Source organism: Chroicocephalus ridibundus, chromosome 12 (assembly GCF_963924245.1).
Source record: "Chroicocephalus ridibundus chromosome 12, bChrRid1.1, whole genome shotgun sequence".
Taxonomy (NCBI): domain Eukaryota; kingdom Metazoa; phylum Chordata; class Aves; order Charadriiformes; family Laridae; genus Chroicocephalus; species Chroicocephalus ridibundus.
Window position 1 is genome coordinate 2,547,881 of NC_086295.1, and position 140,589 is coordinate 2,688,469.

Sequence of the window (140,589 nt, forward strand, 5' to 3'; positions counted from 1 at the left end):
GTTTTAATAATTCGCTTAAAGAATGTGGATCAATGGCAGAATAAATACTGCGAGCCTATCAGCAGAAAAAACACTAAACTTTGGTAACGTAACTGAAAGAATCCCCTTAGTTTTTCCAGTGAAAAAGCAGCAAGCTGAATTAGATTGCTACATTGCAAAATGTTCCATTACAGCTCAAAAAAGGAGTTGAGCTGCAACTGCAAAACTTACTAAATCTCGAAAAAAAAGATCATAGCGTACCAAAGAGAGAAGTGGAAATTCCCGATTTTCAACTCTGACACTGTTTTACAAGCTAATTTGTTTTAAGAATTCATCATCAGAATCTGTATATCTTTTGAAGATACACATTTTTAAGTCTTTTAAGACCAGCTATAATAAATCCACCGATTTTTGTGACTTGAACAGAAGAGACACAGCACAATATAGGTTTGAACTGTTTATTTTACGTCAGATGTTCCATACTGGAGTTTCTTCAGTTAGAAGTTCCTAGAAGAATATGAAACAAACATTGTTACAAACTAGTTTGCTTCAACAGCTCACATAAATATTTTTAGCCAATTGTGTAATCATCCTATAAATACAGTGTATACATTTTCATCCTACAAGTTGTATTTGGGTATGGAAGTAACCCCTGCAAGAGTTAGAGGATGAGATAAACATACGTACTTGGAAACAATTCCATCATTTTTTGCCAGACGCAGAATGGAGTCATCTGATTCACCCTTTAAAAAAAATAAAAGATGATTCTCAAGTCACCAAATAATTGCTGATACACATTGAGAGAGGGGCAGCTGCAGCATTTAATGCTGGTAGTGAAATGCTCAACGCTTTCCACAGATCACTGTATTTTATATGCACAGATCACCGTATTCAAAACAAGCTGTTAAATCCTTTGCCATCGTTTAGGATAAGAAATAGTTTTAACTTGGTAAAATATACACTTGCATTAACAAGATATGTTCTGGATAAGCAGACTTCTCATGAACTCTAGGAAGCTTCACACCATGTTTGACAAATTTAAGTCATGGTAGTATCATCTCTAATAATTATAAACAACAGATAAAAGCCAGATTATTAGTAGCTGTGCACATTCCTAAAAGAAAAGAAAAAACGTATCACTTGCATCCTTCAGTGATTTTTAAAAAAATATAAACATACATAATTCTACAAACCAAAGGATTGAGGAAAAAAACCAGACGAAACTGATTCTTGCACATGAATTTGTTCATGTCTTCACTCTGTCTTCATTATGCCCAAAAAAGCTCTTCCTCTAGAATGAGCTGAAGGCACACTGTGTTTTCACGGCCAAATATAAATCTAAAAAATTACTAATCAATATAAAAGGAAGCACAATCATTCTGTAGGTCAAGAAGATACTTACCATTCTACGAATTGCTCCACAAATGGCATATGTTTTGAACTGGCCATTTACTCTGCCTGTTACCTTGTCAACCTGTAATTACATTAAGTTACTCCATGCAGATTCTTATAAAATATTATGCTCTTACATCACACTTGCCAAGCACTCAAAGATAAAAATTACTTGTTAAATACTGCAAATGTTTTTCTGCAAACTATAAAAACGCAAGGCAAATACTGAAGTGAGAAAGCCAACTATCGAGTATCTTTTCACGGCAAATTTCTAGTTTATTACATAGTGCAGCTATACAATTTAATGGATCACGCAGCACAACAAGAACACACAACATGGTAGCTAAAAAAAAATTTGACTTCTCAAGAAAATGAAAAAGTTCAGTGTAAAGTTTACTTGTGGATTTTGCTGCCTTTGCTATTCTTCTTCGTGTTTCTTTTAATTAAGGTCAGTATTATGGAAAATTAAAGTGAAACAGGAAAAGGGACAGTCTTGTTATGCAGGTAGAAAACTGTCCAAGTTGAAGACACAAATCATCTCACTTCCTCCAGTTTCTGAGAAATTTAACAGAAAAAAAGACTAAACAATATAAATAATGAAATTAAACAGTTTAGTGAACCCTGTAATGGTAGGCTTGTTTTCGAGTTCTGCTAATCTCTGATCCTTTGAAAACAAGAAATAGGGATCACTGAAGGAATTAAACATGGTGAACAAGAAAAGTATTTAACATTTACAGGAAACCGCAAACAGAACATTTTTAAAAATGATTTCTTAAGTCAAACCGATAACACAAGAGACTCAGTTGTTTAAAAATATCGGAATGTAGTCTTGTGCCCTCCGATTCAAGAAGAAATAAATCAAGCTATATAGCTCTTAAGCTACAGGGATGTTGTGTCCATGGAACTCCTGCAAGGTGAACAGCAAATGGGAAGAAAAAACCTGCTAAAAGGAGTTTAAATTAACTGCAGTCCATGTGCATTAACTGAGATCGTGCAGGAGTCAAGGTCTACTGCGGTTTTCTTAACATATATGTTAAGCTTGGAGGGATTCGCAATAACACTACGTGGAGAAGATGAACTGAAACTTAAGACAAGAAGAAACTCCTTATGCTACAGAAAGAGAACTAAGTGTACAATACTCAGTCAATACATATAACTAGCATCCCTGAGGAAAGCTGCACACAAAACACAGGAGCAATCTCATTTGTCACCTTTCAAGAGCAGCAGTGTCAAGTACAAAGAGAAATTATTCAAGCAAAACACAGAAGATAGCACTTCAGTTAAGTGGTGTAGAACAGAAACAGTTCTGCTTTGGAAACTGTATCTTTCTTAAAGTTTGGACAAAGCACAGATAAGATCAACAAAACCAAGAAAGTTAAAAAAATAGGGTGCACAAGGACGGACTGAGAAACGGCACTTTCTTGCAGACAGGTGAAGGTAGAAGGGATAAGAATTTCCCAGATGGTTCATCTGGGAAAAGGAATTCCCTAATTTGCAATTCTAAACATCTGGAGTTAAGAAATTGTAGTTAGTCAAACAGTTAAGCACTGCAACAGACTGTAAAAAGATTTATGAAATTCCCTCTAATGAGTATTTTCCAATAGGCGGAAAAATAACCAGGGGTAACACAGTAATATACTTGCATGTTCAAAAGGCCTCAAGCTCTACACTAATATGGTCTCTAGTGAATTATTTGGAGACGCATCACAAGCTTTTATATTTTTTTAACTTCTTTTAAAAGTCTAAAGCCATAGCGCTCTCATTGCATGCTTCTGTTAAGAAACTTACCTCAGAAATATTTATCTGAATAGAAGCATGATCCTTAGCACCAATTATTCGGTTGCTGGCGGAGCTAAGGAACAAAATAATGAGATATATTTAAACAAAAGGAAATAGACAATGAAAAAAAAACAATTAAAACCAAATCTACGTGCAAATTAAAGATGCACTAGTTTAGGTAATAATAGTTCATGCTTTCAGTGCTCAGGAAATTAAAATGTAATTTAAAGTACGTTTAAAGGAAACTTTCACTTGGTAGCATCATGCTAAGTTGCCAACTGTCCCTTCACTTGGTTTTTATATGCTCACTTCACCCCTACACAGTGCACACAGCAGCACAGGCCTTCACAACAGACAGAATATTGAGTTTAGATTTTCTGAAGTACTAAAAATGCAGCCATCAAGACAATTCATAAGAATGCGGTTTCTACGTTTTTATCAATGGGAGCCATTCCAGCTGTCAAAAGACACTCTGGTTCTAAAACGCATTTGACTTACACCTAATAAGATGTATGCAAATGGTTTATTTTTTGGGCGATTTTTTTTTTAACACACACATTTACAGAAAGCTTCTCGCTGTCCATTTATTATAATCCCAAAATTGTAGTTAGGATGTGCTACCGAGGCACGAAGTGATTGCTTTAGAGATCCCCTACGGGCGCATGTGGCACACACAGGAAGGTACCACAAAAACACGCATTTACTTCTGAAATGGACCACGCATGAGCTGCCACTGGGAGGCTGAGAGAAAATGCACAGTATTCTCTTCAACTTTAGTCTTTGCTTCACGTATTTTACATAATATATTAAAAAGTACAGAAAAAGCTAAAACCCAGTTTTTTGAACTTTTTTTTTTCCTCACTGGTAGTCGCTACTACAGAAAAACCTGCTTTGCCCAGGCAGTATAGGCCTCTGCCCGGTTCCCTGCCCAGGGCCTAGACCCTCAGGGTCCAGCTGCCCCCCCCGCGCCGCCGAGGGGACCCGCTCACCATTTCCGAGGGACGTAGAGGTCCACGAACTCCCCGGCGTCGTTCTGCATCTCCTTGGGACGGCCGCTGAGGCACCGACACCGAGCGGGAATACCTGCAAGGCGCAAGGCCGTGCTGAGGGGCTGCCCCCGCACAGCACTCCCCCCGCTCCCGCAGAGCCCCCTCCCCCGCCTCACGGCACCCCGCACACCGAGGGGAGCCCCCCACCCCGCCGGCCGGCCGCTCTCCCCGGCGGAGACCCGCCATCCCGCTCCTACCTCGCGTGCGCCGCGGCAGAAAGGGAGGGGTGGTGGCGGAAGCGGAAATAGGCCGGACGGGGGGGGAAGCGCTTCCGGCGCGGCGCCGTGACGTCGGCAGCGCGACCGTTAAACGGTCGCCGGGGGACCGCCGTCCGTTATGGCGCCGCGAGGCAGAGGGGCGCCCGGTGCGCTGGCGAGCGGCCCCCGCGGAACCGGAAAAAACAGTCCGAAACCAGGCGTTTGGGTACAAAACACGTATCAAAACAGTGTTTATTTCACAGCATCTTAATGTCACAATTTCATGGGGGGGGCGGGGGGGGAATACAGAACAGGCTACAACTCAGACTTTTAAATAATGGAGTGAGACAAAACCGTAACAGCATTGTTTACATAAAAACGTACAGCCGCTTCTCAGGAGTTCAGCCCCGCGGGAGCCCAGAGCCGGCGGCGGGGCCAGGAGTTCCTGTGGGTCCCACCTCCACTATTCTCGTCCTTTGCCACACGGTGGCAGCTTTTAGGCGAAAAGATAAACTATTCCCACGCAGGACTGCAAGCTACGCTCCAGAAATAGAAAAATGAAGACACAAACGGACGGTTTCTGCTCGGACACCACAGTGGAGCCGCAGCCCAAGGCCACCGACGGCACTGCCGTGCCTCCGGCCTGGCCTCCCGACAGCTCCGGAGCTCAAGAACGCTGTCTGGGCCCAAGCCAACGTTTAGAGTAACCTTTAGACAGCATTCAGCATTCTGTAATTTAATGCTCCTTATCCTAATTTGTTCTTTTGAAAGAGAAAACAAAAGCTCGCTCTTTTATAACATGAAACCATAGCTTCTGGGAGCGGAACTGCAGCCCAGATGCCCATCGCAACTAGACAAACTTCCACTGAATAGAGACCGCAAAACGCTGCAAACCAAAGTGCGTTTTTTCCCTTAGATGGTCAGAAAGGAAAGTTAATTTTGTTACAGAAAACTCTATACAGTAAACAGAAAGAAGTTCCCAGAGAAAGACATTTTCTGCCTTCATTCATACTAACGCCAGCGTTTTTCTGGAGACACTGTGTGAGACGTTTCTCTGCTCAGTTCCACCTCTTTCCCCTCCCCTAATGACTTCAGGAAGCAGTGGACGGACCACTTCAGTTGTCTTCATCCCTGCAGGCTAATTTGAAGGCTTGTTATACGCTAGATGTTTAGTACATCACTATTTCTTGCATGCAAGGACAGTTATATTCAGTAGAAAGTTTAACTAGTAGGTATTTTTCTAAACCTTTTGGAAGATTACTGGCAAGCTTACTGTCTAACTTACTAGCTACCAGGAGCTTAACAGCTTTCCAGGAGACTGGCAAGACGTTCTGTGTTAGAAGTCACAAGCATATCAAATTTTACACAAATAACTTGAAGCTACATACAGCTGAACACAGTTACAAAAGATTTGATAGTCACTGTAATTATTATATAGGAAAAATACATTTTGAGCCCTACTTAAAGAGGAAGGGGCTCCAGTAAAGTTTGCGGCAACTCTAATGAAGCCAAATTAGCTTCAGACAAAACACAGCTGAAGAGCAAAAGCTCAGCTTTGTTTTTGCCTACAACCAACAACATTCAATACAAGGAACAGGAATTTACATTACTTTACATATTAGGTAGCAGGTCCCTTACCTCATTATGAGGTCTAGTACTTCATATAGGAGTCAAACTTAAATTACAAATTTCTCAGTCGTAATAGCCAAGCATCAGTTTTGTTCCTTGCAAGTGGATACAGTTACTTGTAAGATAATATTGCTTCAGAAAATAAACCCTAGAGCAAATATCACAGAAGGTTCCACATATAATCAGAGTTCATTCCCAACCCGGACATTTTAAAAACAAATGAAGGAATAGCCAATGGTCAGAGAAGTTATTTAACCTCTGTGTAAGCATCAGAGCGCTGCTGGGCACCAGCTGTTAAGTGGCTGTTCAGATGTGCAAGAAATGCCAGTTTTATGAGGACCATCACAGTGATGCAATGCTTGGAAGAACGGAGTAAAAAAGTAGCTTTTAAAATATTGAGCATACTTTGTTTCATTGGCTTAGTTCGGCAGCAGTAGCTCTACTGACTTCAGTATTTGCTCAGAGCACGTAAGACCATATATAATACAGTCGTACTAAAAAGGTGCTTATTTCAGACTACAGAACACTGAAACAAATAAAACCCATAAGTGATACATTTGACAGCAAATTGCTCTCAGTCAAACACTCATTTTCCACTGAAGAGCGAATTAGGATGGCCATCGCTTCGCTGCGGCTACCTTGTTCAACACATGGTATTATTTCGTGACAGATTTTCAAACAATCTTTCCTTTTTAAATAAAATGCATATTTCTAAGGTATTAATAGTTAACTAAATTAGAATGGAGTAATTTCAATCTTGCTACTTATAGTTCCATAGTATCCTAGAGAATAGATGCCCTGTGTTTCACTAGTGCAGATATACTGGAATTGTTTTCCTTATATGCAAGGCCAATGCAGGTAAAGAATAAATGGCTATACAAATTCAGGATTCTCCACTAAATAACATAACTAACTTAAAAAGCACTGGTACCAGACCAGCCAGTTTTAGGCACATCTTTAAAAAAATAAAGTATGCATTTCATTAATGTAAAAATGCGAGAAGATTCTTAGAAACATCTGAACTTTATGGTGCACTGGAATGGAAGTGATGCTTCCTTTAGTTTCAAGGAATATAACAAAGGCTTAAAAAAACAAAAGAGAAACAATACCATAGTATTCTTCATAGGGAAGAACAGTTTTAGTAAAACCGAAAAGATAAATAAGGAGTAATAAGCAGCCATGACAGCTGACTGGTGAATATTTGTGCTTTAAATGTCCAAAAGAAAATAAAAGTTCAATAACTCTTCTCGTACCATCCCCCAGACTTGGTACACATGTCCATAACACACACTGACAGTTTAACACCACACCACGGGGCTTCAAAACCAGCTGCAGCCGTGGCAGGATGCACACGGCGGCGCAGAACGGCCAGGGGCAGCTTCCCCAGCAGCACTCAGCGACGCGACCCCCAGCGCCACCGGCTGTCAGCTGGAACGGAGCTTTGGTTAAGACTGTTGTGTGAGCCGTCTGTAATGAGGTAAAACTTGGTTTTCAGGAAGATAGAGAGCCAGTTCCAAAGCTACAAGGACGGTGAATTCAAAACCGATGAGATCTCTTCTGTTGAATCTGAATCTCTCTTCTAGTTTCTATGATAGTAATAAAAAAAAAAAAAAAAAAAAAAAAAGAAAGAGGAGAGGGGGAGAAACAATCAGTTAATCCACAAGATACCGAGGCAGTGTGAGATTAAGTCAGTGATGCATGGCCTGAGCTGTACCTACAGAACCAAAAGTGTTGCCAGGGATCAGACAAGTAAACCAGCTTATCAGCTCAGCTGTGACACCCACACAACAGCGATGTATCTTTGCCTGAGAAACAGTAAGTGCAAAAATAACCTCACTGGAGGATCAGTAGGACATTAGACCGCACCAGTCAAGTAGCTTTAACGAATTAAAAAAATAAATAATCAAGGAATATAGGCCTAACGAGACATAAAACTGACTGAAAGATCTGGTCTTAAATGCAAGCATGCACGGCTGAAAATCTTGGTTTTAATCTTTGTCTTGTTCCATGGGCTAGAGAGAAGGTTTTGACAACACCTGAAACAAGTCTCATAGTACTTACGTCTATAAGGTGTTTAACTTCATGTTTCCTGAGGTCACTGCTGATCTTGGCCGCAAGCAGAACGCAAGCACCAGCACACAGTTTGCGGTTCTGTTTGTTGAGTTTGCCTTGGAGGACGAGCTTCTCAAAGTAAACATAAGCCATGGAGACAGTAACTGGCTCCAGATTGCACTCTTCACTCAGGTTCCGCATCTCTCTCTTTAAACTGGGAACAGGAGAAAAAGACACCCTCTCAACCACGACAGCTTTTATGAAATGCTCTAGAAACACTGCAGTGTGGGAACTCAGAAAAGCACATGGGCAGGACTCCTGTCTGGAAAACCATGATGAATATTATCCTAGACTGGAGAAGTCCAGCTCGCAGCAAGCCGGAGCTGATGCACGAGCTGATGCGCAAACTGATTTAACCTGGCTGACAACATCTACGGTGGAATAACAGTTCCACATCTGCCCATAAACACCGGGGGCTTCGCTGCCTCACCGACACACAGGCTATCGCTGTACGATTCCCTCTGGGCTCCCAAACTGGTTCATCATTCATACCGTAAGACTGAACCACTCCGACCTACAGAATCCCACATCAAAGCCGTGCAGATCACAGCAGTTGCTGCAGAGAGAGCTGTCTACTGCACACCTCGCAGAGGAATGAGGTCTGAGGGGGAAGGCAGACTGGTTTACACCCTTCCCACAGCAGTTGGCCCTTCGCTTCAGCATTAAAGCAGACTTCACGGTGGATGCTGCCTCTCATGGCTGCCATCCATGCTACCCCTGCGAGAAGATCTCTGCACGAACACGCTACTTGAAACAGCTTTGAAGAGGAGCATGCGGGACACTGGCAGAACACAGACTCCACCTGAGCAAGCCTTCTACGTGGAGCTGAGTTACACACAGCCCTGGTGATTCAGCAGAATCGTGTTCTAAGCCGACTATTTCAGAAGCCCCTGAGTGCATTAACCACCGTGTAATACCAGCAAGATTACAGCTCTCGAATGCCACAACAGTGTATCTCGCTGGTGAGTGGCCAGATGCATTTCCTGGAAGATGAGGAATTCTGTCGGGCATAGTCCTGCCTTCACAAAATGCTTTTCTTTACCAAGGCTCCCCAGACCTAACACTCTTCTTTATCCTAGAACCTTGTTAGAGTCCACGGTCATCAGCGAGTCTGGTAATTGAAAGGCAAAAATATCCAGAGGGTCCAGAAAGACAATGCAGTTAGAGTGGGACTGCACTACAGCCAAACAATCAGGTTACAAGTCTTTGTTTCAAGGCTAATTCAGCTTCACTGTTAATTGGCTATTAGTGTTAGTACACCACAGTTGGTGAAACACAACCCTTTTAGGTGGAACTATGAAAACCAACTGTTACCCTTTCTCAGCATTCTAAACATTCCTGTACAGGGCTTTCATCCTACAGTCAGCTCAACTGGCAACAAGAGATTAGTGTTTAATCATATATACTATTAATAGATGTAGCATTTGTTCCATATAAGTGGAAGATAAAAGCAGCCTTGTACAGCATAGAAAATGTTCTCATTAGTCAATGCTTGTTTCTTACCTCCTAATTTTGCTCAGTGTCAACTTGATATGAGGAAACTTCTCTCTGAAGGTTTCATTCATATCCTTTTTAAGGTCCGAGGGCTTCACGTATTCTATGACTGTAGTCTGAAACACAAGAGGCAAAACTTATCATTTCTCTTGTGAACAGTACTGACAGCCAAACAAGTCTTCCAAAGAGGCTAACGCGAAGGCAAACCTGAGTTTTATTGCTCACAATTTAACAATTCTGTAATGTCTCAAGTAATAGAGCATGTTGAATCTCAATTACAAAGTCTTAAAAAACTAGTAAGCAAATGGTTACAGAAGCAAATGACAACGTGGGGATACATGTCAGGTTGCTCCTCGACAAACCGAATGTACAAGCCCAACTAACTGTATTTTTCTTAATCAATTCTCAAAAAACTATCACGTTTTCTTCCCCAAGGAAGTTCTTTATAGGAAGATCTTTCCAGCACTCACTCACTGCTCTGTTCAGGTATGCCAGGCACTCACCATGTAAGAGGCAAAGATGAGAACACGTTTATGTTTTCCACAGGGCCACTGAGGATCATCCAGGAGATTTGGATCATACTCTGCGGCTTCCACAGCTTCACTTCCTGAGGGAACGAGGAAAGCACATTGGGTCAAAAGATACAGAGCTTTAAATTCCCTCTTTGAAAAAGTTTTCAAACAGCAAACATTAAGAGTGTTGGCAAATCCCACAGTACTGGCAAACTGCAGCTACGCTCACACGTTTGCATTTCATAAATGCACCAGTCAGGTAGTAGAATTATTAAGAAACCACACAAGCTTTCTCTCCAGCATGTGCTGATGCACCATTTTAGACTTACTGCAAACTAAGTTTGTCATCCACAAATATGCACAGAGAACAACCGCACAAGACAATTCTTTTGCCTATACTCTAACAGACAGCAGAGTTGCCAGGTTTGCTCTTTTACAAAAGAGGAGGGATTCTTGCCACAAACTCCTTGGCTTATGTGTTGTTACTGTGCCAGAAGGCAAGGAGGACCACCTGTACCCACATACACCGGTTGTTTCTTGCCGAGTAATATAAAACTTCACACTTACAAGGAAAAGCTTTGCGCTCCTTGAATTGCGTAAACAGAACCAGGCCAGATATATGGAGGATGGAAGGAATGTGTGCAAGTCTCAGTCCTAAGGTTCATCATTTATACTTCATTAATGAGCCTTCTTTACTAGGCTGTGCTAAAACCAGTCGCCTTCCAGTGGCAGCACATCCTTCCTAATAAGGCACTTTACCACTTGCAGTTGTTTCAGACAAATACAGCCCTTTTATGCTTTTCTGCTGCGTGCACAAGCGATGACAGAGCTGGTGGCTGTCCTTACCGATGTCTGTTCCTGCCGGTATCGTTTTTGCTGTCACAGGTTTATATCTTGATCCAGGAAGACTCCGAGGAGCACTAGCTCGGCATAAGGGAACCGCACTATGGCTGTCGGCTTTGCGAACAACTAGAGCATTGGTCGGATACAAGAATTTTGCATAGGACACAACCTTAAAGAAGAGAAAGTTGTAGTAGTTAGAGGGGAAAATTTATTGAAAAGCTTCTTTCCAGACATTTAGAATTTTCCAGCTCAAGAGTCCCCTGGAGTTTGTATTTGGGAGTGGGGACGTTGAAACTGCGGGACAGCAGGAAAGGGAGAAGTTGGATGAGGAATGCCTTGCTTCCACAACTTCGGTATGGCAGTGTTGTAGAAGATTTGGTGGGGCGTCAAAGGAAAAAAAAAAAGGGAGAATCACATCGGTAAAGTTCTGTCAGTATATAAATTTAACTAAAGAGGTGTAAATTTCGACCATATTTCTATCAAAGCATCGCTCACATGTTGCCTGAGGTACCACAGTCAAACTGCTTCTCCACAAACAGAGGCAGAAGTGACCACGGCCTTCAACAGCCTCAGAAGCAGCAGCTTTATCACAAGGCAAATATTTCAAATGTTAAGGATCAAAACAAGCTTCCGCTGCTCTGAAAAGTTACCGCTTTCACTTTATGAATGGCAAAGCACTGCATAAATGAAGTGATTCGCCTCAGCATGAAATGGTCCTGGGGTGAAAGCAGCCAACTTAGCCACCCGCTGTCCCCTGCTCTGGTCAGCGGTTTCGCTATTGCCATTACAGATCAAGAGACCAAAAAAAAAAAAAAGAAAAATAAAATAAAATTCCTTACCTTGCCATCAGCACCCAGCTCTACTCCTTCCAGGCCAAGCACCATCTCAGTGGAGACTGAAACTCCCCCAGAAGGATGTCGTTGCTTCTGTCCTTCCATTTTTAGATCACTAAACGCAGATGAGAAAAAGCACTATTGGAAAATGCAGCACAAGCCCAGCTTCCTCCATGGTAAACACCAGGTCCCTCCACTGGCTACAGCCAACACCAGGAGGTCAGAGTGCAATCCCTCAGTCCCATCTCCCAGAAAGCATTCCTTTTTAAGTACTCTTTTCGAAATGTAGACATGTTCATTAACTGAAGAATCAGATTTCCTATCATTTTAACTCAAATCTGTAACAATATACCTAGCAAATGTAAAGTTTTTTTAATCTAGTCTTTCTGCACAGGATCATACCATTCGTTAACGCACTAATGCTCAAACACTTGGCAGCAAACATGATTTATATCACTACTTTTCCAGGATTAGAAACTTGTCTTTCAATTGCAATTTTCCAACCGCTGTGCACACAAGCTCAAATTAAGAATTAAGGCTGCTGCGGAGCTCTGCTCCAGCCATGGCCGCCTGCAGCTTCGTCACCGTATTCCAATGCAAAAGAGCAGCTTGCAGTTAAAGAACTGCGCTGCCAACTTACACACGAGCAGAACGACACCGTGCTCAGAACTGCCCTAAAATAGCTCCAGTGACCTTGCTGCTTTTCGATGAAGTGAGAGAATATTTTCCCATCAACTATTTTTATGGCAAGTGTATTTGCATACAATACAATTCCCACCACTAAACATCCGTTTCCTTTGTCCATGAGTTATGCACAGGACAGGAGTGACAGCACAATTGGTTTGCAAAAGTGTATTAGAATAAAATTAGTATTTTCTATGGTATACTTGTAGATCACAGAGATTCACAGAATCGGATTAGATTTCAACGAGGGACTGAGCAAAGCTGCAGGGAAATCCAGTTAGCAGGTCTGGTTTCTCTGAAGTGATTATACTGACAGCTCTATACAGCAGCATAGTACAAACACTAAAAGCAGTTTCAATCAGTCGAAAATTTTTCTGTTTGTCTTAGACTGCAAAGAGCAACACTCATGGCTTAGAGCTGAAAACCAGAAAAGCATCTTAAACTTATTTAGATGAAGGTTTCCAGTAAGGGCGGCAGCATCCTTCCCTGATGCTCTGTGTGCTTTTTTGCTGACACAACTCTTTGTTGCACTGAAGGCAGCTGATCTCTGGCCACTGCAGGAGCATAGGAAATCCCACACAGCAACGAATCGCATCACCTGTTCAAAGTCGGTTTCAGGGATTTCACAGGACTGGAGTGCTTTAAAATGTGAATAAACACCTGAAGAAAAGTCTGCCTTTGCCATTATTTTTCTCTTGGAGTTTGAATGAACGCTTTGACACTGCGGCAATGTCTGATTTTGACAGCAAGCTCTTGTCCTCACACATAAATGGTAAATTAAGTTGACCTGCTTCAAAACACCAACTGTACTCTTTTGCAAGATCTTTTGCAAACAACAGACCAGACATTTCACAAAGCAGTTAGAGATGACTCACCTGATCCGTAAACCCTCCCCGTAAGGTAGGATAGAAAAAGCCACACACAGTGTTCGTTTAGCACAGATTAACACTATCCTGTAAGAGGATGGGAAGAGAGTAAGATAAGAATTAAAATTTAGGAGTTACAAAGCAGATTTTTATGGAACATGAACACCAAGCTCTTCTTAAATTGCTCTGTGAATTACACAGATACTGCTAAGGATTTTGTGGTTTCGGAGCAGCACAAAAGCAGAGGTTTCAATCTAGAGCCAAGCTCTATATCAAAACCCAGCGTTCAGTAACTGCCATCGCCTTGGGAGCCCCTCAAAGGGGATCCTAGTCTTTAAATACATATCTATATTGACGTAATTTTTACATAAAACTTGTGAAAAGATGTAGATAATACTTTACACTTAGATGAAGCCTCACACCTCTATTAATAATAAATATGAACGTGCCTTCCCCCCCAGCCTTCTCTTCTGCCCAGCAACAATGAGCCAAGAATTTGACTAAACCAAGGCATTCTCCTTAACCCCCCCCAGCCCTAACCTCTGTGTGCTGGAGGTAAGAAGGGTGGTTGGAGGGCAATGATTTAACCTCCTCAAAGCAGGAGGGCAGAACCATCAGGATATTGCTGCAGGCGTAGCAGACACGAGCACTTTCTGCCTTCGATAGAAGGATGTATAAAATTAACAAGACCCCAAGGATATAACCTTAATTCCTCTAATGGACATTAAACGGCTAATTGCATTGAACTGGAGCCTACGGCTCTGCACGGCCTATTCCACTCGAGGACAGGAGGCACCTTGATCTCCAGGAGTTACCTGCTGTTCTTGGTGTCATACTGCCTCATGTTCTTGATGAAGTGCATCTTCTTCAAACTTTTGTGTCTTGGAGACCCGGATATATGCTTGGTTCTGCAATTAAAAAACACCAAAACCTGTTGAGCGCTCTGAAAGAGCCGTGCCAGTCGTATGATCAGATGGCAGCACTGGCATGCAGGACCTCGGATACCGGCGTGGAAGAGGGTGGAGGGAGGAGAGGACTGCATGCAACGAGTTGAGGTTAATGCTGCTTTTGAAAAAAAGTACCTTCGTACACTGGCATATTCCACTATGTCTTCTAAAAAGTCTAGAGAGCAGCGCTGGGAGATAAAACGCCTTCTGTAAAATGTACAACACCACGAAGAGTGAACAAATATTAGTTCATGGCCTCTGAGTTTATGAACTGCAACAGATCTATGAGCTCTGAGGGCAAAGGGCAGGTTTTCTGGATTTTTTTTCCTTTTTTTTTTTTTTTTTTTGTTGGAAGAGTGCTTAACTAAGAGTTTCAAGTTCCTAAAAAGGCCAAGAACTTGTCTCCCCCTCCAGGACCCTGGACGTATGTATTTATACCAACAGCATTCACTACCTTCAACAAATAAGAACACCAACCTATAAGTTAAACACCTAAAAAGCTTCCAAATACTCATTTCAAATCTTACAAGAAATACTGAAAAAAAGTTGCCCTCATCAAGGCAAGGGAATAAGTCATTTTATATCGATCTATGGACAGCCACAAGTATATCTGTACCACGACCGAACATCTGTGTGTATCCTCGATTCAGAACACAGTGGCCTCCAGCTGCGGGAGTCAGCAGAGCGAGAGTCTCTGAGGGTAGCTCAATAAAATTGACAGATCTCTCCGGAAAACAACAGAGATGGCTATTAGAGGAAGCAAAGAGTATTTGGTACCCATCTGAAATCCCAGAATGGAAGATGCAAGGAGAACAATAGTAGGAATCACGTGAGTTAGTGTAACAGTAATAGGATATTACATTTAAGCAAAGAAATAGACCTTGCCAAAATAAGATACATTACTATTGTCAAAGTCAAGACATTCTTTGTTGGTAGAGATTTACAAATGAATTGTGAAGCTATGACTGCAATTTCCATAGGAACAATGCACTCAGATTCAACCGCCACCAGCAAAACACTGACACTACAACTATCACATTCCATATTTTCTGCTTTTGTTTAGGCGCACATTATGCTGCATTTTTAGCACAAGCTACACACATTCATGTACAAGGTTTTCTTCCAAAGTGACATAGTAACTCAACTCACGGACAATACCACCATGGAAGTCAACACAGAAGCAGCGTACAAGACAGAAGTTGCAGGACTCTGGTTTGTCAAAGTCTACTTTTGGAAAAAAAAAAAATTGAACTTTAAGCTGCATCAGAGCTCTGGCACTCAGGAGCAGCTGAATCCCTCAGATAGACCGAGGCCAAGCTTTCCTGCCTAGAAGCTAACATCCAACACCAAAGCAAAAGCTGGTGCAGGGGGAAAAAACCCCAAAAGAGGTCAAGAAAAATGGGATTTATTAATTGCTAACAGCTATAGAAAAGTTTTTACACAGCAAAGCCATTCACAGCTTCAGCTGATTCAAGTTAAAGATCAAAAAAAGCTACTTGGGATCTAAGTTTGGTCTTGAATCCCAGCACTCCAGGATTTTGGAACAGCCTGACAATCTGCTAGTCCTGGTGACTTTGTCTTTCCTCCTCCCCAGCCTGAGCTGGGTAAGAAACCAAACCACGTTATCTTCTTGCTCCAGCAGAGACACACCAGCGTTCTGGACACGAACAAAATCTGGCTGCTTTTTCTTAAGCACAGTGACTAGAAATGCAAATTGTTAGAGTGACCAAACAGGTGCTTTCACCTCTCTTCCCCTTTCTTGCAAGTTATTTCTTCTGTTCTGAGCTACTCGGAGCTAGTGCCAGAGCTGCCCGCCAAAAGCGGTGCCAGCGAGATGTGGCAGTTCCCCTCCGCATGGGACTTGCTGTAAAATTATGGATTTCCACGAGGAGATTAGCAGTAACAGCAGCGTTTGCCCCTCTTGCTTCAATCTATACCAGGAACACGAAGACCAGCACTGTGGAAATGATGGTGTTCTGGTATTCTTCTGTATACGTTGACAGAAACGTCACTTCAACCTGAGTATTCCTGAAACCAGGTTAGTTCCTCATTCATCACCACAAGTTCAAGAGGAACCATTTACCATTTTCTCTGTCTTCCAGTACATAAAGAGAATGAATTCCAAAATCTGCTTACAATCTCCTTAATGAAATACAATCAGTGCCCTTTTCCAGTGCATCTGTAATAATTTAAACTCCCATATAAAACTCTATTTTTTCCCCTAGAATGAAATAGTCTCAGCAGTGCTGTTCAGGCATTCTTAAAAGACAAAACCACCACAACTCAAACAGGCAGGAGGATGAAAATTGAGTGTCCCTTTCTGTAAACACCAGAGAGGTAAATCCTCCCACGGGACTAACACCTTCAGTACTGCTGGACGCTGCCTCTGCAAATCGACAGCTATCCCTAAGAGCTGCTACTGGAGAACATTCCTGGCACAGCTTCAATGCCCTTCAGCAGCACTTCAGTTTAAATTTTTTTTTTTTTTTTTGCTTTTCAGTGAAAAATGCAGAGGAAAGTTTAACACATTCACGTGGTTCTCCACTCTCCTTTGGCATCTAACCTGCCAAAAACACCCTTTATGAAACGTGGAGACCAATCTCAAACCTCCTGGCGTGGATGCAGTTGGTAACGTCCCCAGCCTTCCATCCCTGGCTGGATACAGACATGGGCGACGAGCAAAGGGGAAACGCGGCCGACGCCAATGACAACAGGCACTGGTACAAAACCAGCATGTGGTTCTGTAAAAGGATGGATTGGGATGTAACTGGGAGAGCCACAGCCAGACGCTCACCAGTAACTCCACAGTGCTGCAGGCGCAGCTGCCCGCAGGGTCGTGGAGGATGTGCTCACCACCATGGCGGAGACCCATCCAGAGCGGTCCACCTTCAGAACATCACCTTGCTCCCCCAGGAACAGGGACCAGTGACAAACACCTGAACCCGCCGCTCTGAAAGAGCCTATCTGGAAGTAAACGCCTGCTGCAGCGAAGGGAAGATCCTGCCCCTCGACTCAAAACCACAATGACTCATCCCCTCTCTGCCAGCAGGAAACTTCATTTTTAGCTACGCTCGTAAATAAGATTTTCTGTCCTCAAGCGAAGCTGTCACCTTGGAGGAATCCCAGATGCTAAGCAAGACACTCGCCCTCCAATCTCAAAACAGGGTGTACGTGGAGGGGTCTCACTAATCCAGTCAGAGTACCCAAACCAGTCTGTATGATCAAGACAACGTTTTATGGCCACCCAGCTCCCTCGCTGCGCTCCGAGAGAGACTTGAGAGATTCCTCAGTACCGCTAATGTACAGAGTTTCTTTATTAAGTAGTGCAGTACCGGGAGTATGCTGTAAAATTTAACACTTTTGGAGTAGCCTGCACTTAAAATTAATACATACAGACACATATATTTGCTTTAGTTTGAGTGCTGTTCTCATGCAGCCACCCCACACTTCAAGGACAGGCAGCACAGGATCGCTTCAGCCCCTGATGGCTTTGAAGAAAGAAACCATCAAGTCACATATCTTTTGCTAAGCAGCGTCACCTGGGATAACACTTGCCCGTGGTCTGATCCACTGGAATTCAAAGGATTTTAAGTAGTTTACACAGAACCTTTGTTGCCCAAAATACTAATACCAGCAACATCTGTACATGCACCGCACGTTACCTTACACGCACCCTTACTGACACGCTACCCGACAATTAGAAATCAAAGTATCCAATATTAAAATGTTAATGAGTTCTGTGGAGCAGGCCGTTAATTCCAACAATACCCTAAAGAACACTGATACTGGCCAACAGGCATATTGGAACTATTTTCTTGACAAGCCAGAGGGTTTGCTTCTTTGTGAGATCCTTGGCCAGGAGCTCGCTTTTGGGTGCTTCCCCCCACTATTCCAGGAGACAATAAAGCAGGATCTTCCCAGAACTTCAACATTAAACCCAGCAACTGCGATTACGCAGCCAGCACCTCCGAGGGACCCACCAAGAGAGACAACACCCACAGCACGCGCTCGGAGATAAGCAGAGGAATTCTGGATCACGCCTTGGCTCGTTATCTCCACGCGCACGCACGGCCGCACACAATCCAGCACCGCTGCCGAATCCCCGAGCAGCTAAACATGCGTTTAAAAAAAAAAAAAAAAAAAAAAAAGAAAAAGGCCCAGAAAAAAAAATAATCTTGTGTTCAGATAAAAAGCCCAACAAATTATGCTCAGAGGTGCATTTTGACTCCCGCCCTGGGAAGCTGTAGCCAGCCCACACATCTCCCCTTTCTGATGGATTTCCCATTGAGGAAAACCAATTTCTGAGTGATTCCAGCTTTGGAGTTGTCTTTGTCTGGTCCTGCCAGTGTCCCACCGAGTGCTGGCAGAGAAACCCCCCACGGAGGGCGAACCACCACGGAGGAGCAGCAGGCAGGTCCCCTGCCCCGAGGCTGACACCGCTCTGAAGCGTTCCCAGCAGAACGGGACACAGCTAAGAGCAGTCTATGTATAGCACCGGTAATCCCTACGCCTCCCGTCTTACCAATTGAAAAGAAAAAGCTGGTTAAGTCACAGCTCCAAATTGAAGAACAGTGACCTTTGCGATGGCTTGCCAAGATATTTCCCCCTTCCCACCCACCTGCAGACACCCAAGAGGATGACGTACATTCGGAGGATGTTGCTGTAGTTGGAAGGGTCCACGTTGACCATTCTTTAGCAGATATTACAGTTGACCGCAAAAGAGATACTGACCCTGTGCTACCAGATGTGGCCTCAGGCACAGACAAGCCTCTCCCACGCCTGCTCCTGGGCCACTGTGTCCTCTAAGGGACAGTGGGGCAGCCCGTGGGGCACCCACGGCCCCATCAGCCACTCCCAGGCTCCGCAACAAACATGAATCTCATTTTAACCCCCAATACTGGGCCTTACAGTGGCCAGTGATCTTTGGGCCCTGCTTGCAGCTGCCATTTGGCCATTTTGAAGCTTTTCTCTGTTTTGCCCTTCTGGTTCCTGCATTTCTGCCTCAGCAGATGACCCGACCGGCTGGTCTCACTCCTTCCTGAAGGGCTAAACCAGAAGTTTTTAAAATCTGACTGGGATTCTCCTCCCATCCCAATTAACCCCCAGGTCTCCCCTGGACAGGTTGCACCCTGAGCCAACCACGCGGCCAGACTTCAGTCAGCATCACCTATTTTCACCCACGAGCGCATCCCCGCTCCACGCAGCGCCCGGGGTCCATCTTCTGCCATGATTTCTCACCCTCATCCCTTCCAAGATCCCCAAACCCTGCCACACCAGCACTCAGAGATACTGCAAAGCCAGACAGCACCACGACCCGAGACCTCCCCCAGCCAAAGGGCCCGGCAGCGAGGGTTGGTCTGAGCCGGAGCCGCATCCATCGCCCTTCTGTGGGGGGCGGGATGCCACGCTGCGCACCCCCCTCCGGGCACCGGGCTAAGATTAGCAGCAAGGCTTACATCCTCTGTTGCTCTTTAGCCGTAAGTACTGCTAATAGCTGGGTTGAACAGGGAAAGTCACGGATTTTTAATTACTGTGTAAAATTAGGGGCTAATAGAATTTGGTTTCCTATTTCTCACTTGAAAGGGTTTTATTTTCATATGGATGTCCCCCGTAAGGTCCTTTACGTGCCTGAGTATAATCCCAGCTGTCAAGGCCCTGAGTTATTAATATAACAAGGACAAAAATCATTTATTGGTTTTTGGAAGCACAAGCTTGGTAACAACTGTCAAAGGTAATTTGCACAAGAAATCCAGATCCCAAGCCCTGTTTACAATAGGAAGACATACCTGTCAGATTTGTTTTGCCAAGACATATTTTAGAGATTAAGCTGTATCGTTTTCCTTCCTTAGGGGTGAGCCAACAGCCCCATACGAACTGTGCTTCGGTCTGACTAGGTAAAATACTGGCATCAAGGGATTAAGAAAACCAGTGCCAGTTTTTAAGCTTACTTTTTCACAACTGCCATTACTCGTGCAGCCCAGGAGACGTTTACCGTTTCCAGGCTTGAATCTCGGAGGGTAGGAGCCTGAGCGTCCCTGTTCTCACGCCGTGCCCCATCCCTTACATTAATGAGTTTCCTGCTCAAAAGCAGATTGAGCACAGCTCACCAGCAGCAACAAGTCCTCAGTAATTAAAAGACAAAAGAAGTCAGAGCCCACATTTATGCTGAAGGAGATATCGAAACAACTTTAACAAAAACTCTACACCACGAGGTGCCCAGCACCGAGCAAGCCGTGTCCATGGACGGATGGTTTCACCTCTGATGTCCGAGGGAGGCACGGCAGAGAGGACACCCAGCACAACCAGCAGGAACCGTACCGCAGAGTGCTCCTTCTTTACAAGGTCAGTTACTCGCGGGTTTATGGCAGCACAAACGTGCCGTTTGGATTGCCGGCCACCGTCCCGGGAGCTCCTCTGACATTTATTTCAGTATCAGACTGCAGGAGAATAAATACAAGTCGCACAGCGGGGCTAGCTTAAGTTATTCCTTCAGTAATCTTAATTTTAAAGAGTAAACCCCAATTCGCCACCTGAGCATGGAAAGTCCTTTTATGCCTCAGAGCAGGTCCCTCTGTGAGACCTCGGGATGAGGGAGGAGGCCAGTTCCTTCACCTTTGTGTTCTTATCCAGGGTTTGTTTGCAGAAGTGACGGGGCACCAGGGGTTTTCCTGCTGGTCCCGCACAGCCCGGAGGAAATCCCGCACCCCTCGAACCCCAGTGAAGCCACAAGCAAGGAAAAGAACGTGCCACACAGCCCACGGGACGGGCGAGAAGGAACAGGAATGAAGTATAATTTGACTGAAGATGGAGGCAGAGTCAGTGGGAAGCTCACTAATCCTGGAGAGTTTTAAATACTAACAAGGAAAGAAATTAGATACTCTTCACAGCGGCTGCTACTTCGCTGCTGATTCACAACCACACATGATTAAGACCCAGTGCTACCAGGAAACAAGCTCTGTATTCACTGCCTTTCATAAATCACATTGTTTTGGTGCTAAGAGTGTTTAGACAATCCAAGGATAAAATAATGCCTTCCAGCAAGTATTATGAAAGCCATCTGTTGCAACAGAACCACCGAGCCAGATGTAAGGTTTGCCATGCCCAGAGCCCGCTCCTAAAGCCCACTCCTAAAAATCCCCGCTGCTTCTCACAAAGCAAACGAGATGTACCCATCAGGACACAACCAGTAACCGGATTTCTCCACATTTCTACCAGTTTCTGGAGGCGTTCCTAGCTCACCAGCCTGGTTCCCTCCGTGCTTTGTGCCCTGCTCACTAACCACCGAACCGCCGACCAAAACAGGCGAGTGAAATGCAAAGTGTGGCCTCGATAACACTGGGGGCATTATGCTGGAAATAGTCACACACTTCCCTGAGAGATGATGCTGTCATTTCATCACGTGCCTTGTTAAAATAAAAGCCTTTGGTACAATAAAGCTCTCAAGTTTAAAAAAAAAAAAAAAAAAAAAAAAAAAGAAAAAAGAGAAAGAGAGAGAGAGAAGCTTTTAACCGGGGAGAAGAGAAACCAAGCACTGGAGGAAACGCAGAGAAGGAAGTTGAGAGCTCTCCCAGAGTTTCTGCGGGTGCGTGGTTCTTCCCACCGCAACACCAGCCATCCCCGACCCACACTCAAGCGGTTGTGGCCTCACCAGGGCAAAACTTTATGCTTAAATTGTAGTGCCCACAACAGAGCAAGTGCAAGTCCGGCCTTACTGTCAAGTAAGCTGCGTGGACCAGTGGCAGTTCAGCCCGTGCTGTGGCCAGCTAGCGAAGGAAACGGCTACCCAGGTCTGAGGCAGGTCTGCAGGCTCGGCCGAGCTGGGGCACCCCCACGACGGGGGCTGAGAGCTGGGGTGTCCCCAGCCGCGGGGTCAGCTGGCAGCGAGCTTTCAAAGACTCTACACCTCACGAATCAGAGGGCTATCTCCTGAAACACTTCTGCTTCGCTTGCACTTACAAGACCAGCCAAAGGCTCTTCGTTTAACATCCTTTTCAGAGGTTAAACTACAATAATTTACAGTAAGTTATATACACAACAGCTGCAAACCAAAGGTTAGGAGTTTAAAGTTCTGCCTTTGTAGAGCTGGCGTGACAGCCGAGCACCCTCCATCTGCAGTCACCTGCTTTATCAACAATACCTCGTGCTCACTGAGGAATCCAAATTTCATTATGCTTGCGCGTACGTCAGACTGTGCATTTTTAAACTCAAACTAGAGAGACAGATGAGTTCAGAACACTCTTCAAAAGAAGGCTCAAAAGCATCTCCAAGCTGGCACAGCCTGACAGCCTCACAGCTCTAACTGGGTGACAGATGGAAAAAAGGAGGAACACAGGACAGCTGAAGTTAAGTATTCAAGATTTAATATAACTAAAACACATACTGTGGGAAATTAAAAAAGAAATAAAAAGATAGAAGGTTTTGAGAGTCACTTCCCCTCCCTCCACTTTTCTTTTTTTTTTTTTTTTTTTTTTTTTTTTGCTTCTAAACCAAACCAGCCCTGCCCACACCCAGAGCAGAAGAGCTCGGCTGTAGCTCAGAAATACTTTTTAAAACTGAAAGCAAAGAACCACAGCTAATAATGCTTCTAAACTGGTTCACTCACGGTGCCAAGAGCACCCAAAAGCTCCGAGGAAGCAGCGTCGCCCCCAACCAGGTGGGATACCTGCCCGGTCGGTCGGCAACGCAGATGCAGGTTTGGGCAGCCCATGTCTCTGCAATTATCAAGGAGGCCTTTGGGGGTAAGCAAAGTTATGGTAAGGAGCGGCGACAACCCAAAGACATCCTCCTCAGCGACACCCACCACGCTCCCAGCTTTGGGAGCTCCAAGGGCTCGGCCTGAGGAGGAGGCACTTCTTCACCAGTGGAGATCTGGGGGGAGGAAGGCAAGGAGGAGAGAGGGGAAGACTATTTTAGACTGTGAATCAAAGAAATGATGTTTTAAGCCAGTACACTGAGATCCTGCAGCCTCCAGAGTCAAGAGTTACATTTGAAAGTGATGGTCCAATAAAGCTTGTGTTATTTTTCCTTGCCTGAGGGAAGCTTGCAAAGTAGATCTTTCAAGTAAAACGTTAGAAAACAGCCACAAATGCTGTTCTGCTCCATGAGGCTTTGGCAGCGCATTCAAGTCCGCAGCAGAGGAGCGCCAGGATAAGGAAGCTCCGGCTGTAAGACTCCTCCAGGAATCGCTTCTGGAGGTCTGAAACGGGACCCCACCAATTCCTGCCCAAAGTTACACTATTCAGCTTTTTACGTGTCATTTGGTTGTATTTTCCCTCTCAGCAGACGAGTCCTTGACTCAAGGAAGCGAGACAACATCGTTCAGCGAGGGCAAAGGAACGGTGAAACGGCACTTCCAGAGCATCCCGACGCCCTGCGCCATGGCTTTCAACAGCTACAGAATCTGCCCGCAGGTGACTTCAACTGCGAGTACAGTTAATTCTGTACAGACTCCTCCTGCCCGGAGATCAAAGTCACTTTAAAAGCCTATGGGCTCTTTTAAACGAAGAGGTCAAATAACCTTGGTGTTCGCAGTGTCTGGGACCGTCTGACCCAGACCCATTGGCAGCGGTGTGCGGGATACAAGGACGTGCATTTTCTGATCTCCGAACTTCCCGCTAGGCATACAACTGACTACTGCTGATTCTGATTAACATACCTGGCTGGGAATGTCAGATAGTAAGTACTACAGGCAGCCATAAATTGAGAACATTTAATATCGGACACATGCAATTCACCTGCAGTGGCAAATACGAGAGAAAGGTGTCAGAGCAAACTCTGCTTGCTGAGCAGGAGACCGCAGCATTAACTTTTCAGCTGACTTTTAAGTAAAATTCAGGTTTAGAATATGGTCATTTTCAGCCCCGAGCAGCACGTCCCAGTCTGCTCTTCGTGCCTGAAAGGTCAAAGCTCACAATCTCTGATAGATCTTGCTGCTTCCTGAGGAGCACCCTGAGCGCTCACGTTATTCCAAGCAAGGCTTAGAAATTAAAATTAAGACTTCTAAACATTGTATTTCGTCCCTCTTAACAAAATCTGTTTATTAGCGGCGGGTTGGTTTGGTGTTTTTTTTTTTTAATAAATATTTATATATTTGGAAGTGAAAACAGGAGGTGAGCTGACAGCAGGGTAAAACACCACATTACCCATCATAAGCATAAAAGCCTGACCAAGCATTTCTGTCCTTCCACCCAAAGAACTAATTTGCTCACACCTATGCCAGCAACCTGGTATCTAATTAACACTTAAAAGAAGAGCTGGTCCAAAGTGCTGCTGTTATCAACTACTGTTTAAACTCACACCCTTAAAATGACCTAAATTAGCTCAGTCATTTCTGATTTATCAGCAACCATGAACATTCAGCTCAGCGCCCTGACCACTGAACATCAAGGACATTAAAGCATCACTTGCAAATGATTTAAGGCTCCCTATTTATTCTTAGGCCCAGCAAAACGCAGCGAATCAATGGCAAACCCAGCTGCTTTACATTCTGCTGTTCCGAAACCTCAGAAGCACAGCAAACACTGACATTAGGGCTGTTGTTCCCATTCTTCATGCTTTCATAACCTGGCTATTTTCACAGCCCTCTGTTATCTGTGTTTCCCCAGAAAGCTCTGCCAGTTTCAGACCCAGCTGCAGAAATTCATTAAAAAAAAAAGATAAATCTGTGAACGCCGATTTGTTCCCTGTTCGCTGCCTCCCTCCGCTGCTTTTTGTGAGGCTTGTTCTTTGAGAGAACAAAAGACCAGAGCAACATGGAAAAGGAGAAGGGAGGAGGGATGGCAAGCAGATTTAGCAAGCTGGGGTACCACAGAGTTGTAATTTGAAATCCTGGAAAATGAAGATTCCTTGGGAAAATGAGAGTGGAAGGTTAAAGTCATTAAGTTTCTAACGCTCAGCCAGCGGCGCAATGAAACCAAGCATCCAGATTGAAGGGTGCCTCTGAGGGAGCACCCACCGCTGAAGTTTCCATCCTAAAGGACCGAGAAACTACCAAGAAACTCGTTGTGACATGAGCCGAGCACATCGCCCCTTCCTTGGGCTGTACGGCAGACCCTGCCTGGCGCTAACTAATACGCACCGACCCCTGCAGAGGTGCTGCCACCACCTGCCCTGCGCTACGCTTCTTGCGACTTCACAATCAAGTCAAACAAGATGAAGTTTTGTAATTAAACTCTGCCAAACAAAACTGCCACTTCCAGGTAAAGTGATCCCCGCAGATCGGGGCGAGCCTCAGTGTGATGGGACCCCCCGGGCAGGGCAGGGGACAGCAGTGGCCCCGGTCCCCAAACACAGACGGAGGGAACCCAGAGCCCTCAGCCCCTGCTCCTGGTGCGCCTGAGGGCGGCTGCACCGAGGGCAACTCGAAGCAGCTCTTGACAGTGACTAAAAAAGGACTCTGAGGAGAACAGCTGCCTTAAGTGGGCACCAAAGATTAGATGTCCAGAGTCGCAGCGCGGATTCCACCTCCCCCTTCCTGATGACTCCATAGGCCTGTGTATTTGCAGGATGCAGGCAGTTAACCTAGCCAGAGCCGCAACATTACCAGCCGGCAAAACAACAGCCAGATTCCCAATTACCAGTTAAAGAAAAACAATTTTGTCATTGTTTGTTGATTTCTGAGTCTTATTTTGTAAACAGCAGGCTGGAGGCAGAAGAAGCAGCATAACCATCACTGTCCTGCAGGAAAGAAAGTCCCCGAATCGCTCCTCGTGCATTCACAAGAGGAGATGCTGCTGTTCTGCAGGGATGAAGGGATGCTCGGTCCCACAGCAAACCACAGAACCATCCAGCGAAAAAATAAAGTACTCCCAGTCCCTCATCCTGCAAGTTACAGGTGAAATCGTAATTACAGAGGGATGGTCCATCTCACCCGCTCCTGTGCCCAGCATGACCGGGAGGAGACACCGTGGGTCTACCACGTCCCCACAGGCATCGTCAGACTGTCCTTTTGCCAGAAAGCGTGCGTATCTCCATGAAAACATGTGGATCTTCTGCCTGATAGTTTCAGTGGATGTTCTCCACTCACTCTGTTCTTCTTTAAAGACAAAAAATAGATGAACTTGCTGTCCAAGTCACCCTCGTAAGTAGTATACAAAATGATTAATGCAATACAACATACCCTTTCAGCCATCTCTTCCAAGCTGAAAAATCATGGTCTACTTTGACATTACTCAGACAGAAGCCCTTTCATTCCCTCAATTATCTCCTCGCACTTCTCTCTGCTTTTTATTTCTGATTTATCATTCTTTTCGGGTGGATGGTTAGAATTACTATAGCGGAACATAACATCTAAAATCAGATGCCAAGGAAAGAGGCAGGAAGGGCATCAAACGAGAAGATCCTAGGAATGTTTTCTCTTGACTTGGCGTGGGATGGGGAAGGACTGAATCATTTACACGAACTCCATCAGTCCAGAACTCATTACGCACAGACACTCCGAATGTCACGCCTGCAGACGTAACCGAGCTTGCAAAGCTTTTGATGCAAACCTCGCCCTCGAGAGCTTTACCTGCAATATTAAAGCAATGAAATGAATGGCACAGCACCTCGCGCGCTGGCTTATGTGGACCATTGTGCTCCCATTTCTCCAAGAAGTGAGGAAAGAAAGGTCCCTTCCATTACAAGGAAACCAACGGGTGTTACGTGACAGCTCAAGAAGGAGAAAACCCAGGAGGGACACACAAGAGGACCCCACACCTTCCTGACAAACACCTGCTTCTCCTTAAATTCGCTCTGACTGCCAAGTCGCCACGTATCGTCACTGTTTCCTGTGGAAACACAGGACACCTCCATTGTGAAATGCACACAGAAAGAGAACACCCAGCAACAGCACCAGCCAAGCTCCCCAGCTTCAAAGCCCAGACAACAACTCCATTTCAGCTCGCTAACAAAGCTCTGGAAGCCACTGTAAAGACCGCGGAGACTTCAAGCCTTTGATAGCGCTTTGCCTATCTGCAGACTCAGAGGGCCAGCTCACTTTACAAAGCTGTTTATGCAAGAAACGGCCTGAAAAGAGTTCCTTCAGAGCTCAAATCCCCAAGATCTGAGCAAGAGCCTGCCTTCCAGTCGATTAGAAAACCAACACTTTCAGGCTGACAGAAGTCCCTTGGAAATGTAGCCGTAATCCTGTACTGAAGGCCAGAACATCCTCCCCTGAGGCTGACTCAAAGTTCCCAGCGCACAAGCGTTTATTAATATACAGAGTTACTGCAGAGGCGAGCAGCAGAGCCCAGGAGAAGGCACTGCATGGGCAGCGCGGCCGCTGCGCGCAGGAAGAGTCCTACCCAGCAATGGCTCTGCCGGCTTCATCTGGAAACGGAAAAAAAATGCGAAACCCGGGCTGGGGAGAAGCAGGAGGCAGGGGTGGGACCCCCGCAGGGCTGGGACCCCCGCAGGGCTGGGACCCCCGCAGGGCTGCGGCCGGAGCCTCCGAGCGCTGACACACTCTGCGAACCCCCTTCAGAGAAGCTCCCGCAGCTGGAGCATCCTGCGGGCATCCCGGGGCCGAGCCGCACCCCCGGCGGGGCCGAGCATCCCGCCCCCTGCTACTCTCCCCGGGGCAGGTGCTCCCTCCCGGGGCCGCCGCCGCCTCCCACGGCCGCTCTCCCCCCCGGGGGCGGCCGTTTCCCACGCTCAGCTCCCCACCCCCCGGCCGAGGGCGCTGGGAAACTCCGGCTCTTCCCATGGCCCCCCCCGGGTGGTCCCGCCGCTTCCCACGCCCCGCGGGGTCAGGCCGGCCCCGGGGCGGGGTGTGGGGGGGCGGTGCGGGCTGGCCCGGCGCGCCCCGTCCCCTCACTCACCTCTGCCGCTGCGCCTCCAGCGCGGAGCCGCCGCCCGCCGCGCTCTGCGTGGGGCTGAGCAGCCCCGGGGCCCCCGGTTTGGCGGCCGCCAGCATCCCCGGCAGGGCGGGGGGCGGCGGGGGCGGCGGGCAGAGCGGGCCGCCCAGCAGCAGCGGCGGCAGGAAGATGCCCCCGCGGGTGGGGTCCGCCTCCCCCTTGGCTCCGGCGGCGGCGGCAAGCGGGGCGACGCCGGGCAGCAGCAGAGCGGGCGGCGGCGGGCAGGCGGGCGGCGGGGACAGCAGCCGGGGGGGCGCTCCGGCCGGTTCCGCCGCCGCTGCCACCGCCTCCTCCTCCTCCCCCGCCGCCTCGGCGGGCGGCGGTTTCTCGGCGGGCGGGCAGGGCGGGCGGCCGTCCAGGGAGATGTTGTTGAGGAAGAAGAGGGCGGCCTGCCGCCGCCGGGAGTCGCCCCGCTTGCGCGGCGGCGGGTCGCGGGGCGGGCGGGGAGGCGGGGAGCCGCACGCCGTGGCCGCGGCCATTCTCCGAATGAGCCGCTACCGCCTCAGCCGCCCGTCAGGGGCGGGTCCCGGCGGCGCGAGGCGGCCGGCAGCTCGCACGCTCATTGGACGCCTCGCGGCGGAATGTAAATGAATCCAATCGCGGCCCCGCGCTCATTGGTTCGGCTTCTCAGCACCGGTAGCCCCGCCCTCCCCTCGCCGGCCGGTGGGGCTCTGACGGGTCCTAGCGCCGGCGCGCAACGGATCCGTCGGCCCCGGCGGCTCGGTGGTGCCCCCGCCGGGCAGGCAGGGGCTGGCCGCGGCCCGGCACAGCGCATCCCCGGCCCTCTCCCCGGGGCAGGCCCGCAGGCGGCCCCCTTCTCCCCCGGGTACTCCCCTACCACAGCCACAAGCCCACCGTGTCCCCGCCCAACCACCCACCACTTCCCCACGCAAACACCCACTGTCCCCCCACACAAACAGCCACCGTGTCCCCGCCCAAGCGCCCACATGTCCCCATGCAAGCAGCCACCATATCCCTTTGTATGACTCTTTTGAAAATCTCCCCACCCAAACCCTCCATCGTGTCCCCGTGCAAACACCCACCATGTCCCCACACAGGCACCCACCGTGTCCCCACGCAAACAGCTGCCGTATCCCTTTGTATGACTTTTTTAAAAATCTCCCCACCCAAACCCCCTGTGACTCTGCTGGTCACCCACTCCCAAGGTCTCCTGCCCTTCCTGCGGGCAGGGAGGACACATCTGCTAAAACCATTAGCAGGCGGCCATGCGCATCAGACGGCTCCTACAAAAGCAGCTGAAGGCAGTTGCTCCTCTTGCCGCAGCCCGGCAGCCTGGGACCCGGCCCTCCAGCTTGTGGGGCTGGGGTGGACCCCAACCCGCGGGCCCCGAGGGTGTGGGTGCCCAGGCGGGGCATGGAAACCAGTGCACGGCCCCAAGACTCACCAGCAGCCCCCAAAACGCGTGCGGAGGGATGAATCCCCACGGCTCCCGGCCCCTGAAGCAAAGCTGAGGCAGCGCCGATCCTGGGCCGTATATGGGCAAGGCAGACCCGGATCTAGGAGAGCATAAACTTGGTATTTATCTCCACAAAGTGAGTCAAGGCATTTCTGCGCAGCACGCCGCTTCCCGGACTGGTGTGTTTATACTGCACGGAATAAACATGCCCCTCAGGCGTGTGAATGAATGTCTGCCACATCCCGGGATGATGCTCTGACCCCGTGCCAAGGAGGACAGCTCTGCCCTTTCCGCCCTCCTCGGGGGACGCTGATGTGCAGTGACGATGTCCACGCTGCTGGGCCTGGCAGAGGAGGTCTGGGATCTTTGCTGGGCGAGAGGAAGCCTCCGGTGCTGTGAGGACCCAGTTGTGGGTGCTGGTGGCCTTGGGGTTCCTCTGAGACCGAAATGGCCCTTGCAGGCTCCCGCACTTCCCACCTCCCAGGCTCTAGAGCAGCTTGTGCTCCCACGTGGGATTTTGCTCATAAACATGGACATACCGGACGAAATTTGCCATTAACGAGGGACTACTGAGATGTTTACAGTTCAGCAGGTATTAACGTATTTGCAATGCTGGACCCTTAGAATGGTAAATTCTTTTGCGAATTATGTTGAAAGAAGCGACGTGACAACTCTTAATATTGCTTGCAGGTTACTCCAGCCGTCAAACTGGTGTCTCATGATATGACCTGAAATATGGGCACTGAATAAAAGACAGATTTTGAAACTGTCCTATAAAACACGTACACGTTCTACGTCTTTTCATATGGCCGTTTCATAAGATCCTTTTTTGTATACTGTTGCAAGTGGGACAGCAACACTTGTCTTCCAGTATTAATAGTATTTAATAATAATAATGATAGGATTAGGATAGGAAACATGACAATGTTTTTTTGTAGGCTTCCCTTAAAAAGCCTACAGTGAAATATAAACTCTCCCCTCAAAATCCCAAGAACATCCTCAGTATCTTACGCTATTCAATATAGGTCAGATTTTGAGCCTAAATTGTTTGGCAGAATCATCTCATATCACAGCTGCGGAAAAAATAATTTGGGATAAAAAGGAATTAAAATCCTTCCTGCTGGCAAGCTCATCAAATAAGCCAAGGGATAAATGATCATGGAAACCTAGCTAGGCTCGCTGCAAACAATTCTCTGGAACCTGAGACTGGATTTTTAAAAACAAATAGGTTTGTGGTGTTTTTTTTTTTTCATTCTTTCCTTGTAAAAACAGCTGTAGGATGTAAATCGTCCCACTGAGTCAGCGCAGGATGAAGCAGAAAGAAGCCAGCCCCCGTAGCTTGGTGGGTCGCTAACTTCAAAGCTGAATTTAGCGGTTTGAGTGTTGCTGCTGTTCATGCCGGGGAGCTTCCATCGACGGCTGCCAAGCGAACGAGCTCCCAGTGTACGAGTACAGGCGGCACGATGCTGTGTTTCCAGGAATCCGGCAGCGACTGGGTACAACCCCGAGCAACCTTTTCTCCCTGTTTCCTGAAACGAGGGAAACTCCGCAGCGGGGGGACAGCGGGAGCCTGAGTAGGTTTTGGCTGGAGATGCTCCTAATCGATACGCAGGGATGCTGTTTGGGAGCAGGGCTGGACTCCTCCCGGTGCTGCTGCGCAGCTGCTACAAATTCTGGTCTGAAGCACGCTCCAATCCTAACCGCTGCCCCCTCCCCGGACAAAAGGGAGGTGGTTTTGCATTTATACCAGTGTTATTGCACAAATGTAAAGCATGACTCTGAGTCTCCAATGCTCAACTCACGCTCATTTTCCTCCTGGAGCTCCTGCTCTACCTTAGAGGAAGCCCCGGGCTGTGTGGACACGTGTCTGAGCAGTCAGGGGTTGCTGGAATAAGGAGCTGGTGTGGAGCTCCTTATTCCAGCCTGCGAGTCCTTCTTCCAATATTATACGGGGAGTAGAGTCACCAGAATCACCGGGATTTTTCTACATGCAAGAACTGCAGGATTTGGTCTAAGCATCTGATATGAGACAGCGTTTTGAAGTACATATGTGGGCTGGGTGTTACATTTTTTGCAAAATCATGGCCCAAAATCAAGGAAAGATAAACAGGTCATGAATATATTTAGGCTGGGAACCAGAAGAAAGAACAGCCTTCCAGTTGGAGGAACTGCTAGTGTTAAGATAAGGCACCAGAAATTTCTGTGCACATTTTTCCAGCCAAAGCGGGGTGTGGATGGGGATCTAAGAGCCCTCACGGGGGACCAGGCTGGTCTCTGGAAGCCTGGGAGGATGACGTGTAAGTGCAACGTGCATCCAGAGCTTACTGTCCCTTCTCTCCTGAACGGGCTCTAATCCAAGGACCTTGTCCCAAGGATCATATTCACCCCTTTTAAATCCTCTCCTTAAACCAACACACCCAGCGGGACCAGCACTCTTTGGAGCTAAGCTTCACACTCACCACATCCATCTAAAGACCAGCCAGCGCGGTTCTGGGACTACGCATTCTCCTGAGCTCATCTTCCCCCTCCTATTTAGTGCGTCTCCAAAAATGCCCAGAGGTACCATTCCCTACGTGTTTCATGTGTAAGAAATGACGAAACCCTTCCTCACCGCACTCACACGTGGGACCCCTCCTGCTCTCCCCTGGCCCATCCATCTCCATCGCTCGCCTCCTGCATCCCAAGCCCATGAGCTGGGTTTGACTCGAGCCGTTGGCCCCACCGGTACATTATCCAGGTGACCTGCGATGGTTTCCATCTGCCTCCAGCTCCAGTCGGAAGCCCTGGTTTCCCTTGGCCGCGGCTGGAGCGGAGCGGCCACGTCCCCTGGGTTCCCGAGTGCTCCCCCCCGGGGGGTGACGCAATCCTGCACATTTCTAGTTACAGCAGAATAACACGCTGAGCCCCAGGAGGCAAACATTGCCAACAGACCTCTGTGCCGATAACTGAGTGCCTTGGAAAATGACTCAGGCCCTCCTGCGTGACACGACGTATTTAAAAAGCAGGGAGCCGACTGGTTTAATCATATATAGCTCTGCGCTGGGGGGGGCGTGTGCTGGCATCACGGGAAGCGTATGTGGTGTTTACGCGTGGATTTGTGAATGAAGGAATCAAACCCCTGAAGCACATGGCGCGGCGCTACGTGCTGTTATTAATAGATCAATAATTCTCACGGGAGGATCTTGTAAAATGTGTTTTCTGGTGAGGTCCCGCTGGAGATCAGCACATCCAGCAGCGACGTGGCGGGGTGTGCAGCTCAGCCCTGCCGGGGCTGGGGAACTCGCGGGGGGTTGATGGCAGTGTCGAAGGCAGAGCAGAAAGCCGGGATGCCCAAGGGATGCGGGAGGAACATGCACTTTGGCTCAAAAATTCCTATGATAGACTTTGCTCGAGAGAAAGGAGCAAAGGAACCCCCCAGATCTCTCCCTTCCGAGAACCACCACCGCAGGCTGGACTTCCTAAACCCACCCAGGACTGCACGGCACCCTTTCAAAAGCGTAAAGCTTTGCCCCTGTGCCCTGTGCTGGGCACCCGGGCTGTCCCTGTCCCCGCAAGCCCCTGGCTGCCGCCGCAGAGCACCGCGGGCTGCCCGGCCGATGCTGCCTTTTCCACGCGTGCAGGATGCGTCTGACCTTGGGCAGGACCTACCCAAATGCCCAGCCTGCTTCAATCCCCAAAACAGGACTTAAGCAAGACTTCAGTAATGCCTGGAATGAGTTTTCCTGCGATGAACCGAGGAGTGAAGCCGCGTTTCCAAAGCCAGCACTATAAATGGGCATTACTTACGGATCAGATCTCGGTTAAAAGCATTTCACTACGGAGAAGATGGTGCTCGGTCTCACGAAAAAGAGCATGAATTAAGTCACCTTCAAAATATCTATTGCCATAGAGGCAATACCACCGCAGAAGGTTGTAAGGGGGAAGGATTTGATGTGCATTTCTCTATTTTTGGTGCTTTTGGTTCCTGCGCTGCAGCCAGCCGCGTCCCCAGCACAGTTCCCTTCCGCTCCGAGCTCGCCGGAGCTCCCGCTTCCCTGCACAGCACCGGCTCCCTCACACACGCAACAGAGGGACCTTTGTGCGGTGGCAAACTTTTTTATTTATTTTTTTTTTCCCTGAGATGGAGGTTTATACTCATAGCTAGACTTGCACCAGCTTATTTCTTACAAGAATTTACAAACCAAGTCTAGAGAGTAGCTGAAAACGTCAGTTTTCTGCTGGGTTTGGCGGGAGGCTGGTGCAGGGGGAGGACCGGCGGGGTCTGGGAGCTGAGCGCCGTGATCCATGCTGCGAGGATGGCTCCGGGTGGGGAAGGAAAAGAGGTGCCATGGTCTGTTATTGGAGTTGTTTTGCACGACGGGCAATGAGGGAGCTGGTCGTTGCTATTTTGCATGGACTATACCCCATATATATAAATACTCACATTGTCGCCCTTTCAGATTTGTGTGGGATTTCAAATCCAGCCCCTGGCCGGAGCCGACCCCGGCTCTGCTCTGAGCCCGCTCCTCTGGGAACCAGTGCAGCGACCCAGCCGTCCTACCTCCATGGCGTCACTGCTGACCTCACAGCTCTAATTTGGCTGAACAAAACAACCGCGAGCTGCCGGGCTCCCACAGGGACTGCTCTGTTCACGGGACGGCTCCTCTTCTGCTTTACTGCTCTATGGGGTGTAACTCTAAGGGTAATTTCAGCGGCTTTTTGGAGACCGTTGTGTAAAAATTGTGGCAGGAAAAATGGTTTAACTCTGCAAAAAAAAAAAAAAAAAAAAGCACAGATCCCTGGGTCTGCTACAGAGAAGCCTCTGGGTGTCGTTAAACAAACTCCAGGGAGGTTATTAAGCGGCTGCTGCGCTCCCAGGGCAGGCAGGATCAGTCCGTCGGGCTGAACGCTGCCCAGTGCGTTCCCAAAACCGCGTTCCCTCCAGCAGAGCTGAACCTGCCTCCGGAAAAGCTCTGCCAAGCTCCAGGGCTCCTCGCGGGCCTCAGCTCCCTTCCTTACAGCAGGATAGCTGGGGTCTGAGGCTGCCTGCCTATCACCAAATCCATACACGCATTTATCTGCCACGAATGACTTGAACAAAAGACTGACAAGCATAATTACAAGAGTTAATGGGCTTGAGCAATTACCCATGTTTCCACAACATGGCGGGGGGGGGAAACAGCAAGGCAGGGGCTGGGGAGGAGCAGAGTTTCCAGGGCTGGACCAAGTGCCGTGTATAAAGTTTATTTCACTTCAGCGCTTTGCCCAGAGCTGACAAAACTGTTTTGTGGGGTTTTTTTTGTTTGTTTTTATAGTTAGGGGATCGCCCTAATTAAGAAATGTGTATCCCTGTCAGCCCCCCAGCCCCAGGCTACACGGAGGTCGGGGGCATCAGCTGAAAATACCTGCTGGAAAAAGGCAAGAAGCAACACCAAAAAAAAAGTAAAAGTCCAATAAATGAAGGTGAATTCTGTGGTGGTCATGTGCAATGGGAGGAAAAAAAAACAATCTCTGTGGAAAAAAAAGAAAAGAAAATGAGGAGTTCATTATTTTTGGCAGGACTTGGGCACATTTTGCTTATCAAGGGACCATCATAGGGAGGGGATTATTTTATAGTCGCTTAAAAGTTCCCTCCCTACTTCAGTTCTGCTGACCCCGGGCCACCTCCCTGCAGTCTGAGGGGCCTCTCTATGGGATTACTTTTAGAATTTTTATTTTTTTTTTTTCCTGGATGGGCTGTTTTTAAAAGATGTATCCAGTTCCCCACGCGCGTTCTTGTGCTGCTCTGGGTATTTCTGCCCCCTGCAAGTCATTCCGAGCCAGGGACAGACGCGGTCCTGGCTGCTGGGGACCGAAAGGGGAAGGTGTCCCTTGTGTCCCCAATCCACCTTCCATGGCCGTGATCTGAGGAACACTTTGAGCTGGGATGAATCGACCCTGCACCCCCTCCCACTGCCTGTCCCCTCCTGGTGCCAGCCCCTGTGTGCTGCGTCCCTGTCACAGCGCTGGGATGCAAAATGAGAGGTGGACCTTGCCCGGGCTGAGCTGCTCCCCGGGAGGAGATGTTGTGCAAGCTGGGGTCTGCCCAGAGGGTGGTCGTGCTGTGAGAGCCCCGGGCTCCCCCCTGCGCTGCCCACCCGCCTCCCCCGGCTTCACCCGCGCACGGGGCATCGCCGGTGCTGGGGATGGAGCTGCCGCCTTCGCCGTTGGACCCATTGCCGCCCTATAACCTGGACATCTCAAGCATTTCTGAGCACAGACATTGATTCCCAGAGTATCCACTGCCGGTGGATAACTCACAAGCCAGGACTTTGCTCCTCGGCAAAGTACAATGAAAGGATTGAGCCCACTGGAGCATCTCCGGCCGAGCACAGCCTCTTCTGCATGGGTTTTTTCGGGGGGAAGCAGTTGCCACAGCAGTCAGTACAAGTGAGATACAAATTCCTGCTGTGACTTCAACCTGTCACCCCTCGCTCTGTTTTTCGGGGTCACTCAATGCTGAAGGAAAACTTGCCCATGCTTAACCCATCAGAAAAAAATTGTTTAAGACCAGTTTATCCACGTGAAAACAAGCCCCCAGCAACCCTGCCAAGGCGAGTGTGAACCGCTGAGCCGGTGCTGTGCTGTGACCCACAGAGGGGTGTCACACACCTGCCTTTTCCGGGAGGGCAGGACACCCTGGGGACAGGCAGGACACCCCGGGGACAGGCAGGACACAGACCCTCCCTTCCCGTGCGCTCCTCCCTGCCCTCTCTGGGGACATGTCCCACCTGCCCGCCCATGCGCTGGCTCCTCACTTAATGGGAAAAGAAAACCACGGGCTTTCTCCAGGTCAAACAAGGTCCACACGTGTAAGAAACCTGGGTAGGGATTTAATCAACGCAGGTTTGTGTGCGGGGCCCCGCGCTGCTCAGCTTGGTCACCACCCTTCGGCCAGCCACCAGGACACCGAGCACGGGGAGCGGGTCTGGGTAGTGCGTTCTCCTTGCGTGAAATCCCAGGGAAGAACGTGGTCCTGATCCAAGGTGAGCGCTGCAAAGAGGGCATCTCCTCTTCCTAGCGCCAGCCTGAGGGGCTGCTCCGGCGCAGGAACCTGCTGCTCCACCAGCAGTGACCTGGCTGCTCCAGGTATCCCCTGCAGGGCTCTTCCTTGCCCAGCCTCTCCCGGAGCACCCAGTGAGGATTTTCAGGGTGCCGTAGTCAGGAGTGAGTCCTTATGAATTCCCCGCTGCCTGGCCCAGCACGGCAGGAGGAGTCGCTCTCCCAGCCTGGGTGGGATGCTGAGGGCTCCAAGCCCCTTCCTTTGGTCTGCAGCATCTCTGTCCCTTCTCATCCTGCTCCACTGTTAGCTCTCCTCGGAGGCAGCGTTGTGGGAAGCAGAGCAGTTCTCTGGCTCCGCCGTGGTCCCCGTTGAGCACTGCTCCACTTTGACTTTCTTCCTTCCTCTCATTGACTTCTTAGCACCTGTAAACAGCAAGATGACCGCGGGAGTTAACCACAGAGCAACGGATTTACATGTACGAGGTCAGCGTGGCCTCATCCCAAAACAGGGCCAGCGCAGGAGGGAGCGGAGCTCGGCCAAGGAAGGATGAAGAGAAGCCCCTCTCACACGTGAGGTGCACGGGCACCCGGGGGAGGCTGTCGTGGCCCTGGGAGCAGAAACAACACGTGAAGCAGAAACAGGCAGAGGCCCGACCTGGTGCTGGAGCGTACCTGAGAGGGTCCCAGGCCAGCGGGATGTATTTCCTGGATTTCTCCCCCTTCCAGCCTGCTACACGGCACACACCACATGCTGAGAGAGGGGCTGTGCCTCTCCATCACCCCATTCCTGCCACAAATGCATCCAGCCCTCTCCTGGGACATCCCCGTCCAGTCCCGGAGGGTTGGATGGTGCCTGCCCTGGGGAGCACAGCGCAGCTTCCCCCCATTGCTCCGAGGGGCTGGTTTTTAGAGCAAATCCTCTCCTCGCCCAGCTGCGGTGCATCCCCCACGCGAGCAGGCACCGCCGAGGGCCGGGCACAGAGCAAGGGGCAGCGCTCGCCTGTTCAACGAGCTCCCTTCATGCTTAACCGACAGCCCTCTCTACTTTTGTAATTGGGTCCGCACTTCCCTGTCTTTACCAAGAGTACGAGGGGGGTCAGTAGTGGGTTATTTCTGACAGAGCACTTTTTAGGGCTTGACAGCCACCCTGGCTTATCCTCGCCCTTATCAGGAGCAGTTTTCTGCTCTTTCACGTGTAGGAAACGCGGGTACAACACATTCCTCTGTCAGCAGGGAAACCCCCGCAGCCGCACTAGAAGGTCAACAGAGTCGGCAGGAACTTTTCTCTGAATGTCAACAACTCACCCCATGGAATCTGGCCTTCCCCAGTCCCCACCTCCCCGACCGGGGCTAAGCAAACATGAGGGACTTCGCCCTGTTAGCTTAGGTACTGGGGAGCCCTCTCCTGCCCGGGCTCCCCTGGATAACCATTACCAGGGGCTGCTCTGGCTGGAGATACGACCGTTGCCAAAGCACGGTGCAGTGTGTCTTGTCACAGGGAAAGGCCAGGCTCCGCAGTATGTATCACCCTGGGCAAACTCCTGTTTGCAGCGTGGCATGCGTGCGGAGCGGCACCCTCCTCCCCGCCGCAGGGAAGGCAGCCGCTGCCCTTGGGCGTTTCTCGCAGGAGCCCCTCGGGAAGCAGCAGAAGTCATAGCCCTGAGCTGATGCCACCAGGAACTCCTCCTCCTCCTCCCTACCTTTTGTCCAGGCATCCTGTCCTCTTTTTCTCTTCTTCTGCAGCGCATGAGCTTTGTCTTTGGTGCAAAAGTATTTCCCGTCAGCCCGGCCTTCTTGCAGGATATCATCTTCATATGGGGCAGCCACCTACACCAACGAGAAGAGCAGTCAGTCTGCAAACTGCCCTGGCTTTCCCAGGGAGCTGGTGGCCCGGTGCATTGCTGGGGACCTTTGTGACCATCGCTATAGAGTGGTGACAAATGCTGTTGTTCATAAACCCTCCCAAATAGCTGGAAAGAGCGATATCTATCCCTCAGCAACAAGTTGGGTAAAAATGTGGGAATGGGGTTTGGCACCTCGTGACGAAGAGCCGTCACCTCCAGGAGTGAGCTCGGGCAGGGACAAACCCATCTTATACCTCTTGGACCCAACAGCCTGACCTCATGGGCTGAGGAGGGCAAACAAACCTCGCTGTCCGTCGTGTCTGGCTCATCGGATTCCTGCTTCCCAGACTCAGCATCATCCTCATCTAAGGAAACACAAAAGGAAGGTGGTTTTGGCTTGCAGGGGCCCAACAAGCTCACGAGCAGATGCAGAGACACCGGCACAGGCTCTGAGAGCTGTCGAGGCAGAAAACACATTCAGCAATAATCTATTGCAAAGCAGAGGCACTGCGAGCTACGGGGCTTGAAATGAATGTTTATGGGAGATCCAACAGGAGACCGGTGTGGAACCGGCTCCAAATAAAGCTGTATCCATAGGGCTTTGCTACCCCAAGGTTGCAAGCGCTGCCCTGAAGCCCACGGCACGTGCAGATCGGGGGCTGAGGGGTATTTAAAACCCCGGACTGTGCCTGCCCGTTTGAGACCCAGGTGGGGAGAAACGTGTCTGGGTAAAGAGGCCAAAATGGACGATGCTGAAGTTTGCTGCCGCTGCTCTTGGGTGGCTCTCGGCGGGGAACGTGTGCCGAGGAGCAGAGGAAGGAAAGGCGGGAGCTGCTTCCCTGCCCAGCAGAAGGATTTTTCTGCACGCGGGCCCCGAGGCCACACAAGCCCAGCAGGTACCTGACACGCACCCACCCTCCCCACCGCGCGGACTGCACCCACACAGCACACAGAAAGGGCTGGGGACGGAGCTGCGCCCTCTTCCCGGGGGCAGGGGCATCCCAGGACCTCAGTACTGGGACTGACCCCCAGGCGTGGCCGGGGAGGGACTGACGGGGCGGCTTTCAGGCACTTCTAGAGCCCCTGCAGCCTGATCCCGTCCTCACTTTATCCTTCTGCAGGTTCAGGTTCACTAGAAAGTGCAGAAGTATTTGTGTATTGTTTCCTGGGCTTCGTGTCAACCTTAAGGTGAGAACTGAAGAAAGTCCTGTATTCCCACACCCAGAATGTAATCAGCTGAAATTCTTCTGCTATGATGATATCTCCTTAGCATGTAAATCACAGAGGACTCCTATTTTTTTTTTTTTTCTCCACTGTGCAAAATCCTGCTCCGCAGAGCGTTCCCAAACCGCTCCGACACGCCCAGACCAACTAATCCAGGCGAGCTCAACTTTCCAGCTGAGCCAGTAAGGCTGGTACCGAGCAGCTCTCAGAGACGTGCTTCCCGCTCCGCTCCCCATGGCTGCTGCCTCCCACCCGCCCGGGCAAACCCACGTCCTGCAGTGGTGGGGCAGGGAGAAAGCACTGTGTGTCCCCGGACTAAGGGCACTGCTGGATTTGGGGATGGAAAGGGCTCGTACAGGGGATGGAGCAGGGAAAGGCAGGAGAGCATCCTCTCCTACCTGCTGCAGGTACCAGCATCCCTCACTCCATGCCCAGCCCTACGTGCTGTGCCAGCCCAGGGCACGCTTTGGAGCACAGACAGGGGTGGTTTCTCCAGCACCAGTCCTGCAGACCTCTCGCATTCTCCCCATCTCTGCTGGGGTGACTTCGGAGCTTCTGCTTCCCTGAGAGGGGTGGGTAACGCTGCAGCAGTGACGTTGTCTTGCGGGTCACCCTGGGGAAGGTTTTGCCAATGGGTCGGTGCTAAACTGACCTCTTTAGCTCCCGGGGAACTCGGTGCCACCCAGCAGCAGAGTGCGGGGGGCTCTGCAGGGTGGGCCAGGGCACCCCACGGGGCTCCTGCGCTGTGCTGAGGTACCGGGCTCTTCTCCAGAACAGCCGGGGTTATTTTCTCCCAATAGGTACCTGAATTTTGGGCATCCCTAGGCTGAAAATTGAGCTCTCAAGGATGGAAATGTGAAACCTGAAGTTCCTCCGATGGCCAGAAAGAGCGGGGAGCCAGGAGCACCCAGGTCCCCGGAAGGGTGTCCCGTGCTGGTTATTGGTGGGAGCTGCAGGTGTGTGCAGAGCCCGGCACAGAGAGCTCCCCCCTGTAAGATACCTTCACTAAAATGCACCTTTTGCTCTCGCCTTCTCAAATGTCACGTTTGCCTGGGGCTTTTTACCTGCTTCTCCCTTCTGTGCACTGACAGCCAGTCTCACCCCGGTCTCTGGAAGTGCCTCTGGGTCGCTCGGCGTGGTGTTGTTTGTCGGATGTGCCCGTGACAGCGCCAGCTGTAGGATACAGGGAGCACAAATGCCACCTTCGCTAGGCAGGAAAGGGCTGTCCCCAGCCCCTGTGTGATGACTGTGACACCCCTTGGGGACGAGCATGGTGGTCATGACAGTGCCAGCACCAGTGCCGGACACCCTGGGGAGGGGAAGGGGCCGCGGTTGATGCCAACATGAGCTGTACTCACCACAGCCGCATCCTCCTCCTCCTCCTCCTCGGCAGCACCAGGCAGTGCCCGGGTGGCACTGGGCCAGTGGTAGGGGAAGCACGAGTCGTCCCGCTCTGCCCCATGTCTCCCATGGGCGGCCGGCACAGCGGGGCTCTCCCCGGGGCTCAGCCGCGGGCTGCCAGCCCCCCGCAGCTCCCGGCGGCTGTTCCAGCCCGCGTCCCTGCCACGGCTGGAGTCTGACAGATCCAGCGGCGCGTCTGCACCATCGTCCCTTGCCGCCTTCGCCTTCTCTCGCACCTCAGAGATGTCCCGGCTCAGCCAATGCTCCTTCTCTTCCTTCCCATCCGCAACGTCCTCCAAGAAGGACCTTTCCTCCTTGCATCCTGGTGTGATGCTCTGCCATGGGGAGAGGGGCCGCTCCTCGGGCATGAGCTTTGGGTCTCCGTCTGCCCGCTGGCCCGGCTGGCACCGCTGCATGAGGAAATGCTGCAGCCGCTCCCGCTGCTTGAGGAGGTGCAGCTTCTCCTCCAGCTGCTGGTCCCTCACATACACCATGGCGGCAGGGAGCTTCAGCAAGGCTGCCCGATCTTCCCAGCCATCACGGGACCGCGTCCTGCCGTCGATGTCTTTGGCCCTGAGCAGATGGCTGGAGAAGCTGCCGCCGTCGCGCTCAGCCGAGGCACAGTTGCTCGCCAGCCCCAGCTGGTGCAGGGAAAGGTGCTTGTGCAGGAGGCAGAGCTGCTCCCTCCGGGCGGTCAGTTTTAGGTTTTCATAGGATGGAGCAACCTTGGGGGAGTCCGGATTGCTTGCTGTTAAATAACTAAAAGAAGCAGGAAAAAAATAATCACGTTAATTAGAGAATTTTCATGCGATTTCCCTGCTCCTGCAGGTGATGTGCATGGTGTCTTCTGCTCTATCTGCGCTCCATTGCAGCTCTTGGTCCATGCACCACGCTGGCCTTGGGGCACTGTGCTGGGGAGGAGGGTCCCGGTGACCGCAGGGGTCAGGCAGCTGGCAGTGGGTACACCGCAGGAAGCTATCCCCATGCCACCATCCAACAGCACTGGCCATCCCTGGGCCACGGCAGCTCCAGGCAGGGGGCTGAGCCAGTGGGGGGACGCGGTGGGCACTCACATCAGCACTGCTGCTGAGAAGTCACTTGTCAAACCATGCCTTGCAGCCAGAAGTGTCCTAACTACCCCCATTTCTTAGTGCCCTGGCGGGCGTGAAGACCCCCAGGACAGAGGAAGAGCCCACCTTCCCCTACTCTCCCTCAATGGGAGATGTTTACAGCCATGCTGAGAAGGTCGGCACCGTGCATGAACCGGCCCTGCAAACCCAGTCCCTGCTGTCGCTGGTAATTTAGAATCACAGAACGTGTTGGGTTGGAAGGGACCTTTAAAGGCCATCTAGTCCAACCCCCCCGCAGTGAGCAGGGACATCTTCAACTACATCAGGTTGCTCAGAGCCCCACCCAGCCTGGCCTTGAATGTCTCCAGGGAAGGAGCCTCCACCACCTCTCTGGGCAACCTGGGCCAGTGTCTCACCACCCTCCTTGTAAAATTTGGCAGCTTCCACGTGTGTGAGCTTTTCCTGGGAATGCTACTGGAAAATCTACTCCCACCCTGGGAAACTCGCTGTCTCTACAGGTGAGCTCAGGGACTTTGCTCAGCCCTCCGTGCGGCTGAAGCCTGCAGGGAGGACAAGCCCGGGGAAGTGCTGAGCCCTGCAGAAAAGCCCATTAGAATAGATAAGGAAGAGCCGGGATTGCTGCCTCCCGTGGGGCAAGTCCTCCTGCTCCTGGCTGGAGGTGGGGGCACCCGGTTCGCTCTATGGGTCTGTCTGACGAAGCTGGAGTAACCGGAGGCTGATCTCGTCAGGCTGGATTCCAGTCATTTTTTTTTGCTGGTGTAAACCGTGAGACCCCCCCCCTCCCCCCCTCAAGGCTTCGGGAGAAGTCTGGAGAAGAAGGTGGGCAGGTACAGCAAATACCGGCCATCTCATCAGTCTGCCTGATGGGACAACAGCAACGGGCCATGGATCAGACCCACACCGAGACCCACGAGCAGGGAACTCACGCCTCGAGGATGGGGCTGTGCTCACGCTCCGGCGGCAGAGGGGTCTTCCGTGCCGGTGGGGACGCTGCTGCCCCCGAAGGACTTTTTTCCAGGAGGCAGGGTCTGGAGCCGGGTCTCACCAGGGCAATGGTTCCGTGCAGCTGGTTGGCGATCCTCTGGGATGCCTGTGGCAGAGGGGAGAAAGTCCGTGTGAGCCGTCCTGCTGTGCACCCTGGGAGCCCCCCGCGCAGAGACGCAGCCCTTCACAGGATCACAGAATGGTCAGGGTGGGAAGGGACCTCTGGAGATCACCCCGTCCAACCCCCTGCCAGAGCAGGGTCACCCAGAGCAGGTGGCACAGGAACGCGTCCAGGCGGGTTTGGGATGTCTCCAGAGATGGAGACTCCCCCACCTCTCTGGGCAGCCTGTGCCAGGGCTCTGCCACCCTCACAGCAAAGAAGCTCCTCCTCATGTTGAGATGGAACTTCCCATGTTCCAGCTTGTCCCTCTTTCCCCTTGTCCTGTCTCTGGGCACTACTGAGAAGAGCCTGACCCCATCCTCCTGACACCCCCCCTTTCAGTATTTGTAAGTGTTGATAAGATCCCCCTTCAGTCATCTTTTTTCCAGACTGAAGAGACCCAAATCTCTCAGCCTTTCTTCATAACAGACGTGTTCCAGTCCCGTAATCACCTTCTTAGTCCTTCACCATTGGGAACGGGACAGGCAGCCCCCAAGTGCTCTGTTTGGCACAATTCCGGCCGACTACTCAACTATATTTTCATTGGTTTTCCCAGGAACTTTCTCCTTCACGCTTTCTAGCGGGATCTACAGTACTCTATTTTCTGCCTGCACTGATTTGTAGCCCAGGTCTTGTGCTTCCCCTCAAGTCAAGCCACGATTCAGTGGCTTAACCAAGATAAGACCCTGCAGATTCCCTGACCCCTAGTCAGACGCGAGACTTTACTCATGCAAGCTCCTGGCAGGCACTGATTTGATGGGTGTATTTCCAGTGGATCACCCGGCTGTGGGGCCAGGACATCACCACCTCCATCTGCTGTCATGAGAGGCTCACCACATGTTCTGACTTGACTTTCCCCTGCCCACCTGGAGATGTCACCCACCCTTCCCGCGATCCCTATTAATTATCCTCACAGCCTGCCTGCAGCCTTACCAAAACCCCTTTTCACCTGCTCTTTCAAGTTTTCTGCGGAGTTCAGGTAAGCGAAGCCTGTGCCAAAACAGAAGCACCGCTGTGGGTGTGTACGTGGGCTTGAGTTCCCACGACCAGGAACAGGGCTCCGGGTCCTGCCGCCTCATCTCCCGGTGCCCGGTATCGCCATATCACTCAGCATTCCTCGCTGACACATACTCTCCGCGTTTTAAAGGCACGGCAGGCTTGCATCAACGCACAAAATGGCAACCGCTGAATACCAGGCCCTCTGAAAATACCAGTATTCATTACGCCGCAGATGGAGAGACATCTGTGATGCTCTCGGGCAGGGCGGCTGTGGTGTATTTCTTCTCAGTGCCCACAACTCCCACAGTTCACATCTTCTCCAGGCCTTTCCAACACTCACAATGCTCCAGCTTCTTGCTCTCCCAGATGATGGAGAGGATATAAGTCAGGATAAGCTACGCTGAAATGTGGCTCAGCACGATCTCCCCAGGTCCTTCCCTCAGAGCTTTCCTCAGCAAGACATCTGAGAGAGGAACCAGAGCGATGGGCAGAGGACTCGAGGATGCCAGACATGCTGTCATGGAGGACAAACACAGGAGCAAACAGAGATGGGCACGCTCACAGCGGGGACAGGAGCTGCGCCAAACTCCAGGCGCTTTGTTTGCAGTGAGGGGCAATTTCTGCAGAGAGGATGCATCTGGCATTATTAGGTGCCCTCCTTGGCTCGAGCAACGGCAAACTGCCCATGTCTGGCTAATCGTTTCAACCCCTAAGTGCCTCCTCCTCTTTCCCTATCCCAGTCCACCTCTCTTGATCCCGTTCAGATGACCACAGCGGTGGGGGGAAGGCCAGAGGACATCAGGCTGCCTCCGACAACTCACCATTTCTGCGAGGCTGACTTCTTGGAGGACAGTGCCTGGGGAAGTCCTGCTGCTTGGAGAGTTTCTCTGTCCCGCAGGCTTCTCTGTAAAAAAGACACAACCAGCCACCGTGATGGTCCTGCAGAGCTGTCACAGGCTGCCCTGCTGCAGGCTGGGGTCTCACAGCTTCCCAGGGATGCCGCTGGCTGGCACCAGCCATCTCCTGTTGAATATTTTGAGCCAAAATTTCTGTCTGGCTCAAGCCTGCATCTGGTCGAACATACTCTCCATTGCATGTGTGGGTGGCAGCAAGGCAATGACAAGGTGTCTGCATGAAATGGGTGGCGGGTCCACACCTGCACAGCACTCGTCTTGCAGTGAAGGCACCCAAGCACTCTTTGATCTAACACAGAGCAGCGTGTTTCTCCCTTGACATGCATTTCCCTCCCACCAGTAGCTATTCTGTCCACAGCAGTGTCCATCTGAGCTGCCAACAGCTTGGTCTTTGCTCTCCAAACCCTTTCCCAGAGCGGCTTTGCACCAGGGCTCAGTCATTCTTCCCATCCCCAGGTTCCTCAAGGGCGGTGGGAGTCAGCAGCACCCACCTTCTCCCAGCTCAAGGCCCGACACATCGTGGGGGGCTTCTTCTGCTCCCCTGATGGCTGCTTTCTCAGTGCCGGCGTTCCTGCTCGCTGGGGACAGTAAAGCCAAGGGGGAGCTGGGGGGGGAGCTGCTTTCTCTGGAGGTGACTCCTGGGTGCTTTGTCCTGTCCCTGTTGAAAGAAGAAAGACACGAGTGAATGAGAAGGGGCAGGAGAAGGAAAGTTTGAGAGCCGCCGTCCTGGGAGCTCTGAGTTCTAGAGCCCAATATATAAATATATATATTTAGATCTATATGGATGTGGATATACCGGATCCTCAGACTCACCTCCTTCCATTGCAGCTTATTGCTAGCTCAGCTGCGGTCTGGAGCATGGGACAGAGCCAACACGACAGCTCAAGGTCTTATTTCCCCACTTGGCCGTGGGTAACGTCGCAGGAAGCCACGGCGTTGGGTAAGCCAAAACCCAACTGCGGCTATTGCAAAAGCTCTGTGAGAACCTGCACTTCCCTGGCTGGGCTTGCAGCCTGACGTAGGGGTGGATTCAGCACAGGGATGTAGTGATGGCTCCCTTCACCACATCGACCTGGTGGGCCTGATGCTCTTGGTCCCTACAAGGGAGTCACTGAGTCTCGGAGACCCACACATGTCATGGACAAAGTCCTGGCTGGACCCTGATGCCGAGACATGGGTATTTGGCTGGAAATCTTCCTATCCAGCAGCTCAGAGAAGAGCAGAGCAGAGCAGAGCAGGAGCGCTCGGTGCTCAGCAAACCCAGCCCGACCTACAGCTCTGAAACTCCTCAGGCCTTAGGAAGCATCGGGGAGTGAAAGAGTTTCTCTTTAAGTGGATGGTGCTTCTGTGCTCCAAAGAAAACACATTTCTAAACTAATCCCTCAGTGCTAATTCCTCTGGACTTTAAACCCTTGAGGAATGAGCTGATTTGTATATATTGGCCAGCCTGGCAGGTTACTTGGCTTTCAGTGCAGCTCTCTGCTGGGATATAAACCTGTTAGAGCAGATCGCTTCTCCCTCTTAACCCCGTCTCAGTCCCTCGCCTGTCACTCTCCTCCCCCCAAAACACAGCCTGCTCCCCGCAGACCCTCTCTGCCTGCTGCGGGAGGGGGGCTGGTGCCAGGGAACGGCCGTGGAAGCCCGGGTTGAGGTCCGTGGCCAAGGCGAGCAGCCCAAGGCTGTGCCTCCCGTGAGTGGTCCCCCATGGCGGGTGTTGAATACCCTTGTTCCCCAAGAACTCAGTCTTTGGATGCAGGTGAAGAGGGGCGTGAGGAAAGGTCAACAAGGACTTAGAGCCAGCGTGGGTATTTTGGTGTCTAACATCTGCGGGACTCTGTAGGAATTAGATGCCAAAATACCCCTGAGGACGCCGGGGTCTGGACGTAGCCCTGCTCAGCTGCGGCGACACCTCTGTCCTTACCAACACCCCTCGTCATGAAGGAAATGCAGGAGAGCACTTACTCCAGGCTCCGGAGCCTCTTCAGTTCTTCCTTGAGAGTTTTGTTCTCCTCCCTCAGGCGGTTCGTCTCGTTAGCTGCAGGGACACAAGCGGCACCCTGGAGTCAGGTGTCGCAAGGAGAGAGCGGATGCTCCCGGCAGCTTGCCGGGGTGCACGGGGGAGGAGGTGGGAATGGCACCAGGTTTCGAGGGATGCTGGGGGCTAAGGTATAAAAGGGAGCAACTTTCTGACTTGAGTTTGGTCAGGATTGGGGTCTGCTCGCAGCCCGTACAGATCGGGGGGATGGACACAGCAGGCATCCTGCCTGCGAGCACTACAGCCGTCCCCGAGGAGCGGGGACTGTGTTGGGGGGGGCTGGGGGTCTCGGGGGGAATCGGATGAAGGCCAGAGGAGCTGTGAGCACCCAGCAGCCGGGTGCTGCGGTGAGGATGCGGCGAGGGAGAGTTGGCATGGTCCCGGGCAGGGTGGGCTGCCACCTCGGCATGCTCCTGCTCGAAAGCAGCACTCGGGGACAATGGCATAACGGGGGAGACAAACCAAGGGCTGCTGGCACCTCTCCCTCCCTCCTAAATGCCTTATCTGCTTTACCCCCACGACCCTCCCCGCGCCAGCCAGATCCACAGGGAAAAACACCCTGAGCCTGAGCGGTGCTGGGAGCTCTGCCAGAGGCTCGGGAGAAGATCCATCACACGTGTTGCTTGATTTCCATTTACCCGTGCTGAGCTGCTGCTGTGACTTCCCTGTCTTTGCCAGAGTGTTGCTTCTGCGCTGCCAAATGCATCTCTTTTTTTCCCAGGCAGCCGACATGGCCCGGCCAGCTCGGGGCTGCTCTCGGCGTGAGCATCTCTCATTTTCCTGGAGGTGCGGAGGGCTGCAACCCCCCCGGCTCTGCCACTTTGGTCCCCCCCCGAGAGGTGACCTCTGCCATCCGCAGTCTTGCTCTGCCCTTTCAAAGCCCCCACACTCGCATTGGCTCCCTCCCTCCTCCCCATTCCCGAACCCCTCCTGGGTGCCCGGTCACCGGGAGGGCTCACGTGCAAATATCTGGGAGAGGCACGAACCGAGCAAAGACCCACGAGCTTACAGCAGGCGGCGGTACGTACTGAGGATGAAGATGTGCTGCAGGCTCTGGAAATGGGAGGTCTCGTACTCATTCTGCTTTTTTTTCGCCAGCTCCTGGGTGACCATGCATCTGTCGCAGAGACCCGCGCGCAGCCTGGGGGGAAACCCACGGCCGGAGGCTTGTTAACATACAGTTCCCATGGGGGAAATAAGTTCCTGCCCTCTCCATGGAGAAGCGTGCTCACCCAGCCCGTCGCCCAGAATCGGCGAGAGGAGTTATCACCCGTGGAGCCCAGCCCCGGCCCTGCCAACCCCACCACCGTCAGCTTAGGAAAGCTCCTCTGCAGGTGCCCAGGCTCCCCCAGCGCTCCCAGCAGCTGAGTAGGAGTGAAAAAAGAGGTTCCTGGGCTACGTCCCGCTTCCGGGAAGGCAGCAAACCCCAAACTCTCCCCCTTGGAGGGTGCACTCGCTGCCACCCAACAGCACCCTGTGGAGAAATGAAGCTTACCTGTTCTCCAACACCTTCACATTTTCTTTAAGGACCTTCTGTTGTTCCCTTAATTGGTGATTTTTAGCAAACAACTCTTCAATTCTCTGAGCGTCACTAATTGAAGAGACAGAACAAGGCAAAGAGGGTCATTAGATTTCCCCGCCGCCCCCCACATCTGTGCCTTTATCCACGGTGGCCCGTCAGGGGGAAGGGTTTGTGCCCTGAGCCCGCCGTGACGCTCGCACCGGTGAGGCTGAATTGCTTCTGCTTGTGGGGCTGGGGGGGGAAAACCACGGTGTTGGAGCCCAGACGCTGCCCTGTGACACCCGCCCGGGGAGCTGGCAGCTGCTTCATCCTGTTTTATTGCTTCCCAAGAGAGCAGGCACCCGCCGGCACGAGCATCACTTGCTGGTGGGAAGGTAAACTGGAGGGGGGCTGGGACAACCCCCAGCCCTGCTGGGGACCTGCATGGCAAAAGTCACCAAAAGGTTGAAACGTGGCAGAGCTAAAAGAACAAACGCCGCTCTCTAACCCAGGCAGCCCCGCGGGGGAGCCCGGGGGGGGCTGAAAATGAAGCGGCACAAACCTCCCCGCGGCATGGGGAGAGGGGACGCGGCTTTGCTCACCGGCACTTCTCCGTCGTCAGCTCCGCCAGCTTGCTCTGCAGACCTGGAATGGGTAACAGAGACGGAAATGTGGGTATTTATTGCCAATTCCCCGGGAATTGGCAATAGGAACAAAATGCACCGATGGAACATCAGGAGGGTGCCCACCTTCACAGAAACCCCATCACTTTACAAACCCTGTTTCCGAGAAGGAGTAACACAGTGCCTACGTTCAACAGTATCACAGTCTAACGTAGCTGGAAAAGCTGTATAAAGTGTAAGCACATTTTATATTTCCACTATTTAATGAGTCTGCATTTCCCTCCCACCCCAAAAAAATCTGTTCCAGGGTTTCTACTTGTTTTTCGTTACAACGTGCATTTCCCAGGCGGGCAGTATTTTCTAACTCGCAGGGCTGCAAAGCGTCGTGAAGGATATTTCCAGCTGAACAAGAACGGCTTTCGGTGATGGATCTGCAGACGTTCCATCTTGTCAAATCCATTTTATGCAAAGTAGATGTAAACATGTGGTTTAAATTGCTCAACAGTTTCCTCTAACTCTCACACGGCTTGAAATTACACAAGAGAAGAATGAATTCATAAGCCAGAATCCTCCAAAAGCGCTGCTGTTTTGTTCATAATATTGATACTGGGAATTATTCTAATAGGAGAACAATTGGATTTGGCATTCGGTTGCTTAAGCTAATGGTTCTTATTTTAATAATGTATGACCTGAGGAATATTTTATTCCCTAGAGGAATAAACTCTCCAGCCTGACTCTAAGGTTTTCTTTAACGGAGCCTCATACTCCTGCTGCTGCTGTCTTACAGATTATTGCACCTTTCCGCTTTTCCTTTGATCCCTCAGTATCCAAACGTTCTCCAACCCACACCTCAGAGGAGGTGCCAGCGGGTGCACGTGTCACTTCTGCAAACCTCCCAATTCACCTTCATCACAGACCACGGCAGCAGGAGCAGGAAAGGGGCCAAATCCACCCGTGATTAATGCTTGGAGCAAGTGGGATTCCCGCAGGTGAGATATCTCCAGGGATATCAGGTGCAGAAGTGCCCTCTCTCTGCCACCTCTCTCCTGCTCCTCCTCATTGTCCAAAAAGTTACTGATTTTCTCGGTAAACCTCATTCTCCACTGGGATAAGATGAATAAACCATACCAAGGTGCCATTGGATGTTGTGGTCCTCTGAGGGCCAGGCTGTGTCCCCATCCATCCCCGTGGGTGATGCTTCCACAGCATCTGAGCCCTAATTCCCAAAGCTCCCGGATCCGCACCCACACCTCCTCCCTTCGGGTTATTTCAAACCAAACAGATCAAGGCGGCGTCACAAAGAAATGGAGCTCAGCCAGTTTTTAATGGAAGGACTTCTCGTGTGTCCTTACCTTGGACCTCCTTCTCATGGATTTCCTTGAGCTTATTCAGGAACTCTGCAAAACTCTCCGTGGTCATGTTCGGGGCTGTGCCGCGCGCCCGGCTGCCTCCGACGCGAGGGCGTCCTTTTCTTTCCAGTTATTCAGGTCTCAGTCTAAAACAGCAACAAGCAGTCTAATGATAAAAGAGAAGTTTCTTGTGCGTGTGACGTTTTGCAAAGTCTTAGAAACAGGGCAAAGCCCACATCTAAATCTGCTAAACCTCAGACACGCACAGAGCAGCAGGCTCAGCCGGGGAGGCATTTCCCAGCCCCCCTCAGCCCCGGGCTGGGGTCACGGGCAGAGCGGAGAGCGGTGGCTCGGAAAATGGGTGAACTGAAAGCCCAGCTGAAAAAATGAGGCTTTTCCTCTGTTTTTTGAGCCATTTAAATTGCATTTCCCTGGGATGAGGCGGGGCAGGGCATCTTCTTGAGGAAGGGACGGCAGGGCTCATGTTGGGACCGTGTTGCTGGGGGCTGATGATGGGAGAACTCGCGGCAGCTTTGGTGCTCGAGCCTGATGGCCCCGTCTCCCACTGGGTCCCGGGATGCTCCCGTGCATCCCTCCTCCCTCTGGCACCCCTCTACGGAGGCAACACGTACCGCTCGGCTGCCCCGCTCTCATCACCCAGGCTCCCCGCGTGGCCTCGCTGGCTGCTGCCTCTTCGAACCCTTGGGAGACACCAAAATCAGTGTTATTCACCCCATTTTACAGAGAAACCTGGAGAGGCGATGCACAGAGCCGAGGCCCGCAGGAAGCCTGGTGGGTGCAGAGCCGGTGTGGGTACAGCATCCGTGGGTTTGAACATAACCCCGGGGTGTGCTGGCTGCCCCCAGCCCCTCCGTACTGGGACCAGTGTCCCAGGTCCCGCCCCGGGCTCAGCTCTCTGCTCCAACCTGCCCCTGCCTCAGTTTCCCCATTGAGGTTATGAGGTTATTAATGGTCCATCATGCTGAGTGCCATCACTTAGTGCTGGCAGTAGTGTTCAATAATCCCCAAGAACAGACAAAAAGTGCTCTGTTTTCTAAAAAAAACCCAAACCCTTGCTGTTTCCTTTTTTGGTCGAAAACGCCCCCAAACAACAGGAGAGGTGGAGAGCAGCCCACGCCAGCCCCAGCTCAGTAACCTGGGAAAGGCAGGAGGTAAACAAACAGCCTGAAAGTAAGTAAGTGGCTGTTCTGTAAGGATTTTTGCCCTAATTTTAAGAATTTTGCCCTAATCTCATAAATTTTGAAATTACTACCAGGGATGGCAAGCGGAAACTTTGGTGATGAGAAAGCTCGTTACATCAGTGATGACCTCATTCCTCCCTGGAATGCTGTTGTTGGGATGAACTCTTTTCCTTTCCATCAGCCAAAGCCTCAGATCCCCCGAAACAGCGGTGGGTCCAGGTCCCTCCTGGACCGTGGTGGTACCGGGGAGGAGCGTGTGTCTGAGCATCACCACAGAGCATCGCGGAGGGTCCCTCGGGGTTTGGGCAGGAGGGGCGCCCCACCTCCCTGTGCCCCCGAGCAGGTCAGCAAAGCCCTGCCTGCCCCAGGGTGTCCTCCGGGACCACCCAAACCACGCTGGGAGAAGAGGGACTTCCACGTGGGGACACTCAGCATCATCACACGGGAGCTTCTCCCCTAAAAGTCACGCCGGGCTACTGAGTCACAGACAGCAATCCCCACCCCAACAAAGCACCTGGGCACTCAACCTTCAACCACGCAGAGGTGACCGGGGAGAAAATCTCCTCTCCATGGTTTGAAGGTGAAAAGCCGGGATGAGACCTGGGTTTTGCAGCCCTACAGTGGCACGGGGAGGTTTCCACCAGGCTCCGGCACGCTCCCAGCCCGGCTCCCTGCCTGTGCCTTTATCTGCATGCAGAGCAGAGGTGTGCCGGCTTGCCTGCATATGCAAGATGTGGGCACGCAGAGCTGGAAGAAGAAACTTTCCCCTAAAGCGTCTGATTTTCAAAAGAAATGAGGCACGCGCCAGTGAGCAGAAGCAGCGAGCTTGGCTTGCGTGCTCTCCTAGCACGCTTGGATCAGCCAGACAGCTTCCTCGCCTTCTGAGCAAACAAAGAGAGACCTCGCTGTCTGGAGAAACAATTGAAAAAAATAATATTCATTGCTCACACTTCCCTGGGCAGAGCCCACCCCCTTCCCAGGGCTGGGCGATTTCTCCCAGTAAGTAAAAGCCACTGGAGGCACGGCACGGCTTGTCACAGCTCGCACAGCTCAGGATCGGCCGCCGTGAAATGGGATTGGGAACTGATCTCTGCTACTCAGCCCCAAGAGCCGTAGCTGAATAATGAGCCAGGGGGAATAATCCCGGGCTCAACTCCAAAAAAAAACCCACCCCAAAACCCTGATGAAAAGATGTTAAATGGGAAGCATTTCCCGGGGTCACTGAGTCCTGGATTCAGCTCTGCCCTGGGCATCTCCGCAGGGCTGCGGTTGGAGACCCACCACTGCCATCGCAGGGCTGACACCCCGAGTGCCGGCTTTGAAGTGCTCAGGCACCAGTTCCCAGTGCGTTCCCCAGTGCTGCAAACTGGGAAGGGGTTACAACTGGGAGCGGAGCCGGCGGTGGCTGTGTAGGCTCCCTACGATGCTCGCTGGTGCTGGATCAGCCCCTGCCCGCCCCCGCGGTGCCTTGTCCCCAGGGCTGGTGTCACCGAGGGCTGAGCATCACCCGGCATTTCAGGCCATGGGGCTCCAGCTGGGACGTCCTGGGAAGGTGACATCCAGGCTGGGGCTGGTGCCAGCAGCGTTTGGGGGAGGCAGGGCTGGGCTGGGCTGCGTTGGGAGGCGGAGGGCGCGGGGACAGCCCCGGTGCTCAGCGCCGGGTCCGGATCCTGCTGCCGTGACTCAGTGCTGCGGGCAGATCCCGGCAGATCAGGATTTGGGGCTGGGATGTGGGTGGCATCTTCGCCTTCCATATGTGGCTGCGGTGCCAGCGGGGCTGGGGCTCACTCCTCATTTTCTTTTCCCCAGAGCCCCCAGGGTCGATCAATGGGAAAAGCTATTGCCATTTTTGCTGCTTTTTGAGACAGCAGCATCCGTCCCTGCCTGCAGAGGGGACTGCCACGCCGCGGCAAACCTGGCAAGGACTCCGAGTCTTCGTTCCGCACACACACAGTCATGGAGGTGTTGCACGAGCATCGCCCCCAGCGTATCCGTACCCAGGATCCGGCCTTTTGCGGCAGTAGAGCAACCCCGCAGCCAGCCCAGGCTCCCCGAGGGCTTCGGCTTTGCTCGCCCGGTGCGGACTGCCCCAGGCATGAAGCCGCAGCCCCCCTCTCCTCCGCCCCGCTGGAGAGGATTTATTGAGGGGGATTTATTGATGAAGACCAGACCACAGAGTCCCTCAGTGTGGAGCTCTCTCCCTGAGACAGGGATTTCATTTACAGCCCTGAGCCCTTTCCAGAGCTGTCACTGTAATATACACCCGGCGGAGCCGGACGCGGCCCCCAGCGGGGCCGGGAGCAGCCCTTTGCCATGGCCAGGCATATTTCAAAGTGACGGGTGCCCTCTGCAAACAGAACCCCAGTGTCGGGGACCGAAGGCAAACTCCTCATCCAGCCCCTAAATCTGGCGGGTTTGGAGAGCCCAAGCCCAGGGCAGGGCGGTTGCTGATGGCCGTGGCTTTGCTCACCTGCTCTCTGCGTCCCCCGATGCTCGGCTCAGGGTGGGACACGGGCTTCAGGTCGGGGCACAGGGTCCCCAGCGCATCAGCTCTCACACGTGGGGCTGGGGCAGCCCCCGGCATCGCCTGGGTACCGCTGGCATCACTCCTCCGGGCGGGATGCTCCAGACTGCGGCCACGGAAAAGAAAAGCATCAGGGAGGTTATTTCCTAGCCTGTGCCAGGGGACTCGGGAAGGGACGGCCTAGGACAGCCAGCTCTGACAGCACAGCCGTCCCCATCCCCTGGTGCCTGGCGGCTTCTGGCCTCTTGTCACCATCCCCAGTGCTGCCGGCCATGCTTGCATCGAGCCATGGCACATCCCCACCTTCAGCACTGTTTCCTTTCAGAAGAAAAAGGCAGCTCATTAGCTAAATGAACATAAGTCGTTAAAAAAAAAAAAAAAAAAAAATGGCAGGAGACTGAAGTTCTGACACTGTCAGATCAGTGAAGCCATTTAATGGATTTACAACCACATATTTCCCCATCAGCAGCACTGGAGTCGTTCAGCTTGAGGCTGGATTGGTGTAGTATATACCTTTCGCTGGGCGATTGCCGGGCATCGCTGCTTTCACCAGCCAAACTTTCTTTTTTTGGCCACACTACTATGTTCTTGCTCTAATTTTAGGATTATAAATTGAATTTATACGCGGAAAAGCTGCCTGATCACTCATGGAAAATCCGCAGTGCCAGGAGTATTTCGCAGGCCAGCGTGAAGCTGATCCGCTTTGCTGATATACCGAGCACTTGGCAGATCGGGGATGGGGTTTTTTTTGGTGCGTGTTGGGGATTTTTTTCTTTTTTTTTTTTTTTTTTTTTTGCTGGGCATTTATTTGTTTGTATGACTTAACATGGCACAGGCTGTCCTAAAATGGAGCCCAGCGCTTGCTCTCCTTGGATAGGGGCTGGCAGATTGCAAAACTACCCCCGACGGGTGAGACAGGAGGAACAGCTTTGGCTCTCGCCTGGCCGGGGAGGAGGAGAAGGTGCCTTCCTCCACCTCGCACAACCCGAAAATCCTCCCCGGAGCAGGGCAGCCGCTCGGTGCTGCTCCGCCAGCCCGGGGGCCGGTTTGCAGCGAGCCCTTGCCACAGACACCCTGCCCCAGGGTCCCCTCCGCTGGCTCGGGACGGGGATCCCACCCGTGCGGAGCCGCAGCGGGGCCACGAGCGGGCCCTTTGGGTTCGCTGGGGACCAGCAAGAAGCAGCTAAAGAGGACCAGCAGCGCCAGGGAGCTGCTGCCCCTGCTCACATCCGTGCAGACCTGCCCCGTTGCAGGCAGGGGAGGACAAGAGCGAATCCTCCAAGACGACGCTCCAGCCTCAAGTCCCAACCTCTGCACCTACTGACTTCCACCCCTCGAAGCGCGATGCCACGACACAGCACAGCTCCAGCTACCACAAAACCGGCATCAGTTTTTCCCCTGCCACCCTGGCCCTTTGGGAGCAGCTTCTGCTTCTCTATCCGCCGTGGCAATCGCCAAAGCAACGGTGGTGGGGGGGTTTCTTCCATTACCTTAGTTCTGCTTGAGACCCCCCCGAGGTGGTGGGTGCCCCCTGGGCACAGGGCCATCCCTCCTCCCGGAACAGGGTCTTTGCTGCCCTGGTGTTGCAGGATCCCTAAAGCAGGAGAAGTTGGTCCTCAGCAATAGCCGAACGTACCCACGAAGCGGAGTTTGGCTTTTATGCAGTGGGGTGAGCAGTTAATGGGTTTGCTCTTGCACTGTCCTCAGCTGGGAGGAAGGCTTTGTCCCCTGTATTCCTCCCAGTTCCTTCCACAAACAGCTCCCTGCTGCTTTGCTGAGGTTTAGAAGTAAATATTTGTCCTGCTCCTGGCAGGGGACACACTTGCATTCGGACCCGCTGGCCGTGCTGCGATGCTCCCGTGACTGTGGTGGGCTTTGGCCTGATCCGCCCGCGCGGGGATTTGGGAAACGATTAAAAGTAGGCACTTATCTGCCTGTGCATCTCGGGGTAACCACAGCTTCTATAAACATTACTTAATTAACACCTCAAAATGCTCTGGGAAGCGGGTAATGAAGCATTATCGCATTTTTCAGGTCTTTTAATTGAGAAGCGGTGAGGCTCGGGGAATAGCTCAGGGCCCTGTGGGGAGCGGAGGCGCAGGGTCACCGCCTCCACCCGGCCCGGCCGACACGCGCCCGCTGCCTCCCCCGGCCCCCGAGCCCTCGGCTGGGGAAAACGGGCAGTAAATACCCTGGAAGCTCTGGTAGACGGCGGTCTCACCCCACGCTCCCCTTCTGATCCCGTTATGCTGTGCACGGTGCCTGGAGAGCACCTCTGTCTCGCCGCCTCCTCCTCCATGGCAGAAGACCTCGGCAGCAGCACGTCTCGGAGCCCACGCTGCTCCTGGTGGATGGGGAATCCATCACTCCTGGTCCTGCATGGGCAAGCAGGTCTCGTGTCGGGTAAGGGGTGTGAAAATCCGTCGCAACCAAGCTCACAAACTGGCACCCCTGCTCCTGCTGTGTCAGGGTGTGTGCGGGCATCCCGAGTCCCTCTGATGGCCACGCGAATGAGAAGAATGAATCTCTCTCCCCCGGATATGGCGCAGGTAATGAAGTCCTTAACTGAATCAGCTTTTCTCTTCAGCGCTATTTAAAACAAGGGGTTGTGTGCTAGGAGGATTCAGTCCTGCAAAACCATCCTGGGTGCTTTGCTCCCACCGGTCGGACCAGGTCAACTGGATGGGGGTGAGACGGCCTGTGGGACTTCTCCTCCCTGGGAGCTCACGGGGCCCCGGGGTGCTGGGTCTGGCCCTGGCCCCGTGGCTGGGGCATTTTAAAGCCACTGGTGGTCCAGGTCCAAAAGTTTGAACCACGTGGCTGGGACCCCCTGCTGATGGGGATGCCCCGAGACGCCCTGCCGATGGGAATGCCCTACTGCCCCAGGAGCCCTGCTGATGGGGATGCCCTACTGGAGGATGCCCCAGGACCCCTTGCTGATGGGGATGCCCTACTGCCCCAGGACTCCCGCTGATGGGGATGCCCCAGCTTGCAGAGGGCTGGGAGACCACTTCGGGCTTTTATCCACTGATGTAAGGCTAATGCCTCGGTGGACAGTAAATATTTCTCTTTTTCAGTAGCAGGAGCTGCAGGAAAGGCTCCGCATGAGGAGTCCTGAGGCAACATTGCTGTGTTTGCTCTTATTCTGCCAAACAAGGTCCCCACGCACCAAAGGACACCTGTGTGGGACAGAGTGCCCTTGGCCATGCGTGGCTGCGAGCTGGTGGGACCATGGTGGCTCCTGGTTTGGGGCGAGGGGAAGTTGTGGGGCTGCAAGGGGCTCTTTCATTCATGGGGATCTGTTCCACCTGAGCTGTACTTGCTGCTCCGGTCTCGGGCAAGACCTCCTGCTTTGGATTTCCCCGTACATCCCACGCGGCTCTTCCAAAGCCATGACAGAGCACATCTCCGGATGCTGCCTCTCTGCTCTCAAGGCTCCTTTTGGGGATGGCAATTTGAGCAATGACAGGGTTTCAGGTGTCATACAGCTGGGACCTCCTGAGGTCGAGTGGGGCAGGAGGGGTGGATGCTTTCTCTTCCCAGCCTCAGCATCTGCTCCTGACGAGGTTTGGGAGCCAGGTTCCCATTGCCAAGGTGGTACAGGAACGTGCTCATGGTGTTGGGCTGCTGGAACAGATGAGCTGCCTCCAAAAGCCTTGGAGAAACTTTGAGGAAAGATGCCAAGGACTAATTCCACCACATCTTTGTTCTTTGGGAATTCCTACAGCTCGTGTCGAAACAGGTGGTAGGTGTCGCTTGCCCCCCGGCTTCTGGGGAGGGAAAGTGCCCGATGCCTCTAATTTGGAAGAAAAGCCCACGCAGCGTGGCTTTGCCTTGCTGGCAGCCAAACATCAGTCCAGCCAGCTGCAGGCGCGTCTGCCGAGCAGAGCTGGTCCCCTCCTGAGCGCAGCCCCTCACACACCACGTATCTGCAGGTTTAGCCGGGACACGGGCACCCTCTCACCGCTCCCGAGCGGATCGAGGGCAAAGCTCAGTGAGAGGTGCCGTATTTGGGAATTATCTACTTCTTCGACAGGCTTGACGGGACCATGCTTCCCTACCTTGCTGGGCAGAGCCCTGCCAGCTTCTGATCCAGATCAAGCGGTGATTTGATCCTCTCGAGCAGCTCTGCCCCACTGCAGCGTCATGGACGGGTCCTCTCTCACCAGCTCAGCCCCAGACTGTGCCATCCAACAAGTGGGACAGCCGCAGCCAGGCATTTTTATGGGCTGAGGCATCTCTGCTTGTCCCAAATGCTTGGTGACACATTGGTGTTGGGGACACCTGGCTGCCTGGGCTGGGTTTTGAATCGATACCGTGCATCGGTGTCCCGTGTCCTCCAGTGAAGCTATGGGACGATCTGTGGTCATCTCCCCTGTGAGAGCTTTCAGGGCTTTCCCCATCAGGGGACTGTCCCAGAAACAGGGGACAAGGACCAGGCGATGGGCACAGTCCAACCCACAGCAACCAAATCCCCATGTGGGGAAGCAGCGTGTGCAGACACAGCCTCCCCCCAGCAGCAATCCCACCACTGCGTCCTTCCACCTGGATCTAAAGTAGGGAAGAGGGATGACAGCCCCCTGTAGCATCACACCTCGTGCCTGGGGCAAGCTCCACACTGAATATTTGCACTGCCCACAGGAGCGTATCTGCACGCCCCGGGGGGGCACCAGTGGGATGTCCCATGGGGAATGCAATGGGGACGGAGGGTCGGAGGGTGGGGGGGAACAGGGGGCCACCTTACCCAGCTAGTGGGGGTCACCGCAACCCGGCTCCCAGCTGCCACAGAGGGAAAATGGGAGAAGATTTCTATTTAGCCCTGACAAGAGACATAGGGTCCATTTAGGGTGGGAAACTGGGGGTGGGAAGGGAGCCCCATCACCCCGTTGGAAGTAATTTACTGCCGAGCACGCGCATGGCTTGGCGCAGGCCAGCGCTGCACCAGATGCTGCATGTGTGAAAGGGGGTGATGCCCCCCCGGTGCCGGGCACTGACTGGCACCGCTGCCGCGTGCTCCTGCGCTTCATCCCAATGTGGCCACGGCCCCGGCTCCGCTCGCACCGGGGCTGTCACCCAGCCCGCATATTTGCTCAGAGAAAACTCTGATATTTGCTGCCTCCCCTCCCCGCTCCCCAAATGCAAACGTGACCCGGCTCCCGGGGCACACGAACCCTGACACCCACAAACTGCTCTCACCCTCGTGCAGCTATTTCACTTCTCCTGAGCTAGAGCTGGATGCCATTTCTTCGCCTTTCAGATTCCAGCGATATCTCATTGCCTTCCATGCTCAAAATGCCAGAGGAAAAGTTTTTATGAGAGGAGGAGGGGAGAGCCCCAGGGCCCCGGCTGGGCAGTGGCCGCGCGCCCCAGGCTGGCCCCGCTCCCTGCCGACCCCCCCGCGCAGGCAGAGCCCCCACTTTGCAACAAGCCATCGACTCCCCAGCTGCTAGAAAAAAAAATAATCCAGATTTCCTCCATCAACTCCGAGAGGGCACAGGAAAGCGAGCAAAGCCCTGACACGCCAGCCTCTGCCCATCCGATGGGAGCTGGGGCAGGCTCCGGCTGCCGGCACCGAGTGACAGGTCTCCCCGACGCGCTGCTGCCGGGATTTTGGGCAGTTCTCCACGCGCAGCTCAAGCCAGCTCCCTTCCCGGCTACACAACACTGCCCAGGATGCCAGGGGACGGAAAAAAACCAGCGCAGGCACAATACTCACACTGGGGGCTGTCTCTGCGTCCCTCCCTCGGCTCCTCCGGCTCAGAGGAGCTGTGATCGGGAGACGGTCATCTGGGGCAGGGAGACAGGAGTGAGCCGTGTGGGTGAACTCACGCAGACAAAAAAAGCCATAATTTTTTCTTTGCGGTCCGACTGGCTCTACCGGTTGGCGTTTCTTTGCCCCAGCAGCAGAAAGGAGGCTCAGCTTAACTAAAGCCGCCCAACAGGTTCTGCTATAATACAAAAAAAGCGGCAAGACCAGTATGGCGTGAACCCAGATAGAGATTTGATTGTTTTCCCATAATTACAGTTCAACCTGTGCTGTTGGTTGAAGTCAATCACATTAGCAAACAGACCCATTTAAATAATTCACCCACCATTAAGATGGGAATTTTTTCGTTTTATATAACTTGGCTCTTTCTGAGAGGAAGAGGAAAAAGAAAAATCGAATGTGACAGCAGCGGCTTCCTGCTGAACTGGAGCAGCACGGCCCAGGGCACACAACAGCCCCCAGCCCAAACAGCAGGAGAAGGGAAAGAACGCGCCCAAATCAACACAAATGGCTACTTGCAAGTGCAGGATGGAAGCCCCTGGTCCTGGACTGTCTCTTGGGGGCATTTTGCAGCAAGGGGGATGCTCTGGGGACCGGGGGAGAAGGCTGAGTGCCGATCCTGGCCGGCAGCCCTGGCTCAGCCCAGGTTGTTGCCTCCTGGCTCCAGCTGCTGACACAAGCAGCATCCACCCGAATCGTGGGCTGGTGGAGCCGAAGGCAACGTGGACACACGCGTCCTGAGCCTTTGAAGTGCAGCTCTTTCAGCATCCCCCGGGAAAAGGCTGGCTCGGATTCCCCTTCCCCCGCATCGCTGCGGACGGCGGCACGCAGGGGCCGTGAGAGCAGGAGGTGCATCCGCTCACCATCAGCACGGCATCAATAGAAAGCAATAAAAAGTTGTTGCCCCCATATCTGAGACCCAGACAGCGAGTCCTGCTTGGCCAAGAGCTGCCCGGCGAGCGCAGGGGCCGGCTGCGCTGGTGTAGCCGCCTCCGAGCGCAGCTCCACGCTCGGGAGGGACGCATCCGTGTTGCTTAACAGGACACGTAAGCTGGGGAGGGTGGATTCCCTGGGATATTTCCAGGGCCGGTGGATAGGGAGAGCTCCTGTGGAAGGGGATTTGGAGCATCAGGGCTGAGCTCCTCCTCTGAGTCATCCTCCGGGGCAGCAAATGTGCATCCCCAGAGCTCAGTCCGCAGCCACCAGCTCAGACCCTCCGCCGGTGGAAAGTCATATCCACCCACCGGCAGCAACATCACCACGCTGATTTGCACCCCAGCTGCTGAGCTGGCTCCTGAAGAAAGCCCAGCACGGCACTGAGCATCCTTGGCAGCGTTTCCCCGCAGCAATCGCATCGCCCATCTGTGGCTCTGCTGCCAAACGGGTGGCTTTGGGCTTTGCTGCCTGCGCAGGGACAGGTCGGGCCGGCGGGGAGCAGCCGGGGCTCCCAGGAACGCGGCTGCACGCCCACGCTATGGAAATGAGCGGCAAGTAAACAAGCAGCCGCTCGGTGAGCCGTGGTCCTCGGCAGACCTGTAGGGACTGTTTGGTGGTTGCTCTACGTGCATGAAATTCCTGACTCGTTCCTCTGCAAGAGGGACATAGCGCCGGGCCAAGGGGGTTATTTTCTATCCGAGGCTTCTCACGAGCCATCTGCAACGGGCAGAGGGAAGCTCTTGGCCTCTTTATTCCCTTTCTCGTTCCTTTTGGGCTTTTTTTTTGACTGAGGGATATGGCAATTAGTGATTGATTACTCGATATGGGCTGGTACCTCAGGCTGGTGTTTGCGGTGGTGGAATTAATGTCAACCACACGGCAGAGAGATCCTTGCTCAGCCCAGCCCGGTGACACCACGGGAGCGGCCGTGCGTAACAGGGAGGTACGGAGCTGGGGAGATAACCTGCAGCAGCCAGACCGCCCCGCGGCCGCGGCGGAACACGCAGCACGAGCCATGGGGGCACCACCACCATCTCACGCCTGCCTCCAACGGCTCAGCGATGGCTCTATCTGCAGCATCTCCCACTGGGGCTTTGGGAAGGGAAGCACTGAAAGGAGGGTTTAGTGGTAGCGGCTGCTTGTGGGGAGTGAGGAGGCTCGAGGCAGGAGGAGGTTGTGCATCCTGGGAGGGTTGTGCTGGCGCACGAGAAGGCAGGATGGACACTTCTGGGAAGCAGAAAGGGATGCACTCAGAAATAATCTCCACCTTGTCTTGCCGGTGTCTTTTGGAGTTCACGCAGACTGCTCACAGGAACCCAGATTCCAAAGACTGCTCTGCTTCCAGGCTGAAAAGCCAGAAGATCTGGACAGGACATCAGTTTCTTTACAACTGGGAACTTAAAAAAATAACTTCCAGCCCTTTTTCTAGGAGAAAAAAAAAATGAATCTTCTAAGCAAAGAAACACAAACCCACTAACGCAACCTGGAGGTATCTGATGAAGACTGAGCCAGATGGCTGCAACGGGAAAAGCAGGGAGAGAGGAGAGCGTCACTGCACGGGCAGGCGGGGAAGCTCCGCAGCACCGGGGCTGCGACGGGCGGCGTGGGAGCAGGGGCCGTCAGGTAATTGTATCTGGGAAAAAGCAATCCCGTTCCGAGCCAGAGCTGTCAGAGGCTGCTGCCAAACCACATCAGCTGTAGAAGAGGATGATCACCAGCTGGACTCCGGGCAGAAATCCCTCCACAGTCACCATGGGCACGTGCTGCCAGGAAAGTGCCGTGAAACTGTAGAAAACCTGAAGGAGGGTATTTGCCAGGGTGGGCGTCCAGAGCAGACTCCAGGCATTCGACTGAATGTATACTTTAAAAAAAATTAATATAGGTCCTCCCCTGAATTCATTCTTTCTGTAAGTTCAGGCACGTTTTTCCCTTCGCGAGCCCACTTCTCGCCCTGCCAAATTCCAGCTGTTACCGTTGCTGCGTGAGACAAGAAGGACCTTCAATAGGTTTCAACCTATTTGCTGGATGGAAAGGACACGGCCGAGATCCCAGAGGGAGCCCTGCCTTCCCAAGACAGGCAGCCCAGCTGCAGGGAGTCACCCTCGGGCAGCTGCCTGCTCCATGGGAGCCATCCTCATCCTCCGCCACAACCTATCTGAGCCAGGGCCCAAACAGCCGTTATTCCCAAAGCTGGTTGTTTGCCTGTAGCTTTGAAGTCTAAATAGGAGCCAAAGTGGGGGAAAACCTCCCTCTCTTGCTACCAAAGAAAGCAACTCGTAATTTGCCCACCACCTTTTTGTACCAGAGAGCTTGATAACACTTTAGAGAAGAGCAAGGTAACCAGTCTGAGAGCATCAGCTCAATACATTTAACAGGGAAACTGTTTTGATGGTGAGAAAACCCATTCCCTGAGTTGATTCATACCCAGAATCAGAGGAAAAACATGAGTTAGGCTTTCAGGGAAAAATAGGTGCCACAAATAACATCCATGATGGATGTAGGTTATCCTTCATTCCACAGATTTCCAAAGAATGGGAAAAGTTCCTGTTTTATGGAAGAACTCCATGAAAGCACAAACTTGTTGCCACAGAAGGGGCCACTGTTGACGGCTAAAGACACCCAGTGACTACAAGGAGGGGTCCGGGTCCTCCCCACGGGCTGGGCTGCAGTACCTGAGCGAGGAGCAGGGCAGAGCTGGAGATCACAAGCGGGTTCATCCAAGAGCCCAGGTCACCAGGTGAGTTGATTGACATGGTCAGAACCGGAGACCAGCACCCAGCACCACCGCTGGGCCAGGGACTGACAGCCCCACGCTGGGCTGAAATGGGCTCCTGGGCCAGGGGTGTGGGTGGAGGCCCCAGGTGAGGCTGCTCAGGGCTGTTAAAGCCAATTAGTGCCCTCAGGGCCCTGGCAAAAGCATCCCCACATCATCAGCAATCATTTATGGACACGAGGAATCAGGTGAAAGGAGAGCAGAGCCCAGTGCCTAATTTTAGGGTACACCCATGGTGCCAACTGCAGCAGCTGTCAGTGATACTGGAGCAGTGTCCCCTGCAGCAGCCTGGGGCTGGTGGCCCCGCAGTGTGCGCCTCCCCACCTGCTAATGTAACTTCACGGGGCACCGTAGCCATCCTGATGAGAATTTTGAGGCCAAATAAAATGAAATAGAAAGCCAGGCTGAGGAGCCAGAGGTGTCTGCCAGCTCCAGGGCGGGATGAGCAGCAGGAGCACTCGCTGCAGCTCTTGGGTGCACTGTCCTGTCCTTCCCACTCCATGGCAGGGTCATCCAGCGTGTCTTTGGTGATCTCAGGTTGGAGATCCAGCATAGAAAAGTCCATGTAGGGTTTCCTACCACCTCCTCTGTTTCACTCTTGTTAACTGTCATCTCAACATAGACTCCAAGAAACATTTTTCCAGGCTTGTGATCCTTTTGCCTTGTCAGCGGGGCTCTGGCGTTTCTGCAGCCACGCTGAGCACAGTTTCTCCAAAGAAATGTTAGTGTGTGTGTCATGTGAGCAGGAAAGTTTTGGAAATACATCCTCTCCTTCGTTTGAAGGCAAGTGATGTGGGCTCTGCACATAGACACCTTGCTGGGAAGCAACTGCTCCACCGGCACGGGTTTCCTGGGAAGCAAAGCAAGCTGAATGCAGTTGTCCGTGCCACATACGAGCCCATACTAGCAGGGGAATAAAATCTTCCCATGGACTATGCAGGACTTTCCAACTTGGTCCAACAGTGGACCCCCACCCGTGGGTCCCTGCCGACAAACTGAGCCTGCAGGTGAGGCGTGAAACGTCCCCCTTGGTCGGGGCTTCAGCGGGGTTTGTGGTGACGATGACGAGCCTAGTTGATGTGTCCCCATTTCTGGCCCTGACTGATCAACGTTGATACCAGACGTTCATAGAATCAGAGAATGGTCGGGGTTGGAAGGGACCTTTAAATGTCACCTGGTCCAACCCTCCTGCAAGGAGCAGGGCATCTAAGCGTTCCATATAAGCCTGAGGGCACTCCAGGGCCTGATCCTCTTGGGTTTTTCACAAAACCCCACGGGAGCAAACCCACCGGCCGATGCCCAGAGCTCCCAGAGCAAGAACAAGCAGGCGGGAGCAGCGTCCCTGGGCTCCTTTCGGCAGGACCCAGCTCTGCATCACAGCAAGACGTGCAGAAAGGCAGGCGAAAGCCTAAAGGGGAGCGATGTAAACTCAACCAGGCGGGCGCTGCAATGAGATAACGACCTATTTCCCTGGTTAAAGCCCCCCCAGCCCCGCCGTCCCCCGGGCAGGCAGCCTGCAGGCTACCGCGGCGCGGCGCCTATAGCGGCCAGTAGCCACCAGAGGCTGCTCGCCCGCTTCGGAACGGGCGCTGCCGGCGCGGGAGCGGGCTGCGGGCCCCGCCGGGGGCAGGACCCGTGCGGCCGCGGCGGGGGGGGGCGGCGTGGGGGCATCATCGCCTGGAAGAGCGGGGCGAGGTGGCTTTTCTTGCCTCGCAAGGGTGGAACGGCCCTGTAAAAGCGGGACAAGGAGAAATGAGGCTAAATCAGTTGTTTGCGGGTGCTATAAGAATTTAAATAGCACCAACTAACGAAGGCGTCCTGCCTTCGCGCGCTGTGGTTGCGCCGTTTCACCCTGGGTTTGCATGGGGTGGCACTGGGTGACACAGGGCGCAGGCGAGAGGGAGCTGCTTTAACCCTGGAGGACACCCACGGGTCTCCTGCTTGGAAAAGCCTTGGTTTAAGGCACTACCTACCTCAAATTTCTGTTACTAAAAAATATAAAAACAGATCGGCTGCGAGAAGGGTGGTCACTGCAAGAATACCGATGGCATGGACAAAATAAATTCAACTTTTACACTGGTTTTCCTCCTGCCATCTGCTCCTGGAGAGCGTAACTCAGCTTCTCTGAGTCATCTCACTGATGACCTACCTGCTTGCAAGCCTCCTATCGTAATTAACAAACCGGAGCAAAATGCATATCAAGGCAAAGGATGAACTTCGGGAAACGGCTAAACATTCAGACCCGCAGCAAAAGGTATCACTTCTCAGATGTAAGAGCTTCCCGCTGACAGCGCAGCAGCACTGCGGGCAGGGAAAGGCTATTTCTGGAAGGGATGTTTGGTGTGAGGATATCGGTGCTTTCTGGGCAGGTCTTTCCTGAATCAAAGGATCCACCTGCACGAGATGAGGCCATGGAGACTCCAAGTAAATGGTGAGCGCAGATAAACACGTGGTGCTTATGCAGCCCCGCTCACCGGCAGATTGCCTGTCTCTTTGCTCTCAAGTGGGTAAATATCATTATACCCCCTTGCAGATGCAGAAGTTGCCAGTTTGAGTGACCGGAATGATTTATTCGAAGTAATGGAGCTCACTCGTGGCCCAAGAAGCTGTACCTGATGCCTACTGGGGGGACAGCTGTGGTGCTGCGTGGTCCTTCAGTCAGCAGGGACAGACCCAGCCCAGGGCTGGTGTTGCTCCAGTGATACCAGCGCTGGCAAACGTGTAATACAAAACCAGCAGAACAACTGTGAGTCACTCATAAATCAAGCAGCTGGCCCATTTTTATCCTTTATACCTCTCAAAATGGCAATATGTTGTCCAGACTGATGCAGAAAGTGGGGACGTTTCCTGCAAAAACCCTTCTTTTTCCTTCTCTTTTGACCAGCGCTGCCAGCTCCGGCCCTGGATACCCACCCACACCCCAGACCTCCTCCCACTGGTGCTGCTTTGCCCTTTAGCTGTAATTTTTCTCTGGATTGGAAGGAGAAGCAGATGAGTCCTTTCCACCCTGGCTCAGTTTCCTTTCACCTTCTTGAACCCACACCATCTGGGTTGCAAACACCCCGGGCGAGCAGCTCTTGCCTTCCAAGGTGTTGCAAACGTGCAAGAGAGTACAAAGACATCAGCAAACTGGGTGACAGCTGTTCTCAATGAAGCACAAAAGGATGATGGAAACGTAGCTGTCGATGTCAGGCTTTGGCACAACTTATCTAGTCAGGAAACACGTTGTAAGTTTTCGCGATCCCACCTAAATTCACCTGTTCCCGTGGCGGTTGCTCAGATTTTCCCAACAGCCCGATGCGTGACTATTTAATGCCCTAGGAAATATAGTCTGGCCCTGTGGATGGGTGGTTTGCAGGGTGCACCGGTGCCTGCTCACAAGGACGGGACCGTGCCAAAAGCCCTGTCTCCCAGGAAACCAGCCTGTTGAAATGAACGTTTCTTAAACTTCACAAAAATGCCGCCTTTTTGGCTCATCCGCCTTCATGTGACCCCTCAGCTGGGTCCAGGCTGGGGAAAGGAGAATGGGCTGCACGTGCTGGGATTCACTTCTCCTCCACCTCTGCCTTTTCCTCCTTCTTCAAGGAGGATGTTCATGCAATTAAGGGCTTTTTAACAATTTCCTCACTACCACGAAGACGTGCAGGCAGCGATCTCAGCCGGATCCCACTTCCCAGAGATGGAGGACCTTCTTCCAGCCCGTGCTCCCATCCGAGCTGGACCAAGATGCTGATCCTGCCCAAAATTCATCCTTTTTTTTCCCGGGGAGAGAGGAGCCAGGTCCATTTTCAGCTGGCTCCTGCTCAGCTGAACTGGGGAGGACCCCGCTGTCCTCTGACACATCTTGGCTGTCTTTTAAGCGGTCATGACCCGTAGTTTGAGAAACTCTGCACTTAACAGTCCTTCCTATCTCTTACTCCTCCATCTCAGCTCTGTCTCCTACAATATCCATTTTCCCTTGCCCCTCCCTCCTCCCTTGGCCAAAAAGAAATAAAAAATTAAGTGTGAATTTCAGAGCCAAAGATGCTTTTGTTTTTTTTTTAAGCAGACATGGAGAAGTGAAGGAAAAACCCTTCCCGTAAATTATAGTCCCATGAAAATGGCTCCAATTGCGCACAGAGTTTGGCAAATTACAGAAGATGCAAATGTCAATTGAAGAAACTCTGGCAGTAAATATTTTTCACAACTGCTTCGTTAGCAAAGCTTTTCATTGGAAAGGCTCCTGCTCTCGAGAGCTGGGAAAGGATGACAGCTCTTAATTTTTTGGTAGGCTTTAAATGGTTTACCCATAACACACAACTATGTCATTTATCCCTCAGTAATTAATTCGTCAATAATATCTCAGTCTTAAAGACAAGAAAACTTATTTTGAACTTAATTTCTGGCACAGATCCTTGGAAAAAAAGATACTTCACTGCTCTCCTCTTCCCAGCTCTCCTCGATGTGTTATCTCCCGCGGGGCAGCACCTGAATATCCAACGTACGAACCCTGGAAGTGCCAAAGTTGGGGTTTTTTTCTCACTCTGTTTCCATCTCCTCTTCCCCATGATGGAAAACCAGCAGCACAGTGGTCACACCACAATAAAAGGCGGGATGATTTGCCTGAGTCCATTTGAAGTGGGAAGAGTGAATGCCAAACCAGCTGTGGAGCACCCGGTGCCACTAACCCACCACCGGTTTCTCACCAGTCTCCTGTTAGCTAATGATTTCCTTTAGAAAAAACAGAAAAAGCCTAATTCTTCAGTTTGCAGTGGTGCCTGATCAACTCTTAGGCAAGCAAAAGTAGCTCTCGGCCAAGTTAGGCTGCAAAACCCCCTAGAAGATGTTTCCCATAGCCTCCAAACCCAGAAGGTGAATAAAAGGACTGAAACAAGCACTGCACTTACACGGACAAATTGCTAAGCTGGTGCTACCGATGTTATATTGTCCTTCTGGGGCCAAAACCTTTGGAAATGTAAGACTTGGCCTCGCGCCTCATTGCTGGTCGGCCGTTTGCCTGGTGTGACGCTCGCAGAGCAGTTGTGCAACACCACAGCTTGAGCTGTGCGAGCCCGTGATTTATGACCCTTCCTCACGAGCACAAATAAAAGACAACATCGCCCCATGGATTTGCAGGGATGGCTGCGAAATTTCCTTCTCTGAGCGCGAAAGCTCCTTTGGGGGAACGTGGTTTGTTTGGACCAACTTCTCCCCGACCTGCACCAGGGGCTGCGTCCAAATCACCACTTCCCAGCCGTGGTCTTTGCAGCGTCCCCTCGCCCGGTTTGCTCCCTTGCCTTGGGGTGGGAGGACATCAAGCAAGCGTGGGAGGGCATCAAGCAAGGGTTCAGGCAAGGGTGGGAGGAAGTCAAGGAAGGGTGGGAGGACATTGAGTGAGGGTGGAAGGACGTTGAGCGAGGGTGGGAGGACGTTGAGTGAGGGTGGGAGGATGTCGAGCAAGGGTGCTCAGCACAGGAGAGTGGCCGGGGGAAGATGGCTCCTGCAAACCCTCCCTCTGTCCTACACCTTCCTGCCCTGCCTAGAGGGGTCCAAGCACCCCCACATGCTGCTGTGTCCCCCTCGGGAGCCTGATCCTTGTGCAACTCCTTTTGGGGAGTATTTTGGCAAGTTCCTCTACATCGCCCAGTGAAAGCAACACCCGCTCCATGCTCTTTGCAGAAATGAACGTGGAAATAAAACCTGAAGGTGAAGGGCTTTGTCGCCTGCCTTGGCTGCTCCCAGGCCCGTGATTTATGCTTTGATTTGCGAATGCCTCTCCCTGCCAGGTGATCACATGGGCTCTCGCCTGCACATTATTTTTGCATTTGCTTTTGCTTCCCTTCCCTCCCCACTCCCCCCCCCACACCCCCAGCTCGAAATGGTTTTCATTTTTATTAAAGCAATTTATTCTTGCATTTGCCAAAGGCTTATCAGGTTGGGCATACGTTCAGACAAGTCGTGCCTGGTGATTTTGGAGCAGGGGGGGCGGTATGTTTGAAGGGAAGAAAATGAATGAAAGCAACTCCACAAGGGCGGCCGAGCGGGGCTGGAGCGAGCGTGGCCGGGCTCCAGTGCTGAGATTTCGGCTCCAGGCGAGGGTGGAGGTCAGGAGTGAGACAGCCTGAGCGGAGCTGGGGAGGACCAGAAAAGGGGCAAAGGGGATGGGGAGCAAGATTTACACCCCCTCGAGCTGTTTGCAATACTGCTGCTGCCAATCCGGAGCTGTTGGTATTTCAAATGGCACGTAGAGAGGCGTCTCTCCTCCCTTGAAGGTACGTTAATGAGTACCCTGTTAAGAAACTCCTTGGAAACTTCAAGGGAAGACAAACCCTCTTGGCTGATGAATGAATTTTCTCCCTTTGCTTGACCCGTCAGCCTGTGCTGCCAGCAACGTTCCCATTAACTCCGGCAGAGTTTGCCAACATTTGCTGAGATCCAAGACCCATAGAAATCCACTGGAGCCTTTCCATGGATCTCAAGGAGCTTTGGGTCAAGTCTTCTGCCTGCGGGACAGGGCTCGGGGTATGCGTGTTGGCTGCCTGCTCGGAGCCTGCCGGTGAGTGATGAGCTGTTGAACAATGTCTTCATCTCTGGGCAGGGCCGGGAGGAGGGACGGGGATGCTAACTGGAACCAGCCTGGAGTGAAGTCATTTGTTTCGCCGGGCTGTTTCCCTTCTCCGGAAGGCTCGCAGGGAGGGAAGCGGTTCTCGCGGGCGGCGATGTCTGCAAAAACCCAGGGCTCTTGTTTGGTTGCGTTAAAGCTTCACAGCCCTGGACGAGGTGCTCAGTCCCCGGCGATGTTGCCCACCTCCAAAGATCAACCCACCACATCAGCCCCACCACAGTAGACCTCCCACCGCTGCTCTCCTGCGAACACCGTGGCTCTGCTGGGAAGGGGCCGTGGCAAATGCACGGGGCGAAGCGTGGCCCCCATGGAGGCTGCCCCGTCCCTGGCCGAAGAGAGTGAAATATCTCCAAACCAACAGTTTTCCAGCGCTACTTGCGAGGCAGCTAACACAGGTTTTATCAGCGTATGAGAGCTTGCAAAGATAACACTTCAAAGAAAACACGTTCTAAATACACCTTTAAAAGCCTTAAAATGTAATTCCATAAATGTTTGTGTTACTCGGGCAAGAGATAAAGCCAAGTGGTATTACTGAATTGTAGTGGGGCCGAATACCTGCAAACTTCCCTCATGGCCCTATCAGATGAATGGTTCACTTATTAATCTATATCTGGATACAGGAGAGCCCTTTCCTTTCTTAATAATCTTTCCCCCCATCTCCGTGTGCCAGCTGTTGTCCTGCTCTGGCACGACACGTGCGCGGGTGCAAATCCCAGCAGGAGCGCGGTGGCTGTGGGGGCTCCGGATCGGGGCAGAGACCCCGTCCCCGCAGCTTCGCCCCGCTCCTGAAGATTAAGAGAAAAGCAACGTTGCAGAGAAATAATTAAAGCCGGTTCTCGCTTAATTGGTGGTGCTGGTCCCACTGGTTTGGAAGTGGTTGATCCCTTTTTTCCCTCTGCCGTTGGTGGATCGGGACCGGGGTGTCTCCCTGTGCCAAAGGATGGGCTGCAGTGGCCACACTTCAACATCACAAAAATGCTGGGAGAGATTTGCGGCATCCGAGGATTGCAGAGCTGTGGGGTACAAATACGCCGTTTCAGTTGTGTCTTTTGTGAGTGTTAAAGAAATAAAGAAAATCAAACAGGCAGGGCTGAAACAGTCTGTGCAAAATCCTGAATTTAAATCCTTCACAGCCCTTCACGGCTCACATTAACACGTGTCCAGAGGGACTTGGCCCTGCCTGGGGCAGGAGTGAAGGAAATCCCTGAAATCTCTGCTTTTCTAGGGGAGAGCTCTGCGCTGCTGTCGCTCCGGGCAGCCGGTGACCTCACGGCGGGTACGTGTTTACGCAGAGTTGTGAGTCTGGGGGGAGACCGATGCAGTTTTCTAATTAATTTCCCTGAGGTTTGTTTAGTCCCTACGATGCTTATCGGGGCAGACGGCACGCTGTTTAACGGGCCAAAGTGGTACGTCATAACAAAGCATCATGCTGACACCTTTGGAAATGTTAAACCTTGCGAGCACCAACCCCAAAAAGCTATTTTAGGAAGCGAGTCTGCCCATGCTGGCACACGTCTCCCTACGGCCGTCTGGGCTGGGAGCGGGATTTGGCCACCAGTGGAAGATTTCGTGCCTACTCACCAAGTCCATCCTTTACGGGGGATCTGCCCGGGGGTCCCAGCACCCATCACCGGTGAGAGGTGACACATGCGAGCCAGGCAAAGGGACTGTTCTCCGAGGGGCTGCACAGCCCCTGGGGTTTTTTCCTTCATGGAGAGCAGAGATGAAGCCAGAAGTTTGGCGGCAGAGCTCGCAGCCCCCATCCGCGGGCTGGTCCCCCCTGGCAGCACGAGTGGTCCGGGAGTGGAAATCGATGGCGGTGCAAAGGCAGCACAAATTGATCCAAACTCTTGTCTGATGGACAAAAAAAATCCTGGCATATTGTTCTTGGTCTTAAATAATTAACATTGTTCTTAAGGTGCTTTCTTCTTTAACCCCCCGCATGCACCTTCCTCTGTGTTTACCCTGTGCAGACCGCTTTTCAATCTCTAGCACTTTCTTTCTCCAAAACCAAAACCCTCTGGGTTTCTTTGGATGCCAGAAAACAAGACTTTGAATTTTTTGGTTTAGATTCAGAAACGTTTCCCTCTCTCAAAGCCAAAGAAAAAGCATTTGTAATTATTTTGTACCGCATGGTGCAGAAAGACGCTTAGAGAAAGGGGGGGCGAAGGGTGGTCCAGCGTGAGCCACATCGATGGGACCTTGTCCTGTGGGAGCCACCACTGACGCACAACACCCCAGCAAAGACCACGGGGGACCAGTTCTCGCCCATAAAACCCAGGGGGAACGTCGCTGGTGATCCGGTTTGCAGGGAAGGTGACTCTGCAAGCCCCGCGTCGGGGAAGGCAGCCGGGAGCCGCCCGCCCGGTGGGCTGGGAGATGGAAATCAGGAGTCAACAAAGATGAAGAAAGGCAGAGGGAGAAATCCTGTGTTTTCTCTCTCTGAAGGAGATGTTTTCTCTCCTTTATCTAGCGCGCAAGCTATCCAGGCTGTGTGTATGTTTAGCTGTCAGTGCCTGGGACGCTGAACACATTCCCTTCTGCTCAGCATCCCAGGGCAAACCCAGCAAAGGCAACGGCTGGAGCAGCACCATCAGCAGCCCGAGAGCTGGAGGGAGCTGTTTGGTAAGTCCCCATCCTTCCCCAAAAGTCCCTTTTGAAGCCCAATTCTGCACTTGCCCAGGGGTCCCTCTGGCTCCTGGTGCTCAGGGTGAGTCCCCAGCGTGTGGGGATGACAGATCAGTGCTCCGGCTTGGTAAACCCAAGTCACTAATGGTAAATAAAGGCTTAATCATTTGTGTAATCTTTCCTAATTACCAAAGAAAAGCAACTACCCTGAGCCCACCCAGAGGCTCCAGTGTCAAACACTTCTACCCATGGTGATTGATTCCCCAAAATTGAAACTGATAGGAGCGTGTTGAATGAATACTGATGGGCAGGAGAAGGCACCCTGGAGGGCACACGTCAACCTGGGGCTTTATCTTCAGCCCAGAGCTCCTCAGCCCATGGCTGTGAGTGGTTTCTACCAGGGCAGTCAATCATGCTTGCTGGGATGCTCCACTCATGAGAAGAAAACACATTAAAATACCACCCCTATCGTTTTTGCGCGTAAAACAAGGCTATGGATGACCTGCTTTTGGGTGCAGCTTTGAGGGAAGGGGGTAGGTGCATCCCTAAGGCACGCTGGCCTTTTCCTCAAGTGCCCATGGCATGGTCTGGCTGGCTGTGGGTCCCACTACAGCAGGGACATGGGGTTGTGTGAGCACATCAGTGGCCGCTCTTACAATGCAATATCAAGAATGCAAATGACTACCACAAAGGGTTAACTAATTAAGAATTAATGATCCCTCTTGGCTGGCTTGTGGGGCAGAGAGATACCTAAGATGGACTCAAGGTATCTGGAAGGGTTGGACGTGGCTCCACTTCTGGAAAACTCCTCCTAACAACACTCCAGCCCCGCTGCCCAACAGCCAAACCCCCAGCAAACATCTCCTGCCCCCACCAGCTGGCAGAGCTCCGCTCCTCTCGCGGCGCCGCAGCTCTTGGGCAGAGCCCAGGCGGAGGTCCCCGGGCTCCTACCCCTTCTCCTGCCACTGTGTTTGAACTGGGGTGTCTGTGCTGGGACGGATGGAAACCATTAGGCCGGAGACTTTCCCGACACGGCTTTCCTGAAACCCACGCTGCCGAGGAAAATGTGCTCCCTGCTGTTTGCAGAGGGAAACGGGCTGTTCCTGGAGGCAGAGCCGACGGGGAGAGCCAGCAGGGCGGCTCACAGACTCTCTGGAGCCATATTTAGACTTTTTGTGCTTCAAATGTAACATGGTTTTACAGGACTCGCTGCACCTCATCCCAAATGCAATGGGAAGAAAATGTTCTCCAAAATGCCAGTCCTAGGAGTTCCTCCTCTTCCTTCTGGCCAGGATACACAGATTTATTGCAAAGAAGCTACTTTTTCTTTCATTTTACCTGGCTGTTATGCTTTCCTTCCTCCGAGAGTCAAGACCTTCCCTTGGTGCTGCCCAGGTTTTCAGGTCTCGATGTCCATTCAGTCCTCAGTAGAAACGAGGGAGATATTTATTTAGTTGTGTGACATCTTTGCAGCAGGAACTGCCTCATGCTTTACAACCCTCACTTGCAGTCTGCTGTGCATGCACGCTATGATAATTTTTTGGCCTACGGTGGTATTAAATCATCAAATAAAAACTAATGAAGGAGAGAGCCAGAAGATGTGATGATGATGAGGGGGAGGAATTTATAGTAACAGAGGGGGCCAGCCATCATCCAGGCAGGGCTGCTGAATGTGTGTGTGTTAATTAACATTTTGATTCATTAAGCATGGCTCATCGTACGGCTTCGCTGATGAGAAGGTGATTTTGGAGCTGGTGCCAAGCAAAAGGAAGTTTCTCCGTGTCTTATCCTGCCCTTGTTTTGCTGATGCAGGACAGAATCGGCTCTTAATCTTTAATACAAATTAAAAGAGAGCCCTAACGAAGCATGTTTGAGGGCCCTGGCAGCCCATCGACTGCCCGGACCGAATGCCCGAACAAGGGTCCCTGCCCATGTCAAGTCTTCTGGGGCTTGCAGTGGTTAAGAGAGCTTGCCGAAATCCGGAATCCGGATCCCTCGGCCTTCATTTATATACACAGAAACCCCTGTACATCTTCTCCTGGACGGCATTACACGGCATAAAGAGGTTTACTGCTACAGAGACAGGGAATGGCCACATTACTCATGTGCAGCCAAGTGCTGAATCATCTGGGTCACCTTATGAGATGTCATCTATACTTGTCATATCTATTTTACAGAAGGAATATTTCCAGGATGTTTTAGAGAGCATTAATATCATTTATATGTATTGCTTCTTTTATCCCTTTGCATAAAAAGCCAGGTGTATTTTTTTGCCGTGAATGCGGCCACCCGGGACTTGTAAGGAGAGAAGAGTTATAGCTCAAACATTTCAGAAATCTCTAAAACGCACCTGCAATAGTTTCCTCATCCATCACCGTGCTGCTATTTTAAGCTTCAACTTCCTGGGACTTCCCAAGTCTCCATAGGGAGCCTCGTTCGTCATCTCTCCATGCCCTCCTAGAAATTAATAACTACAATTAAGAGGGTGGATCAGCTTCTCCATGGCTGGAAGGCAGCCCAGCACCAGTCCAAGCCACAAAGCCTTCCTGTTGTTCGCCAGCAGAAGACCTTGGCCCTAAGGTCTAGACTAGGAAATACTCATCCAAGAACCAGAGGGACACGAATGATTCTTCCTGAGGCACTTCAATATCTTCTCCTCTGGCCCTTAGAGCAGGAATCACAGGGATTCATAAACACGGAAAATAACCAGATTAATTCTATCTGAACATCAAGAAACGAGAAGGTCTAGATCAGCAAATGGTACTTATTGTGTCCAGTCTGCGCCTAGTGCCCAGCTTTTTTATCGATGTTGTTTTTTCTTCAGAAAAAAGCCCGGCCAAGTTGCTCTGCTGGCTCACTGTACTTTTAAGAAGTGCATTTGGTCTCACGAGAATGCATCAAAATTTTGATGCTTAGCAGAAAATAAAAATATTTGCACTCAGTTCATTTCTAGAGCTGCACATAAAATGCTCCCCCTCAGGGCATATCCAAGGAAAAGACTAGAAATAAAATATAAATTCTAAACAGCAGTAAAATGTTTATCGCTTTGGGGGTTATGAGTGTTCAGCTTTTATTACTACAAAAATCAATTTACTGAACTTAGGTTTACTGCAAAATCACAAAAGTGAGAACCTGAATCCATTCGGCATCGGCGGCTTCCCTGCTTCTCCCTTCCCGTGCCCGGGGGGAGCCGTGTCCCGCCTGGCCCCGCTCTCCGCCTCCTCCCACCACGGCTCCTCTCCCGACGGTGGCCACGCTGTCACCCAGGGCTGCCAGCCTACCTGGGATCCCTCCCGCTGGACCTCTCCGAAAAGGAGACCGAAAGTCCAACCTGAAAAAACAAACCCTGAAAAAAAGAGGAAACGGCCTGTTTCCTCCGCCAGGATTTTGGGTTGTGTTTATGGCCCCGCCGTGAGCCGCGGGTTGGGATGGGGATGCAGGATACGGCCGAGAAAAGGGGCTGTGAAAGGCAGCCTGAGTGTGAGAACCCTCACGTGAACTTCATCCTAGTGGAACCGGATTATTTGCTGGGAAGTGCACATCTGCATGTTCAAGAAGATATTGTAATAGTGATTCAAATGGTCAAAATAATAAAAAATTAAGAAAAGTAGGTGCATAGAAGTCCCTTCGCTGTAGCTGGGTATCATTCAGTACAACCCAACCCAGCAACGAATCCCATGTAGCCGCCCCTCTACTTTCATTTATGGAGCTTTTAAGGCTAAAATCACCGCATGCTCTAACAGAGCGAATGGAGAGTGGAGCAGAGTTTGGCCAAAGCGCTTCAGGCTCGCTGTCCCCCAGCAAACTTTGCAAATCCTTCACAGCCCGGCACATACCAGCTCCAGAGTCCCAGTTCTCAATCATGCAAATATTTCATTTACAGAAAATTTCAGCCCTGCTGATAATTTATGGAAAAATTGTAGCAGAAAACCCCATTTTTTTTCCAAACCAAGGCAAAAAAAAAAAAAAAAAAAAGAAAAATATTGAAAGAGGGTTAGGTCAGCTCTACAAATAGTCAAAGCAAACGTTTCGGGAGCGATGAGGAGGATGAAAGCCGCCGAACCGAGCGAGTCAGCAAATAGCTGGGGATAACAGCAAATTCCGGGAAGGAGAGGCGCAGCTCGGGAGAGCGTGCTTGGGTGGGAGGTGAAACTCCTTCCCCATATTCATAGGTTTGGCCCGCTCTCCGTGCGGAAAGGCGGGCAGAAACACATGAAAACAAGGTGCGCGGGAAGGAGGGGCTGCAAAGACCGGGGTGCCAGCTGGGCTGGGACCAGGTGCCACGCAGGATGGGTACCGGGGTGCCCCACAGACACCTGATTCCCAGGGTGTCATACAGGATGGGTGCTGGGATGCCCCACAGGCTGGGAATCAGGGTGTCATACAGGATGGGTGCTGGGATGCCCCACAGGCTGGGAATCAGGGTGCCATACAGGATGGGTGCTGGGATGCCCCACAGGCTGGGAATCAGGGTGCCATACAGGATGGGTGCTGGGATGCCCCACAGGCTGGGTATTCGGGTGTCATACAGGCTGGGTATTGGGGTGTCATGCAGGGTGGGTTCCAGGTACCCCACAGGCTGGGTACCAGGGTGCCAGATGGGCTGGGGACCAGGTGCCACACAGGATGGGTACTGAGGTGCCCCACAAGATGGGTACTGGGGTGCCAGCCAGGCTGGGTACCGCCGTGCCGTGCATGATGCGTACCAGGGTGACACGCAGGCTGGGTACTGGGTATTGGTACTGGCTGGTACTGGCTACAATACCCATAGAGGATGGGTATTGGGGTGCCACACAGGAAGGGTACAGGGATGCCAGCCCAGTTGGGTACTGGGGTGCCATGCCAGCTGTGTCCCTACACCCCGTGATAACAGGATTTGGGGCTGGCACCACCAACCGACACGTGGGAGTTTTCATGGGGGAGTTTCTCTTTGGGTACAGGAGACCCAGGAGCCGGTGCGCACACATTTCCACTTTTGCCACCCAAAAAAGAGTGAGGTTCCCAGATTTTGGGGTGTGGGGTGGTGTCTGATCGAGGTGACCAGTCGGCAGCCCTGAGCGCGGTCCCTGGCTCCCCATTTGAGGGGGGCCTTGTACAAATGAGGTGCTTCTGGAGTGAGCCTCGGCGTCTCCCCGCAGGGAGCCAGCGGCGCTTGTCATCCCGCAGATGGATGGGGAGCCGTGGCCAGGGGGATGCCGACAGCCCGGGCTCCGGATGAAGCCCCCGGCCCTGCTGCCCCACTGCTGGCTGCCAGGGGCATCTCGGGCATCCCCAAAACAAGAACAAGGGCCGGGGAGCAGCGGGTCCATCCCGTCCTTGGGAGCACAAGGGCTGGAAGGCACGTGGGGAGGTTTAGAGCGTGCTATGAAAACATTGCTGCTGATGGGCTAATATTTTTAAGCCCGGTTTTGCCATTGCGGTCACCCCCCCAGCCCGTGGCCAGTGGCATGCCTCAGCCTTTTAGGGCCACGCAGCACAAACAGCCTTTGCCTCGTGCTTTTTTAAGCTCGGCACAGATTGCTTCCATCTTTGCTAAGGGCACAATACCTCTGGGACAGCCCGAATGGCTGCCTAGGGGATGCCGTCCCCCGGCAATTGTGAGTGCGACCCCCCTGCAGATGCAGACGGGATTCCTGCCCTTTCCCTTACGCCTCGACACCCCTCTGGCAGTCCCACCCCAGCTGAATTTTTTCAGCTCTTGCACCAAAGCAGCCCCTCCAGCTTGATCTATCTCTCTTGCAAAAGATGGAAAGTGCTTTACAATTTTTCCAAAGGTCATCTGATAACCCTGTCAGGCTTAATTGTGCCATAATCAAACCCCCAACCCGGCCCAGCACGGGGCGGGATGAATCAATCGCGAGCAAACACTGCTGACAGACCCCACCGACATGAAAGGCGTGAGCTCACAAATAATTTATTAGAAACGTGCGTGATGGCGAGGATTCGTTTCCATTTCCAAAAAAAAAAAGAAAAAAAAGAAAAAAAAAAGTTTTCTTGGCTGGCAAGGGAGCAAACAGGAGAGCGGGGGGAGAGGCATTAAAGCACGGTGAATCACAGCCGGGGGGGCTGGGATGGATGCGGGGGCACAACCTGTGCTGTCTCCCCCGCGGGCGCTTGGCCCCGGGCACAGTGTCACGCTCGGGAGCCCGGGGACCCTTCGTCCCTCATGGGGCGGCTGGAGGGGACACCCACGGGGGGACGCACGGCTGGGGCAATGCCTCCTCCCGAGGCACCGTAATGGGGATATTGGCTTTTTCCAGCCATCCCCACCCCCGGCTAATAGCTCCCGATTTTGGGCCGTGGCATCCTGCCCGGCGCAGAACTCTGCCCATACTTTTCGGGCTGCTGAGTTGCTTGGCTTTAATACACGATGTAGTTGCTTCTTGGCATGGCGTACACCACAAACCCGCTCGGCTGATTCCTATTTTTCCAAGAAGAAGAGCTGTCCCTGTCACCTCTGACACGCCAGATGCCGGAATAGCGAAGGAAAGCTGTGACTACACCCAGCGCCCGGAACCGTGCGCCCCAACGCGGAGGCACAAACTGCCCAAAGCCCTTTGAATTTTCCTCTGCACTGAATTTATTTCCCAACAAAGCAGACTCCTCCCTCAAAAAACACATGATACACACAAGGATTTAAGTCGCAAAGGTGCTGAGTTTTGCATCCTTTTAATAACCTTTGGTTGGCACCACTGGGAAGAGAAAAAGCACGTATGAAAAAAACCTGAATTCTCGCCCAAACTCAGGCTGTTTTCCCTGGAGAGGTTCAGGATTCTCCCGATGAATATTTCCCTCTCTACAAAACCGAACCCTGAGGCTCCTGTGTGAAAACTCTCCACCTCTTTGCAAATTGCGACACAGTCCGAGAGCCGACACTGGTCGCGATTCAGCGTCGTCTGGATGATGCTCCCGGGGATGCTGAGGCAGGTTCCCTGGGCAGGACCCGCGGCTCCAGCACCAGAGGTCCTACACCAACAACCCCGCTGCCACCGGCTGGTGGAAGAAGGGGGACAGCTTCCCTTGCTGCTACCACCGGGCCAGTCCACCTCGGGGTGAGCAACGTCCCGATTCCCAACCTCCTTTGACCATATTGCACCCGAGGGCTGATCTATCAGCAAATATTTCATGCTAGATATCCTTATTAATCCAGCTTTCCAAGCCAACAAGGATTCCACAATAAATAGCCCTGTTAATCAAGATTTCAAGCTCCTGATTTCCAAAAAGAAAATTATAGATTCTATGTAGATTATTTAAGAGCCTTCCCCAGCATGAACGGAAGCCTCCAGCCCCTCGCCGCTCCCTCAGGCCCTGACGACACCCACATTAACACCGAGCGGACTCTTCTCTTTTCCCCACCCAACGATTGCAGAAGGGCCGTCCGACCGACCTCTTTTCCTCCGGGAACGGGAGAGCCCCGCAGACGCCGCTCACATTAAATATGGGAAATGACTGCCACCTCCAGCCCTCCGCCTGCTACTGGAACCAGCGGCTCCCGGGCGACTGGGGGAACCTGGAAACTTGTTTTACCGCTTGCTTGTACCGAAAATATAAACAGTGGGGCTCGGGGCGCAGAAACACGAGATGGCAATTAGCCCAGAGCTATTAGCTGTGCCTGAATATCATGTACTCCAAGCTTCCTTGATCCACTGGAATTTATATGGCCGTTAATGGGGACTGTAAATGGCTGTCAGTGGGGATAACTCGATCCATGGGTTTTTTTTTTTTTGAGGGATGGGGGGAGCGGGGAGCAAGAGGGGAAGGTGGCCTGAGATGGACATGAGGAGCTGTACAACAGCTTTAAGGCACCGCTGTCTGCTGGCATGTAACAGATAATAAAAATATGGTTTAATTTAAAATGTAAGGATATGGTGTCAAAATAAAATGTCTCAAGGACAAGCAGGGAACATAAAAAAGTCATAGCCCATGCTGTGAGCATCAGCTGCACATCATAAAGATACATTAATGGTATATTTATTTAAAAGAAATTTTCATACTTGGGGGTTTTATGAGAAATAAGGGTTTAAAATATTAAAAGTGGAAATTTTATGATTGTAGGGGAAAGAAATGTGCAGATGAAGGTGGCGGGAACGGCAAGAGCGCAGAAGCAAAGGGCTGGTACCGTTGGTGGTGCCGGCAGCGACCGAGGGCAGAGACCTGCCGTGCTGAGCCGGGCTCCCCCCGACCCGGCGTGTCAGCCCTTCCCTCTGCCCAGTCTGCACCCACCGAAACCAGTGGGATTTGTTGTGAAATGGGCACAGAATCAGGCCCTGGAGGCGAGAGATACAGGCACAAAGTAATTTCTTATTGTAAAACTACAGGCAAGCAAAGCTACGTAACCCAGATCCGCCTGCGTGCCAACGGGCAAAAATAAAATCAATGACAGAAACAGCGCTTTGCTGTCACATTCAAACGTTAGAGACAAAAGCAATTAATCTGGCTGCGGATCGTTCCTTTTTGATTCTGGGCTTGGAGAAATGTCCAAGGAAGCGCTCACAGCAGCAGAGCATCTTTGCAGAACCGAAGGCTTAACGCCAGAAAATAGAGACCTCGGAGCCTGTGGCCAACCTTCCTGGGCTCACCTGGGCTCAGGAACAACCAAGAAACCCACGAGATCCATTTTATCAGGGGAAAAAAAGCATTTTAACCCATTGACTAAAATATCCTTTCCTATTGTTCCACTTCTCTGTCAGCCGCTGGGAAGAATAACCCGGCATTTCCTTCCCCTGTCCTGCTGCTAAACCACAGCTTTCAAGGGAAAACTCACAAAAATGGGGACTTTCTAAAATTTGTTCTCCTGTGCGCAACCATCGATGGCGAGCAGCTTGTAGGGGTGGTTCTAGGCAGTATTTCACTGGCATTAATGCCCAGGGGTCCTGAGCGGAGTCAGGGTGCTGGGATGCTCCTGAGCCAGCTTGCCATCGGTTGCTGATTTAATACTTGTCTTTTTTATTTAGATATTTACCTGCGCCTCTTCTGCTGTCTTATGGGCGCAGAGATTTTGCTGCAGAGCAGCAGGGGCCGACAAGGATGGGCATTGCCTGCACAGATTGCGTTTGGTGTCTCAGGCTGGGAGGATGCTGCCTGCCCGGCTCCGGCCGAACACGAAGGACCAGGTGAGGAGAGTCCGGCTGCACCGGCGGCTGCCAGCACCCCTCAGGCTGGGAACGCCAGCTCTGGAGAAAAGAGGGCTAAAATTTCATCCAGACCTGCTAGAAAGGCATCTTTTTCCCAAATATAAAGCCAAATTTGTAGTGTTTCAGACACCGTAAATATTGATGGAGAGCACCTCATGCCTGTGCAGTGTAACTATTCACGATGCGTGAATATTAACGCCCCGCACCTGGAATCTCTCTCCTGGTGCTCAGTGCCCATCAGCCAACCTCCGTGGCTCACAAGAGAGCCTTCCCTCCCTCAATTTAAGACCTTGATTTAAAACCTCCCTTGATTTAAGCGCTCAATCCTGTTGTGCAAAAATTGCAATTGTCAGCATCGCTCTAGTAAACATTTTTAGGCGGAATGTCCTTAAAATAAACCAAACCCCCATTTTCTCTTGCTCTCCCGCTGCCGTAGCAGTGTACCCACAGACCGTTCCACACAATGGGCCTCTCCACGAGGCCGAAGGCGGCATCGCTCTTCCCCACGGTCCATAAAACGTGCCTACCGTCGTTAGGCTGCTCGGAGCCTTGTGTGGTCCATTATATTTTATGCCCGTTTCCTAAACATTCACAGTTAAATAAACTATGATAACACTTCATAAACATTTTTCTAACATGCGGAATGTTTGACATGAATTTCAGCTATTTTAAAACTAATAAACAATTGTCAATCGGACGCCGGAGACTAAGCAGAAGCCACAACTGTTCTTACGGAACATCAAAGGCGTAATAAATATCTGATTTTATTTTTTTTTTTTTTTTAAGCGAGGGTTTTGTACTTTTGCATACGAGCCCCTGACAGAGAGCGGAGGGATGAGCGCCGGGGCTGTGTGTTACTGTCTGCCGTGCCGGGGGTTTGGAGAGAGAAACAGGAGGCGTTACGCTCCGTAGGATCAGGCTGCACTTAAGAAATCTCCCAGTATTTGAGAAAAAAAGCCGAGCAGACGTCAGGCTCTTGCTCTGCCCGCCGCAGATGCACTTTTTTCTCACTGGTGAAAGGCACCTTGCAGAGCTGTTTGCAGCCCCCCCCCCGGCTCCCCGTCCCTCCAGCATCACTCCTGGGGCGAGCGCGTCCCACAGCCCTCCCCGTCCCCACGCCGGCACAAAATCAGGCAGCCTGGGGGCGAGGAGCTGCCCTTAGGACATGGGTCACTGGGGAGCCATGGACTGGGTCTGGCCTGACCTACAGGGACGTGGTGGTGGCCCCAAGGGTGCACCCTCCTCCCTGCACCCGTCTCTCCCAAGCCACTGCGCGTCTGCAAGCGGGAGCAGGGTAGGGGACCAGTGGCACCATGATGGCCACAAAACTCCCTCCCCAAAGCGCGTCTCCGGAGGGGTTTGCATTGCTGCCACGCCAGGGTATGGGGTGACACGCGGGGTCCCTTCGCGCCTGGGGCAGTGCCACCTGGCAGGGATGGGGACCCAGTGCCGGCGCCCCACGGCCGCCCCACGCCCTCACAGCTCCTCCCCGGCGCAGCACCGGCCCTTTGATCATGCCCCGCTGGGTGGGGAGAGGAGACAGCTCAGAAAAATATTTGTTAAGAGCAATACAATGCTGGTGGAATATTTTTTTTCTGAGGAGGGCCCTGGATTGGAGGTAAAAAAAAAAAAAAAAAAAAGCAGCTAATTTAGAATAACAGCTCATTTAGCAAGAGATAGTCCGTCTCCTTTAATCTATTGTTCGTGACATGACATCCCAACTAGTTAAAGGTTTCCCGACCTGACAACAAGAGCTCATGAGCTTGGGGAGAGGAAACTACCAGCGCTCAGTATTTATCTCCGGGCACATACATCAGGAAGGAGTCACCCGCGGGAGCAGAGCTATCAGGCCCCTGCTCATCTCTCCCGTGCCGCGGAGGATGTGCGATTCCAGGCGAGATGAAAGTTGTCCCCTTGTTTGGGATGACGGATGGTGGCTGGCGTGGGGGGAGGACCGCCGGGATAATCACGCTGCTTTATAAAACTAGAAAGTCTTGGAACCGAATCTAAGGGAAAGTTGTGGAGTCTCAGGGTCAGATGTACTAAAAGCTCCGGATTTTGTCATGACACGAGACAGAAGCACTGGAGAAGTCCTTTAAAGCCACCCGCGAGGCTCATGGTGGTTTGGGGTGCTCTTGCCAAGGTGCTATGGAGCCGAGGGTCCCCAGGACTGGGCTGCTCCTGTGCCCTGAACAGCTCTGCCTTCCTGGAGCCCCTCTGCCCGTACAAACCTCCACTCAATAAAACCCCAGAGGCCCGTAAGATGAGAAACGGGGAGGGTACAAAGCTGTTGAGTGGATCTCCCACCCTTCCCCAGCACTTTCTGCAGGCGATGCTCGGGGAGGCCACAGCAGGGACCTGTCGCAGCCTCCTCCGGCTGGATGCTGCTCCCCTCCGCCCACCAAAACCCTCTCTAAATCCACGCCGGAGCCTGCGCCGCCTGCGCAGGTGCCCCGTGATGCTGCTCGGGCTTTCCTTTAGCCCCTTCTGCCCCGGGATGTCGTTTCTTGCCGGCACAGCCCTGCCTCTCGCACCCGCGCCGCTGCCGTGCCCCAGCGCCGCAGCTGCGGGAAGGTTTTCGGCTTCACCCCTCCTGCCCCGGCTGCTGGGACGGGGCCGGCACCCAGCTTTTCCCACCGTCAGGAAAAGGCTGGTGAGTCCCACCGGAGCCAGTCTGGCTGCTTTCGGCCGGGCCGGGCGCTGGGGCAGATAAGTAAACACTTGCAGCTCTGACATAAATTACTTCAGTCCTTGACAGCAGGACACTGACCAGGGTCGCCTGATAAGGGAGGGAAAGCCTTGCACGTCTCTCAGTCCCACTCAGATATTTCACAATAAATGTCACTGGGAAAGAATAGACACTTCTGTACCCATTAGGCAGCTGCATGTTCCTGTCACCTTGAGAAGAAGGGACGCATTGTCAGAGCTGTCGGACCAGGCAGGAACCAGCTGTTAATCTGCTCCGACATCCTTTTTCACAGACCAAGCGTGAACGGGGCATTGCAAAAAGCCAGTGGAAAGGTGATTAAAAATAGGCCCTCAATGAACACCTACAGGGTCTGTCACTGCACCGCCGATGGGGAACGTCGGCCGGAGGACCAGGGTGGAGGCACCACCTCCTGCCGGTTTCAGCTCCGTCACTCTCTGCAGTCCCCTCCTGCCCGTGCCTCAGTTTCCCCTCAGCAGGGGTCACCTCACCCAAGGATGGGACATGTCCCTTTACTTCTGCTGGTGGCTGAAGCACACCTTGCTTTGAAAGGGTGGTGGATCACCCAGATCCTCAGCCCTGGAGAGACTGGGGCTGGTTGCTCCCCTCCAGGTGGAGTTCACTGTCAAAGGATGAGCTGGAGGGACCAACGCTGCTTCCTCTGGATGGGTCCTGGCAGAGGTAACAGTGATACCTGAGGATGCCACCAGCTCCAGCTGGACACCCTGCTCCTCTGCCGGACACCACCCATGGAAACCTGCCTGTGCCTTCAGCGTCAGTGCCCAGATCCCTCCGTCACCCTGGCCGAGGGGCTCCTGCTCCTTACGGACCCTCTGGCACGGCACCGCTCCTTGCAGGGGCTGCCCACACTGGTGCAAGTGATGTGCTGCAGAGATGCTGGTGACGGGTATCTGGGGAGTCACATGTGCCCGACGGACGGCTCTGAACTGAGGGTCCTGGTGTGTCCCCCTGGGAGGGGACCTGGGAATCACTGCGGCTTTGGCGCAGGCAGGCGAGAGCCCCGGCGCCTGGGCAGGGAGCAGCGTGCTGCTCTGCCCTAGGAGCCCTGGAGAAAGTGGGACGTGGGGCTGGAGACGTACTACGTGCTTATTTTGGACGCCGGCTTCAGATTATTTCCCAAATGAAAGAACCCCGCCTCTGCCCCCACTCCTTTTCCTAGCGACGTTATTGACCGATGTACAGATTTCTGTAGTGGAAATGGGTTTGATTTGTGTCCCCATGGGTAGGGTCGCTGCAGACCCCTCCCTGGTCTCGTAGCTTGCTGCTGACAGCGAGACTTTGCTGGCCCAGCGTCCGCCCCGTGTAAACCACCTGCACACTGCCAGATCCCTCGGCTGTTCTTGAATCCTCATCTCCTGCTGATCTTCAGGGCTTCGCTACGCGATCTTTTAGCTACAGGTCCCTTTTATTACTTCAGATATTAGGAAATCTTGGGTGGAAGACATCTGCTTAGTGTCTAATGCATTTAGGATACTCACTAAAGGGATAATTCCGCCTGTTATCTCATGTCTGATCTCCGGGGGAGGATGCTGCTCGCTGTGGTCGCAGGCTGCCATGCCTGGCTGGGACCCCACCGTGGCTCGGTCTGTGCCCCCCGAGCCCCCGCACCCCTGGGCTCCCAGCCGGGTGGGACAGGTCTGGCCAACGCCGTCAGCTCAAACCTCCCTCGCAACCCCGCGTTCAATATTGGATTTTGCTCCACTGTTTAGCCTTTTAATGTGGTTCTGCTTATTTTTACAGGTTTCCCAATCTGCCCCCTCCCCAGTTTGTTTATATTTTTGGAAAGCCTTCTGTTTAGTGCCTGTAATACCCCTGACGTCCTTTAGCTGCAGTGGTCTTCCCTTACCCGCTCCTCTGCTGGGACTTAACTGGGATTTGTTTCGATACTAATCTCTCAAGCTGTTTATTAAACCACCTCCCGATTTATCTGCAAAAGATTTTTCTTCCAGTTATAAAATTTCAATCAAAATTCCTCCGTGAATTTCGCATTCCCCTCTTACGATGGCTAAATCCTATTTGTGCTCGGCGTGACCCCCCCCTTGGCTGGCAGCCTGGGCTCGCCCCGGCGGGGCCGGAGGCGGTGGCACTCGGAGAGCGCGGATGCTCGCCGGGAGCGAGCGGCTCCCATCGCCCCCCTGCCCCGGCAACCTCCCACCTCCCGACAAGGAGACTTCTAGACCGGCTGTGCTGAAACCATTTCTTTCCTTTTCCCCGCCAGGCTTAGCCGCTAGCGAGGCTTCCCCGGGTGAGTTTTCCATGTTGTTTCATCCCCTCGCACCTAGTTCCAAGCCCGTAACATGCTAAATAATTCCTCTTCCACCTTGGTGTTTACATTCTTCGGATACTTTCCGCTGCTTTTCATGTCCCGACTCATTTGGCCCTTTGCTGGGTTATACCCGGCTCCTTTCATCTGTGCCCGGCGGAGCAGCCTCCCATCCCTCGCTCCCTCCAGGGACCAGCCGCGGCAGCGCTGGCCAGGCTGCTTTCTGCCCCCCAAGACAGACTTGTCCACCCATCCCAGTCCTTCCAGGATGAGGTTGCCCCAAAGGATGAGCTCGCTCCCTGTGCCTGGGTCCCTGTTATCCAGCAGCTTTCCCAGCCAGCTCGCTCTTCTTGGTGTAAATCAGGTGTAGATTGGGCCCGGCAGCATTTTCTGCCCATTTCTCACTCCGCGGAGAATACAACTAAAATCCGGGTTTGAGAGGCCGCCCGTAAACGCACACAGCTCCCAGCCCCGACTGTCCTACCCTATTTCCCACAGCACCACCGCAGATCTCCTAGTGTCCGGGGCAGCTTTCGGCCAGAGATGAGGACAGAAAATATTTCACCTATCTGGAAAAAACGTATTTGCTGTTCAACCCTTCAAACAGCTTTGGGGCTCCATTTACAGGAGGAGAAAACCCCTCCTGCCTACCCAATGGTCTCCCGCATACCCAATAATGTCACATCAGGGGTTCAAATCCTTCCGGGGTTTTACCCCTATTGTCATTGGATTATATATTTACTATGGCATAGGAATGGTGAGTCAGTAATTGGAATACTACAGCTACACCGAGAGAAAAAACCCCACCTTATTAATTTAATACTCTCTATTTCCCCCAAAACACAACTCCTGACTAAAGTTAGCCAAACAAAACAGTCCGCCAAGTGTACGCAGGACACTTCAAAGAGAAAATTAAAAGGGACAAAACCAATGTGAGAGGATGAGGAATCCCAGAGGGTCCTTATCAGGATCCCTTTCAGTAGATGTTCCCATGTTTTAGTGGAAAGAAAAAATAAAAAAAGAGCAACAACAACAAAAAAGTGCCGGGAGTGCGAGCCTCTGCGGCTGATAGAGGATTTTCCTCTGGCTAGACACAGAGTCTTTAAAAAAGCTGTGGCCAAGTGTGGGATCATTAAACACCTTCAGATTCCTTCCCCGCTGCCAATCACGGCATCAGCAACCGCCCTCTCCGTGGCGTCTGCTGATCCCACTTTGAAAACCTCCCCATTTATCACCGCTGGGAGAGATCCTGCTGAGACCGCTGGAGCCTGCTGCTTGTCAACAGGGCACCTTATCTTCTCCAAACATTTACTTAACCCTTTGTCTGGTGGGCCGGGAACAATGGAAGCCCGGCCCCGGCCCCGCACTGGGAATCCCAATCCCAGCCCTGCCTTGGCAGGCGCTGCCTGTCCCTGCCTGGTCACGGGCACCGGCGTTGGGCTGAGTGAGAGGAGGATGCTGGAGACCACCATAGCACCAGCCTCCACCTCCATGGAGAAGGTCACTTGCAACACAGTAGAGCAGAGAATTATTTTTTTTAAGGGTTTTCTAGCAGGGAGAGATGTAGAAGGAGCTCTTCTAGCCCTAAGCAAGCTATCACATACATCGTCAGTAATTCAAACAGTCCCCCAAAATCAGCTACGCCAGCCCCGAGTTGGTGCAGCTCTACTTGAAGGAATGACACCACTTTCAGAAGATGTAGCTCTTGCTGTGTACTGCTCTAAAGATAATTTAAATTTATTCCATACTCATTGTAAATATAAAATTCCACATGTGTCACCATTGAACAACTTATTTCAGAACAGGTTTTCTTATAAAAGCAGACTTTTTCGGAGAACTTTCCTATGATGTAGCGAATGAACCAGAGTTCCAGGTTCCCAGTGGAGACGGGTCAGACACTTGCAACAGGAAAAGGAGATCTCGACTCTCGGCCTTCAATGCAACAGCAGAGAACCCCACGGGGCCAGACGCTGGTCCCAGCAACACAAGGCCCCTGATGGACGCCCACTCCTGCTCTGCCAGCGCTTAACGAGTGGAACGGCAGCAATGAGGTACCTGCTGCCAGGAGGGATGCCCATGGGACCACAGCTGAGAAATCTGGGCATTTTTGGCATGAAGAACCTCAAGGATACACATCCTGACTTCATAACAAGCCCTTAGCAGCCCCACAGCAGCTGATGGCAGGTACGGAGGCACCGGCCCAGCAGCGCAGAGGGATAAAAACCCATAAGGAACCAGAGGACACAGGGATGAGCTCTCCCAGCTCAGTCCTCCCGGTTGTGAACAACCTGCCCAGCTCGGCTCCGCAGCTGCACTGAGGACAGTAACAAATGGCTGCGTATTTGAAACCGCGTTTTAAGTCGTTGTATTGTCGTTGTAATGCTTTGTGCTGTTATCTGTGACAAGAGCCGGGAGTTCACATCTTTATCTGGGGATAAAGACTCACAGATCATGGCAGCTTTGACGGTATGACAGCCTTGGGAAATCTGGAATATAGTCAGCAACAAACAGCCCTTCCAGCACAGCGGTGGCGGCAGACCGATGTTCCTTTCTTAGTCCCAATCCGAGTTACTAGATTCTCTGAAGTATTTTAATTAACTGCCCTTCATGTAGTTGCTTAGCACAGTTGGGAATGAGGTTGATATACGCTTATGTGCTTCCTAGTATTTCAGCAAGTAACGTTATCCAGGGGGTCTCCCTAAGCCATTTGGAGGAAATGTAGGAAGGGATAAGTAAGAACTTCGCGTTTCCAAATCGTATATATGTTATATCCATACTGTCACTTAGTTACACACTTAATTAAGCACATATTCACAGCCTCGGGGACAGGTTCTTGTATTCTGAACTCCCGTGCCACCTAGCGAAGCTTAGGACCCTTTCTAAGAAGGGGGGTTATTCATTCTTCGGCAAGGAGTATTTACATTGAGTGTTAGTGCTGGCAAGTGACTCACGCCGTATTTCTGTGGGGGCTGATGTGGCCTTGTGGACACCACACTACTGTTCCTGAGATGCCAGCATGGACCTTCAGCAAAGGAAGGGCCTCCTTCAAATAGAGCTAAGGATGCATCTGTGAAATCTGCATTCTTCCAGGCCGTGGGAACAAGAGAAGAACAAGAGTGACGTTACTGGCCACTCCAGAGCAGAATTGAGCTTAGATATCTAAAGGCCATCCCTCTAGGACAGGGGATCGTGACCAGGCAGTAAGAAATGAGCAACATGGATAGAGTGTGCAGAGGTCTTCAGGACTTGTGAGTGCATGAGCAGAGAGCTCTGGTGACCTTCTCCAGGCCACCAGCATTTACTCTTCAAGCATTGCTTACAGCACAGCCGAGCCCTGGGCAGAGTTCGACTCCATCGGGAACCCAAGCAAGTGCTGAAATAGTACTTAGGCCAGTCTAAATTTCACTGAACTCAAGGAAAAGATTGCAGCGGGAATTAGATTAGACAATATGCATTGAACTTTTTCTGTGAGAACCAAGTCCTTCTACAGAAAGAGGAGCTGTTTTCAGAGCTCCGCAGCTACTCAGAGAGCTAACGTGGTAGTCTTAGATCACAGGAAAGTTTAGCGATGCTTTCATGTTACTTCCCGTCTTTTTTGGACAGTGGAAGTGCCAACTTGCTCCAACTGTTAACCTATTTTTCTAAAGACCTGTGACCAAGAACTAGTGTTTCTTCAGTGCCTCTCCATTCCACCCCATAGGCTTGTTCCGTGATTTTGGACAAGGAACACACAAGCTTTCTATGGATAAAACAGAGATAGGATTCCCTTGCCTTATGTCATGGGTTTGAAAGGATGTTGTGATAGGGAGAGAAGCACATAGAAGTGGGGCAAAGGAATGGTGTTATATTTTAACTGACATCTAAGAAACAAGCACCTACCTTTATTCATTTGCTAAAAAAACAAGACAAAAGAAATCGAGGATGTAAGTGGCTCAGATAGCTTTTGATGGGGAAGGAAAGCAGACTTTGGATGTAGTTGTACAACATTTATCCTAAGAAGAGCTACAGGAATGTGACATATATTTAGCCAACACGCCTTGAACTATAGAAGACACTGCTGCATAACTCATGACTCCCATTTCCTCATGTTTTTAGTGAGAACGGCTCCCTGAAATTGCCAGACATCTGATGTATTCCACTGCAAGCGAAGATAGTCCTTCTGGCACAGAGCACGCAACCTTTTGTTTTTACGGAGCGTTGCTGGACTGACTGGTGAAGTGGCTGTCATATTGCAGTGGCGTGCTTTCCCCAAGTTAAGTGACATTCCCGTACCCTTGGCACCAGAAGACATATTTCTCCTGCCATGGACGCGCTCGGAGGAAAGCCCCGCGTGCTTTGGCAAAGCCAGCTGGGTACCTGGCAAAGATCACTCAACACCACCTGCCCTCGCTCCATCCCGCGTTGCCTCCACTATGATAATGGGAGCCTGCAAGCATGCTTCTCCTAATCCCAACAAGGAAAAGTGGAATTACATCAGTCTTAAGGGAAGAAAAAGACATCACTTTCCAGATGGATGAGTTACAGCATCTCCTGTCTGATTTAGGACAGAGGGGACAAAAGACAGTTCCGGGTCACCGACGCAAGCAGGGGAGCACAACCACGGCGCACGAGTTTCAACGTGAGCAGGGGGGATTAGACACAATGACGGCAACGGAGCTGCCATTATGCACTCTGTTATCACACAGTGGTCCCATCAGTGCAATTAAGAATTTAACAGCAGCAGCTAAAGATGTTTTTCCCCACCCCACCAGTGATGGGCAGACATTTAGCACTGGGCCGACGGCACACCCTACTTTTGCTGCTCTTCAGGTTATATCACCTACAATTTGGGTGATATTATTCAGCCACACACCTGAGCTCCAAGTAATAGTGTTAAAGATAAGGAAAGCCCTTTGGGATCATCAGAAGTACTCACGGGATTTTTGGAGCATGCATGTCAAAGCCGAAGGTCTACGCTGAGCTCTCCTGCCTTCCCCGGAGCCGGCTCTGTGGGAGCAGCACCCTGCCTGCACAGAGACCAGAACGTTACTGGGTATGCGACGGCCGACAGGTCTCTGATGCCATGGTGTGGGGGGCCTCCACAGGGAAACTTTGACTTCTTTAGGGGGACTATTCCTTAGGAAGAGAGGACTAGTCTGAAAATGCCTCCTGTGTTCCTCTTCCAGGTATTGAACAGAATAAGGTTTTTTTCCCCCCTGATCTGAGCTATTTTTGTTGAGTTTAACAGAGATGGATGACTATGAGGAGGAAAAAGCCATAGTATTGCTTTGTTTTGCAGCTCGCATCAGTTAAATCTCATCTTTGGGCTTTCATTTCAGAACAGACATATCTGCACCAAGCCCACCAAGTCAAGAACTGGTTTTTGAGCCACCCTTTTCATACCCCTTCTGCCCCAGCCTTGCCCAGAGCAGTAAGTTGCTCTGGTGGTAGCAATAAGCTAGCTGCTGTGTAAGGATCACAGGGCTGCCCACAACTCACTGGGTCCAAGACATGAATGGAGTTGGAAAAGAGCCGTTAAGCCCATGAAACATCATTTAAGACACCGTGGGACTTTGACAACCAGAAATTTACTGGCTGTTATAGACCAGAAGACCAGATGTGGGAGGTTACTACCGTCAAGTGCTGGCTTCCTCACTGTCTGCTAGCTTGCCACCAACATGGCTGTGAGAGGAGAACCGATGAAAGCCCTATGATCATGTTTTACTCACCAAAAAACCCCACAATATCAACCTTATTTGATGGAAGATGGTTATGAAGCAACAGGAAACGACATGAGATATACTCAAGACTGCTATCAGGAGCCATGGAAAGGGATAGAATAGAAATAATCCCTTAAAAATGCTCAGCTGTTACCACAGGAAAGCTGGGCCAGGACTGCCTGCATCACCCCAGTAATCCCATATACACATAAATCGGCTGCAGGTGAAGCCCAATGGGTGTGTTCCCCTAGGCCACGTCCTGCCAAACTTGAGCACAGAGGCCCTGTAAGTGGCACGTCCCCGTCAGCAGTTTGGGAACAGGGACAGAGAGAACTCGGCCCCAAGCCCCACGAGGGAAGGGAGAAGATTTCAAGCCTCTCCACTGATGAATGAAGCACCTCTGGCAGAAGCCAAGGTTACTTCAGCCCCTGAAGCCACGTCCCTGAGGCAACATAGAATTTAACACAGATGGTGTCTGCAGGGCCCCAGGCAGGAGCAGATCCATGGCTCTCACTTATCCTGGGATTGCTTGGACTCTGAACCTTGTTTGCTGCACACCAGGAGAGCAGCAAGTACTCACGGGGGGTGAATGCTGCATCATCCAGGCTGGTTGGTGCTTACCTGAGCCCACCTGGGACCAGCAGCGCCTTCACCTCCCCTCCCCACCAACACCCAAGCACCCAAATAACCTCCCTTATATAGCCCGGCCCCTCCAGCCAGGGCTGGGGGATGTCCTGCTGGCTCTTAAAGAAGAGCTGTCCTGATACGGCCCATCCCCATTGGAACAGGCTTTGGCAGAGGGAGATGGTTGCAAAGGAAAACTTTGGGCAGTGGCTGATGGATGTGGGGGTAGTGCCCACCTCTCCCTCGGGCCACATAGCATCGACGGAGCATCCTCTGCTGCGCGTATGGAAGCGTGGAATTAGTATTTTATACATAATTAGTCATTTTTCACTCATCGTCACTTCTATGAAGTGGCTCCAATCTGCAGAGAATTTAGCTGGAGGGGTATAAAAAATATTTCAAGCTCCTACACTTTCATTGATTTAACATTTTTCCAGATGCTCCTCCCAGTCCTTGCTCATGCTGCTCCTCTACCTGTCATGGTCTTCCTTTAGACATAATTTCGCTATCTATTACTTTAATCCCAAAATGGTAAGGGAGTGCTACATGGAAAAGAAAAAAAAAAAATAAAATGGGAAATAGGCCCGGCAAATGGAGTTAAGGAGAGATAGGAAGGAGCCAGGGTCTGTCAGCTCCCCGGGGCCCCGCAGGATGCCTGCGAATGACAGACAGCATTTCCTGAGTATCAGACGAGGCCAAACACATTTCTTGATAAACTAATTAAGCAAATGTGTTGAAACAATGTGAGTGTGACCGGGTGCTCTCTCCTCTGGGCGCGCTGGCTGGGGCTGCCAAGGAGGGTACGGCGGGGGGTAAAGCGTCCTTCCAAGGAGACGGGGGCCGAAAAAAGGGCAATTTGGGAGTGGGTAATGACCAGGGTGCCTGATGTCACTGCTCAGCCGGGGATCTCCAGTGCCTGCTTGAGGGAAGCCATCTCCAGGGCCACCTTCCCAGCACGTTGAGTGAGCAAGGGTCACTTTATGGGGTTTGTCTGACATAAAGTGGGGGTGCCGAGGTGGGCTGTGGCGTGTCACTGTGCCCATCACCTGCGGTAGCACATGGGAGCAGCTGTGTGCTGGGGGCTCAGCCCCAGGGCAAGGTTCCCAACCCAGGGGGGACACGTGACATTTTGTGGGTGACACTAGCAGGTGAATAAGGGCTGCCAGCCTGGACCAGTTGAGCACTGGCACTGGGAGCACTGGGGATGTGGTGGAGAGAGCTTTGGGCAATGGCTCTGTGTAAAACCCACCGCACGTATTATTTAGTTATAGTACTGGTGCTGCTGGGGTTGCTGGTGAGAGCGAAGAGGAAGATGGTGGTGGTACCCTGGAGGGGAAGGAAGCCCAGTGCATCCGTCGTTGCTGTACGGGGTGAGCTGGGAGGCAGCTGCCCTGGGGTTCCCTGGGCTCACTCCCGTGTCCGTCAGTTCGGCGCCACGCTCACAGCCTTCCTCCACAGCTCACACATCCACACTCGACCACGACCGTGGCACATTTTTCCCTTTAGATCTTCTGTTTCTTCATCCACACAAGCAGCACCACTGAGCTCAGCACAACATTCTCGACATTTTCTGCCTTTATATTTTTCCTGCAGCCAAAAATAGTGAGCAGATTCTCAGGAGAGAATCCAGGGCTGTGGGGAGAGCGGCTGCTCTCTGCCAAGGGCTGGGGACTCCCTTCCTCCACCCGCTCGGGGCCGGACCCCCGGCAGCAGCTAAAAGAAATATTCCCATCCCGCATGCTTGCTCGCAGGATGAAAGATTACATCCTATCCTTCCTTCTCCTCCCTCTCGGTCCTCCGCTGCCTTCCAAACACGACGTCGGGCCGCGCGTATCCTGAGCAGCGTTCGCTCAGACACGACAACCTGGACTTGACCCCTGAGGTTCTGGCTCCACGGAGTCTTCCTGGCCGTTTCGGGCAGCAGGAACCTCTGTCAGCGCCGGTGATGGATGGGTTCAGTGGGAGAGAGGCCTACAGACAAAAAGTCTCGTGAACACAGCGACAGGCAAAAATAAAATAGACCCCGAGCAGCAGCGGCTTGCTGTGAGCAGAGCTCAAGGTTCACAGCCACAAAGAGCTGTCCCTCCTCGGGGACACTTGGTTGTCACTGTCCTTTCTGCAGCCCGTGCTGTAGACGGGGAGCTTTTTCTCTTGCCCAGGTGTATGTTGGCTTTCAGGCATTCCCACCCTTCAGCTTAACCACCAACAGCTGGAAATAAAGTGAATTACAGCAAACATGCCTCTCGTGTGTTAAGAAGGAGCAGCGTGGGCTTTCCAGGTGGAAGGAGTGACACTGCAGACTGAGTAAATGCCTGAGGTCACATCTTTATTCATGACCCAGCTCCCAGGAAATCAGATGGTCCACAATGGTATCTCCAACCAAATGTTGTGATCAGTCTGGCTTGACCGGTAGAAGACTTCATTACATTGTGCAGGATCAGGACAACCTCTGGGCAGGATCCATCTCCTCAGGACCGCGCTACCTGCAAGATGTCACCGAACTGGAGGTGCTCTGGCATCCCTGCCCAGCGCCCACCCTGGCAGCTGCCAGCACGCCCTGGGCTGGGGGTTCACACTGCGGGAATCCCTGGTGGACCCAGGACCCCAGGACATCCCGGGGACCGGTCTCAGAGACATCAGCCTCTTGACTCCTCTGCAGTGTCTGGGCAGCCAGAAGAGGAAACGAAGGCAGAGGAAAGAGGTTCTGACCTTGTGTTTCGGCCTCCTTTTCCAGATTAAGCCATTTCCTTATGAGACACACACGCCCTGCAGTCCAAATATTGGCTGAGTTTCCATTTCAGACAATGCCATCATCAGCAAACTCCATCCCAGCATGCATTTGTACCCACTCGCCATTTTGTGACATTTTTAACGTTGGAACTCTATCCATTTTTAAAGACTAGTCTTTCCTTTGTGTATTCAGCACAGAAAGCAAGGTCGTCCAAAGCACCGGTGACCTGTGAGCACTGGATTGGGGCAACATCAAACTGGGGGGACGTGTCACAGCAACCCTTTCACAGCTACCGAAGCACAGGCAACTCCACGTGCCAGGACACGAGCAATGCTGCTCCTGGGGACAGCTGGACCTACGTCCCTCCTGATTCCGCCACCAAAGCAGCAACAGGAACCGTCTTGTGCAAACCGCTTCCTTCAACCAGGAGGTTCAAGGCTGAAGACTAATCCTTTGGGAATATTGACTCTGACCAAGGAATAGGGGTTGCTGTAGGACAGTGACTGTGTGTGCTCCGAACCCTTGCCCTTATTGCCTGCGTCCCTTTATTCACCTGGTGCTTTATGATGGGTTATGCTAACATACATGAAATTTAATTTCCGGTTATTAACCCACAGAAAGGTATCGCTCTTTTCAGAGAAATTACGTTGCTTCCAATTAGCGTTGCCCTTTGGTTTATGGTATGTTGTTGTTCTTGAAAACCTTTGAACCAGGCTGTACACCAGCTGAAGGGAATTCTGGGGCCGTTAATAAAGATTAACTCTTTTGAGCAAATACGCATTCTGATTCGTTTGTGAGGATTGCACCGTTGCAAAGGAAGGGAATCTCAGGGAATGCTAGACGGCTCTTTGCTTCCCCTTCAATTTTCCCCATATGTATTTTCATGCCTTCCTGTTCCTGGGGTCCCATTTTCCAGCCTTGCCAAAGGAGATGTCCTTCTTCCCATTGCCACAGCAGGTTGGTCATGGCAAAGGAAGAGCTGCCTTCAGAAGTTGGACATTCAGCGACTGCCCTTCTTCTGCTAGAGAAAGGCTTTGGACTGGCTTTGTCCAACCCCTCTGTAAAACTTGCATAGAGAAGAGGAAACTGGAGACACCCAGAAGAAGGAAATGGGGGTTATTGTCACCCAGGAAAAGTGATACACGAATCTATTTGACCATCTTGCTCAGTCTTGACTCTTATTGCCCACCTTTCCCCAGGCTACCATGAAATTTTACAGCTCCGAGTCTGCTTTAATCTTTCTGCTTGTTGGGTATCATTTTCCCGCCCCTCCTTACCCTCAGACTGCTGATGAACAGTACAAATGGGAAGGAAAAAGCATCCTCGATGTATGTATTTTCACTGTGATTGGCTTTCATCTTACTTTTATTCTTACCTTGCACTTCTGCCATCCTGCCAAAGGCCATAGTCTCCCATGCTCATTTATTTTGTCCTTTCATTAGACCTTCTATGGTCAAAATACTTAAAACCAGGAGAAAAAAAGAAAATTTACCTTCAGAAATTTAGCTTTCGTTTCTGCCTTTCAGCCAACACTTCTCTAGACTTCTTGCAGCTCCCCCAGGAGAAATGAGGTTTGCAGCATGGGTACTTGTGCTATACCTCTGGAAGGTGAGGTGATGGGGTTTTGTCTAAGAAGAATGACAATTCAAAATATTTCAGTTTTCCTTTATTAAAGCTGTTTCCATGACCAACACCTGAATTTTATACTTCTCTCATTTAAATGAGGCATGCAGCCTGCCCTGTTTTTCTGCAATTCATAACAGATTTTTCACTTAGATCACTTGAGGGAGAGATCGCGGGTGTTTCTGATTAGTTGATGGCAACTTTTCTCTTAGGGCACAACGCCAGTTGAAGAGGCTGTGGAAGGTGATCCCACAGCTAGCAGCGGTCCCTGCTGCAACCTCTCAAAATGATGCTGGTTCTTTATTAGCTTTTTACCACCCAGGCTACGACTTGATGCTACACAATAAACAACAGCTGGTGGATCTGAGCCACACACCAGTACGTCTTTCATCTAAACTCTTGGATTTCCCCTGGCTCCGTTTCTCCCCCCTCCTGTTGTGTCTGGGTAGCATGAAGTGTAATTTTGCATTTATTGGGTGCTTCCCGTCTCGGTGCTGAGCTCCCGATGCCCATGTTGCCCTGTGGATGCATGTGACTCTCCAACCTGGAGGTCCAGGACATAATATGGCAATTCCACCTTGATCCCCATGCTCCAGGGAGACCTCGCTCATCTCTGAAAACCTACCCTTGAGATCTTGAGTGCGTAGAAAAGTCCATTATCTTCAATTTCAAGCAAAACCCCCATGAATTAAAGAGACTCATTTGTGAACGTGTTTGACATTTAGGGAGGCAAGGTCTACACAGACTTCACTACAATGGAGGAACATCTCACCCATTTGCAAGATCATGGAATCACAGAATTTCAGAGTTGGAAGGGACCTCTAGAGATCATCTAGTCCAACTCCCCTGTAGAGCAGGATCGCCCAGAGCACGTCACTCAGGGCTGCATCCAGGCGGGGCTTGAAAGTCTCCAGAGAAGGGGACTCCACACCCTCCCTGGGCAGCCTGTTCCAGGGCTCTGTCACCCTCACCCTAAAGAAGTTTTTTTTCTCATATTTGATCGGAGCTTCCTATGTTCCAGCTTGTGTCTGTTACCCCTCGTCCTGTTACTGGGAACCACTGAAAAGAGTCTGGCTCCATCCTCCTTCAACCCACCCTTTAGATACTTGTAAACGTTAATAAGGTCTCCCCTCAGCCTTCTCTTCTCCAGGCTAAAGAGTCCCAGCTCTCTCAGCCTTTCCTCATAAGGGAGATGCTTCAATCCCTCAATCATCTTAGTTGCCCTACGCTGGACTCTCTCCGGTAGTTCCCTGTCTCTCTTGAACTGGGGAGCCCAGAACTGGACACAGTACTCCAGTTTTGGCCTCACCAGTGCAAAGTAGAGGGGGAGAATGACCTCCCTTGACCTGTTGGCCACACTCTTCCCTATGCAGCCCAGAATTCCGTTGGCCTTCTTGGCTACAAGGGCACATTGGTTGCTCATGGATAATTTACTGTCTACCAAGACCCCCAGATCCTTCTCCTCAGAACTGCTTTCCAGCAGGTCCACCCTTAACCTATACTGGTGCCTGACGTTCTTCCTCCCCAAGTCCCGACACAAAACCCAAGACAAGATCAGACAAGACCTGACCCGTGCCAGACAACCACGGGTCAATATCTTCCTTGGCCATACTCATTCCTTGTGGAAGTTGGGGCTTCGTTCTCGGCGTGTTTGAACAGGCTTGTTTAATCTACTGTCCTGGGCTGGCACTTCTCCTGAGAGCCAGTCTATAAAGCCATGAGCCTGAGATCCTGAGTGGGAAATACATCGAGATTATCGGTTTCCAGCACAGCCGTATATCTGCAAGGAGGTGCGGTGAGCAAAACGGCTGCAACCTTGGTGGGTCCGTGGACATTTACTGTGAGAAGCAGCTGGGGAACAATCAAAGTAATTGTCCTGGGCCAGTGTACGTGTTTCTAATGGGCCTCGTTGCAGAGGGACTTGCTCAGTGTGTCTGCATTATTTACACAGGACACCACTATCAGTAAAAGGCCTTATTATCTACTCTGTATTTGTTTCTACATCTTTCAGTTTAGCAACTCTCAAATTCAGTGTGGTTGGGGGTTTTTTTTATTTATTTTTTATAGCTTGTTTCCTCTTTAGTGATATTATCACGGAGCCAATAAAAGTGCTTTCCCTCTACATCTGGTCAAGGAAAGATTTTGCTGGGTACACGAGTGATGTTTCTCAAAATGCCTCCAAGTGAATATAAAAAGCTGTTAGAAGCAATTGAGTTTACTGTTGCCTTATGTACTGTCATTAATTAGGAAATGAAGCAAACTGCATTTTATATCACTTGTAATCAAAACGTTACAGTCTTAATGAGCAGCTTTCTGAGCGCGGAGCCTGAAAACAGACTCTGTTCTCGTACAGATGAGCAGAGAAGAAAAGGATACAGAGCTGCTTTACATTTTAAAAGTCCTGGCCCAGATTTGCAGGGTGCCAGGGTAAGAAACGCTGCCATGCAGCCAGGCAGGACGAGGGCAGCTGCCCTGGCGGGGCAGGAAGGAAAACTGCACGTTGTGGCTACCCGGATAACCAGGTGGCCACCGTGATTTATTCCAGCACTGCAGCATCACGGTAACTCCGGTAACTGGCAGAGCCACAGCTCACGGTCTGGCTCCCATTCTTGGGTACCACAAAACACCGACTTTCAGCAGTCGCTCTTTTCCTCTGCTTTAGGTTAAATGGATATTTTTTCCCCCCTAATTCTGTTTTCATAGAGTTCAGAGTTTTCCTGATCCTTTTTCTTGCCTCGCAGTTCAAAACATTGAACAGGATAAAAATATAAACAGTAAAAGAAATATAAACAGAATACTTTAAAAGGGGGAAAAAAAAAAAAAAGAAAGGCGTTTCATCAGCAACCCCTTTTTTCACAACCTTTCACGTTAGGTGCTTTTGTCAAGTCCATTAGGACCATATCTACACTTTCCGGAGTTTGAATGCTTTCATATATTTGGCTCCGTATGAACAAACTGGTGGAGCAAACATATTAGTCGATCATTTGCCATGTACATGATTCAGATACCCAGACATGTACAAAACCCAGGCAGGGATTAACCGAGTCTGACAGCACTGAAGTGACTCCAGTTCTGTGTATGTATAAGCGATAATGAACCAAAGGCCCTGTTTGCCTTCAAATAACACACAAAATGATTAATTAGACGGAGGGGCATGAGTAATAATCACAATATTATATGCTCCACCATAATGGAACGCTGCTCTCTTCTTGCTTTGTTCCTCTAATCTCCGAGAAGCAAATATCCACAGGGTGTTACCGACAGAGCTGGAGGCAGATTGCAGTTGCTCACGGTTTATAAGCAGCACTTCTTTCCCATTGTGATTTTATACCCCCGGGACATACAGAAAACCTCTTTAGAAAATACCCACGGTTGCTAAAGGATTAAAGGGATCTGCGGGGGGGGGGAGGGGGGGGGGGGGAAGGCAAAGAGCTCCAGTTGCAGATTACAGACTTGAACATGTTCCCACTAAATTCAATGGCAAAGTTTTCTTTGCTTCAAGGTTGGATCCTGTACGTTTTGTCATCAAGATATTCGCTGGTAAAAATCAAATACTTTGTCATAGAGATATATTTAAAAAAAAAAAAAAGAAAGAAACAGTTGCTCAACCCCCGATTTCCTGTTTAGTCATCTACGTCTGATGTAAGGCAAAACTGCTCTTTTGAGTATTCACCGACGCGGCTCTGCTGGCGGTGGGGTTTCCACCCTCGGAGGCGCTCGGACACGGGTCCCAGCCGGGACAACCAGGATCTCGCCCGGGCTGAGCCTCTCGCTCGCCCGGGAGTCGGCAGAGGGAGCAGCAGCCTTGGCTTGCTCCTGCCTGCCTGTCCCTGCCAGCAGCGCTGCCTGCTCCCCACCGCGAACCGGCCAGCGAAAGGCGAAGGCAGGAGCCGCCTGACGCATTGCCCCACGGCCCAGAAAGCGCCAGTCTGCTTCCAACCTGCCTCTGCCACCACAGCCCCGTCCTCCACCCCTTGCCCCTTCTCGGCTCAACAGCAAACAGGAGAAGGGGGTAACCCCCCCAGCAGTGCCTTTACAGTATGACCAGTACTTGCCCAGGAAGCCCACACACTGCGTAGGGCCCCGGGGTAAGTCAAGTGCCCAAGAAGAGCTATTTGTTTTGAAGTTAAACCTACATCAAACCAATTACCCATCTGAACAGCCGCATTTTTTTGGCTTTCCTCATTTAACCAACAAAACCCGTTTTTGCGCATTGGCTATATATAGCTTTGCCATCCTCCAAGTTTAAAAATATTATAGGCAAATTCCTGTCTTTGCCTATTTTTAGTTGCTATTGTCCACTTTGACATTTTGGTGTACCGGATTGACTTGGATGCACATGGACCTGGCAGAGGTTTTGAAGGGGTTTTTCAGTAGGAAGTGACCAGGGAGCACAAGCTGTGATGCATTTCTACATTTTAATTCATTAATTAGAGCTCAGCCCAAGGGAAGCCAGCGCACTTCCTCAAGTACCACTTTATCTTCTCCCCCAGGGACCTTCAGGTTTGGAGGGAGTGAGAAGGCGATCGCACTGCCTGCGTGGGAACCAGCCCCGAACAATGGAGTTTCCCCAATGCATATTTGCTTTTTGCAACTGCATTTTTCCCCTTCAAATGACTCCCACCTCTCTTTCCTCAAAGACGACTCGATTTGGCGGGTGGACTTTGCAAGCGAGCCATGTTGCAGTGGAAGCAGCATTAAGTTTTTCAGTCCCCAGAGTATTTCTGTCTCAGCAACATCAATTTCTGGTGGAAATTTTGGTCTAGGATTGCAAAAGGGCTCATTTGTTTAGCAAAGTAAGCTGTTTCCACCATGACGTCTTGGTCCAACTCTGCCTTTGAAGCACCTCACATTGGCCATTGATGGGTGAGGTAAATGGAGATGTGAGAAACCCTCCCAAGTTCTTGCTCATGTCAGAAGGACCTGAGCAAGAGGAAAGATGTTGTAGCCTACTCTAGAAACACTAGTTGGGTAAGCTTGGAAAAACTGGTAACTCCTCACAATTTAACTGTCCTTGGAACATCGCAGCAGCCTCTGAAATGCCGAGCCAGGCAGCTCTGCCAGCACAGCTCACGAACATCAGCCTTTCCTTCACCACCTCTTGTCCCACAGCACCCCGTTCCCATTGGGGGCTTCCCACCCAGCGCCTTCCCTTCCCCACAGCCTCCGAAGGACCTTGCACCCCATAACTGCACTCCTGGCCAGCCCTGACATTTGCAAACACGCTCCTGTGACCGACCTCGGCAAAGTTGGAGTCTGATGCAGAAGGGAAAATATTCCCTTCACTTGACATACCTACGTGTTAAAATGAAACAGGCTTGTACAGGGAAAAACCTTGCCCTTATCGGTGTGACATTGTGGAGTCTCACGATCATAATCCAATATTAGCGTGCGATAGGGATCCGTGCCGGGGGAGACGTTGGTCCTTGGGAGTGACCTCTGCCTGGCTCGCAGGTCTGCCTTCACCTGCCCCACAACCCCCAGCATGTCCCCACTCCAACACGGGTATTTTGGACTTTGGGAGGGGAGAGGAAGGTCTGGGACCCTTCCTCCTCAGCCATTGCCCTTCTGCAAAAAGAGGGACCAGCCATCAGGAACACTGGGATCTCTCCGGGCTTCCATCACACCTCGAAAGCCTCCCAAGCCTTTGGCAGGAAGGACAGTGGGAAGCAGGGAGAGCTCGGTGCTGGGAAGATGCAGTGGGGCTGAAGGGGAGGCTGGATGCAAATCAGTGCCTCCTCCCATGGGCCTGCCCTCCAGATCCGACCCTCTCCTCTGCCCTGGAGGCTACAAGCTCCTGCTCTTTATCTTACACTTGCTCCATTACTCCACTTTTCAAGGACCTCCTCTTTTTAAGGCAGTAATTGCAGGAGGTGTGGGAGTGCTATTGTCCCCACCTTATTCTGCTAATACCCCCTTCCCCCACAGCACAGGACAGTGGCTCTAGGGGGACAGGTCAGCCCCACCAGTCCCCTTTTTTGGGTGCAGAAGGAGGTGTGGGGACCCAGGCAACTTTGTCCCCAACAGGCACATCCCTGAGCTCACCCTGCTCCAGGACAGCCCTGAGCCACAGCTGGATTCATCCCTCCAACCCTAACATCCTAAATCAGCGGTGCAGTCAGCAGAGGCTCCATCTCAAGTCACTGGACCCGCATGATCCAACTGCCCTCCTCCCCCGTGGGGATCACAGGCTGCTCTTTAAAGTGCAGGCGGAGACGTAATAGCATGAAACCAGAAGCTGAATCTTTACGGACAAATATTTCAAGGCTAATAAGAAATCATAAGAAGCCATTAAACTGGACCAAATCAGAGCAGATTTGCACAAATCAGAAGCTTTTTGCCCCCTGAATAATGCATTCAGGGGTAATGCCTACACCCCCTGCCCATTGCCCAGGCTCCGGGGTGCAGTGACAGCAGTCCTCGGCTCAAAGGTTGTTGTGTGAAGCAGAGTTTGGTCCATGGCCCTGCTTCTGAACAGGGATATTGGACAGAAACAGGCAGCTTTTTCACAGTCACCCTCTCCTCTGAGCACGGCAGAGCTTTGCTGAGGAGCTGAAGGTCAGCTGAAGCTTCCACATCCAACTGCGACCCATAAAAGTAAACCTTATTCCCTCACCCTGCAACCAAATCCCAGCCAACAGGACCCAAAGGGACTCTGAAACCTTTTCTCTTTTTGTAAGGAGTGTGATATACATCAAAGCGTTATCCTTGGATGTGAACCTGAGAAGCCCTGAGCCGAAAGATGAGTTCAGGAGCACTAAAGCCAGACGCTGCGCGGGGAGGGCTGCGGCCGAGTCCCTCTGTCACCCCGGCACACGCCGAGCCTCCCACAAAGCCCTGCCCGCGGCTGGCAGAGCCAAACCGGCCACATCTGCCTGCTCATATTTATCATCCTATAATCCCTCTGGCTCAAGGACGGACGTTTAACGTGTCAGTCATATTCCCATTACTGTAGCGATTCATTAGCGCGGTGGAATGAGATCCTGGGAGAAACCCTCTTGAAGGAAAGGGGAGGAGAAACAGGCTGGGGAGTCCGCAAGGTTAATTCACTGGGGAATTGCTTTATTTTTTAATTCAAGGCCAATTCAATCACACTTGCCAACTATTTTAAGGAAAAACCAATTACCCCGGGTGCTAGCACACTGCAGAGACAAGCAGAAGCAGGGACTGAGATGAGTTATACCCCTAAACCCAAACCAGATTTAAGTTTTTCCAAATCAGAGGCAGAAAAAAAAAAATGGGACGGCAAGCGGCACCGCTCACCCAGGCAGCTGCGTACCGCTTCCCCCGGTTGTGAGATCTAAAACTAATATTAAAGTTCAGTGGTTAGATGATGCTAGAAATCCTCCTTTTGCTTTATAGCCACTTGTGGCTCTGCCTGTGCCAGACAGCCACACCACAACAGCGGCACAGGCAGCAGCCCGGCTGTTTGCACCCCGCGCCGCATCAGTGGGATGCGCGTGAGCTCCCAAAAGCACAACCTTTGTCCCTGCCCTACAAACACCCCCGGCCCGGACATCAGCCAGAGCCCCAGGCGGCTGCCGAGAGCATCCATTTACAACCGAGACGGTGGAGATCCTACTCAGCACTACGGAAAAGCTCTTTACGTCATAAATTGTATTTAAAGGCTCTTTCAAGAAGACAAGCAAATTTAAGAGGGCAGTTAGCTTCTGGCACTTAGATGCATAACTTTATTTGAGTATTCAATTTCCTCCTTCATTCATAAAGTAAACATCTGAGTTATCTGAAAGTGACTGTATACTTACGCAGTGTTTTCTTAAAAGAGTCAATAGGAGCAAGGCGACATAAAATGCTTCAGAGAGCATGACACAGGAAAACACAAGCCTTTAAATTATACACATTCAGGAAACGGTTGAATTCAGCATTTTAGATGGAAAGGTTAAAATGTTTGTGCTGAATTGTATTAAATCTTTCACCAGTAAATCCTGTAGGAAGCAGAACATTTGAAGGAGCCTACTCATTCCCAGTGTCTAGGAAAGACTCCCAGAGTTTCAAAGGAAAACGTCCATTAATCTCATTGGACAAGTGCAATCTAATAAAAGCTGTTGTTAAATTAAGGCAACTTTGTTATTAAGTGTTTTCCAAATTTAGTCTCCACCCCCCACCCCCCCAACAAAATCCCTTTTTGTTCTGAAATGGAGGAGCTTTGTTGCCTTTCAGCCTGAAATAAGCTTTTTTTTTTTTTTTTTTAGGAAGACTACAGTACAGAGGATTGGAAGTCCACCTACCAGGGAATGGTTTTATTTGCTACACATCTGCCTTTATGGGATTTTTATATCGATAGTTTGGGCATCACCTTCGTGGTGTAAATATCCTAGCGACCTTTCCGCAGTGGAGGATGCCCCTGTTGCTTTGGGGGCGCAGAAGCCCAGCAGGAGCCATGCCCCAGCGCCGGGGAGGACGGTGTGGTGCTGGGCCGGGATGGCCAGGGCTGCTCCAGGGTGGGTTTGCAGATTGGTGTCCGTCAGCAGGACAACCCCATGCCCACTGGCTGACCCCAGCAGTGGTTGCATTTCTCAAAGGCATTCCAAACTTCACCCTATAGACTGTTTTTACTCCGACTCTACGACAAAACCCCGAGCCAAGAAGCCAGTTCCTGCCACTGACGTCCTGTTGGACCTTCAGCAAGTCACTTTGCCCCATGGCATCTCAGCTCCATCGCTGACGAGGTGTGGATGTGCCAGACGACCTCGTACATGAAGGTGACACCAGAAAGTGCCCTCACCACCGCAGGGTTAAAGGTGGGGAACCAAACCTGAAAGTCTGAGAGAGATTAAACATTTTACCAACGCTTTACCAAAAAGCTCTCTAGGGAAGGGAATGAAATCAACTGACAACAGGGCAGCGTATTTCCAGCCTCTTTCCAAATTAGAACTGAATTCAGTTCAGTTCAGTGGAGGACTGAAAACGTGTGGCTAGATTATTATTTTTTTTAAAAGGAATTTAGCACTTTTGGAGCCTGGAGAGCCTGAGGATCTGAAGCAGTGAAACTTGTGAGCTTCTCTGTGGTCAATCGAGACTTGGCTGGGAAGGGAAATTCTCAGCTTTCTTACAAAACAAACCAAAAGCAAAACAAACCACTTTTCCTGGTGAGACTTTCATTCAATTCTGCAGACTCAGGAAGCTCACGAGATAAGCCTCCACTCTGAGGATACACTCCGAGCCGGCTGAAGCCTAGACCCGAGCTGGCAATTAGCAGGAACGCAGCACGCTTAATGAATTAACACGTTGGGGCAGCCTGACTCAGGATGGAAAAATAACCTAAACATTTGCGGTGTTTTCTGCAGCCCAATTGTGCACCTCAATAAAGGCAGCAATGGTAACAAAAAGCATGTCGGTCTCCCAAGAAACCTCCCGAGGAAGTCCCCAAATTTCCTGGTTCTGAGCAGGACTGAGAAATCAAAGGGATTTCTCCCTGATGGTTTTTTTTTTTTTTTTTTTTTATTCCTAGTTTTGGATCTCAGTGGGAAATTCAGAAGCACTAAAACACCAAGTTAAAAAAAAAGCTTATAAACCTCAAATCAGATTCTGGTTTTGTTTAGATTTAGTATCTCTTCATCCCTGATGAAGAGATAAGTAGATTCTTATTCTATCCAAACCAATTTCCTACTAACTATGGACTGATCCCTAGCCTGCTTTTCTTTGAAAAAAATCAAACCTAAATGTAATTACAGGAGTAGAAGACAGCTATTTTAACTGGAAAACATGGACGCTATTGTGGTTTTATTTTTGGCTTTTGCCTCTTGCAAATGCAAAGAGGGCTCGGTTGCCATTTATTCAGGCTGCCTTTAAAAAAAGCCAAAAGAGCCTCCGTCCCCGGTGACCTTGCTCAGCACGCTCCAGATGTAACTGATTTTGCGGTTACGTTACAAGCCCCATTGACACCACTGTGAGTACAATGATTGGTGACGCACGAGCCAAGCCAGAAAAGGAAAAGCCAAGTTGTATCATCACTGCAGAGCGACCATAGGCTTCAAAAAGTTTAAGAAAACCCGTTCTGTGCAAGCGGAGAGACCTGCTGAAACCCGGAGCTCCCAAGGAGGACAAGAGCCAACATCTCCAACCGGGTAGTGGTGTCTCCGCTCTGTCCTGGCTGCCATCCCCCAAAATTGTACAAGGCAGGGCTTTCCCCATCTGCAACGTTATTTCAGACACGGGTACAAATTTCCAGGGGTAGGAAACAAGGGCAGGTCAAGGCTCCCTGCCCACGGGCACCCCGGGGTGCTGCCCTGCTCTCCCAACCGCGCGACTGCAGGGGATGGGGCAGACGCGGCCCTTCCCTCCCCAGGTTTCCTGCCATTAGCTCTGCGAAGATAACACGGGCTCCGAAAGGGGGGTGCCCAGGGCACCCCACGCAGGAGGGGAGAGGACGCAACATGAGGACCAATTCCGCATCTTTGGCTAAAGGTAAGGGCAAGCAGCAATGTCAAAGTCAGTAGCCTCAGAGCAGAGCCCATCCGAGAAGGAGCACCGTAATTAAAACTTGCTTCTCGGAAATGAGTTATCCATTATGAATATTTTAAATTGCTAAATCCTTTCTAATCATGTTTTAATATGAGGCAAAGCCGCATGATTTAAAAGCAAAGCTCAAGCCACTGCCAATCACTCCTGGGCACGTAGCAAAGCAGGAATACTGATGAGACCAACTTTCCTGCAGGGAGAGATACTTCTGGAACAGCTTTGCTGGGTCCTCAGCCTCCCCCAGGGGAAGCTGTGTGGCCTTTCATGCTTTGGGACTTTCTGGGGAGCCACAGCAGGTACAGTGACCCTGACTGTAGAGCACGGGGCCAAGCTGGCACACACGGCTCGTGCTCGTGGACCCTCTTCTGTGGATTCAAGGCTGGATTTAGGAGCAAGCTCTGCAACGTACCAAGAGAGAAATGCATCCAGGAACAACAGGAGAAACGACAGTGTGTATTTATCACTTGGTCCTGCCAAAGGAAGTCAACATGTTTAGCTACATCTGAGTGCTAAGACAATCCCAAATCTTGCCTTGTTATTATATTTGTATTACTGAATACCAAAATGGTATATGCACATTATATCCATGATGACATAATAGGTTTTAAATGCTGCAGGACAGCAGAAAAACCAGCTTACACCCTTCCATGGGAATTCCCATGGAGTGAAGCTCAAACACCACCGTTATTCCTGAGTGCCCACTCATTAGCCATCACCTTCTGAGGAAGCCCTCTGCTGCTGCTTGCTGCTGAGGCATTAGTAATCAGGGAGGAAAGATGTCAAGGTCAGGCTCAGGGGTGACAGTCACCCTGCAGTCCCCATCCCTGCTCTCTCGTGGTGGTGGCCCTGCCATTGACCGAGCACCGCAGCGCAGGAATGTGCTCCCACAAAGCAAACAAAGGTGGATCTGAATAAACTGCCTCCCCAAAAGGCCGCTTCATGGTGCCCTTTGAGCAGCAGCTTCCCCGTTTTCCGTTTATGCCTGGAGATCCCTACGCACACGCACAGCATGTCTGTGACTGCCTCCATCACGCTCGGGGTAAATGATTAACACCGCCCATTCCACCTTGCCGCTCACCTTAGTCCTCCTGCAGGGGTGGTGTCTCCAGCACCATTTCCTACCCCTGCTGGCTAAGACCATATCACTAAAAGCAGCAGAACCCCCCCCTCCAGCCGGGGGTTATAGCGGGCTCCTGCGGCTAAACGCCCCTCATTTCCATTCATTTCACGAGCCAGAGCTATTCTTCTTTATTACAAGCAAGGAGTGAACAGATGGGAAGAATGATACCAACACCTGAAACAACAGCCACATTAGGGCTCCGCTCCGCGTCCCGTCTGTGCCCACCTCTCCTTTCCTCCCATTCAATCCTTTGGGCAGTCCCGCAGGAGGGTCATTCCCGTGCCTTGCCCTGGGATCAAGGGAAAAGCGAGCACAGGTGAGACTGGGACAAGGGCTGGAAGCTTCCACCAGTGTTTGCTTTAAGCCATTTGCTTGGTTTGGAGTGAAAAAAAAACAACAAACAATAAGAGGCATTCTTACTTTACTTTTTTCTACCCATCCTTTCCCCAATGTGTGCTCTTACTCGCACTCATCCCCGAGGTGAGGGCTCCCAAAGCTTTCACAGGCACGAAGCTGTTGGTTTTGCCCCCAAGGCAAGACAGACTCTTCTACTTGAACGACAAAATTTCCCCACTTTCTCCTGTTGTCTTCTGGCTCATCAGAAAATGTAAATAGCATCCTGTTAACAAGGTTAAATGCTTGTAAGGGAGACCAAATCAGCACTGATACCTTGCACCAGCTGAGGAATTGGCCCTGGAGGCAGCTCTGACTCCAACTTTTTCGACCACCACAATAGTCAAGGTCTGCTCTTGGCCATGTTTATCGCTGCTGGGGAAAGGCTTGCTAGAAAATCTTTCTTTAAATTCCAATACTAATGCATTTCCCAATGGCATTAAAGACAGCCGGCAAGAACAGGGAAAAAGCTGGGGAATGCTGACAGTCCCGGAGGTGTTACAGCACTGTAGATAAAGCCACTTTTTGCCAAGTTTTACCATAACGACAATCCCTGACTGCTCCTCTTCTTTCCTTCCAACACCTACTGTATCCATGATGCGTTATCTGTGGTGGTACTCCTGGGTAGAAATTTTACTGAAACATGGGACCAGTGAAGACAACAGGATATTGGAGTAAACTCCCTTTAACAAGAGCCTTTTTGGTATGTGCTACTTCTCACCAAGCTTCCCCCAGAGGAAGAGCTTCCTTGAAATAAAAACACTTTGCAAGAACAGTTACTGCTCCTCATTAAGTGTCTTTTGGGTTATTCAATGCAAATTTGATGCCGAACAGGAGAGGTTCTTGGAGACATCACCTCCTACCAACCCCTGGCCACAAAGCTTTCTCTGAGAAGGGCCACCTGATGTGATGAAAGGAGCGGTGCTGTTTGTTTGCTTCTCCCGTGCATACAATGGTGAGATTGAATATTCAGCTCTGGTTTAGCTGCTGCACAAGTAAATAGCCTGGACACTCAATTACCGCAGCACATTGACCTGGAAAGCAACATGAGCTGTTCTCCTGGCTGGTACACAACCAACTTAGCAATAAAAGGCACTGGAGAGGAGCAGGGAAGCAGCAGTGAATTTGCCTCTCTGCACCACCAAGCACTTCCAGAGCGCTCAAAAACCAGCAACAGAGCCCCTACCCCCCCTCAAGCACTGCTGTACCTGGCTCACAGCCTTGCTTCCCCCTTCTTTCCAGGAAAACACCTCTTGGATCCACACACTACTTCATGGACTTGCCAACCACCAGGACCAAGGCAGGGAAATGTGGTGTCCCCATCCTCTTATACATGGGGCATGTCCCACAGCTGGCGTAGATCAGCCTAACCGGTGGCTTTGGGGCAGGGCTTCACCTGGGGGCTGTGTGTCCCCACGCTTGTGCGGAGGAAGAGCCAGCCCGGCTGCCAGCCGGGTGGTGTTTGCTGTTCCAGCAGAGCCCGGGCGGCAGCTGAGCTCCCACACAAGTTGTGCCGAAGACTTCTGTGCTCAACGCAGAAAAAAATGATGGCTTTCTGTGCTCCGACATAAAAGTGACACCCCATTAGGGAGTCCGGGGCTTCGGGGCTCCCAGCAGAAACTAAACCACAACTTTTCCATTTTCCATGCAGAAATCAAAAAGAAAGAAACTTTTTTTTTTTTTCCAGAAAGCAACTTCTTGGGTGAGCAATGATTTTATTGTGCTATTAATATGATCATAAACAAGAACAACATTTGTTTATAGGCTCAAGTGCTTCATTACTCACTCGCTGACTTGGTAAAAATCACCGTGGCATCAGTATAAAGTGCAAAATGGAACCTATCGTTGTAGTCATGTTGTAAAATCATTTGGGCAGGTGACCTTTGAACAAAGGCAATTGATAGCTCCGAGGCAGCTGTACAACAGTAAAGATAATAGTTGTCCACAAGCCCCCAGACCTGTAAGAGGGCAAATACAGACCGTGCCTGGGAAGGGGAGAGAGCACCTGGGGGACTGAGAAAGGTTTGGGAAAGAGGAGGAAAAGTTGATTTCTGAAGTGTATCTGCGAATCAGCTTTGTTTGGGGCTGGGGCAGGGAGTGATGGCGATGGTGCTGTCAGCACAGCCTCGGCAGGGGCCGGCCAAAGGCAGCTCCTGCCCGCTGGCTGGGGCGGCATGGGACGGGACAATGGGCGCCATGTGGGAAAACCATAATCTCCAGATCAGTGCGGGGTCTGGTTCTCCCGGACCTCAGTTTTGGATCCAATCTCCTCCGTTTCTCCATTCAAACACCTGCAAGCGCATGGGCTGAGCTGGGCTGTGCAACCAGGTGCCCGGAGGCTGCTGGGCAGGATTGAGGATGTAGCACCAGCTGGGAAGACCCAAACTTTCCTGTGCTTATTGTTCACATCTATTGGGGCAAATGCTCCTCTTTGCCATGTAAAGAGGGGTAAAAAGGGATGTGGACCCCCTCAGGGAGGTCTTCAAATTGGCAGGTTGAGAAGGAAATGACTGGAAGGCGCATGGGTCATAGAATCATAGAATTGCCCAGGTTGGGAGGGACCTTTCAGATCATCTAGTCCAACCATCAACCTAACTCTGACAAAACCCGTCACTAAACCATATCACTAAGTACATCCAGGTCCCCCTGGATGTGGCTGCTGCAAGGCTGGGACCTGCACAGGGTGAGGTCCCCGGGGTGCTGGCTCCTCTGGGGGTGCAAGGACCGGGAGGAAAGGAAGCCTCCCCTCTCCGGCAGGGCTGTGCGGGCGGCGCTGCCTCTCCTGTTAGACCAGGAGACAGAGGTCTGCGGGGATGGATCCTGCCTTGGGGATGGGAGGGAAAGATTGGAAGACACCCCCGAGAAATGAAAAACCAGCGTTGTGGATGATGCCGTCCAGCGAGTGCAGGGAGCGAGCAGGAAGGAAAAATTAGACATGTCCCGGTTGTTTCACTTCTTGTCCTCGTTTCGTCAGCCACCAGCCCCCGGAGCATCCCGACGCCCGGTCGACGGTTACCAACAGGCAATAAATAAAACCGCTGGAGCCACTGGTGTCAACATCTTGGCATTGTTTGGGTCTTCTTGTTTGCCTTTAAAATAACTCTCCCCCTCGGGGTCACGCAGACGAAAAAGCGAGGACCCCCTGCCATCGTCCATAGAAATCATCTTGCCACGACTTGTGTTGTGCTGCCTTTTTTTTTTTTTGCCTGCGAAGCTTGGGGTTTGGGGAGCTGCCCGGGAGCGTTACTCACGCTACGCCCAGGGCTCCTGCTCCCTCCTGCCCGCCCGTGTCCCGACACGTCACCTCGGGCGCCTGCAGGTCGCCTGAGCCCGGGCCACATCACCCATTGTCCTGACTCCCAGAGGCACAGTTTGGGCTGGATTTGGGGACGGTGTCACCCTGCCGGCCCCGTGCTGCTGGCTTATCTGCTGCATGGCCGTGCCTGGCTCTGCGGAGGATGTTGGCAGGCCACAGAGTGGAAAAACAAACAGCGGAGACGTGGATCCGTGGTGAGAGCCCGGCCATGCAAACACGGTGTGCCACTGCCCAGCCCGGTGCCGGAGGGATACCCCTGCCCCGGCGCTGCAGCCTGGTGTGATGCGAGCTGCTAATGAAGCTCTGGAGGCACAAGAAATACTCCTCTAAAGACAGTTTTCATCCATGGGCTTTGATAAAAGGGTGGCTTGAAAGCCCCCCATGCCCACACAGGGCTATGTTGAGGGACCAGCCTCTGCGCTATGGCAGCACTGGAGGGGAGCGACGCTCCCCAGCGCCTGCAGCATCTCCTTTCCTCCAGCAAGGGTTGCACGGTGGAAAGCATCGTCCTCCATCTCAGCTGAACTGCGACTTGATGTCAGATTCACTCTCCCTCATCATCTTTAGCCTATTGTTTATAATAAAAATCAAGCGATCCATCTCTTCTGACAAGAGGAAGAGTTGCTCCAGGAAGCCCTGGACAGGTCAACTTCTATATTAAGGAACTATTACTTGACGGCTTCCTGGCCATAAATAGCCGTCCAGCCAGGCTGGGGATTTTATTTAGAAATAACAAATACAACAGGCCATAGAAGTAACTTCATGACCTTGCTCCCCCTCTGCTTCCCACCCATCTCCTCTCCTCGGTATGGTCTTCTCCTCACCACCAGGCTCCTCGGGAGCTTCGGGACCCCCTTGCATGCCCCCAGCAGAGCGTTATCTCCCCATCGCCCACCTCTCCGAGAAGCTGTGGAAACGTGCTGTTGCCAGCTTTGGGGTTTTGCATCACTGATGATCTTTTGCTACAGCTCAGCTCCAAGACATTATTTTGTACTTGGCTTTTCTTAAAATAATTTACAATGAATCTTTGCCCTGAATGGCTGAAAGCTGGAAATCCTCCATTCAAAACATCCCCCAAACTGGATGCAAACAAATATACCTCCAACACATCCTTTATTTTTCAGTCCCTCGAACCTTTCTCTTAACTTTTGGAGGACTAACTTCTGATTTTCTAATGCCCAGAGTCGGCAATATCAAAACCAATCACGAAATACAAAAGAAAAACCAGTATTTCAGTATTTTTTTTTATTATTGGGAGGTTTTGGCCATTTTTGTCATGTGGTTTGCCTAAAATAATAATAATAAAAAAAAAATCTTTGTTTGGAGCTGGAAAGGGAAGAGCAGCGTGTTTATTTCACGTATGACTCATCAGCCCAGTGCTGAGACGCTAACCGCTTCAGAAGCTAACACTCTACAGAGAGATGATCGTTTTTAATATAAAACAGTAAATGTTTAAAACAACCGTTGCTTTTTTTTTTCCCCCCCCTCTCTTTTCATCCTGTGGTGGCCAATAAAACATAAGAGAGGCCACGCAGTTTACATTTTAATAAAATTAAGTTATTTGGTGCCATGTTATTACAGTCTTTATTGGAAAGTGGAATAAATTGCACACAGAGGAGTCATAGGAGGGAGAAATCACTGCGAATAAACATAGATTCTGGGATGCATTTATTTGCTGGTTTCGTCTCAAAGGAGGAAGGCTTTCCTCAGGAAAACGGAGGCAGCGCCGGGGCCCTGGCCTCGGGGAGGCAACCCTGGGTCGCTCCGGCCCAGGATGAGCTTTTTTGGGGAGCCGGTGCCACAGCGGGGCCACCCCGGCCCCCTCCAGCCAGCGTTTTCCAATGCGCATCCTCCAAGAGAAACCCGTCCTGCGGCCGCGGCGCCACTCCCCGCAGTCTCGAGGCGCTGGGGCAGCCCGTCCTCCTGCCCCTCCGCCGGCCGCGGGGCCAGCCGAAAACGTTGGTCCCCAGGCTTTTTGCTGGAGGTTGGGGGTTTCTAGGCGAGCGCCAGGGCGCACCAGGAGTCCTGCCGGAGCGGCACGCTCAGCCCGGGCTGTGGGGCCATGGTGGTGGGGGAGAAGGTGTAGTCCTCGGGCTCGAATTTGAACTCGCCGGGGCCGCCGGCCAGCGCCTCGTCCGACTGGCTCTGTGCCTGGGAAGGAGGAAGGGAAGAAGAAAGTCATTAGAAAGCCTGTTATTAGCCAACGGGTCACTCTGCCCCTTGGCATAACGCGGTGGTAGGGCTAGGATGGGTTATGAACAGGGTGGGTTATCCCTGATGCTACGGCTGCCCTTCGGAGCCGGGCAGAAAAGGTGCTCCATCCCCAGCAAGCACAAGGACCAAGCGGGGAGGAGGCATCCCAGGGCCCATCTGCACTTATTTATTGACTAAACATGTCCAGTTTGGAGATCTCTAGGCGCGTGTATATTTTTTAAGAGCGCAGCACAAATCAGATTTATCAGTTTCAGCCAAAAAAACCCCCCACATTCCCCCTCCCCTCCCCGGCTCCTTCCCCCATACGGCACAGCTGGCGCCGCGCCAGGTGCTCGGGTGCTGGAGCTGAGCTTCCCTTCCATCCACACATGGCCAGCTCGGGGGCGGGGGGGGGCTTTGATCCAGCCTAGAGATAGCGCTGGGTCCCAAAATTTTGATGCGCATGTTGATTTAGAGCCACTTTTTCCTTCGCCAAGACAAAATAGCAACCCGCCCCAAAGAAATGCTCGGGGCAGAAGCAATCTGAGGTCTCTGACAGCATTACAGCTCTGGGAGCGCTGAGCACCTCAGGGCTATAAAGTGCAGATAACGTATGCCCAGGGAGCCTTTTCTTGAGAGGTACAGAGGTTTCCACCGTGGGCTGATCCCACCGACTCGACAGGGTTGTAACTCCCAGGATTTCATGGCAGGAGTTGAGAATTAAACCCACCCCCACGCCAAAGCTGGTTCACCACCAATCACCTCCGTGGCAGCGGGGCTTGGACCTCCCAGTTCCCCACTGCAGGATGGAAGAGCCGATGGGGAGCCAACAGGCTGGAGCCCTTCTTGATACACAACATCTTGGCTCACGCTCCCTGCTTTCCTCAATCTGAGGCAGTCCATCAGGCTGGTGGCCCCCAGTGCAATGAAGCCTCCAGGCCTCATCAAGGTTCCCCAGGTGAGCGGCTACCAAGGCGTGTGGAGCATCCACCCCATCCATCCCTGTGCCTTACCTGGGACACCGACACGATGGTTTGTCCGGGATACTGCGAGGTCGTGCTGGGCTCTGACTTTAAAGTGACCGTGCTGTCTGAGTTCGTAATGGAAGAAGGGGAGTTAGTGACCGAAGTCGTAGACCCTGGAAGGCAATCGGTACAGGATGATGAAGCAACACGGGTGCAGATCTGCTCTTAAGGAAATTTATATTTCAATGGCTACCATGACATCTCATGGCATGACTTTACTGTTCCCTTTCTCCACCGCACCTCTGTCAGGGTAAGGCTTTGTATTTGGCTGCCAAGATGCTGATGGAGGAGGAGGAGGAGGAGGAGGAGGCGGAAGAGGAGCTCCCTTCCACAGCCTGGCAGTGCTGGTCCTGGTACAGGCTGGATGGGCTAATGCTGAATGCATCTTGGTACCTTTTCCTTGGCTCTAACACGCCGTTCCCAGCCCTGTTTTTTCCCATTACTCAATTTAGCCCAGATGTGCTTGAACACAAGGGCTACTGGGCTGGAGCCGGGTGCCCACAGCGCAGAGGAACCTCACGGGAACATGACAGCGGTGAGATTTCCCACCCAGCACCCTCCTTCCACGTGAGGTCTACGTATAAATACAGGCCCTACATCTAAAGCAATCACCAGGGAAAAAAAAAATCACAATATTATCTTCTAACGACCATAATTTCTTGCAGAAAACATGCTGAGGTGAATTATGCTCCAAGCCCCTGCGATGAATCACAGCAGCACCGTACCTGTTGAGGTTTTGCCTTTGGTAATGTTTTTAGGCTTCCTTTTCCTCGTCTGGATGCTTTCCTTTTTCATGGCCAGAGGTCGTGGTACCTTGACATCCATAAAGTTTGGAATCATTAATATTGTATTTTACTTAGCTCCTTCCCACACACGTGTTGCTCTTCTATTTACGTGCCGTAGCTCATGCAAAGCCCCTAAAGTCCTTGTCCTTCACTAAGTGCTATTTTTCTCTGCAACAGGCCTTGGCTGGAAGATGTATAAGGCTAACAGCTAAGGCTTTCCCACAAATTTTGTTTTTTCCTTTATTTCCTATTTTCCTTTTCCTGATTTATTAAGTGACCTTTATGACAGCACCCTATTAAATTACACTGACAGAATGAAAGCCTACATGGCTCAGAGGGGACGGTCATGGGACAAAGCGACTTTAACCTTTATGGCAGAAGTTTGAAGCAGCCTGTATGGAGGGATGAAGTCTCCTCTTTGGCTGATGGACACGTTACCAACAGTTCCCAGCCTCTGTGGATAACTGTTATCAGCCAGCCTCCGCGTGGACTCCTTAGCATCCTTCACACATTCTTAATTACCACCTCTAGAAGAAATACGCTCCTTATCTCCACTCTGTATATGGGGAGCTTCCACCTCCAGCTACTGGAGCCTGGTAAGCTTTCTTTTCGGGGAGTAGAATCATAGAATGTGTTGGGTTGGAAGGGACCTTTAAAGGCCATCTAGTCCAACCCCCCTGCAGTGAGCAGGGACATCTTCAACTAGATCAGGTTGCTTAGAGCCTCATCCAGCCTGGCCTTGAATGTCTCCAGGAATGGGGCCTCCACCACCTCTCTGGGCAACCTGTTCCAGTGCCTCACCACCCTCATTGGAAAGAACTTCATCCTAATGTCTAATCATTAAGAATAACTTGTCAAACAACCTAATTAAGAGCCACCCAATGACAAAAATCTGTCCTCTATGCATGTACCTCCTGAGAGTGTTCCAGTACCCCCTTAGCCTTGCTCTGGAGAACCTCAGTAGACTGAGCTTTTAACCGCGCAAGGAGACAGGACGGGGTTACGGCTCTTCTGGGTCCAGTCTGGAGGCTGGTCCTTCCAGACCTGATACCCTGGACCTGCTGGGTGGTGATCCCAGCACCCAAAGGGTCCCTCCCGGTGCGGACACACTCCTCACCCCATGGAGCTTCATGTACAAGCCGCAGGCGTTGCAGACGGGCTCCCCTTCGGCGTTCCTTCTCCAGAGGGTGGTATTGGTTGTGTGGCAGTTAGTGCAACATAGGCCAGCACGTCTAGATGAAGACTTAAAAACAAGCAAACAGACACATGAATGCACACATAGGAATGACTAATTGGGAAGTTTCCTTTCATATGAAAATAAAAACTCCAATTACATCAATTTCCTGGAAAATGTGAAACACACACGATAGCCGAATTTGGATCAAAGAAATTACATTCAAATGAAATCATTCCAATTTGCGAGTGCTTTTTTTATTGAGCTTGATAAACCTGGCAAATATCTTTGCAGGCCATTTCTCAAACTTCCAACAAATCTGCTGGAAGTGATCAGGACTTGGAGCACAGAGAACTTCCCTTCAGGAGATCCACTCAGATGGAGAAAGAGATGGAAAATGCCAGCCAGGCTTTAAGCGCATGAAGAAAACTCCTCATGCTTTCAGTGAACTCTCCTGTTTTTTCTGCACTCAGAACTACCACTAAAGTTAGCAACATCCCAATCAATCTCTGGTTTAAGACAACTGGAATCAATTGGCTGAACTGAGCAGAACCAAACTGAACTGGCCCACGATGGGACCAGGGAGGTTGTTCTTCGCACGTCTCGCAGACAATCTGTTCTCTTACAGGCTGCAGAAACACCGTGAAAACATTAATTAATGACATATTTTGTGAGTGCGGTGATTGCTGGCTCTGAAACATTAATACTTCCAAGTGGAGAAGGAAAATATTCTGGCAGAAGCAGCAAACTTATTTCTGACAACTGTACACCAAGCCACTGGAAAATTCTATATACAGACTTGTCAGCTCATTTGAAAAGTCTCTTAACACTAGGTATTGAAACTATTTTAATAAAAGCCTTCGCTAAGTATAAGATGACAGTGACATAAGTAATATCACAGGCTCTCCACATTCAGGTGTTCGAATACGTTCTTCAGCCTTGAGAAAAATCACTTTGATTCCTCCCAAAGGCAGACGATAGGTGATGGGGGCTATAAAGAACTCCCTGTTTGTTTATTCTTCCATTATTGCTTGATATCACGACCGAGCAATATGACGAATGAAGTGGGAAGAGCAGGAATAAAAATGAAATGTTTTTACAAGGTTAGCAGTCAAATAAAGACCAGCTTTGAGCTTCAAGAGACACAAGTGACATGCCCAACCTTTGATTCACTCGTTGCTCAGCAAAGAGGTCTCGGCAACTATTTGCAAATAGCCGTATTGCTTTGGAAATTATTTAGCTTTCAAGAAATAACCAGGCAAAAATAATAATACACGGAGGTGTGAGCTGACAGGCCTGGCACAGAGGAGGGGACAGCAATCCTCGTCCCTAATATGGGACATGGTGTCACAGCAAGATCCCGGAGCAGGCACAGAGCTTCCCCAAAGCCTTTCCTTTGCCGGGGCTGTGCCGTTCATCCCTGCAGTCAGGAGGGACCCCAGCCCCGACAGAGCAGAGGGAGGCGCCGAGCACCCGATGGGTGCAAGGGCCCTGAGGTCCTGCCGTGGGTGCGGAGGGGAATTTGGAGGCTCTTAGCCCTGGGGTAACTGTGCCCAGCGTGGGTCGGTTACATCTGTCATCGCGTGCGGATGGAGGAAGGCCAACGCAAAGCCCTTTGGAAAGCCCCAAGATTTCTGGGCCATGGCAGGTCCCTGGGAGCGAGGGACACGCTGTCCTACAACGCTTCGTCTGCGGCTTGTGTGTACCTTCTGCATCGCCTGCACATCACTCCGTGGGCTGCCTCCTCCTCCTCGCACAGCCAGGGAGAGCAGAAACCATCCTCCATGACTAAATACTACAACTTAAACCCCAGAAACCCCAGGAGAACCTGGCCCTGCACCACAACCTGCCAGCTTAGCAAGAAAGAGACAGTCAAGGCTACTGTTGCTCACTGAAGGACGAGGGTACAATACGTTATTGCTGGTTTCCCAGCAGTTCCCTTAAAAGAAAACGCATTTCTGCCTGCCTCCACCCGGCTGCCTTTGTACCATTCTGACCTTGTCTAGGAAGTTGTTGACTTCAACATTGTGCTCCAGCGTTTATTTATACAAATGCAGCATACACTCAAACAAAAACTCCTCACGGACTGGGCTTGACAGCCAAGTGCTGCTGATAAGCTCAAGGAACGGTGAGTTGGTGCCTATGGAATCAACCGTGTGTGAGCGCTGCTTGGAGAGCCCGAAAAATTCAGAGCCAGTGGGGCAGGTCCTTCCAAGGGAGCCCAAAGCCGTCAGAGACTTTGCTTCACCTCCTTTTCAAAGGCAGAAATGAAACCACAGGGTTTCACAGGAATAAAAAAGAAGACTCTGAACCCCCAGATTTAATCAACGCTTCTCTGTCCCCCTTGACCGCAGGACGGAGGGGACCTGGTGTGGGCAGGAAAGAGGTTGCAGCGAGGTGTGATGAGATACCCGTGCTCAGCTCCCGAAAGCGGGCAGACCCAAGGCTCAGAGCCAAAGGCAGCAGCATCCTCTGAGATTTGCCTTTGTTACCACGGCTCTGGGCAAACCGGCACCTTGGAGGACGAGGGAGCAGCAGGAACTGACGGCCAGGAGAAAGCCAAGGCACACGCCATGAACGCTGCATGGCATTAGATTGTCCCAGCGCCATGATGAGTCCCATCTCCACCTTCCCCCAAAGCGTCACCAAACCCACTCTGCATTGCAAACTGTAAAAAAGGACAGGCTGAAAAAATACCCCCTGAGCCAAACCAGCAAAAACTCAACTCCAGGTTAGTCCTGCCCCTGAGGATGGCGTGGGGGCTGCCGAGCGCCCATGGGGCTGCCCTCCGTGCCCCACTCCGAACACGGGGCCATCACACGCCCAAGGATGGAGCCATCCACCTCCACCGCCTGCTCCCGGCCCGTAAACGTGAGCTGGCTTTTAGGACTGGGTCTAAGGTATCATCCCGTGAAACGCACCAAGAAGCTTTGGCTAGAGAAGATACTGCCTAAAATAAAGGGCTGCTTCCACCCTGCCTTAGGATAAATCCTTTCTGCTGAAAGCCACAATGCTTTGAGTCCAGACGCAGGCCATAGCAAAACGGCTGTCCCTGCTGTGTAGAGCACGTTGCCCTTATCTCAAAAAAAGAAATAAAAAATGAACTGGAAACTACACTGCTATTGCTCGCCCTCTCCCACGCACGAGCAAGCTGAGCGCTACCGAGCTGCAGGACGCCATTCCCGCAGCGTTATCTGGGCCACGACGCGTTCTCCGGGGCTTTCAGCGGGACTTTGCTTTGTGAAAACACAAGTCGGAATAACTCCCAGCACAGCGTCTACTTACAGAACAAAGGTCGTAACGTAAAGGACAAAAGCAACCATTTTTTCCTCCCCGTGTCTGTATTTCACCGCGTTGTGAAACAGCCGATTTCATCGTTCCTAGAGTCACTGCCTTCACCGCTCTGCTCCCACCCGGCGTATGCGGGTGAGGTTGTGAGCAGGGGAAACATCCCCCGCCACGGGAAACACTCGGGGGAGGAACATCCCAAGCCCCAGGGGTGCGGGTCGCTCCCTCGGCGGTGGATTTGCAGACTACGCCTGGCACCCTCTTGCCCGTCATCAGTGGATCCCCCTTCCTCCGACGGGGCAGAACTTGTTGCAACATGACATTTCAAACCCTTGGGAACACCCGAGATTTTGCAATGTTTCATTCCAAAGTCAGGATGAAAAGTCAAAACTGCAGCCGCTTTTCTACGCCATAAAACAAAATCCCCTCAGGTATTTCAACCTTACTGAAACGTTTCCCCTGGATAAGAATCAGCTCTTTCCCTTGGGCTTTATCATTATTGCATTGGTAGCCAAAATAACAATAAAAAAGGTTGGAAGTGCTTTGAGAATTCCCGGCGAAGATTTGCTCGTCCCCGGGAAACGGTCTCGATTCTGCAAACAAGTTTTCTCCACTGGAAAACGTTGTCGAAATGTTTGCCGAAAAATGCCTCGCGTGTGGGGCTCCGCCAGCAGAGAGAGAGAGGCGCAGGCAGGGAGCGCGGGGTCCCGTGGGCGGCGGGCGCAGGCCAGGCAAGGCTGGCTCCCTTCCCACGCGCCCGGATAAAATACCAAAGAGCCGCGAGACCTCTCCGATTCCTTTGGGGGAAAAGCTGTTAAAAAAAAAAAAGCAAAACCCCCTGGAACTTCACCCAGTGCCACATTTTGATCCCAGTCCGAAATCGGAGTTGGATTTAAACTGGTTTGCCCCGATCTCTCTCTGCACGGAGCGTATTTACTCCGAAACATTCAGCAACGTAACTCGGGAGATTTGCGGCACAGCAGCGACCAGAGCCTGCTGCCGGGGTGCAGACTTAGTGTCGTTACGTTAAAGGAGACCAGGAGGGTCTTGGTCAGACAGGCAAATCCCATCGGATCACGCTAAATGTTTCACAGAAATCTCTCGATTTTGATGCGATGAACAAAACAGGGTGATTTTCCACGGAGCCGCTGCTCGTTTCATTTTGCAAATCCAGAGCCACATTTCCGGCATCGGAATCAGAATGAAACATCTTGCTCAATCCCAGCTATTTTTTTTTTTGTTATTATTATTATTTTTATGGTTTTCTTACACAGAAACTTGTCACTGTTGGGTTATTGCTAATAATTTGTTTTGCAATGCTAAAAAATAACTGCGGGAATACACCCCGAGCGAAAGCAAAAGGAGCTCCCAGCTGTTCCCCAGCACAGCTCCGACAAACATCCTGTTTGTAATGACGGCTTCTGATGACAGGCTCTGAAACCAAAACTGTTACCACCAAATTTAAACATCCCAAAGCGACTCCACACACACACACACAAAAAAAAAAAAAAAAAAAAAAAAAAAAAAAGAAAAAGGAGGCGCCTTTCCTCTCTCACAGTGGGATCCCAATTGGAGGAAGCCCAATATCACGTAGGAGGGGAATTAATGCTTTAACCTGCAGAGAAACCGGGAACTACCAAGCCCCAAATCTCCAATTTAGGCAGTGGGGGAACTGGGCCTCATCCTGCTCCCATCGCGAGCAAACCCTCCTGGGCCAGCTCAGGATCAGCCCCGTCCCCCCTTCAAGTGCCCTGACTAGACCATGGGTGTCTGCATGAAGAACTAGGAAATAATAATAATGATAATGGTTACGATAATAATAATAATAATAATAATAGAATAAAAAGCAACATGCCCACTGCGAGAACGGCTCTGCACCACAACAAGCGGCTCCTGATGGTGCTGACGGCATTTTATTCGTGGGAGAACTGAGGGTCAAACAGGCCCTGACACAAGTACAGAGACCCCGAGAGCGCAGACACTGCAACAGCCCCCCAGCTCCTGCCCTCCAGCCCCCCCCCAGGGTGGAACGGGGCATCCCTACAGGGTGTCCCCCCCCTCTTACCAGCCTCTTCTGCGGCTTGAGCGGCCGGTTGATGCCGTTCATCTTGTGGTAGAGCCCGCAGGCGTTGCACAGGTAGTGCCCGGTGCCGTCCTTCCTCCAGAGCGGCGTGGACATGGCCCCGCAGTTCACGCACTCCCGGCCGTCCCCGGGGAACTCCTCCAGGTACTCTGGAAGAGAGACCCAAGGCATGAGGGTCAGCAGCCGTCCCCACCACACAGGGCCACCCAGGCCCACGGGGACCCTGTGGCAGAGGGTCCCTGGTCCTCTGTGCCCCACTATTCCGCTGCAAGGGACAATCCCTGCCCGGGGGGAGTTTACCTCCACCCTACAAAGTGGGGACTAAACCCCTTTATTCCTCCCACATCTTAATATTTTAGTATTTTGCTCAAAATCAGAATATCCCCCATCCCCACCCCAAAAGACCCCAAAGGGCTGAGCGTGGCTGGGGTCTCCCTGGGATGGGGACGGGCATCAGCGGGAGAAAGCTGGGTCATCCCTGCACCGGGCTGCAAAAATAAATATGGGGGCGTGGGGTGGTGGAGGGATGGGGTTCAAAACGTGGCGATTTTCCCGATTTCCATCAAGGCGCCTTTGTGGCTGCGCGGCTGGGGAAGGGCTCGGGGCTGCCCACGGAGCCACGCCGGGGCTGCCGCTCCGCTCGCCCCGGGGCTCCCCGGGAAAGCATCATCCGCCGCCCCAAACGGGGGCTTTTCCTCACTTTTCTCCCACCCCCCCCCCGAAAGCCCCGGGAAGAAGCCGCGGAGCCGCCCGCTCCGAGCACCGTCCCCGAGAGCGGCTCCGCGGCAAACGGGCAGCCGGGAGCAAACCCGAGGGTCCCCTCGATCGAGGGTCCGTCTCTTTCCCCCTCCCGCTTTTCGCTCTCTTTTTGAAATAAATTCCTCCGCCTGAAATGTTATTTTCTTTCGAAGAAAAATACGCTCTTTGGTTGGTTTTTTTACCTTCGATCGTCTTCCTAATTAATAATAAATTCATATTAATAAGGATCCGACGGAAAGACAAAGGAAAAAGAACAAAAATTTAAAAGGGGAAAACGGAAAATAAAAATAAAATGTAAAAAGGAAAAAAAGGAAAAAGTTGTAATAATTAATTAAATGTAAAAAAAAAAACAAACCAGAATAGCTTACGCTACTTAAGAGCGGTTTACACTATTCAAGAGCAAAAATAAACGGCAGAGACGATTATTCCGGATCCCAAAGCACCAAATTCAAAGCGCAGAAGAGATTTCCGCGCCATCACCTCCCTCGGCAGGAGCGGAGCGACCCTTTCCCGCACAGCGCAACGGATTTTCCCAGACAAAGAGAAAATCGTGGAAAGAAACGGCTGCCGAGAACCTCCGGCGCGGGAGGAAAAGCCGAGCCGGGGAGGCAGCTCGGTGGGGAGGGGGGCTGCTGCCCTGCTTTAACTTTGTTCTTGGGGTAAAGATAAGATAATTCGGTTCATCGCAGTGAAGATGATAACGCGGCTGAGATCTTGAAGTGGCTTTTAAAGGACGTTGCAAACCCCCGCCGGAGGAGGACGGTGAAATACCCCCCGGGGTTATAAACCCCGCGCAGGGAGAGTCCTTTTAAATCAAATCCCAAATTTTCTTTGCGCGGGGCTTGGTTGAAAAGGACCCTCCGGTGTGGATGGAAACGAATTGAAGTGGGGTTTATTGTTCAACGCCTGAGCGCGTTTCAGTGTCTCTCCAAAGGCCGCAGAGCGACGCAGCTGCGGACCTGTTTGGGCGAAGGCGAATTAGGAGACCGAGAGTCTGTTCAAATATAAACTAATTTACCACAATAAATTACTTAAAAGGGAGGGAGCTATAAATCTGCCCCGCTAATTTAAACACAAGGCTAAGTATTGAAGCGCAGGCACAAAGTCGATATTGTGGGAAGGAGATATCGAGGGGGTGGTGGTGGCGGGGGGGAAGGGGTTGAACGGCCTCTCCTCCTCTGTCCTGCGGCGGAATTGCTCTCCTTTGAAACGTGGTCTTTGCCCTTCGTGCCACACACACCCCCCCATACCCCACCTCCGTCCCCCACAGCCCCCGTGCCCGCACCATCTCTCCATCCCTGGATAAAATCATCCCCTCCTCTCCCGTCGGGGCTGGCAGCTCACCCCGGGGCCGGGGCCACCAACACGACCCCCGAGAGCCGGGAAACGACTCGGCGCCCGGAGGCGACGGTGAGGGGCTGACGGCGACCTACCGAAGGTGGACCTGCGGCCGGGCAAAGCCGCCTGCCTGGTCTGCAGGCTGTGCAGGACGCTGCTCTCAAAGTGTCCGGCCGTCCAGGAAGGCGGAATCTCGGGGGTCACGTAGGCGGGGTAGGGGCTGGAGTAGGACCCGTTAACGGAGCGCACCAAGGCGTTGCCGTACTGCTCCCGGCCCCCGCCGCCCAGCAGCAGGGACCCCTGGTAGGCGCCGTCGCGGCCCGGGGGGCTGCTGCCCGGCGGGCTGTGGGAGTAGGAGAAGCCCGACGGCGGGTGGGGGCTGCCGGCGTTGAAGGCGGCGGCCTCGCCGCCGCTCTGCCCCCAGCCCGGGGGGTTGGCGAGGTGGCTCTGGTGCGGCTCGCAGCCTTGCAGGTAGGGCAGCGTCTGGAGGACGGAGGGTACCCGGGTGGTGGGCACGTAGACGGGCGAGCCGGCCGACGAGTGGAGGAAGTTGCTGGAGTCGTGGGAATAAGCCGACTGGCCATGGTTGGGGGCGAGGGCCAGACCCTGATACATGTTCCGTCCTCGGCGGCGGCGGCGGCTGCTCAGGGCCCGGCCAGCTGCGCCCCGACGTTGCCGAGGGGCTCACTCAGAGGCACCTGGGGGGGGAGAACCGAGACCCGCGGGCTGAGACCCGGCAGAGCCCGGCCGGGGGCCCGCCGCACCCGCCGGCGCTTCCCGCGGCCAAAGCGCCTCTCCCCTGCCTCAAGCAGGGACTGAAATTTGTAATTATTATTATTATTATTTTTTCCTTTAAACTTTCCTCTGGTCAGCTCGTCCCGCGGGGGAAGCCCGTGGCGCCGGGCCGAGAGCAGCGGCGGAGCCACGGCGAGAAACAACCTCCGCGCAACGGGCAGCGGCCCCGCCGGCACCTTCCCACCGCCCGCCCGGCACTTCCACGGGCCGGGAAAAAACATTCTTTTCTTTGGCCTTTTTGAAATTTTTTCCCATTTTTAAATTTTCTTCCTTTTTCTTTTTTTTTCTTTTCTTTTTTTTTTTAAATTTTCTTTCTCCCCCCCCCCCAACGTATTTTCCTTCACGTTTTTTTATTTTTTTTTTCCAAGCCCCAGGCCTGGAGTGCGCCTCGGGGCCTTCACGGTGGGGAAGCGGCCGGGCCGGGCGGCAGCGGGTTCCCGGCAGCCCTGGGCAGCGGCCCCGCACCGGGGACATCCCCGGTGTCCCCCCCATTCACCAGCGGTGCCGCTTTCTTGTGAAAAAGCGCCCAAACCCTCAGCCGGGCCTCTCCGTGCGGCCGGAGGGCTCAAGCCGCGGAGCACCGCAAGAGCATCCCCCCGCATCCCCGGTTCCCTCCCCCCGCCTCGGGGCCGCTCCTCCCGCACAGGTACTCACATGGCAGCAGGCCGGGAGCGGAGCCGGGCATGGCCGGGTGGGCATGAAGCTGTGCTCAGACCATCCAGGGAAATCCCAGGAAAATAATAATAATAATAATAAAAAAAAAATAGAATAAAGTTTACGGAGTGGGGGGAGGAGGAGAAAAAAAAAACCCAAACAACCAGGCGGAGAGGGGCTGCCCTCCTCCGGTTTCCCCCCCTCCCGCCGCCGCCGTCCCCCGTGGGTGCGTCCCTGCTTGCGCCCGGCGGGGAAGTGGCGGCGGCGGCGGCGGCTCTGGCTCTTTACGGCGGGCCCCGGTGCGGCCCGGCCCACGTGACGGCCGGCGGGGTAGCCCCGGTCCCGGCCAGGATTGGGCGCCTCCCGACGCGGGGGGGGACACCATAAATCCCGCCGGCTCCGCTCCCGGCGCGGGGGGGGACGCGCTTACCGGCTTCCCACCGGAGCGGGGCCAGGATGCGGCCCCCGAGGGTGTCCCGCACCACCCCGCACCCTCTGACCGCCCCCCCCCCCCCCGCCCCGGCAAGGGTGGAGGTGTCCGCCTGCCCCCCCCGCCCCGGGGGGTGGCTCCCTCCTTTGCGGGCCTCGCTGCGTTTCTGGGGGTCGCTCCGACACCCCGGCGGGAGCCGATGCCCCCCCGACTCCCCGGTACACGCTGGGGAACACACAGAAAACTTCCCGGCGGGGGGGGTCGGATGGCAGGGGACATGGCAGCGGTGTTCTGCTCCGAGCGGGCGCTTCGGATCTGCTTTGCCATAAACGCCATCCTAACAGGGAAGGGGGGCGTCTCACCAGCCTGCCCCCCGGCCCGCGCTGCCTTTCTCAGCCTGCTCCGGGGAGCAGCGCTCCGGCCCTTCACCGTCCCGTCGGGGCCGCCGGGTCCCGGGGCTGTTCGGCTTGCGGGGGCTCTGCTGTTCCCCGGGGGGAGCCGCGGGGAGGGTCCTTCTCCCTGCAGCCCACCCCCCCACCTCCCGACCGAGCGGCTCTGGCCTTGCGACGGGGACAAAAGCCCTTTCCCCGCTTTTCCCCGTCGGCGCGACCCCGGGAAGGGGCGGCAGAGCGGGGAGGGAGCACGGAGCCCGCTTAGCCCGGGTTAATCTGGCCGATTTAACTCCCCCCGGTGCCCACCCGCCGTCGGGGCGAGGGAATAATTTCATCGTTGTCGGGTTTTGCTTGCGGGGGAAGTTTTGAGCCTTTGCCCCTAGGCGTCGGCTCTCTCCTCCTCAGAGAAAAAAAAAAGCCTCGTCGGGTCCCCTCGGCCGCTTGCTCCATCCGCGGGCAGACAGAGCTTCGCCGCCTGCAGGCCTCTACCGGCAGGATCAGGCCCTCCTCGGCCCCGGGAGCCCTCCCGTAGCCCCGCCGAGCGCTGCCCGCCGGAGGGGTCCCGGCGCCCGGGGGAGCCCGTCCAGCCCCGGCTCCGCAGGGAGCAGCGCTGCGGGAAGGGTGGGAAATTTCGTCTCCAAAATAAACTGGTGCAGGAATGCCAGCTATTTCCCTCGGAATAATGCAACGCAACTGGCTGGGGATGTATTTATTTGCTCGCGAAAGCGGCCGTTTACGGCTCGCGGGGTATCCCTGTGCCCGCAGAGCAAAAGAAAAAAAATTAAAAAACAAGGAAAAAAAAAAGATCAAAAAGAGCGTGGGGGAAAAAAAGGAAAAAAATAAAGGGAAAAAAAAGCGCTATAGCTATAGAAAAAATAACAAGCCGGGGAGGCTCCTGCTCAGCGAGCCCCGCGGCCGCACGGGCAGAAACGTCCCCGCGGAAAACCAGCCCCAACCCCTCGGTGGCTGCGGCTGAGCCACCGCCGGGGCTTCCTTCGTTTCGTTTCGGTTGTTAAAAGCGGGGCGAAGCCGTGGGGACGCGTGGGTTTCCAGGCTTTACAATATCAAGGTGTTACCCAACTGTGATTTATTCTATTTTTTTGTTTTGTTTTGTTTTTTTTTAAATTTTATGCGTGCGAACTGCCCGCTGCGGTCGCTCCTGGCGTTCAAATAAATGTGAAAACGTTGAAAGAAACGAAGCGCTGCCGAAATTCGGAGGGATTTACCCCGTGAGCACTTTCACACCGGAGGCAACCGCCGTGCGGGAAAACCTGACCGTGTCCGTGTTGCGTGTCCGTGTTCAGATCTACCCAGTTGTCGGGGGTGGGGGGGAGCGTTTAGCAGTTTTTCAACCCACTTTCTCCCCGCGGTAGCGTTAGCTCAGCTCCCGGCCGTGGCTCTCGCCCCACCGGGCGGCGGAGACGCGAGGCCGCGGCGAGGGGCGGCGGGTTCGGCGGGCGGCTCCTCCCGCCGCCGCGCACGGCAGCGCCCGCGGGCGCGGAGCAGCGCTGCGGGCAGGTGCTCCGACACCCCGGGTGGGTGGGTGGGGGGTTTCCACGGTGCTGTTATAGGTGAAGCGGGGAGGGAAGGTGCCAACGTGGCACCGGTGCCAGCGGCGATGTTCCCCTGCCCGCAGCCCTCGCACTGAAGTCACCCCGGGGTGCGGGACGCGGGGAGCCCGGGCTGTGCGGGCACCGTCCCGCGGGGACAGGCAGGGGGGCCCTGCCCCACCGAGGGCACCCCCGACGTGGCAGCTGGGCACAGGTCGCCGAGCATCTCTGTCCGGGACCCCGCTCACGGCGAGGATTAGATGGGCACAAAACCCCTAACACAAACACCGGGGCAGGTGACAGCCGGACCCCCGGAAGAGACCACAGACCCTCTCTTCCAGCCCCGTCCAGAGCCGGGGCAGGCGGGAAGGCTTCCCGGGAGAGGCCGGTGTCACCCCGGTGGCATCCGCCGGGAGCTTTGCCACCCGTGCCACATCCCTTACGGGGCTCACGGTCCGTTAGACGGGCTGGGTCGGACCTGGCGCTGCTCTTCCAGGGGGATACGGCTGCTTTTTTGCGGGATTGGGGGGGGATCCCCGTTCCCCGTCCTCCCCGTCCAGGCAGAGCCTGGCTCCGGCTGGGTCCCAGCGGGGTCGGTGCGGCTCGGCACGGCACGGCTCCCGGAGGGGGGGGCCTGACCCCTTCAGGTGAGGCTCCCCCGGGCCAGGACAGACTGGCCGGCGCCCCGGCCCCCCGGCCCTAATCCTGCTCCGGCTGATTTGTGAGTCCTGCGCGGGGGCGGACGCGTGGGAGAGTCCTGCGCGGTCCCCGAGGGGGGCTTTTACCTCCCTCCCTCTCCCCCCCTCCACAACGAAAACCAAGGGAAAAAAAGAAAAGGAAAGTGGAGGGAGGAGGGCAGAAGCGTACCCAGTCCTGCTGCACCGGGCAGGGGAGAGGAAAGGCGCACCCTGAGCAGGGAACCGCGGGTTCATGTTCCCCCTGGGTGCATCGGGAGGTGGCAATTAATTAAATACGTCCCCTTTCCTCCCTCTGCCTCCCACGGGCTGCAGCTTCCCCCCAACCCGGGGCTCAGAGGCGGCTCGCAGCCCGCTGCCCTCGGGGGTCCTGGGGATGGCGACCACCGACGCTAGAACGGAGCCCACCTCGGTGGCCCGCGGCGGGGCTCTGCCCCGGGCCGCCCCCAGCAGCCAGCACCGGGCCCGCTCCCAGCCGCCCCGCACCGAGTACCCCGCTGCAAAGGCAAACCCATCGAGTATTTCGCCCCTGCAGCCCTGGCGGGCGGCACCGGGCCCCTTCCCGGCTCTGCCCCCGGCTCCCAAACGAAGGACGAGCTGCCCGGGGGTACAGCTAGCTTTCCGGGGGCTGCTGCCCCTGGCCCGGCGGGCTGCGAACCGTGGGGATCGACGGGAGGGGACCGGCGGGGTCTGCATCCTGCGGTCCACACCCGTGGTCCCCATCCGCCGTCCCGCATCCCTCCATCCCCCCCCAGCCCCTTCCCACCCAGTCTCCGAGGGGCGGCTTGGCCCCTGCCCAGGGACCGGGCTCAGGTACCTGCTGCGGCCGGGGCAGCGCTGGAGAGAAGAGAGAAGCGACGGACACTGTCCGGGCGGGGGGTGGCCCCAGCCAGCGAGGGGCTGTGGGCACGGGCCGAGCTGCCCCAGCCCAGCCAGGCAGGGCCAGCGGGGTTTTGTGCCTGGAGGAGTGAGGGGATGCCAGAGGGCTGTGTCTCTAAAGGGTTAAATAAACAGTGGGCTCCGCCAAAAAATATTTATCTCCTGTTATATGCATGTGGCAGTGGCTCTCAGGAAAGGGGGCTGGTGGTGGGGGAAGTATTTAAAATCTTTCCCCCTCTTACTTTGAGATCCTGTTTTTTTCCTTAGTGCATAAGTTTTTCACTGGCACGGAAAATAAAAGAGGTCCCGTAGCGTTGATGTTGCCTGCTGTCCCCTACGGCCCGTTTTACGGGGATGCTTCAATCTCAGCCGTTCCTCCAGCTGCTCATGAGCCGACAACGGCTACAAAAATCACCCACTTTCTTCAATATTTAGAGGGTACAAAAGGCAGACTGTGATGTGTTGCCCACCTAAGATGGATAAGCTGGCACATGCCTCCTGAAAGTGCGCTTTGCTGGTGCAATTTGGGCCCCAATTGTTTAAAATTGGTTTTCCTGCCAGGCAGATATAACAGAAAGCTCCAAGTTTCAGAGCAGTCACGAAACCCTCAGGCTGACGGTGGCAGGGCCGGTGGGCACCGTCTGGGGCTGCAGCACCGGGGAGTACCCCGTGGGGGATGAATTGCTTCTTTTTTTGCATATAGGCAAACTGTAGTCTCCAAATTTATTTGATGCAGGGCACTCTCAGGGCTCCAATTTGCCCCAAGCCCAAAGGACAAGGGTATCCAGCCCAGGCAGGACGTCCAGCCCCAGGAGGGGCTCAGCACCTCGCAGGGGATGAGGATCCGACCCCTCCTGTGAGGTTCTCCAGGAGTTTTTCTGTGGGCAGGAGCATGCTGGAGCAGCCGGTGACTCAGGCTATGGCCAGGTGGGCACATTGCGGGACGCCTTGTGTATTCTCTTTCTTGTGCATGGAAACGCTTGTGGGGTTGAAGCCGGAGGGCACAGTGAGCCCCCAGCCAGGCAATGGGAGGCAGAAGTCTTCTGTACTGGGAAATGGAAATATTTCCCTGAATAAACTGGAGCCCGTCTGTGGTGACTGCCTGGTCCTGGCAGAGGCCAGCAGGCAAAGAGCTCGAAGGCGAAACCATGTCCAGAGCTTTTCCAGCTACGCAGGGTTTCCACCATGCTCCCCGCTGCCATTATGGGCAATAAATGGGGAAAGCGAAAAAAGGAAAAAAAAGGGGCTATTTTGGTATATTAACCTCCTTGTGGCCAGGTGAAAGGTTAAATTCACATGATTCATTGGCGGCTGAGAGACAGCACTTTGTTGCTAGGATTTTGGGGAATGCGGAGGGCTCCAGCGAAGGAGTCTCGCTAATCTTTAAGGGAGGGAGCCAGGCTCCTGTCTGACGGCTGCAGGCCCAGCAGCTCTGTGTTTCATTTCAGACTGTCACTCTCCTATCTCTCAGCTCACTCCCAGCTCCAGCTTGCTGCCAGATCTTGGGAACTGTTAACTCAGACAAATTTATAGATGGAAAAAGAACAGTTAGCCATTGTTCCTGGGGTGGGGGAGGGAGGAAAGCGAGGAGCTTCGGCCACCAAAGTCATGATGTAACGTGGTTGTTGCTTGGTTGGGAGAAACGTGCAAAGGATCTTGCTCTTCCCGTGCCAGAGAAGGAAATTGGGACCATTATGTTACTGCTAGATGTTGGGAGATGGGATGCTGGTGCCCAAGTCACTTGGAGAACTTTGCAGAGCGTTCCCATACGGTGGGATCTCCCAGCTGGACATCTCTGGGGTATGAGCTCATTTTTTTTTGTTTCAAAACCCGTGATATTGGGTGTTTTTCCTTAAAGCTTCAGACTCCGGAGTCATGAGATCTAATATCAACAGCAGTGTTCTCATAAACAGAGCGCCTCGCTATGTGGGCTGTGGAGAAGAAACTGGAAACGGCGAGATCTCAATGACTAAAAAAGAAAAATCCACCTGGTAAATATGGAGACCCACAGGTTCGTTATTCTTTAGGAGTGCCATGACTTTTAGGAAGCATTACTGAATTCATTTACCTGGGGGAAAAGTGGGAGACCAAGAAGCTGTTGTCCAACTGGTGCTCTGCCCCTGCTTCCCGGTTGGATGCTGTGCCAACCATCCTTCTTGGTGGAAAGACTTTTTTTTTTTTCCCCCCCAATACACCATTAAACCCCACATCTGGAAAATGAGAGAGCATTCACTCACCCTAGTATTTGTTTTATAGCTTTTGGATGGTCTACAGCTCCTGAACCTGGGTCTCTTTTGGAGGCATGTCTTCCAAAATTACCCAAGGAACAGAGACACACCTTCTGGGAGTAGATGGAGGGGAGAAATTTTGGATTTAAAAAATAAATAGTAATATGTTAAGCACATTGTAAATCCAACCACTTGAGAACCTGGCTGCATGGAAGATGGTTCCTTCTTCCAAGGTCTGAAGAACTGCAGAAGTCTGGTTTTTTAATCAGGAGACTGCACAGATTTGATTCTGAAGGCCCAGAAGGGGGCACGGTCCCAAAACACGATTCCCCCTCATTCTACTTACTGGAGTTTTACTTAACTCTGCAATAACAGGGACAGACTTTCACATCCGATAAAATTTCTGCCCAAAGTCAGCTGCGATATTAATGTTCGTTGTCTGCTTAATTTTGGTATCTATAACTAGAAGCACTTGTTTTTCCCGTTGCAGACTTGGTGTGAAGTTAGTGCCTCAAACGCCCAGCATTACACAGACGTGCGCTGGTAAATGCAGCTCTGAGTCGATCTCTGGTGGAAGTCTTCCACTGAAGTTAGCGCAGGTGCCCTAGGGATGAATTTGGGACACTTTCTGCATTATGGGCTAATTTTCATTTTGCGCCTCTCTCCTCATGTATTTTGAGGGTCAAAAAATAATCTTCCATGAGGGAGAAAAGGCACTATGGCCTCTCATAAGCAAGGTACTGCAAGGATGTGACACATGAGTGGGGCAGCCTTTCCTACCCACTAGTACTAAATTTAATGTTCCCTGCATGGCTTTGCTACGCTTAATTTTAATACCCCTATGCCCAATATTTTTCCTCCATTTGCTCACTGCATTTGCAGGCTGTGCTTTCCTTTCACAGCTTCTCTACCGTATCTGAACTGCCTTGGTTTGGGTCAGCAGATCTTCTCCTCCACCTCATGAAACTCCCCTTCCCACTTCTCTCCGTCTCTTCGGCTGCATCTCTGACCTCTCCTAGCCTCATTTTTCACCTTCTCAGCAACCTCTCAGCCCTCGCTGGCTGCATTTTTCATCTGCTTTGGCATGAAAACATGGCTCCAATTAGTTGGGAAGGCGGTGTGGAGAAGGAGAGGTGGAAAGGCAGCTGGTTTGGCCAGAGTGGGGAGCAAAGTATCTCTTTCTCTCTCTGGTGGTGGATTCCATGGTTTAATGCTCTACAGTTGGGGAGAAGGAGGGAAGAACTTTCTCCTACTTCTCTGGACTTGCAAATCCCAAGTTAAGCCAGACCCTGAGCTTTGCACCACATCACTTTTAGACGAGGACCATAGTTGGTCCTGCCCAGCTGTCTTCTGCTGGCGTGGTGGAGACCCACCAGTCCTGTGGTCAAAGCAGCGCGCGGGGGAGGACGCGGCAATGGGCCACTTGCAATCCCCCACTCACTCCTGAGATTTCGCAGGAACAAGCTGAGCAAAGCCATGTGTTACAAGGAACCGCTGGAATGATTTTAAGCGAGCAAAGATATGCAGAAGCAGAAGTCCTGGCAAGCCTTTATTCAGTTCCCCATGGAAGGGAAGAAAATTATGAGTGTGTATCTCCCATCTGACTGTACCCAGGCCAATCTCTAGGTAGACTTTAGCCATTGACCGGCTTTTCCAAACCTTCGGCCCCACATCTGGTCAGCCGGCCCCTTCCCGCAGCCAAATGTCGGGGTCTTCCTTCCAGGGGACGTTGGCCGATCTGCATACAATCGGCGCTGCGGGTTGAAGCTGAGGTCACCATTGAAATCGTGTGTTTCCAAGAGTTGTTTGATCAAACGGAATTTACAGACCAGGACAGTTATTGACAGGGCTGACAAAAGTGATGCTCCAATGATTTACAGTCCAGGTGTGTTGTCAGAGCGAGATATTTACCTGAGATCCCAAGAACTGTTAAAATTTAATCCCGAGAGACCTTCTCTGGCTTTACTGCAGTGTCTTGACGGGTCACACCTCCATTTGAAGTCTCCATGCAAATAGCCTGGAGTTTAGGAACTTCCAGGGGAAATAAGAGCAGATGTAGTGATTTAAAAAGTTTTTAATGGGTATAAAATTGGAGAGGTGAACTGATATAGGATGCCCTTTCCCTTATCCCAAATGTACAATTCTGCACAATAAACCTCTTGGAATATATACACATTAGTCAGGATTATCTCTGAGTGTCTAGTGGGCTAAGAATATGGATCCTGGAGACGTCAGCAGGAGGATTCATTAGAGGAGACGGCAAGTGCTTGGAAATGGGAAATGTATTCTCTTATAAACACAGCCTGCACTGGGGTTGACCTTAAGACTGAACAGAATTGGCTGGAGAGACGGGGAAGGCAGGGAAGGAAAACAACGTCCGTAGGCAACCATCTCCATTTTTTGTAAGAAAACCCGTTATCGAGGTTTCTGTAACTTCTCTTCATGTTTCAACTGAAGGGAACTCTCACCCTGAAAACTGAGACTGCTGAAAAGGACAAATCAGCCCAAGGTTACTCTTTCCCGGTGAGACAGATTTTGTAGGTTTTGGGGGTACGTGGTGTGACTGCAGGAGGGATTTCCTCTCTGCTGCGGGGCTGGAGCTGCCGCATGACCAAAACATGACACATTTCTTGTCCCACAAACCATTTTATTAGTTATTGTCTCTTAAATCTTGCAGGCCATTTCAGCTCTGCAATGTCAGAGCTCATGTATTTGGACGAATTCTTGCATTTGGAGTGAAAAGATGCTGGGAAATTGGAAAGCTCCCGCGTGCGTGCATGGGTACACACGCGTGTGGCTGGGTTCCCCTTGATTACCGCCTCCCTTTGCTCTCTCATTTGCTTACCGGGCAAAATGAAAGGAGCTACACCGAGTATGAAAGGAACTCAGCAAGCCAACGTTGACTCCTACCTCATATCTATTAGCTGTAAATTACTTTAACATGAGTGACATCACACTTGACTCTTGGTAAAACAGTGTTAAGTTAGTGGGTAATAAAACAGCTTGACACTAATGATGGGTTCTGCGTGATAAATTACTGTCAGTGATCAGATAAGGGTTCTTGAGACTAACCTTGAACTAAATCTGTTTTGTTGCTACATCTTGTGTGCAGTGTTCCACTTCTTACCGCGGGGATTAAGGGCTCAGAGCCCAATTCTGCCCCGTGCGCGGAGCCCAAAGGGCTGCTCGTGTGCAGGAGCATTTCCAGAAGCGGCTTCCAAGCATCAGGCTGCTCCCACGAGTGGAGCAAGGAGGGTTTGGCCTCAGCCTTGAGAGCGGCCGTCCAGCAGTTCCGCGAGCCTCACGGCCAGTCTTTCAGATGCAGGAACAGTTTCCAGCAGTGACTTAAGTATCCAAATCTCTGATATTTTTCATTGGAAAAAAAAAAAAAAAAAAAGGCATTACGCGACTAAGGGGTGGATCCTGAAAGTTTCATTTTTTCATTTTTTGGTGTGTTTGATATGATGGATTTCACTATTGGAGGGTAGTTTTTGACCTCTGCGTTAGATCTATCCTACAAACCGTAGATGCCAATGACCTCAGTGAGAACAGAGGGTGCTCAGCAGCTGGCAGGATCAGGCCCTCATTCAAAGAACTCCTTTTACTTGCAAAACTTTGGGAGAAAGCTTTATACCCAAGAGCTGGGAGCTGGCCAAAGTCAATGTAACGCATGGGATTTTGAATATTTTTTGCATGTATTTTCTTTGGAATCTAACCAGGGTGCTGCTTAGAAAAGGCTTCACAAATTGTTTTACATTGTTATTATTATTTGAGGCTCCGTTTTCATTTATCATTCAGGTAACATGCTTGCGAGATATTTTTTTTATACCACTTCTTGTATAAACCGTTGCATTAAAACATTGCCCATCGTTCAATTTCATGCCTAATCACTGTTGCCCTGGCCTGTTTATTAAGGCTGGTCTGATCCTGGCATACTTGTCTGTTATAAATGGCTTCAGCGAAGAGACGTTTTCACTGTGTTCATCCAGATACCTCATTCATCTGTGATTATGACAGACCTTATATTAAGATGCACTGGTTTTAATGCAAGTCATAATTAATTTATCATTCTGGAAAGGCCAGAGTGAGAGAGGAGCCCTTGAGAGGATGGCTCCAAGTGCAACAGAGGACGGGGGGGAAAATAGCTGGAGATGTCTGGGTCTCCCAAGGAACAGGGGTTGCTGAACCACGGACACTACGTCAGGGATGCCGTTAACGTGCTCCCACTCTCGGTTCTTTGCTAAAACACAAAATGTTTATTGGCGCTTCCGACTGAGCAGTCACGTAACGAAGAGCCCAGAGACACCGTTTCAACTGAAATGTTAATCAATCCCTATACGAATGTAAGGTTAATGCGCTGTTTACGGTGAGAGCATGGTCAGCTCTCCCCGAAGGGCGGTCTGGAGGATGGAGATGAGGACTGGGCTCCGGCCATGCCCGTGGTCCGCGCGCTCGGTGCCGGCGGCACAGGAGCGGGGATGATGGAGAAGTCACAGGCGTCCCCGCAAAACGGCTCTGATGAAACACAATCGGTTTCGTTCCATGCATTTTCCCATTAAATCCCATTTTTCTCACAATTTCCTTGGCTGTTCGGTTGCATTTGAAAGGAGTGTGCCTTTTCCTGCATGATTCAATGCAAAAATAATTTCTCTTGGCTTTTTGTTTGTTTGTTTGTGTTCCGTCCTACCCCATATCTTGATTCCCTCTGGAAAAAAAAAAAAAAAAGGTAAGGAAAATAACACTTCTGTTTGGAAAGAAAGGGAGGAGTCTGTGTGGGAGATGTCAAACAGAGTAGAAAATCCCTGGACTTTCTCCAGAAACCCCCATCCACTTGAGCTGTGGATGCGATCAGTTTATCAAAACACTCTCTGGTGCATCGCTGTGAGGGAGCAGAGCTGTCCCTGCGCCCGGAAAGGTTTTTAAACTGTCCCCTGGGTTTATACGGCAGAGGTGAGATTCTCAGCTGTATTGCAGCCCTTGGGTGCGAAGCAAAAAGGCGCAAGGGGAGACGGAGAGGGGCTGACAGCCCTGACATGTCCCCATGGAGCCAGGAGGTCTGGCTGTGGTGGCACTGGGGACGCAAGGGACAGCGGGGGCTGCCACCGTTCACTGATGCTTTGCTGGAGATGGAGCCCTGCTCCCTCCTGCTGCCCCCTCACATCCCCACTCACCCCAAAACTCACCTGTGCCCAAACCCTGACGGTCCTTCCCCTCCCCTCCACCGCCATCTGCCTCCTGGACGGATGCTGGGCTGGGGGGAGAAGCCCGGGGCTCTGCTGGCTGGTGATGAATTCGCTCTCACCAGCCCTGGGGACCTCCTCACAGCCCTCCCGTCCTCCCTCCGCTCCGTGCCGACCCCGTGTTCCCGCGGTGCGGATTCGGGGGGCACTGGAGCCGTGGAATCCGCAGCGGGAGCTGGTCTGGGCGGCAGATTTCCCTGCGGCTCCTCCGGGCCCCGCTGCCGGGAGGGGAAGCGGCACGCCAGCAACATTTGGGCAAGATCCGCAGGCGTAGCCAGAGCCGAGGAATTTCTTCTTCCTTCCACCCTTTGATTTGCTGAGCGCGACTGGGGGCACAGATTTTACATCCCTGCGCCTGACAAAGCAGCCCGTGAATGTGTCACACACATGCTCACAGACGTGTCCGGGCTTAAATGCTTTTTGTCTTCAACGTGCCCACCCCCTTTTTTTTTTTTGTCTTTTCTTTCCCTTCCTTCCCTTACCAGACGTAACGTAGCCCAACCGGCCAGAGACACTGCGACTACCACGATGTAGAAAAGCAACAATCTCTGGCTGGAGCGGTGGGCTCCAAACAGCTTATCCGACAGATGCGTGAGCAGGAAATGCAATATCATGTCCAATTTCTCATACCTTATTCATGACTGTTGCAATCGCCGAACACATGTAGCCCAGCGATACGTCGTGCGTAATGTTTTTGGTGTGAGCCTTTTCTCTTCTCTTGCTCCAAAACAGGCGCTTTTGCTGGGGGAGAAGCGGGCTCCTGAGAGGCGCTGATTTGGCCGAGCTGGGAAATACCCGTGGGTTTATGGAAAACAGCCCAGGCACCGAGAATGGAAATGTGCCCACATTTGCTTTACTAATTAACCTTAGCTTGGGCTCAGAGGGACTTGTTTTGGAGGAGTCAGCGAGATGAGATGGACCAGAGCCCAAGCGGCTCTCGCCTGCTGTATGTAGCTGCCTCCGGGGCCCGGGGAGGTTTTTCTCTCATCCTTTTGGACCCGGATCCGGTCTCTCGTTTCCCCAGAAGCTCCCTGAGTCCATCAAGTAGGGAAAACACTCGATGTCACAGCTCCCCGAGACACGATATCCCCACGGTCCCTACCTCCCCCCAGCCAGCCTTATCCTAAAGCCAGAGGGAGGAAGAGAGGGCAGATTGTCAGACAGCATCATGGCACCGCTGTGCTCCCGGACCCATGCAAGGAAAATGTTATTTATCCCCATCCCCTGCACGCCAGGAGCCTCAGCCGAGGTACCTGAGCTAGACCCTGCACGAGCTGTTCCCCTGCTCTGCAGGAGGAGCGTGTCAAAGAGCAAGGAAAAAGGTTCTTTTTCCACTGGGGACCATGACCTGGTCTGGGCGCTGGTCTGGGCAGAGCAGGATGAAACGGCTCTTTAAGGAAGGAATTGGGACCAATGTCCATGCTGGGATGTGGGGATCAAGCACCCTTTGGTCTTGGCACCGTGTCTCCCCAGCCTCTCTAACATCCAGTTTCAGCAAAAGCCTTTTTATTAATCTAATAACAATTTCCCCCCCTATTTCACTGTGCCATAGCAAAAAGGACCGAGAGACCAACCCGAATGAAACTCCCCTGGCAGCGAGGGCAGGAGAGTGAGGACTGTGCCCCGAAACACAACCCCTGTGCAAGGTTACAATAATATAATCGTTGAGAAATGTGGGAGAGATGAGTTCAAAAGTTTTTGAAAAGTCCCACCTGGGCGTGTTTGTGCGAGAGCACCTATTTCTGCCTGTCAGCACCACCCGCACAAGAAAAACTTAGCAAAGCTCAGCCCCGTCCACCAGTTTACAAACCTAATTTCTGC

General features: G+C 52.1%; 4 protein-coding genes across 5 annotated transcripts; all 4 read right to left on the minus strand.

The window, feature by feature from the left end:
• Window positions 1–423: 423 nt before the first annotated feature.
• Window positions 424–4,456, minus strand: RPS21 (ribosomal protein S21). Its single transcript, XM_063350453.1, has 6 exons — window positions 4,397–4,456; window positions 4,140–4,233; window positions 3,160–3,223; window positions 1,382–1,453; window positions 667–722; window positions 424–486 (listed from the first exon to the last, which is right to left on the minus strand). Exons 2-6 carry the CDS (start codon window positions 4,187–4,189, stop codon window positions 477–479), a joined length of 252 nt encoding a protein of 83 aa, XP_063206523.1. The 5' UTR covers window positions 4,190–4,233; window positions 4,397–4,456; the 3' UTR covers window positions 424–476.
• Window positions 4,457–4,652: 196 nt separating this feature from the next.
• CABLES2 (Cdk5 and Abl enzyme substrate 2) lies at window positions 4,653–28,655 on the minus strand. 2 transcript variants are annotated; one of them, XM_063350189.1, is made up of 10 exons: window positions 28,116–28,655; window positions 14,452–14,523; window positions 14,185–14,277; window positions 13,379–13,456; window positions 11,826–11,934; window positions 10,990–11,155; window positions 10,135–10,238; window positions 9,641–9,747; window positions 8,087–8,291; window positions 4,653–7,611 (listed from the first exon to the last, which is right to left on the minus strand). In XM_063350189.1, exons 1-10 carry the CDS (start codon window positions 28,628–28,630, stop codon window positions 7,471–7,473), a joined length of 1,590 nt encoding a protein of 529 aa, XP_063206259.1. In that variant the 5' UTR covers window positions 28,631–28,655; the 3' UTR covers window positions 4,653–7,470. The 2 variants fall into 2 exon arrangements, with proteins under 2 accessions (XP_063206259.1, XP_063206260.1); XM_063350190.1 differs by lacking the exon at window positions 14,452–14,523 and having other exon boundaries at window positions 28,116–28,654.
• A 7,861-nt stretch (window positions 28,656–36,516) lies between these two features.
• Window positions 36,517–60,263, minus strand: RBBP8NL (RBBP8 N-terminal like). The gene is made up of 15 exons (XM_063350114.1): window positions 60,156–60,263; window positions 54,386–54,545; window positions 50,717–50,859; window positions 49,344–49,386; window positions 48,736–48,831; window positions 48,269–48,381; window positions 47,168–47,240; window positions 45,697–45,863; window positions 45,113–45,195; window positions 43,075–43,238; window positions 41,015–41,816; window positions 40,721–40,829; window positions 38,736–38,797; window positions 38,289–38,415; window positions 36,517–37,011 (listed from the first exon to the last, which is right to left on the minus strand). The coding sequence occupies exons 3-15, from the start codon at window positions 50,781–50,783 to the stop codon at window positions 36,893–36,895; spliced, it is 2,025 nt and encodes a 674-aa protein (XP_063206184.1). The 5' UTR covers window positions 50,784–50,859; window positions 54,386–54,545; window positions 60,156–60,263; the 3' UTR covers window positions 36,517–36,892.
• Window positions 60,264–114,488: 54,225 nt separating this feature from the next.
• GATA5 (GATA binding protein 5) lies at window positions 114,489–127,597 on the minus strand. Its single transcript, XM_063350333.1, has 7 exons — window positions 127,355–127,597; window positions 126,001–126,603; window positions 123,791–123,957; window positions 118,381–118,506; window positions 117,204–117,291; window positions 116,467–116,591; window positions 114,489–115,411 (listed from the first exon to the last, which is right to left on the minus strand). Exons 2-7 carry the CDS (start codon window positions 126,518–126,520, stop codon window positions 115,256–115,258), a joined length of 1,182 nt encoding a protein of 393 aa, XP_063206403.1. The 5' UTR covers window positions 126,521–126,603; window positions 127,355–127,597; the 3' UTR covers window positions 114,489–115,255.
• Window positions 127,598–140,589: the final 12,992 nt, after the last annotated feature.

Coding starts and splice junctions, on each gene's coding strand:
- GATA5 (XM_063350333.1), bottom strand. CDS start 126,520: ATGTATCAGGGTCTGGCCCTCGCCCCCAACCATGGCCAGTCGGCTTAT. Junction 117,292..118,380: donor TGTACATGAAGCTCCATGGG/GTGAGGAGTGTG, acceptor ATGGATGTCAAG/GTACCACGACCTCTGGCCAT. Junction 116,592..117,203: donor CAAAGGCAAAACCTCAACAG/GTACGGTGCTGC, acceptor ATTGCCTTCCAG/GGTCTACGACTTCGGTCACT.
- RPS21 (XM_063350453.1), bottom strand. CDS start 4,189: ATGCAGAACGACGCCGGGGAGTTCGTGGACCTCTACGTCCCTCGGAAA. Junction 3,224..4,139: donor CTCTACGTCCCTCGGAAATG/GTGAGCGGGTCC, acceptor TTTGTTCCTTAG/CTCCGCCAGCAACCGAATAA. Junction 723..1,381: donor GTGGAGCAATTCGTAGAATG/GTAAGTATCTTC, acceptor TTTTTTTTAAAG/GGTGAATCAGATGACTCCAT.
- CABLES2 (XM_063350189.1), bottom strand. CDS start 28,630: ATGGCCGCGGCCACGGCGTGCGGCTCCCCGCCTCCCCGCCCGCCCCGC. Junction 14,524..28,115: donor CTGGAGGCGCAGCGGCAGAG/GTGAGTGAGGGG, acceptor TACATTTTACAG/AAGGCGTTTTATCTCCCAGC. Junction 13,457..14,184: donor TATGACACCAAGAACAGCAG/GTAACTCCTGGA, acceptor ATCCTCTTACAG/GATAGTGTTAATCTGTGCTA.
- RBBP8NL (XM_063350114.1), bottom strand. CDS start 50,783: ATGACCACGGAGAGTTTTGCAGAGTTCCTGAATAAGCTCAAGGAAATC. Junction 48,832..49,343: donor CTGACGACGGAGAAGTGCCG/GTGAGCAAAGCC, acceptor CTCTTCAATTAG/TGACGCTCAGAGAATTGAAG. Junction 41,817..43,074: donor CACAGCCCCATCCTCGAGGC/GTGAGTTCCCTG, acceptor TGCTTCTTTTAG/TTATTTAACAGCAAGCAATC.